The sequence below is a fragment of the Lipophrys pholis genome, assembly GCF_963383615.2.
Source record: "Lipophrys pholis genome assembly, chromosome: 10".
Lineage (NCBI taxonomy): Eukaryota > Metazoa > Chordata > Actinopteri > Blenniiformes > Blenniidae > Lipophrys > Lipophrys pholis.
Window position 1 is genome coordinate 18,345,405 of NC_137640.1, and position 138,227 is coordinate 18,483,631.

Below are 138,227 nucleotides of genomic sequence, written 5' to 3' on the forward strand. Positions count from 1 at the left end.
TTGTATGTTGCAATGATAATTTAACACTAACAGCAGTGTCTGCAGATTTATATCGCGATTTGTTAAAACCGCTACGTGCGTCCTTCCCTACTCGACGCATGGTGTATTACAGATAAATTGTATATTCATGATTTTATTGTGTTCGATTGTGTGTCTGATCTAATGAATGCAGTTATTATAATGTTGGGTCCTGCACAGTCACCAAGTTTTCATATTGGGTCTTGAAATGAAAAAGTTTACAAATCCCTGCTTTAAGTTAACAAAATGGCCCAAATCTATTCTCTTTGTTAACCTACCAGGTGCACTGCGCAGTTCCCCCTTCTGCTTGACTCTATATTAATATATTGCATCAGATTCAATAACACTTCCATTTGTGTTTTCCACTTAAAAAAAAAAAAAAGACAAATCTCTCTAGTATGTATAGAGCTGCACATTGAACATCTTATTTTCCTTATTTTCACACCAATAATTGCTCTGGTCTTCAGGAGGCTGGAGCTAACAGCTTTACAGAGGCTCACAATACATTTAAAACAGAGCTGACTGCCTTCAGAGGAGTTTTTGGTTGCATCATACTAGAATGAAGCTCTTTCATGTTTCTATTCTTTTGTCTGGGATCTAAACAAAGGCTTCAGAAAAAGGTGCAATCAGGCTGCAACTTCTCCCATATTTCTAAATATACTGCGAACCTTTTGAATAAACAGCCACCGACGGAACTCGGAGGGATTCGCCACATGCAGAGAGCATGAAGACCTCAGTTTCGACCTCTAATGACAATGATCTTATATAGTAATGCAGTAACATTTACACTCAGTGAATTCATGTAACAGCTTCAATTTAGTGGCATTGCATGAGAGCCACTTCCTGATTACACGAACCTACTATGTGAGAAGTGAAATTAACTAAATAACTTTTATCGTTTTATCGGTTTAAGAGGAAATACAGATTTAGCGTTTTGTTCTTAAAGTGTCACCACTCTGCAGGAAATGCATGCATCCTCTTTGGGTTCGAATTCCATGGAAAAATAATGACAGCAACTTTTAGCCCAAAATACATGGGAACATTAATGAAACAATGACATGTGGATTTTGCAGTGGTGAGCGAGAATAACACGTAGGCCCTCAGTGTTGTCATCCATCCATCCATCCATCCATCCATCCATCCATCCATCCATCCATCCATCCATCCATCCATCCATCCATCCATCCATCCATCCACTAGGAGAAAACCACATAAAGACATCTGGCAGAAGCATCAGTATAAATCTAATAAAACAGAAAGACTACAAAAGCATAAAATAAATAAAGTGCATTGTACTTCCTAAAAACAATTCAATAATTCTTTCTTGTGTTTCCAGGATGGTTCAATCACAGTTTTTTCAGGTTTATTGTGCTGGTCCTTTCCAATAAAACGTCCTTTCTGATTGTCTTGGAGAACATAGCTGGTGTCCATTCTGTCCAGTGGAGTCGGTGGAACTGTGGTCTGATTGTGTCGGGCCCCTCCGTACAGAAACCTTTACATTTGATCAGTTTGACTCTTCAATAGTGTCACAAAAGTCAGCACAAGGTAGGAAGCCCATCGTCTTACACATCATGATGATCTTGTAAGTGATAAAACAGCTCGATCAAGTAAAAGTTAAGACTGATAAATCTGGGGGGGTGTTGTCACCAAGTTGATGCCTTGCAAGGTTTTCAAAGTCAATCGGTTTTTAAAGTGTTATATTTATTTTATCTATAATCTCATGATTCTGCATGTTCCGAGAACTGTGGCAGGCTTATGGAAGCAACAGATCTGAGCGAGTCAAGAATTAACAGAATTAGTTATTAAATAAAGACATTCTCACCACATGGTCAGCACAGGTCACGCCCGTGCTCCCCCCAGCTCAAGGATGGAGAGAGAGAGATTCTTCCCAAACATTGACTTTTGAATCAGAGAGGTGGTTCTCCTTCCGTCTCTGTGAACCGCCTTCTGTGACCACTTCCTGTTTTACACTCTGCACCAATCACAATGGACTCTGTTCCATGAGGCGGGCTCCAGTTTGCAGTCACTTCCTGGTTTACACATCAACAGGCTATTGTCTGAGTATCAATGAAATCACATGGTACCAAATGGAGGGACAGATACACGGTCGAATGTAACAGTGAAGCTGAAATGGCAGACTCCATAGAAGAATTCAAGTTAACATAATCTGACAATAGGAATGCCGATCTGAGATTGTATTTTTGATAACGCACTTCCCAAGCGCTGGCAGAAGTGCTTTGAAATAATTTGGACAAATGATCTCTCCTGCTGCAGCAGGTTAGTTTTGAAGTTGGCGAACTTTTTCTTCGTACGTCCAGATTTTCTGGAAATCCTCCTGAAAACTGAGTTGCTATAATATTACTGACCAAATCTTTTTTTTTTTTTTCTTGCCAGCCTAAATCATATAATGGTTATAGTATCATTTAGCTGGATGACATGAATGCTAGTTAAGTGCTTTGACCTGCTCGCTGTCAGATTAGCCAATCGCGGGGCTAAAAGGCCAACGGAATGGTCCGCCTCCTCAATGGCCCTGAGGGCTGCAACTCAATATCTGGTTAAAGCAACAGCGTCACTGTTGTCCATCTTAACTACAATGTCCTAGCAACTCATCGTGGCGGAAATATAATTGGATAGATACTCTGATTCAAGCCTTGGCAATTACAAAACAACTGCTTCACCGTGAAGAGAATTGAGAAATTGGCAATAAGTTTTTACACGTCCAAGAGAAACTGTGTTAATGAATAATGTAAGAGCAAGCAGGGATCGCTGTGAAAGCCTCGCCAGTGCCAAGGAAGCAATGATGGTTATCAACCCAAATGCTTTTGCACAGCGAGACTTTTCCAGGAGGGAATAACTACCAAGACACAGGTTCACTACTGGGGATTTGGTGTTTGTTTTGTCGATAGTTCATCACAAAGTGATTTATATTCTTCTACAACACTCCATAGAGTCTACCAGATAAAACAATAACCTCTACGGCTATAGTACCAACAGTCTAAACTCATAAATTGCGTCTGATTAAGTCAGACGCAATTAAGTCTGATCAGTTCCATGTATGATTTCACTCAACAGCATGAAATAGTTTTCACCGCCTATTGTTAGTCTCACTGCCTGCAGAGCTTTTACACTTCTTTCCTTGCTCTCTTATACCACTTTTTAATGCAGATCCAAACAAAAGTAAAGCCCGGTCCTGCCCAGAGCTGACCAATCACCATGATCAATGACTCCTATAGATGTACTTTGCAGGGTGAAACAGCTGAAATGAAGAAATGCACTTCTGGAGCCAGTGGCTGCATGTTTTGTTGCCACAGAAACAATAATTTAAAAAAAAGAAGAACAACAAATAGATAAATAAACTGAAAGACTACTATCTTGCAAATGGCAGTGTCAGCTAACTATATCGACAAGCGATTGAGCTTCTGTAAGCTTAAGAGTAGGGAGGAGTCAGCAAGACGTCTCTTGTGTTTCAAAGTTCTGACTTCTATAGAAATTCACTAGAAAGTTGTGAAAGAAATAATATTATTAATTGGTCTTTGCTTTCATTTTTCAGTCTGCCTTTCAGAATCATTTAGTAAATTTGGGAGCAGTACAGTCCGACAAAGCATTTAAACTGAGAACGGCTTCACCTGAAGGAGACATGTCATCCTGTCGTTTCACAAGTCACAGGCCTTTTCACACTTGAGCAAAAGCAAGTGAGAGATGAGCAAAGGCTTCCTGTTCTTGGTGGCGTGGCTCAAAACAAGCTTCCTGTCGCGAACGTTAAGGTAAAGGCTGTCTCTTCTTCGTGTGTCGTCACTCCCCGCTACTTGGCTTAAAACCAGCGGCGAGGTTTCGGGTTTGGGGAACAAGTCCAGGAAGCTGCGTCAACTGATAAGACAGAAAACAGTATGTTCCTTCAAATGAGGCTAGCGTATTGAGTTATTTCTCTCGAAAGGGTAGAGTCAAACAGAAGTCTGCTGTTTTTATATTGTACCGTGACTATCTGGCTTTTGGTTCCCTGTCAGGACTTTGTCGCGCGTGTGTGTGACCCTCCACACCCTAACCCCTGGATATGGCAGGACTCCGTGGTATCAAGGTCCTGCTGCTCTGGACTGGGATCATTGGTTTGGCTCGATGTAAGTAAATATCTGTACCATTCATGATGGAGGTGTCTTCTGTGAGGACGGAGTCAGGAAGACATGTGGGACTTTTCCAAAGTCGTCTTAGGTTAAACAAAGTTTCCAAAAAAATGTCTGAAAATGATGGAAAACACGCAGGTGAAGAGGCCTAACCTCTAACTTAACTGTTTTTCAATATGTAGTAGATGGCTGCTGCTGAGTGGAAGATGGTGTTTATGACAAAAGGTTGATTTCTTTCCACGCTGAGATAAAGACATAAATCTGTCAGCAGAAAAACTCGACAATTTTCTTTTTTCCCTTTCTTGTTGTTCATCTTCTTTTGAGGACTGGAAAACATCAGCACACGGAATGTAATCATTTAAAGCAGAAATGTGAGGGCAGGAATGACAGGCTACAGTATGTCATGCCTTTGAGTTGCATCTGCGTTTGTGCTACTTCACATTTCTTAAACTTTCCAAACCCAAGAACAGCAGACAGTACGGCGCATATGCTTATGATGTGAGCGGCTGAAAAGTGACAGGTTTGTGAGCCCCTTTGGCAAAAGAATAAACACCTATGTTCAATCAAAGGCTGCTGTTAATAGGAAGGCACTCTCTAAAACATGTTCTTTCATTTGCTACAAAGCTCTGGGAATTTTTGCAATCATGTTTCTGTTCTGCTTTGACATTGTGTGATGGTGTGAGCGTGTCTGATGTGTGTGAGTGTGGGCGGAGGGGTTTGAGAAGAGAGGGGCTCGGGGATGTCTGTCAGAGATGAGAGTGCTTTTAGGGTTGTGTCCCTGCGAGCTCTTCACTTTAACCCCAGTGGCTGTGGGTGTTGTGCGTGATAAACATCCAAGTGTGTGTGCACAGGTTCAATGAGACTCACCTCGCCGCCTTTAGCGTCACCGTCACCAGAGAACTAGTGCTGCTCAACACATCACATTTAGTCGACTATTTTTAGCGAGACTGTCAATTTCACTCTACCTTTTCTATATTTGAGATTTGTTCAGGGTCAGGGATTCTTTTTTTTTTTCCCGATCCAAGGTTGTTGTTGTTTTTTTTCTCAGCTCGTACATGGCTCATCAGGCTACGCGGCTCAAGCTTTATTAAAATATACAAGTTCCCATCAATCACATTCCAAATTTTATAGGGAACTTTTTTTGAAGTGTCTCAAAGGTAAAGCAAATCTAGTGTCGACTTATTTTTGCACTATCGCCTATCATTCATTAGATCTCAGGGTGAAATATTCTACCTAATTACTGAGGGCTTTCGGCAAATATGCAAAATGAAATTAAAATATATGCCGACATGCTCTGTGCTTACGAAATATAAAGCACATAAATTTATGTATTTGAGCTGCAACAAGACTCTTGAGATTTAAGAGGAAAGAAAGTAAAGAAATCTACTAAACAATGCAAAAATCTTTTGGGAATATGGTCATTTATATGTCAATGGCAATAATGGCATATATGAACTGTTCTATTCTGCCTGAATACATTTCAGTTCAGAAAATACTTAATTTAAGTACTTTTTTATTATATATATTTTTTCTCTTTCATATAAAAGTATGAAATGACTCATCTTAAAAGTCTGTAACTGAATGTTTTGTATTGGAATATATAGTAAACCAAATTACATTATTAAGATTTCCTCAATTTGTGAAAATTCTTCAAACTGCATGACGTTATCCAATAAAAGCTCCAGATTCGTGTAGGTGTTGTAGGAAAAGAAATGCTATTAAAGTTCAATTCTTCTGGAAGTTGAGAAGGTTTTGCCATTATAATGAACATCCACACCTGATTCTGTAGTAGTATTTGATAGAAATGTTTGTTAAAAAAACAAAATGTTGAGGTCAGTATAATAGGACCCAGAAATGTGTCGTCGTCTGATTAACTCGCTGTAGTTGCTTTAATTGACAAATATATATGTTGTTAAAAGGTAAATCATCACCGGAGCAGTAATTTCCCCCCACTTGAGAGCAGCTTCAGCTCATTCAGCCTGAAGCTCATTTGAGCAGCATGTTGTGCGATGAAAAGTTTGACCACTTCCGTGTTCCACTCTGACTCTCCTTCATTTCCTGGCAGAGTGGAGCAAAGCAGTGCAGGCCGAGCGGGCTGAGAGCGCGTGCAAAGTAAAATAGCTTGAGAATTCGTGAAAATAAAAAGAGGAAGCAGAATGTATAAAATGAAGAAGTGAAGTCAGAAATGTTAATCTTGCTGCATGATAAAAGTAGTTTCTGAAAGGGGAGGGCACTCGACTCCAAGTGTGTGTGTGGGGGGGGGTGTTGCTCGGCGGTGAAGGCAACCATGCTGTTTTTTTTTTTTTTGGACTAAATGTCGATCAGATACCAACGTCTAATGTCCACGTACTTTTCAATGGTTGCCTCTTCCTCAAACTGTCTTTTCCTTTTTTTAACCTCTCGCTTTACTTGAACAAAACTTCTTGTCGCTGATGTAAGAGTTGGAACACCACACCTACCTTTAACACCCTTCCCTGCAGACAGTGCAAAATGAACATGCCAAAAGGAGCACAGTTAATACTAGTTTGACCTTATAAGAACAACCTTTGAAGTTAGTTTTGAAGTCAGGCGAACAAGATCAGTGATACTGTAAGTCTTAATTTACACTGATCAATACTGTTTTTCATTGTGCATACTGTATCTAAAAAAAGTTTGTTATGGAAAGACATTCTATAATTCTGTGGGGCTGAAGATCAAAACATTTTTACTGTTTTTTAAAATGTTGTTCTGCTGATTTTTGATATACTGAACCTGAAGATTTGCGTTTCTTCAGCCTGTGGCTGTGGAGCCTCGTGTGGCGCTTCAGTCGCTCTCAGGCTTTGACAAAATTGCATTAAAATATTTATTATTTTCAATGTCATGCGTCCGATTCTAAATGACGTCGATCATTATTTGAATTGGCTACTAAAAGTAATGTGAAGACAAATTGTAGAACTGGACTTATTATGTCTTTGATTCCGATTTGAGGTTGTTCCTATATATATTTCGACTGTGGGGAAAAAAAAACAAAAAAACAAAAAGCATTGCATGATAATTGACTGTTAAAGTTTTCTGTGCATTTTAAGGATTCTGGTCATTAGTTTAGTGATGCTCTGAAGAACCAATGTAACCACTAACCAAGTCGTATGTAAAATCATTACAAAGTGAAAGAATTAACATAACAAAGTGGTCCACTCATGGTTTCAATATTTCGCTAAATTGAATTCACGTTCCATCCAGTTGTGTCCCCGGGACAGTGGCTTTTACTGCAGACTGCTGATAATTGTCAACTTTCACAATTTTCATTTTGGAGGTCATAAAGGTTTTGCAGCTATAGATGAATTTGACTCTGGATCATAGAGCTTGCAGATTCCCTCGCCTAACATGTCTGGAAAAAGGGGTTTTCTTTCTCTCTCTCTCAAAAAAAATAGGACTTCTCCAGACTTTAGCCATGCAACTCATTCAATAAAACTAATTTTAAAAAAAAACGTCCACATGCGAATTGCCAAGAAACACAGTTTACATGGAGACGTGCAGCGATTGTGTCGTTTCAGAAGGAAAAAGTGAACAATATACCACATCCTGACACGACAATCACCTGCCATTCTTTGTTTAACATGGTTCGTTTTTAATCGGCAGCAAATAGACAAGAGGCGTCAAATGAGTTGAAAACAAAAAATTTCTTATAATCATGTATGTACACACAATTTATAGTCACAATTTAAGTTAGGGGTTTTTTTTGTGGGGGGGTCAAACTAGTGATCTAAGACAGAGTGCACACCAAAAAAAAACACAAATTTCAATATTCTATTTTAAAAACTATTTTAAGGGAACTCTGTCCCACTCTGGTTAATCATTCTTTCTCTTCTTTTTTGACACATATACGTGCATTCTTCTCTTCTATGTCCTGTCAAGAGTGATACAGTCAAACTGAAACCACTTTTGAAAGTAGAGATCGGGCTCTTGGATTTTTGTGTCAGGCAGGAAACAGCAGTTTTCGCTCTGAAATAGCAAATGTGGTTTTACCGCATCGTCATGGCAACCACGATTTGTAGCCCTGACTAGTCCAGTCGACAGTATGAAAGATGAAAATGTTTGTTTCTCACCCTGTTTCCCTGACAATGTTTTCACTTAAAAAAACAAACAAAAACTATTTGTTCATCCTGTCTCTCATTTTCCCCCCATAGATTTCTTTCAATGCTTTCTTTCATGACTGAAAACCCATGATAATTTACACTTTGTTTTTCTCTCGCAATTACAGGTCAAACTGAAAATGGTGAGTTAAATGATGGAATTCTTAAGGTGTCATGAATTGATGTCAAACAGCTCCCCCTATGTTCTGCTGTTCTTTTACGCCCCCCCCCCCCCCCCCTTTATTTACACTATTTCCTCTCCTCTTTCCTATTTTTGCTAGAATGATGGAAAGCTATAAACTATAGCTCTAAACTATATTCTCCCACTTTAGGTGATGGGATTCTTCTGAGGTGTTAAAACTTAATATTTAAAATAACTTCACAATGAAAATCTAACATATGATAACGTAAAATACAATTACCAGGCACAGGAGTTGTGTGTGTTCATTATCCATAAAACAGGGAAACTCTTATTGTGTCCACTAAGGACTTAATAAAAATCATCGACGTATAATTGTAAAGTGTAACATAAGAAAAAAAGCAATTTCTGTTCATTCTGAAAATGCATTCAAGGCTATAACTTTAATTAAAATTGTTCTTACAAATTATTGTTAATTCATATGATGAACAATTGAGAATTCTTTTTAATTTTATTTTCACTGATGTGGCAGAGCGACATAAACAAAAACAAGAGCAATCAAAGATTTCTGAAGTCCGGCAAAGGTGGACCTGGACTCAGAAAAAAAAAAAGAAAAAAGGTTCCGTATCACCTCCAAAATTTAATGGAATCTTTCATGGCCTGATATCTATCTGTGGTGAATATTTCAACAACATCCGTGCAGCAGTTTTAATGTAATCTCGCTAACAGTCTATTCTAAGGAGAATTTAAGTAAAGTGCTAATCTTAGAGCTGACTTGCTATTGAGGTGAATTTATTGTGTTCTTGTGAATATAATACAATCTTTTTATTTATATTTAAAGAGGGCCAGAGGAAAAACAACTTTTCTGCAAGCTGCCATGTTGTTTTTGGACAACATGTATTCACTCGGCATGAAGCTTGAAAATAAAAATAAACTAGAATAACCATAATAATACATCTACAATGTGGCAAAACTACTCAGGCAATACACAGAAAAACTAAACTATGGAAAACAAATACATCTTCAGGTTGAACCTTCCAGTATCCAACAGAGGATCTTTTTAATAATCAAAAAAAAAAAAAAGCTTGATTTGAGCTTTAGGTGAAATAGTTTCAGAAAAGTTAGGGCTAGGGTTAACCCTAAACTTGAGACATAATCAAAACTATTTCACAATAACAAAATAGAGTTTTGTAACTGTTTAAATTTCATATTCTGGGTGGGAAATACTACTACGAGAAGATTAGATCATAGTATTTATTTCATTTATTTATTTTCAGTAACAGTGCTGGGTGATCTGCATTATAATTTTGTTCAGTATGTTGACTCTTCCTCTGCATTGAAATATACATTTATTTCACTCTTGAATAATGTGACAAAAGTTAAAAAAAAAAAAAGCAAATAATGTGGAAATTGTAAAACTGCAGATCTCAAGCAAAGCCTGGACGTCAGAAAATGTAGAATTCTTGTCTTGATGGCTCCTGGTTCAAAAACAGTGTGTGGCAGTCAAAGCGCATGTTTACTCACCCAGAGTGATGCTGGCCTATTAAACTTCCATTGTTTACAGTGGAATGACTTTAGTCGCTCGTTCAGAATTTAAAATATTATGGATGAAAAGAAGAACTTATTTCAGCTTATATAATATAAATTATGAATAAGAATGAACTTAACTGCAAGGTTTTCCAGCCATGCTCACCTAGATATTGTTAGTTTTTTTTATTGTAAGTGTAAAACTCGGAACGTGAGTATTTGTGGCTGAATCTGACTTCCAGCGTGCTCTCCAACTTTCAGGCACGTCTCCTACTGGAGGAACCTCAAATAAATCTCCCCCCACATCAACACCAAGCACTCCATCCAGAGTTACTCAGTCAAACCAAACCCAAGGCCCGGACAAAGCTACAGGTGACCAGCTCAGCACAGGATCGGCTTCCACTGGAGGTTGGAATTTTACTTTTCTCCATGAAGAATTGTGTTTCTCTAATTATAGATTATGGAAACAATTATTAGCTTTGTTGGGTTATAAGTTACTTCTCAATCTCAGGTAGTAGCCATCCTTCCTTCTAAATAAGTGTGCATACTAATAATAATATTTATAATCAAGTTTTGTATTACATTTCTTTTTTTTTTTTTGTTGTTGTGCCCCTCAGCTTCCGAAACAACTCCCACAATGCCACAACTTAAGCATTAGTTTGAAGGTTTTAGAGACTTAACAAATCATTGTGTCAATGATTGTTTGGAAATTCATAGTAAATACTGTGAACGTGCAACATTGAACCTTTATCTCTGCTCAGACTGCGGTTTTGCACTAACGTTCAATTTGTTGTCCTCGTTTCTCTGCAACAACTGTGTCCTCCAGCCACGGAACCCCCTGTCATACCCACAGAGTGTGAGTATCAGTTTAATATCCATCATCTATTTTTACGGCACACCATATCAGTGTGGCTGTCTAACTCTGCAGTGAATGCAGTGAAAGTGTGTGTTAAGATGTAGACGATGGGCTTTGAGACCAGCACACGCTGGACCAAGTTCCTCATCGGAACTGAAAACTGAATCTCTGTTGATTTTCTCTGCAGGTTCTTACAACGTTAAACCCGACAAGTTTGGCTTCCAGATTGAAATGCTTAACGTCACCGCTGCTCACTACATTATCAATATTTCTGAAGAAGGCCGACCAGAAATAAAAAAGAGCATCAGATATCACTTCTCCAACAAAAGTTCAACACATCAAGTGGAACACCTGAAGCCCTGTACCGACTATTACGTTAGTGTTACGTTTATGAACGATGCTGTTCAAGAGGTTATCTGCAACACCACTGCAAATACAACCAAAACAATGCACATGGGTAAGTCTGCAGCTTTACAGCAGTTTTGCTTTACATTCCTCTTTTCACCTTAAGAAATGACATTGTGTGTAAAACAAATCTTTTGTTTTTTTTAGATTCTCAGGACATTGATAAGAAAAATAACAATGGATCTGTTTGTTATGAAAGTAAATGGAACCTCAGTGCTTCAATATCCCCCCAAAAACTGTGTGAAAATGGATGCTGTTTCAAACCTGATTATGACGATATTTGCTCGGTTTTTACTACAACATTCTCTAATGTGGGAAGCTGTGGGAACACAACAACCCGCAGTACAAACATCACTCTTGGTTTGTACAAAACTGTCTGCTTTTATTCTGAAAATCACACTTCAGACTAAGTTTTATGAAGTTAGTTAAATGATTTCTTTTTTGGTACATTTTCTCAGATTTCCTGGTTCCAAGTGAAATGCCTCAGACATTTGTCAATAAACTCCCAGCAAAAATCGAACCAAGGTTTCCTCCAAAGTGTGAGAACCTCTCTGTGGATTACACCTGCTCAGGTGAGTGAGAGGAAGAGACGCAGACACAGGTTCACAATTTACACACTGCAATAAAACAATGAACAGTAACAACAGACATAATTCAAGCACACTGAAATAAATGAGGAGATCTTTTGTGGTATTCCAGTCACTGAAGAAATAAACAAAGTCAATCAAACCAAGAAACTGTCCGATCTGGAGCCGTTCACACGGTACACCTGCAGTGGTGAGATCAAGAGAAACAACCACAGAATAAACAAGACGACTCGACCGCTAGATGCTTTCATCAATTGTGGTATGTTGAAAGTCTTGTGCCCTGCCTTGAGCTGCTTGTGTTGTTATTGATGTTTACTGGTATCCAACAGATTTTGCAATAGGCAACCCAACGGACGTTACGACCAACATGTCCATCAATCTCAGCTGGAAGACGAAGTCTTCCAATTGTCCTCTCGCCATCAGTAACCTTTCATATACGTGCAGATGCACTAGTTATGGACACCCCGCGAAGTCAAGTGATGGTGAGTAAATGTTGGAATTCTCCAATTTCTGTGTGTGTTTTTCTAACAGCCATTTCAGTTTAGAAGTGTTAGAGTCACATTTTTTAATTCATTACCAAATCAATGTGAATAATTTCAGGTTTCCAGAGTCAAATCTGAACACAGCAAACAGTGACATGTCAACGTTTTTTTTTTTATTTGTTTTTTTTTTAACCTTTGAATCCACATGCACAGCCCACCTGAGCACTTCTGGTACGGTTAAATTCAGTGACAGTCGGAGGGTTTGTCTGCTGGCCGTATTGTAAAAAGAAAGATTTAAAAACTTAACAAATCAAAAGTCACTCGGAAAAGTAGTTTACACAAAGCTGCAGTTCGACATGAGGAACATCACTTTCAATACGTTTACAAAAACAAAAACAGCCATCAAATCCACACTGGTAAACAGAACATTTGCATTAATTTTGATGAGTGGTTGTGCACATGTGAACATTTCTGACTTTGTGGCATCTGAAGTGCAGCAGTCGCTCAGTGGGTCGACAGGAGGAGGGGGCAGGCATGTCAATGCTATTAAATGTATCTGAAGCTGAGGGACGTCTATTATTATATTATATTGTTAATATTGCAGAGGTGGGTTCATTAATAAAGCCACGGTGAAGGGGCTGTTTTGCTTTTTTAACCCCGTTAATACACAAACAGGAGTGCTCCTTCATAAACCAGATTGAGATTCCTGCAGCAGCAGTTACACACAGAAAGGATTTTCTGTCACATGTTCTTATCACTTCACTACAAACAGACCAAATTCTCATCTTTTTTTTTTTTGTTTGTTCTGTTTGATTGACATACTGGTATTAAAGCAGGCACCTAATGGGATTGTCTCACTGTTGCAGTTAAGGGCACACACCTTCATGATGGAGGATCATGTAATATCACCGGATTGTCACCATTCACCAAGTATAAATGTGGAGTTTCTGCCTTTTACAAGACTCATCTTGCTCCTGGGAAATTCGATGAGATCAGCACGACAACTAAACCCGGAAGTAAGTGAAACAAACTATATGTATGTCTATATTATTGTTGACTCATTTGTTCGGATAACGTTACGACTGTGAAAGTTAAACTCAATCAGAATATGATGCAGCATTGACCTTTTTTACAATAAACTGAGAAATGATGACATCATCTGAAGAAACGCTACTTTAAAAAAAGTATGGAAGAAATTCCTAATTCTTAATTTTCATATAATTAAATTGAAGCACCACCGCTGTTTCTCTTTTTCTTTGGTGAACGTCATCAGTGCAGAGACACTGAGGCGAAACTGTTGCTTTTTGAAAAGCATGTGACATTCTGGTTTTCTATTTGAAGCTACATCAATATTGAGCATGGCTCGGCCCCTCACGGTATTTTTTAGTGTTCTTCTGACCACTTAGGAAGATATAAATGCACAAACTCACATTGCATTTAAAACTGCATTAAAAACATGGTCTCTCTTTTTCTTTTTTTTTTCTACCCTTTCTTGCAGAACCAGACGATATTAACAGCCTTAAACTGGTAGTCCAAGAACATAATGTGATTAATGTGACCTGCAAATATTCATCCAAAGGATTTCATGGTCCTGAAGGGTTTTACAAAGCAAAACTCAATAATGGTGCAGAAGAAAAAAGCAAATCATGTCAGTTTGAGTTCAGAGATCTGAGCTACTCGACAGAGTACACTGTGACGGTGTGTATCATCTTATTCATCCTGTTTATTACTACTGATTTATTCCAAATGTTTCATTTAATATTCAAATTTTTTTTAAATAAAACTATTAAAGGTGATGGCTTTCAACGGAGAATATGACAGCAACCCCAAAATAGATACGGCTACCACTCGATGTACGTGCTGTTTACTTCAAGGAGTCTAGAATACTTTTCATTCACAAATGCATCACCCTTTCACCCAGTTTACCTTTCAATGAGTCGCCTCACGTTTTCTTTTTACAGATAATGACAAAGCTGTCATTGGATTTTTGCTCTTTCTCATCATACTCACCTCCCTGGCTTTGCTTTTCGTCGTCTACAAGATTTACATTCTGAAACGTAAAAGATCACAGTAAGCATCCTCCATAAACTACTGCTTTGGGTTTACTGACCGGCTGTTTTGTTTTCTACTGATTATTTTCTGAACAATAATCTGTGCTTTCCTCCCATTGAGAAAACAGTACAAGATTGAAATGGATGTGGTTTATGATAGACACATCATTCATGTTTATAAAGTTGATTTTTTATTGTATTTTTATTTTTTTATTTTTGTCAACTATCATTTCTCCTGTCTTTGCAGTGACATAAATGAAAACATCAGACTTATTTCATCAGCAAGTGAGTCCATTTTAAACGTAAACTTAATCTTTCCTAATTGCTTTGGCGGCGGGGGGGGGGTTACAAATATTTAATTATAATCATATTTTTATGCGCCATAATATTGTCATTATTATGATTATTATTTCTATCATTATTGTTGTTGTTGCTGTATTACATTTGTGTGCCATTGTACTATAAGTCTCACATCAAAAATTGTGGTATTTAGTCTAATTTGTCCCTCTCTTGTAGACGATGAAGAAAGCCTGATGTCTGTTGAGCCGATTGCAGCAGAGGTCCTGCTGGAGACCTACAAGAGGAAGCTTGCAGATGAGGGAAGACTTTTTCTGGCGGAGTTTCAGGTAAAATAATTGTTGGTGGTGGCAGAAGTATTATAATAATTATCAGTATAATTCTTGTTATAGTTTATTATTATGTATAATATGATACATAGAAATAGTGATGGTAACACAGCTGACAGAGGCGTGGCTGCCATTTTGCGCCAATAGCCCCTCCGACCACCACCAACATTCATGCCTTGCCCAAGGACACATGACTGTTTGATAGAGTGGCATTTGAACCACCAAACCTCCGGTTAATGGACAAGCGACTCCACCGCTGAGCCACCATCGCCCCGTATATTTAATGACTACAGACGCAACAGGCTTGATGTGAATATCACAGACAAGAAGAGGTGTAATAACATGTTTGCTTGTTTTTTTTTTTAACTCAATTCTTGTTCATTTTGCTTTTGATCACAGAGCATCCCCAGAATTTTTTCAAGGTACACCATGAAGGAGGCAAAAAAGTCCTCCAATGCCTTCAAGAACCGCTATGTGGACATTTTGCCATGTGAGTCCATCCAACAAGATGTTAAGACATTTAATTGGAAAGAGTCTCTTTTTCTTTTCTTTTTTTCTTCTTTTAGTTACTTTTTGATTTCTTTGTAGGTACTTGCTGTTCTCTTGACAAATTGTTTATTAAACCAGAATTGCTTTTACAAATGTTTCAGGCGACTGAATAGTTTTTCATTTGTAATCTTTTTTTTGTTTTATTCTTTTGATCTAGATGATTATAACCGTGTCCAACTCACGACAGGAAATGGAGAGGCAGGATGTGACTACATCAATGCCAGCTTCATAGATGTACGTACCACGCACACACACACACACCCACACACACACACACACACACACACACCACACGCACGCACGCACGCACGCACGCACGCACGCACACACACACGTACAAATTATTTTCAATGTGTTATCTTCATCTAAAAAAAAAAAATTAAATTCAACATTGATGTTATAAATAAGACAATAGAATTACCAGTGAAAAACAATTCACGATCCTTTGACACAAGATTGCAAAGAAGCTCGAGCAACAATCATGATTACTTTGAAGTAAAGCTACAGAAAGTGATAGAAATATACATTTATTTTGGAAATATGAATAAGAAGTTTTAATAAAATGTATATAATAAAAAAATCTTTAATAATAAAAAATGTTAATTAAGTCATACTTATAAGATAAGTTGATAAAGACGTTCAGTATCAAAGCTCGGTAAACCTGAAGAAAAAAAACAAGCTTATTCATTTGTCTCTAATCAATTTAACATCATCTTTATTTATTCCACAGGGCTACAAAGAACCCAAAAAGTACATCGCTGCTCAAGGTGACGTTGTGTTCTCACATACTTGACAAACATGTTTTTTTTGTGTTTTCTGTAAGCAGTACAGTCATAAGCTGTGTGGTTTGCAGGGCCAAAGGAGGAAACTGTAGGCGACTTCTGGAGGATGATTTGGGAGCAGCAGTCGTCCATCATCGTCATGGTGACGCGCTGCGAAGAGGGAAACAGGGTGAGAAAATATTTTTGAGTGAACTGGACTGAACTGCATAGTTTCACTGAAAGAGGACTTAAACGACTGAAACAACAGACTATGTGACAATAAACAAGGACGAGATACATAAACTAAATAAAAATTGCAAACCAATAACAATACATTCATACAGCCCCTTAATTCCCTTCCCATAGTAGTGAACCAATTTTATGGGGAGTTTCCATTAGGAGTCATCATCCTGAAACTCTCAATCTATGCCAGAGGCGTTACATCCTGGTCCTGCATTGTTCAGACGCCTGTTTGCTATAACATCTCTGATTCCGATGAATTAACTATCACCAAGCTTTGCACAAAGCCTGATGCTGACCCAGTCTTTACAGGTGTGTGTTGAAGTGGATGGATGGATGGATGATGGATGGATGATGGACAGACAGGTAGTCTGTCGGAAGTTATTTATTTAGATTTTTTAATCAGAGCTTTGCAGTCTGATTAGTGTTTTAGGGTGAGGGATATTTACCTTAACACAGCTTCACTTTGCTCCAACAGCAAGCTGCACTTTTACCTGCTGTACATCAAGCTACAGCAGCTCTGCCCCTCCTTTCTGGACAGCCTCTGCTTGCTGTACAAAAGTAGATTCATATACAAGGAAAGCTGTTTTTCCCTTGCTCTGTTTATGTGTTGGATTTTTGTGAAAAGAAGATTTCTTTTTTAAAAATAAATGCTTACAAATGGTAATCCACTGGACACCCTAAAGTGCTCATCTTTACTATTTTGGACTCACTTCATCCTTTCTAAACATTCTGCACAGACTATTTTGAAAGTGGACCAGCCTAAAAGGAACCCCCCTGTAGATATTATTTCATCTTCTTGTTGTCATTTGATCCGTTAGATCAGATACTGTTGGACTCCATCAATTGTGCATCAATTCTACTGATCTGTGACATTTCTCTCGATTTGATCTCTTCTTCCATTGTTTCCAGGTCAAGTGTGCGCAGTACTGGCCGTCTCCAGAGCGAGAGACAGAGATCTTTGAGGAGTTTATAGTGAAGCTGAACTCAGAGGACCATTGTCCAGATTACACCATCCGGCGCCTCAGCCTGATTAATGTGAGTCTACATAAACACCTTGATTGGGTTATAGGAGACATATATACACAGAGTTTTAACTTAACCTTCTTCACAGGAAGTGTAAGGCAACTTGTTTGTCCCATTTCAACAAATTTAATAAACTCAGGGAACCTTTACAGGTGTTTAGACGGTCTGTGGGTGCTTTTGTGTGACTGCCCTTTGGGGTGTTTGTGTATGCCTGCAGAAGAGGGAGAAGAACTCAGAGAGGGAAGTGACTCACATCCAGTTCATGAGCTGGCCAGACCACGGTGTCCCAGGAGAGCCACATCTCCTCCTGAAACTCCGGCGACGTGTCAACGCTTTCAAGAATTTTTTCAGTGGTCCCATTGTTGTTCACTGCAGGTATGTAAAAGCCCCAGGTTCAGAATATCATCTTTTCACCTATAGAGCATTTTCCTATTCCCTGACGCTTCCATACGAATTGTATTGCTTATTTATTCATTATTATTTAGTCAAAAACTAGTTGAATCAAAAAAAAAAAACAGGAACCAAATTCAATGGATTCTTTATCCACTTGTTTCTTTCTTCTTCTTTTTTAACTGCATCTGTCAAAATTCATGATGTCTACCTTAACTGTGAATCATGTTTTAAAGTTGGATATTGATAAACATTTGTTTTTATGGAAAGATTAAATAGAAAAAAGGGTATTTTAAAAAAAAAAGTCATTTGAGCCTCTGAATGAAGTCTTCCGCCCCCAAAAAATCTCTGGAAGTATTTTTAAAAGTTCCACCTGCTCGTTACCGCGTTAGGGAAAAGTATGCAAACTTTTCCTTTTGCAATAAAAAAAAGTACTGGGTTTGGGATATCAGGACACCACCTTTTATGTAATACTATTCATAAGTCAGTTTCTTAGATTCATCTAACAAAATTAACTTTGAGGACAAATCTAAACATGATTGTCACACATGAAGAGGTGGATCATGTTTGTGAAAGCTTCACAATCATAACAAGAGACATGCACATTTGATAAATCCAGTTTTAACATTCTTGATTGGTTATACTGGACTGTGACCACCATTTCCCTGGACCAGTTTGACATTCTGTCTGAAGCTGTTTAGAATAAATGAGCCACTTTCCAGGAAGGTCCCGCCGAGCTGGCTCAAGTAGTGTCATCTTAAAAGGTCTCTTTCAACATCTACGGCCGAACTGAGACATCGGCAGCCGATTGGGGAGATTATCTGCATTAAATTGATACAAGAATGTGATGCCTATCATTATAAAACTATAATTATTACTCAATCTGTTCAGACACATGCACAGACACAATTAGTGGAATTTTAAAGTAAAGAAATACACTAGATAGGAGCTTTGTTTATCTTCGGAACTTTTAAGAAAGTGTTATTTACTGATCTTAAAGAATGTAAAAATGTATATACATTTTTTTAAAGAAACAGGCACCCACTGTAGTTGACATTTCTTTCTTTCTTTCTTTCTTTCTTTCTTTCTTTCTTTCTTTCTTTCTTTCTTTCTTTTCGATTGTATGCTCTCCAAATCAGTCTGGGATGGCTCCCAGAGGAGCAAAGTTGATGACTAATCAGGCCATTTCTCCATCTGTTTCTATATTAATGCTCTTGTGACAATGTGTATGTGGACAGAATAGTCTTTTCACGACCTGCCATCCTCGGGTGTGTCTATGTTTCCAGTGCGGGTGTTGGCAGAACCGGTACCTACATTAGTATCGACGCCATGATGGAGGGGCTGGAGGCCGAAGGCCGAGTGGACATCTATGGCTATGTCGTCAGACTCCGCAAGCAGAGGTGTCTCATGGTTCAAGTCGAGGTGAGATCTCAGTTATGATTGCAAAATGGATGGATGGATAGATAAGTTGTACAAAGAGCAAAAATGTACTGAAGTTTCACTGCACAGATTTTGACATCACTCACTAACGTATACTTTGTGTAAAGAAATCCCAGCGGGTACATTCAGAACTCATTTGACTGGTTCATATACGGTGTTCTAATGTTCAGAGGTGATGGTTGAAGATCACATCTCTAGTGATCAACAGAGGGACAGATTTTAAATAATTTTGCACAATCTGTGCATGAGCATAATGCATTAGCTGAATGCGTCTGTGATGGTTAACATGTGTTTAGCTGTATACAAACCAAGCTAAGACCCAATACACATATCATGGGAACTTGTTCTCCTTGTGGGGACAAATGGTAACTCCTCATGAAGGACATGCTCAGGATTTGGGTTTTTGTCAGGGGTTAGCGTGAAATAAATTACATATTAGAGTCTGAAGCAATTGAATGTAAGTCAATGTTCTAAGCTATATCTATTTGTCGTCTTGCAGCCGCAGTACATATTGATTCATCAGGCCCTGGTGGAGCACAACCAGTTTGGAGAGACAGAGACCCCTCTATCTGAGCTCCACAACACACTGAGCACACTCACACAGAAAAACTCTGACAACGACCCCACCCTGATGGAGGAGGAGTTTGAGGTATGGGAATATAACATTTTTTTTATTTGTGTATTCATTTATCTGATAAGGATGGTGCACAGTTGAAAACTTTTAAAAGAATCAGACTTTGTCTAGGGTATTTATTTGAACATGGCAGAATTGCTGATTTGGTCTTATGATCAGCAGCACAGGATATGAGGAAGATTATTCTCTCAGACAGAAATCTAAATCAGGTGTATAAATCTAAACTAAAATTAAAATTTGCTGATTTTTCAATGGTGGTCTCTCTCCATTTTTTCCTTTCCGTCTGTATCACTGAAGAAATGATTTTAAATTCATTTTGTCATTCAATTTTGAAATAACCAACAAATCCTTGTAATTCAGAGATTTCCCACCTTTAAGAACTGGAGGACTTTCAACACAGGGATCACAGAGGAAAACAAAAACAAGAATCGTTCCTCATCTGTCATCCCGTGTGAGTACATGAGTGTCCATGTCTGTGAGTGTGGGAGTGAAATATGTTAATGTTCACATTATATTTACATCCAAACAAATCGCCGACATGATCGCTTGGATCTAAATGTCAAACTTTCTATCATCAGATGACTACAACCGAGTGTTGATAAAGCTAAATGAAGGGCGCAGTCATGACAGTGAGCCAGATGAGGACCAGGAAGAAGAGTCATCAGACGAAGAGGATGAAGATTCCACCAAATACATCAATGCTTCTCACATAGAGGTACTGTATGTTATTTTATTTGCCCTTTCATTTGCCCTCTTCCTGTTATTTGGGCAAAACAAACATGACGATTTTGTGGATTGACACACTTTCATCATTGTTCTAATGTATTTCCATCCTTATCAAATCTCCTCTGTTGTTTGCTAGTTGAACTTCACAGCAAATGTTTGAATGTATTGGTGTATATACAGGGCTACTGGGGCTCACGTGCCTTCATCGTAGCGCAAACTCCATTGGCAGACACCATGGCTGACTTCTGGATGATGGTGTATCAGAAAAAGATGTCCACTATTGTCATGCTTTCTGAAGAAAGCGATGGAGAAACGGTAAGTAAACAACAACAAGGCGTTTATAATGCTAAATAGAATTGTCCTTGGTGCAGAATTGGTGAAATTCATTGTTTCTCTTGAACAGGAGTCTGTGTACTGGGGTGAAAACAAAAAAACATTTGGGGACATTGAGGTGGAGCTGTCGAACACTGAGGCCTCGTCAACTTACATCACCCGCAAAATGCTGATCCGACATCTCAAGGTAAACATAACAGCTGCCCTCCTTTGTTTGCACATCATCCAGTGGCCTCACCGGTCAGTTCCACGTCAGAAACTGTTTTAAGAAAAACACCTCTTCTGTTAGCAGGGGAAAGAAAGCCGGCCGGTGAATCATTTCCACTTTTTGAAGTGGAAGAACGACAAGCTGCCAGAGAAATCTCAAGATCTCACAGATATGATCAAGAACATTAAGGTCAACCGTCGCAGCAAGAACTCACAAAGGAGCACGCCCATTTTGGTCCACTGCAGGTAAGACGACTTTACAGATAATGTCCTCTGTCCAGTGTCCTCTTAATGAGGCAGTACGTATCAAACAATGAAGGACGATGCAAGAGTTACAAAGAAGTTATAATTCTCAAGCCCTCTGATGACCGACGGAAATCTAAGTTCCCCCACGATATCTTTCTTATTTTCATTTGTTTTCGCTTTTATTGTTAGAAATTTGATCGTGTTTAGTCATATGGAGATTTCTCTCACCGTTATGTCATCTTCTTTCCCTATTTTAAGTGTCAAAGAGCCAAAACCTTTCCCAGCTTTCATGATAGCTCTGTATAATTTGTAATGAAATAGCTGAACTGGCTTCATTATACTTTTTGATGCTTCTATACACCCTGTTAAAAGAAATTTCATACAAGCCCTTTGCATATGTCAGATAACCTGAAAAAGAAGTTGTGAGAAATCCTCATTTCTATATCTGTGTACTCCGCCTCTTCAGCGATGGCTCCGTCCGTTCGGGGATTTTCTGCGCTCTGTGGAACTTGCTGGATAGTGCTGAGACTGAGAAGCTGGTGGATGTTTTCCAAGTGGTCAAAACGTTGCGCAAAGAAAGACATGGAATGCTCTCAAGCCTGGTAAGAAACGATAGACCGGAAATTGTCAGTACTCACAGATTTGCTGCAGTAATTATTGAAACCAGGGGTGAAAAAGTAAAGCTTGAAATAGTTAGTGTTTTCTGTTAATGTTAATAAATCTGAGGAAAACACCAACTCCAATGACTCTTTGATAAGAAACTGATTAATAGTTTCTATAAGGATGGCGAGTTATACAATGGTCAAGAGTATTTTCAGCTGTAAATGTTTGATTCAATGTATATTCATCATGTGACAGACAAATAACCTGTCCACCAAAATGTTGGACTTAAAAGTACTTAAGGTGTGTACTCTCGTACTACCGCTTTGACATTGCTGGAATCGTAATTAAAATATTGTTTAAAAAAACACACTTAACTGAATGTACAAAGTACTCAGCTTAAAAACTACTCAGATAATCTTTTAACCATTGGATGTTTAATTACAATATCAGGGTTCCGATTAAATTTACCGTATTTATGTTCAAATTCCTTTCTCAAAGAAACAATCATTTATGTAAAAATTACACAATGGCAAACAAATATTCTTATATAGATCTTCTGATCTTCCTGTGTTTTTAAACAGGAGCAATACCAGTTCCTCTACAAAGCTCTGGCGGATGTCTTCCCCCACCTGAACGGAGAGGTGAAGCCAGTTCAGCCCTCTGGAGCTGTTGACTCTGTCCAGCTGGTCAGTGAAACCAAGACAGCAACGGAGCAGCCGGCCGGCACTACCAGCCCTGACCAGCAGGTGGCAGCAGCAGAAAGCGCTCCTCTGGTGGTGGATGGAGAAAAGAAGGACAAAGGAGAAGAGCCTGAGGAGGTGACCAGTGCCCTACAAGAGAAAAAGTCACCGGAGGAAGCCAGCAATGGTCCCACTGTCACTGTGGAGGTGTGACCATAATGACAAGTGTCTTCCATCTACCGGGAAATAAGCGCTTCATCTGAATGCTTTTTTAAAAAAAACAAAAAAAAACTTTATGAATGTATAAATATTATGAAGCTTTATCAAAAGTGGTATATTAGTTGAGCTTTTTTCCTAGAATTTGGTAATATGATTTAAATTAAGTTATGGCGATCTGAGTGGGAAATGTGTAGGAATGCAAATGATATTTTCTGAGTGACTTTTTCATGGAATTGCTATCATCAAACTAGAGATCTCGGATCGTCTGTAATGTTTCTTTTGTTTTCCTCTGTGATGTTTTACAAAACTTCAACATAGTGGTGTTTTTTTTGTACTGTTCTTCATGGTGTGTTGTTTTTATCATGACATTAAAAAAAGCTTTAGTATATATATCTTTTTTTTTTTTTTCTTTTTTTTTTTTTTTACACTGAGCACAATTATTATTTGTGGCCAAATCATCATTTTTATGCATGTTTTCCAACTTCAAGCTGTATAGACTTGAGTGCTTATTGGATTTAAGCATACCAGGTGATGTGTATTTGCGTAATGAGTGAGGGTGCAGCCGAAGGAGATCAACACTCCATATCAAGGTGTGCATAAGTATTAGGCAGCTTCTCTTCCTCAGGCAAAATGGGCCAAAAAAGAGATTTAACGGACTCTGAAAAGTCAAAAATTGTAAAAAGTCTTTCAGTGGGATGCAGCACTCTTGATATTGCTAAGATATTGGGGCGTGACCACAGAACCATCAAGCGTTTTGTTGCAAATAGCAAACAGGGTTGCAAGAAACATATTGAGAAAAAAAGACGTAAATTAACTGCCAAAGATGGGAGAAGAATCACACGTGAAGCTACCAGGAACCCATTATCCTCCAGTGCTGCCATATTCCAGAACTGCAACCTGCCCGATGTGCCCACAAGTACAAGGTGTTCAGTGCTCAGAGACATGGCCAAGGTAAGGAAGGCAGGAATATCTGAAGACAGATTTTTCAAAGGTTTTATGGACTGATGAGATGAGAGTGACTCTTGATGGACCAGATGGATAGGTCCTTTGGCTGGATCAGTAACGGACATAGAGCTCCACTTCGACTCATACACCAGTAAGGTGGAGGTGGGGTTCTGGTATGGGCTGGTATTATTAAAGATGAGCTAGTTGAACCTTTTTGAGTTGAAGATGGCCTCAAAATCAACTCCCAAACCCACTGCCAGTTTTTAGAAGACACTTTCTTCAAGCAGTGGTACAGGAGAAAGTCTGCATCTTTCAAGACGACCTTGGTTTTTATGCAGGACAATGCTTCATCGCATGCATCGAAGTACTCCACTGCATGGAAAGCCAGTAAAGGCCTTAAGGATGAAAAAATAATGACATGGCCCCTTTCCTCACCTGACCTAAACCCTACTGAGGACCTGTGAGCCCTGCTTAAACGGGAGATTTACGGTGAAGGAAATCAGTCCACCTCTCAGAACAGTGTCTGGGAGGCTGTGGTTGAGTTTTATTATTCTCACTTTAAAATGAAAACAAGCAAGTGAGATGGGAACATTCAAATTTTTTCATTTAGTTGCATAATAATTCTGCACATATATATATTCTCTTAAGAAAGACAAAACCTCACTTTTACTTTCTTAAACGTTCCGGTTTAGGTTCATTAACATTTTGGATTGACCAAGAGCTCTGTAGTTGTTCAATAATAAAAAGAATCCTCAAAAATACAACTTGCCTAATAATTGTGCACACACAGTGTGTGTATATATATGTATGTTTACTTAACTTATTACAAAGTCAGTCCATTAGATGTCTGGGTGGAGGGGTAAATATACATAAGGGAGCTCCCAAATATATTTTAGTGCATATAACTCACATAAATGTCATACTGACTTCTCAAACAATCAAAAGAATGATACATAAATTACTCCTTTTTGTCCCTCTTTAAATGAACAAGAAACAGTTCTTAAAAACTCACTGTGTGAACTTTTACTTCCATAAGTGTGACATTTCACAATCAGCAGTTTGTTAAAGGCAGGTACAAAACATAAGACACAGAAAATTGACAATTTCTGTCAGTTCATCTTAAACAACCTGCAACATTTGTGCGAACAAAACTGCATCGTCAGCTGATTATAAAAAAGCTATTTCTTTGTTTAAATCATTAAAAAAAAAAGAAAATCACAAATACAATAAATTTGTAATTTATAAAATACACAAGTAAAAGTAACTTCTATGTATAAAAAACATGAAATTCATTCACAATCTCTGCTGTATAACTTTTCACTGTGTGCAATTGAGGCTTTCAACATGTCTGTCACTGAAACAGTTGAGCTTTAACAACAAAAAGTCTAAAGATAAACACAAGCACACTGTGGCAGAGCGGTGAGGCAGCACACCTGATTCCCATCAGGTGTGCTGCCTCACCGCTCTGCCCATAAAGGAGGAGCCGCCGGGACACACAGTGTGACAGGCGGGAGCACAGAGACACATGGAAGAGCCTGAGAGAGGCTGTGGATCTGTGTGGGTGTTTTCAGTTTTATTTGTTTTAATTTAATTAATCATGGTCAATTGGAAATCTGTCTCCGTGCCTCGTTGGGTGAACCCGACAGTGGCGTGCATGACTACCACACACACATACTGTTTTAATACACAAAAACAAATCAAAGATGGCTTTTAATCGCTGTCAAACTACTTGTGGATCCTAACAATAAATCATTGATTAGTTTAAATGGTTTGGGGGATTCTAGGAGACTTTGAATGAGTGAATGAAATCTTGGTGACAAATGGGGAACAAGACATGCATTAGAGTTTTCATACTAAAGTACCATTAGTACAATCGCATCTTTCAATACAAACCAACAGTCCATTTTAGACACAAAGGAAATATGAACATTTATAAGTCACATTTTTTGCAGTGATATTCTTCATCACTGTCTTCTGTACAGAGCAGGGCTGCTTTGCATGAAAATTGCTTTTAAAAATGTACTAAAGTTACCCTAAATACTATTCTTGTTTCCCTACTGCATGACAATATATGCACTCTTTGCAATGATTCGTGATGTACAAGTTATAAATATTGTATTTTTGTATTTCAACGCTGTGCCTCAACTTTTGCTAAACTTTGCTGAGCACACTGGGTGGAACGTCTTTGGCGTCGAGCTCTGAGTTTTGCTTGAGTCCTGTTCAGCAAACACTATCGTCTAAATGTTTTGCTTACAGCAGAGTCAACAAACACTTTTTTTATTCAACTGCTAATATCAATCCCACAACAACTATGAAGTTGACTCTATATCTGGTTCACTCAAAACAAATCAACAACAGCCTCATTTGCATTCCAGTGTCACAACAAGTAGATTGCCTGTTCCAGTCCAGGGACCTTTCTGTGTGAGGTTTGCATGTTCTTTCTCTGTTTGCCTCCGTGTCTTTTCTTCAGATACATCAGTCTCCTCGAATAGTCATGACTACCATGTGTGTATGTCTATGTAGTTGTCTGTCTCTCTGTCTCTTGCCCTAGCATGGACTGGTGACCCTTCCTGGTTACACCCCGTTCTTCACCCATTGTCCTGTGGCATAGTCTTCAGCCCCCCTTGGGACCCCCGCAGCAATAAGTTGATTTGAGAAGGTGAACTGATAGAAGGACTGTGACTCTGTGAATTTTGTAACAGTTGACAGGGAGTGGGAAAATAGAGCCATGAAATGGCTGAAACACACAAATATCCAGAGAATAAACACAAGCCTGTCAAAATAAACACTGAACCTCAAAAGCACACACAGTTGCTGAATTCTCCATCCACCCAGGCTCCACTGATGCTTTGCATCGCGCAGACTAACATGACATCAACAGAGTGAAACACAACAAGAGGAACAGGGAGCATTATTAATACTGATAGTTTTCACCTCCTATCCCAGGCAAATATCTGAGCATCTCTTTTGATATGTTCACACAAGTCAACGTTTTGTTTTTTCACAGGTTTTCATTTACATGGGGGATTTTTATTTACATCACTACACAACACATCAAGGCACATCAATGTCTGTCCAGCACCATGTTCAGGACCAGCACTGGAGATCAGAAGAGTGGACTGTCTTATTGCATCATTGCGAGTTGCTTCTCTGTCAGCTGATCTGAAGTTTCTTTAATGAAACTTGACCTCCTTGCACCGTCTCGCCACAACAAATCCAAACCTTCAGCTGCGTCACTTCAGATGTTCTAGGATTCCTGTTCCTGTTCCCCCTCTGTGCTGCTGTTTTCATGGGTTTTGGCTGGCAGTGGCCGGCCGGACCTTGGCAGGCTCACATCCAGTCTTGCCGTTGTTACTTTGAGCTTTGGCAGTTTCTGGTCGTGCTTTCGATTCTTTCTTAGGCGGTGGAAGGGTGGCCGGTTCCCAGAGGAAATACTCGTGCAGGAGTGTGTTGACATCCTTGGGGCACTCCAGCATAATCATGTGACTGCCGTCCTCCAAGCGCTTCAGGAACGCAATCAAGAGGATCTGGGCAAAAACAAACATATCAAATTCATTCTTTTCGTGATGTTTTTGTTGACAGTTGAACCGTGAACATGCGGAAGTCCATTTTGGCCATTTCGATCGAGGAAAGGTTACCAACACAGCAAATGACTAAGTTTCCCCTTTGTGTTTTTGGTAATTGAAGCTTTTCTTTCTGATGAACAATGGAGAATGGAACGAAGGATAGAGACATCATCACGACATTGAGCATTTCAAAAATTTGTCAATAAGTTAGTCTGTTAGTTTCTGTTCCATTCTGCATCGCACTGTTTTCAAGCAGTGACATTGTGAGCTTCGAAGGAACTGCAAAATACTACTATATTCATTCTACCTGTTTTAATTGATTTTCTTGCCTACAATTCTTTAATTAAGGTTACAAGTATTTTGAAAATTACCCAGTTAAAGGGTTTACACCCTCTGATTCAGTTGTATTTGTTATCCAAACACAACTTAAGCTTATGTTAAATTCAGTAAGGATATCTTCCTGTCTGTATTAATTTATAATTAGCTTAATCATGACGATAATGGAGGATTCCTGTAGATGCAACAAGACCCAGCAGGTTACAGCTGTTTTGTAAGTTTTTATACATCAGTATCAACTGATTTCAAGAAACACTCTGCTCTTAATCTCCTAAATGTCTTCCCACTAAACTTTTTGCTTAGGGTGAACATTACAATTGCACCAAGCAGAAAAAGCCAAAAATGTCATACTCAAACTTCAATTTCAACATTTTACTCCATGACTCTATTTAATAGTGTCTCAGTTTACCCACCTCTGCCATGCGCTGGTCCTCTTCAATGGAGACAAACTTGTCGTGCATCCCATGAACCAGCAAGGTGGGAACAGTGATCTCAGCGTGGTAAACCTCATCGCCCTCAGGCCAGTACTGCCCACTCATCATGGCGCGTAACACAAAAGGGGACACATTGAAGGCATTGTTTTCTCTCAGAAGCTGCTTCTCCTTTGCACCCTGATGCGCGAAACCCGCCCTGTGGGAGACAGTGCAAAGATAATTTTATACAGCAGGGCGACTCACAAGATCACAAAAAGACAAAGCAGAACAAGAAAATGCTAAATCAGCCATCACTGATCATTGAAGAAGAAAGAAACACACCATGGACTGGGACAAGGGAAGGGTCATAAATTCAAAGGTCCATAAACACAAACGTGGGGCGTGTCCGGCCTGACAGATTCTGACAGATCTGTCAGACCGGTCACCTGATAAAGACTGACACGTCACCACACATCAGATGACGCTCCGAGGAAGACAGTGGAAGCAGTCGAAACATGCAAGCAGGGTTAAAACATCCGTTACTTCATTATCGGTAAACAAGAAAGTACAACATAAACTTTATCAGAGCTACAAATGGCTACACAACTACCTGCTTCTAAGCTTTTCATGGAGTAATTTGATAATTTCATTTGGTTCACAAGGTGAACATTTCAAAGATACAATAGGTTAGATGACACAGCTGTCAGTTATGATGTATTTATTATGTACCATCAAGACATACTTCAGAAAGCTCCAGGTGAGTAGAGGTGAGAGGCAGTGGAGCACACAGGTGGGCAGGTTGAAGATGGAGCAGAGGCCTGGCTCCAGAGATGTAGGACCACCTCCATTAATCAACACCATCTTGTGAATCTGTTGTGGGAACTCATGAGCCAAGAACGTGCAGAACGACACACTAGACAGGAACAAAAAGAGGAATGGTTACAAGCCAGATAAACAAGCCATAATAAAATTTACTATGCTGGCTGAATTATATTAATCATGTTATAGTGTTTGGTTTTGGGAACTATTCTGTGTGGAGTTTGCATTTTACACAACATCCTACTTCCAGCTTAGCGACTGTGCAGACTTGTCCTCTTTGCTCTCCGCTTCGCGCTTTGCTTCTGCCCTTTTTTCCTAATCTTTTTTTTTTCTTTTTCCCTTATTTTTCATAGTCTTTTACATACAAGACAGCGTTTTAAAGAAATACTTTTGTGTTTCTGTCAACATAATAATTATTCCGAAAGCTGATGAGAGGAACAAAACTTTGCTTCGGGACACAGGATTTTTTCTCTCAACCAGCAACCAGAGGAATCCAACAAACAGACCGGCAAAAGAATGTCATCCAGCTGCAAAGACTGTGAGACACTGCCTGATAAGGTGAAGCAGCTTGAACATAAGATTGAATCGCTGCGTGAAATACGTGAAAGCGAAGACTTCATTGACTCTGTGGTAGCTAGTGTCCATGGAGGAAATTTCACTGAACAGTCACAGATTGTACTGCGTGGGAATACATCTGAGGCTGAGCACCACACCATGGACTTGGCCACAACAATTTCTTGGATTTGCCCCAATGTGACTGGATTAGCTGCTGAGGCTCCTAAGTCCAACAATTCCAAAGTTTCTTACTGGAACAGCATCGGAGCCAGACCTAAGGCATCGACTCCAGACCTAAGGCATCGACTCCAGACCTAAAGCATCGACCCTAGCCCGGACCTGGTCTGATGTGCGTAACAGAGGCAAGTCCAGTAAGAAAGAAACCAAGAGGCCTCTTTCACTCACTCCTCCAGCTGAACTTCCTCTGCAGAACAGGTATGATCCCCTGGCTCTGAGTGAAATGTGTGATAATATGGACCAGCCAGAACTCGGGGACGCTCATCACACAACAAGTGGAAACACAAACAGGTTCACAGAAATAACCCCAAAACCACAACTAAACCAAGGGCGATGGGGAAACTTAAGAAATGCATCAAGTTCCTTTTCAACTGTGGTCCAGCTGGACCCTCTATTGATTGGGGACTCAATCACCAGGTAAGTCAGAATCAGAAAGACTGGAAATCTCACTGTTGCCGACACAACAGTGCAGGAGCTGACAACGATGTTACCCACTGTTTTGTCTACACATCCAAGCCACATGAACATCGTCATCCATGCAGGCTCCTTCAATGTACTGCGGATCAAGACTGGTTCTGAGGTCCTGAAGACTCTGAAGGAGTTTGAGCCCAACATGTTTTCATTTCAGGCCCCCATTCCAACCCTGGGAAAAGGAATTGAATCTTTCAATTGAATCATTTTAGCCCTGAATACGTGGCTGACTTCAACATGCTTCTCCAATGTAAAATCGACAACTTCAACCTGTTTTGCAACTGTAAGGACCGCTTCAAACCGGATGGGGTTCATCTGAATATCACTGGATCCAGACTGCTCTGTGCCAACATACATCATGCCCTTGGGATAACACACTCAAACAGGAGCATGACGATAACCACCAAGGACACTGGCGCTAACAGAGACTCAGCCTCCACCCCTCTCCTCTCCTGTGTTCCTGTGCCCCAGATCAACCAGGGAACCAGAAGGATGTCTCTGCCCAAGTCCAGGATCCAGCAACCCACCCTGACTTCCCCAACCACACCTGTGAGGGAGCTTGTCAAAGCAGCAACATTGAACCAGTCAGTTGGAGCAGTTATTAAACACTAGAGGTCAAAGGCAGTATCCATCGGAGGTGCACCAGAGATGAGAGAGACCCCATGCTGCTTTTTTTTAACATTCCAGTGATCTCAAGTAGCCGGCAGCATGGTCAAAAGCCTAGTAGTAAGAACAAACATACAGTTACACTATCTAATCTAACAACAGTTGTGTGTCAGCCCCAGTGTGAACCCAGTGGTATCCCTAATACACTATAATTTGGTTTACTTAATGTTAGGTCTCTGTTGGGCAAGTCACTTTTAATTAATGAGTTTATTGCTGAGGAAAAAATAGATTTCATGTTTTTAACAGAAACTTGGTTAAATGAAAACAACAGTGCAGCAGCTCTTGTTGAATCAGCTCCTCCACACTTCAGTTTTATCAGCGAGGTCAGAGTGTTGAAGAAAGGAGTTGGAGGAGCTTCTTTGTATAATGATATGTATCAATGCAAACAGCTGTCGAATGGAAAGTTTGACTCTTTTGAACATGTTGCGCTTCGGGTGAACTCTTCCTGTCGGGGTTTCGGAGACCCCAAAATGCCCTGCCCCTGTGGTTCCATGTGTTGACCTCAACACCCTCTCTTGTAGTCCTCTAGGGACTACCAACTGCCATTTCTCCTCTCCAATAGCTGGCTCTTTCCACGCCCTCTGCAACACTCCATCACTCAGCCAAAGGGCTTCAAACTTAGCCACCAGTCCCTTTGTAGCCAACGAGCACCCTGCGACCTCGCTCCACTGTGGCCTTTGTCCCAACTCCACCCACTGCAGCACTGGAAGTACATCTGGGTCCTGTTCTTGCTGGTCTCTCCAATCCCTGGTTTCTAAATCCTGCAACTCCTCGCACACTGGCCCTCTTTCTACCTGTTCAGGGTTTTTCCCTCCCCCTCTATTGAGCACAACCTCCTGGGAGTCTCTTTTCTCACAATACTTGCACCCTGTCACTGCACAAGGCCGAAGGGACATGACGTCTGCATTGGCATGGCGAGCTCCTGCTCTGTACTCCACTGTGAACACGTATGGTGCTAGTTCTTTTAACCAGCGTGCCATCTGTCCTTCTGGCTCCTTGAATGGCATCAACCACTGGAGGGCAGCATGGTCAGTCCTACAAAAGGTAAGCCTCCTATGTAGTATCTGAAGTGCCGAATCGCCCTGACAATGTCCAGCTGCTCCCCATGTGTCACATAGTAGCGCTGTTCAGCTTTGTTAAATGTGTTGCTGAAGTACGCTACTACTCGCTCTCCTTTCGGTACTGCTTAGCTCAACACTGCCCCTGAGCCACTATCACTCGCGTCTGTGTCAAGGATGAATAGCAGGTTAGGGTCTGGTGGTGTAAGGACAGAGGCCTCTAGCAAAGCCTTCTTCAATGTGGAGAAAGCTTGGTCACACTCCTGTGTCCAAGAGAAATCCCGGTCCTTCTGTTGCAGTCGGAACAAAGGCGAGGCAACACAAGAAAACCTCTGCACTTTCTCTTCAACAGGGCTAATCCCCTCCCCACCAACTCTGTGATCCAGAAACTGAGTTCTCTCATCATAACTGGCACTTGTTTGAATGTAGTTTTAAGCCTGCATCGGCTACTCTCTGCAGGACTTGCTGCAGGGCCCCTAAGGCAACCTGGAAGGAGAGACCATGCACCAAGATGTCATCTAGGTAAACTAGACACTCCTGTCTGGGTAGATCAGCCAACACTTTCTCCATGAGTCTTTCAAACATGGCTGGAGGATTTCACAAACCAAAACAGAGGACCCTAAACTGCCACAACCTCCTTCCTGTACAGAAAGCAGTCTTGGACCTTGCTGCTGGGCTAAGGGGCACCTGCCAATACCCGCTGCGCAGATCTAATGTGGAAAACCAGGATGAACCTGATACCAAGTCCAGTGACTCGTCAATGCGTGGTATTGGGTAGGAGTCTTTTTTGGACACGTTGTTTAATGGTCTATAGTCGACACGAAACCTCATCTTTGAATAATTTTTCTTGTTGACCATCACGACTCCTGAAGACCACGGACTGTCAGAGGGTTCAATTACCCCAGATCTCAACATTTCCTCATTTGCTTCCTCTGCAGCTGCCTGGTAAGGGGCAGGTAGCGTGAGTGTGTCTTAATTGGCTGTGCATCTCCCGTGTCAATATCGTGCTGCACGAGGTGTGTCAACCTCACCTCCTCCTCCGTCAATGCAAAAATGTCTTTGAACTCAAGCAGCACCTGCCACAGCTCCTCCACTAGCTCAGATCATGGAACATTACAACATCTCTTGTCATAATTACGCAGACGACACACAGCTCTATATATCAGTGTCAGTGAATGACCACGCCCCCTTATACTGGCTGAGTAAATGCATAAATGAAATGAATGCGTGGATGTGTCAGAACTTTTTACAACTCAACCCAGAGAAAACTGAGGTCATTGTTTTTGGCTCCAAAGAAGAAAGGTTAAAGGTCAGTGCTCATCTTGACTCCATGTCACTCAGGACATCAAATCAGGACAGAAATCTGAGTGTAATTCTGGACTCAGACCTTAAATTCAACAGCCAGATAAAGACCATAACAAAATCAGCTTACTACCATCTGAAAAATATTCCAAAAGGATTTCTGACTCAACATGATTCTGAGAAACTTGTTCATGCATTTATTTTCAGTCGGTTTGATTATTGTAACGGTGTGTTTACAGGCCTCAGTAAAAAATCTGTCAGACAACTGCAGCTCATCCAGAATGCTGCAGCCAGAATCCTCACCAACACAAAGAGGGTGGAGCACATTACACCCGTGCTCCAATCCCTGCACTGGCTGCCTGTGTGTGACAGGATAGAATGCAAAATTTTACTTCTGGTCTATAAAGCTTTGAATGGTCTCGGGGCTAAATACATCTGAGGCCGGAGGCCCTCAGGAAGAGGTTTATTCAGTGTTCCTACAGTCAGAAACAAACAAGGTGAAGCAGCTTTTAGTTTCTACGCTCCTCACCTGTGGAACAAACTTCCTGAACACCTGAAGACTGCTGACACACAATTCTTTTAAATCAGGACTTAGAACATTTTTATTTGCATAGGCTTTCAAATAAACAATAGATTTGATTTACTTTATTAAATGTATCTTAATAAATCTCTTACCTTATTTCTTCTACTTTGTATGCTGTTTTTAAAACTTGTGATGTATTGCTTTCATTAAGATAGTTCTTATGTCTTTGTAAGGCTTTTCTGTATTTCCTTAATTTCTTTTTTTTCTTTGTAAAGCACTGTGAATTGCCCTGTGTTTGAATGGTGCTCTAAATAAATTTGCCTTGCCTTGCCTTGCCTTGCTTTGCCTTGCATGATATCCCTGTGTTTGCCCAGTTTCTTTTCACAGTCCAACAAACATGCATTTAAAGCTAATTAGTGGCTTCAAATTGCCTGTGAATCCACCTTCCGACCACGCCACCGTAATTTATTCTGAGTCTGCTGAAAAGTCTCCAGAACAAGTAGGTTGTAGTACATTTAACTAGATATTTTGAAAATTCGATGTCATAAGATTTTAATTGCTTCACAGAGCTTTTATATACAGTATAGTCTCAGAAACTTCCAGAGTGATCTACAGAGGTTCTGCTGTGTGAACATTGTGCTCTTAAACTTACCCATAAGAATGTCCAATGAGAATATTCCTCTTCCGAGCATATCTCTTAAAGATAATTTTCAAGTCCTCAGCCAGAGCGTAGAAAGTGTATGCTGCAGTAATCTGTGGTGCTGAGCTCTCTCCGTGCCCGGCCAGGTCAGGGGCGATCACTTCATAGCCCAGCTGTGAAAAAAAGTCCAGTTGGTTTCCCCAGATGTCCAGCGAGCCTCCCACGCCGTGGATGAAGAACAGAGCCACGTCTGGATGTGTCTCTTTACAGGCCGATATCTTCCTCTCACAGTCGATCACCACGGTGCGTTTCCACCTGCCTTTTCTGGTATGTTGTGGCAGGTCGACCTTTCTATCAGCAGGCGACTCTCCTGCCACTGCTGTTTCTGATGCCCCTTTGTTTCCAGTGGTGACTGAGGCCGACCTGGGCTCAGGGAGGCTGACAGGAGGTGAAGACTTATTACAGTCTTTTAATTCAACCTCTACAGTGCTGTTGGGTTCAGTCTCTCCATTTTGACAGGTTTTCATTTCCGCACTGGCCCTGTCATCCAGGTTCTCGAGGAACAGTTGTCCGGTACGGTAGGCCGTGATCTTTCGTTTGCAGCTCACGATCCCACCCTGGCCGCTGGGCTCTTCCACTACCGCCCGGTCAGGGATGATGTGTCGAACCCTCAGGATACGGCCTGGTTTCACCTCCACAAACTCGTAGCCATCAGCCGGCTGTGAAGTCTCCACAGGGACCACAACGTTGGCTGTCTTCGAGGCGAAGCAGCAATGAAAACACTCCAAAAAACTGTCCAGCATGGCTGCCAGTCTGGAGCAGCACTGCAGGGGATACAGTGACCAAAAAAGATTATTAGATTAAGACACAATAAAAGAAATCAAAATCTAGAAATGAAATGGAATTAAATACGTGTAAGTACAGTGTTTGATGTTTTTTTTTCTTTGTAAATCTAAACTGATAGAAGTTTACTTGATAGATGTGGGACTGTTTCTGTGACTCACTGAGCAAAGAGTGGTCCAGATGACGTCTTAAAGACATAATTTCCATACGTCTTTAAGATATCCTGGTTAGGAGTCCTACCTGCATGAAATGAGGCTTGGGTTCAATTCCAGATGGTGTCATATTTTTATTTTTTTATTCTATTGCATCATGTCATCTAGAGGTCTAGACAGGATGTCCATGCAATGTCCGGGAAAGACATGCAAAAAACTTTCATTCTGACCTTTCTGAAGATGTCTTAAACACGTATGGAAATGACGTCTTAAGGACTTCATCTGGACCAATCTTTGCTCAGTGGGGAGTTGATTAGAGTCGTCACAACGTACTTTAAAAACATATGAACCTATAAACCGCATGACACCAACTAATAATAGTGATTCTCTTCAAATCGTACAAATCTATAGACCTTGTTTAAGTCATCAAATCAGGAATAGGTATGAAGTTTTGATGTATGATGTGCACTTCACAAGCACAGACGCTAAGAAAGCTTTACATTCTGAAAGTTTACATAGTACAAACGTTGATCATTCCTTCATACAACGTCTTTAAAGAAACAGTGACACCCAATTTAACAAGATAATATTTTGCATACTCCCTGGGTCAGTGTTATTTTAATATGATTATTTATTATGAAACATTTACTGCAGGCACTTTAAAAACATGAAAATAAATCACTTGTCATTTTAATATTTTTGGATGTCAGCATTTGAACCCCAATTTTTTATTTTTTTGATACTTTATTATTCTGTTATATCTTTAAAAAAAAAAAAAAAGACCCAACAAACTTATACAATTGGTCATCTTCAGAGAACATTTAAGAATATTCATGTCAAGTGAACATCTGGGAATTCTATATATTAAACTCTATATATTAAAGTTTATGTATTTATAAAGCACACACAGGTTCTTGCACATTTTACAATCTGCCATCTAATTACAACTCTGTCAGATGTAACTGAGCAGCATCTTCCCTCAGTGAGGCCTTCTGGGGTATAAATAGACACAGACTGTAATAGCTCCCTGAGTTAAAGCTGTCCGCCATGTGATCACTCTGCTGCTGTATCGCCAGTAAGAACCAGACAAAGGTTAACCCAGCTTTATTTTTTAAGGTATGTTGAGTGAATGTCTTTAGTGTATATTATCAGGGAATAAAGAAGTTTGTCTTTGGTACAAAATATACTCATAAGTTTGAACACAGCAACGTTATCATTCCATTCAAAACACCACCCTACAACCAACCGTTTGCCCTCCTTGTGAACTCTAAGTCTTTTTTGTTTAGAAAATTCCTGCCAACAAATCAAGAGACAAACACCACAGAGAAAGCTGATGGTATGCATTCACACAGGTACAGTAAATAGCATCAGTTGTCAGATGATTATCAGCCATGGCAACCACTCAGCAGCCGAGAAAGGTCTGCACGTCTCTCTGCTGGTGGCATTACACAACGTTCCTGTCACTCCCCTCCTTACAAGAGGGGATTATACACTCTGTGTGTCAGTCTAAGTCGACACAACACAATCTGTCCATCTCCTCTCTCCATGAAGCTCTTGAGGTTGTACAGCAAGAGTTTTCCTCCATATGATTTGTTGCATATTAATCCAAACTACCATTGATCAGCGATTGCTTTCATTCCAGGGATTATAAACACAATATAATACTTGCTTTGCTGGCTATTTTGTGTCTTTTCTGCTTATAATTACACATCCTGTGTCAACAAAGTAGAATCACGCTGTGCTCTTTTTACTGGTGTGTCATTTTTATATTGTGAGGGAGACAGCTTTACCTCTTATCACTTTGCTCACGACAAAAAAATGCTTCAATTTACCACTCACACACACACACACACACACACACACACACACACAGACAGACAGACAGACAGACAGACAGACAGACAGACAGACAGACAGACAGACAAAGATACACAAACTTCTTATTCATGCACTGTTTTGTCTATTTGAAAAACTAAATTCTACAAGAAAGAAAAATTGTTGATGTCCACCAGTGTACTCTGGACTCCCGTTTACAACTACCTGCACCTGAAATAAATTCTCATCCATGATTTAAGAAATAAACTCTTGCTTTGTTGCAGTAACCAGGTAGAGAAATAATGTATTGAGATACATTTTTGTTTGGAGTCTTTTGTTTTAATTTACTTGTTTGATTGCGATGTAATATGTATGTAGTAGATTATTTAAATAAAAGTTAAGACAGTTTCACTGTTTTCAGAAGAAAAACTGGCAGAGTTCCCTGGTAATCACAATGAGAATACAGTCATTGTAATAGTCTAGAAAACAAGAGAATGTTGAGGAGCTCTTTTAGGCTGCTCAAGATTGAGATGAAGGATATACAATATAACAAACTTTAAACTAAGTGATAATGGAGTTATGAAGTGTGTGTGTGTCATGGGGTTAGGCACTTGGGGGCAGATGCTTTCTTTTAGTTTTATGTATCTTTCACGCTTGTGAATATTTTTTGCAAGAACCTGCATCATGTGCAGAATAACTCATTTTAATGTTTAATGGTCAATTTTGTTATGAATCACAAATTATCCAACAATCCAAACACATAATTGTTCAAGAACATTTCTGTAAAGAAGCAATAATAGGCCCTGTACTAAAAAGTCTGTTTTGAATATAAATTAAATAAAATATATATTTAAAAGTCTGTTCTGTTTCTGTAAACAATCAGCCACCACAACAAGTGTGAAGTGCTTTCATATTAGAGATGATTATTGTCCATATTTCAAATAAAAATCTTACTTGTTAGGGGATTATTGTGATAATAAATGTGTCTCATTGTGCCAATACAACTTCACAAAAGCCACATGGTAATGTAGTTGGGCCATGGAGCCTTTTGTCCAGAGTTTGTTCTCTCTATGAATGAACATACACTAAAAACTGGCATAATTGGAGTCTTTGAGGTGCCTGTCAGTGTGACTGACTGTGTGTGGTACACACCCTGCCTTCATAGTCAGCAGAGATCGGCTTCACTGCCCCACGACCCTAAATTAGACTGAGTAGCACAGAAGATGCATACATGGAAACTGGCAAGAAACTCAGATATATGTAATTTTGATGTAAATCTAAATGACAAATAAAATCGGTCTAGGTCTAATTATAGTATAGTATATACTATCATGAGGCAGACCACTTTTGGAAAAGGTCACTGAAGCTGTCAGAGCCTCTACTGTAATACACAATCACACCTGTAAGCACCTGCCCACCACTGCCACTATTTTTTTCTTAAAACTGTTTGCCACAGTAATGCTGGTGTAGTTTCCAAGAGCAAACTACAGAGGGTGAGAAGCCTCCTCAGCTGATCTTTCATGGAGCTATTATGAGAACTTAACTGGTCAACTTATTATCAATACAAACAAACAACAAACTTCTAACAAAAGAGAAAGCATTTCCAGTTTGCACATTTTGGAACTCTGATCATTTTCTGTCTGAAAGATGAGGAACCACTGATGTCTTTGATTTATTTGCAAGTCATTTTACAATTTAGACATGTTAGAACAGTGATAGTCAAAACTGGGGTCCTGTAAATAGCAGAAACTATTTAAGAAGTTTAAAAAAACCTCAAAGCAATGCTACATGTCTTATCTCCTTGAACTTATTGCAGAATTTGTTTTTTACACATGTTAGTGTCTTTCTAACACTGTCACCAATTGCACTGCAAAGCACAGCTTTCATCACATCTTGCTATCAGTTTATAAAGTAGTATGTTTTGAAAAACTCAAATCAAGTAATACATTAATGTTTGCTTCACTTTTTGTGTTTTATATAAGTTTCATGAAATTTACATTGTTTTCCATAGATATGAGCAAGTTGTGTAGGAAATAATTTCAAACAGAAACATATTTTAGTAATTTTTTGGATTTTGTTAAACAACAAAAAAACGATGTCTGGTTGTAATTCAACGGAAAATTATACAGTTTTGCGAAAAAGTGAGGCAAACAGTAACTGTTTTCAAAATAAAATAAAACAGGTTGAAGTTAAACCTTTACATTTGACTTCAGCTAAAGACTTCAGACTTGATTTCAGTAATATAAACAACTGAAACATTCAACAACCTGTTTACATTGCATGACTGAGCTTGATAAACAGTGACTTTTATCCTGTCTCCTGTCATAAATCCTTAAAATAAAAACATGAATGAGTCCAGACAGGAACATCATAAAAGCAAAACAATGAAGTAAAACGCTTACCTTTGGCTGTATTTAGCAGAAACCCTGCGTCTGTGACCGGAGTGATGTAGTTTTCTTATGAAGCCCGGGCGAAGGAGAACTATAATCTGTTCCAGCCAATCCAATAATCTAATTTATCTGGACTTTGCTGTCTTTCGCCTCCGCGTGGCGGCTCCTATCATCCCACTGACTGCAGGTATTTCCATGGGTCAGAGGTGGAGACAAAGATCTGCCCACTGTAAATGTGTAGGGTCTATGCCTGGACTGTAACACCAATTCTCACACAACATTGACAAAGCAGTGTTGGGAAGCAGGCACCTCCATTATGTCTTGAACTCTTTTATGCAGAGTAAAGCTTTTTAGTTTTAAGCTTTTGACTCCAACAGCCATGAACAATTTTTTACAATATGAAAAATATTAAGAAACATGGACCTCAATGGCGCATGTGCATGGCCATGGATGCGCTGGTGTGTGAGGAGAGAGACCTTGTACTCAATTCTGAGTGGGACAAGGAGCCAGTGGAGGGATTTCAGGATGGGGGTGATGTGGTCGTGTTTTTGCATCCTCATCAGGATCCTGCTAAGCTGTTCTAGATGTCTTTGGATGCTCTGGCTGGAGATCCTGGCGAGGAGAGCATTGCAGTAGTCCAGCCTTGAGGACACAAAGGTGTGGATGAGCTTCTCTGCATCAGCCAGAGTGTTTGGGCGGAGGTTGACGATGTTCCTGAAGAATGAGGTCTTCCGGAGAGGAGTTTGATGTGGCTGTCCAAGGAGAGGTTGGAGTCAATTTCAACACCCAGGTTGGTGATGAAAGAGGCTCTAATTTGTGTGTGAGGATTTTAGTTGTGGTTATGGTTTAGTCTGGTTGAGTCATGCTTATTGGTCTCTATCTTGTAAACTCAGGCTGTTTTCTCGTGATCCACATCGACGGTGGCATGAATGGGGCGAGCCCCTTTTTCACAGCGCAGAAGACTAGAAGTGTGCATGTGTATGTGGAGCGCTGATTTCTTAGTCAATTTACCCAAAATACTTTGTAGAGTTGTAGTGCGAGGTGAGGACTTTGGTAAGTTTAGGGTACCCGGTACATTTTAGGTTATTAAGTTGGTGCCACCACTGTATTTACTTTGCATTTAAACAGTGTTTGTAGGTAAATGAGTCATGCTTTTGAATGAATGAATGAATGAATGAATGAATGAATGAATGAATGAATGAATGAAATTTTATTTTGAACATACAAATATAACAAAAGAAAGAAAGGAAAAGAGCAACATTTAAATCTAAATTGGTAAAATGAAGAAAAAAAAACCCACAAAGAACAGCCACAAAGAAACAACACATCGCACTTGATCCACATTTGTCTGTCGAAAAGGAGTAGGAAGAAGTGAAAAAAGTACCAACTCTATTGGGTATGCTCACCAAGGCAGCCCCAAATAGTTATTTCTGCTCATGTACAAGTAACAAGCATGGCAGCCTTCATAGTGGTATGACTTCCAGTCTGTTTTCTAGTTTTATCCTCCATATTAGTATTTTTATAGTTCATATTCACCTGTAATAGCATCGAATTCCTCATCAGTCCATATGGATGTCGGGTTCTCTCGATTTTGTTGTAAGGTTTATAGAGTATTGTTCTCTGCACACATGCATTCATCACAAAAACGAGCAACAGCACAAACCCCACAAAAGTGAAGAAAGTTTTGCATTTACACTAGTTTTTGTTGCCATGTAAATGGAGCCTAAGAGCCTACCATTTAGTCTGTGAAAATTATGAAGTCAAGTCAAGATGTAAGGTAGTGCTCAGTCTCAAGTGGGAAGCTTTGTTTAGGTAGAAGTTGATGGGACAATTACAAATTGTGGGCAGTTATGCAAGAAACCAACATGTAATGTGTATGACTTATGAAAAATAGTGAGTACATTTCATACAGAAAGTTGTGTATAATGTGCACCCGGCGGAACGCGCAGGACACGGAACGCTCATAAAATGCACATCAAAAGCCCCCCTAAAAAGATCCTGGCTACAGCCTTGGGGGAGAGGAGTGACGCTGGAAAAGTGATTGTGTTCATTGCTGTAGGATCCACTCGTGTTCTTCATAATGAAGCTCCTGGTGAGTGTTTCGGGGCGGGGCTAAAATGTGTTGTGTTTTTTCATTGGCTCTGAGTAGAAGCTATCACCACGTGGGAGCACCGCTAAGCCAATAAGCGCGTTCGGGGCGGGGCCAAGGAAGCATCGCCGCCTGATATTCACCATGCTAAGTCCCGGTGTAACTAACTAGCCTCCACAACTCATGCTCTGACTGCTCCGCGTTCCATTCCACCGGCGCAGCGTCGTGTTTGACACGGACCCTGAACTACAACATGGAGACGGCGCCGTGCGTGTGAGAACTGCGTTCTCCGACGGGACCCGATAAGGACGGCTGTCTCAGTGAACTTAGCCCGTGAGCTAGCGCGGCCATTCGCCACATCCCAGCGGACGCCGAGTGAAGTCCACGAGTCGGGGTCTCGACGTTTCCCGTCACCGTCATGGAGAAGGTACGACCCCTGTGCTCCAGTTACTACTCCCAGCCGCACCTCGACTCTCGGTTGGCGACACGTCGGTAGCGACCAGGCGGTAACTGTTAGCTTGCCATTAGCCACACCTGCTCCTCCGGTTGGGGGCGTCGTTCACTGAGGCCGAGCCGGCGTCGAGGTCCCCCCGGAGCGGCTCCTCTCCGCCCGGCTCGGCTCTCCCATTGAAGCGCCCAGTGGGGGGGCTTTGGTGGGGAGGTTACAGGCCCGTTAGCACTAATGGGTGGCCCAGATGAGGAAACGCCCAATACCCAGGTTCAATATATTTACGGTCCAGTCATCCTCGCCTCACGCATGTCTGCACATGTCAGCCGATCATCTGCACTGCTCCTATAATGTGACTCCACTGTTGAAAGGACAATTTGAAATAGAAATAAAGGAAGCACACGTCACCTGAAGCTGTTGTTTCGCTACAAACGCTAGCACAAATATAGCTCACCCAGTCTTGATAACTTCAACATTTGATTGCATTCAGAATATATATTGGTGAAATGTCGCGTTTGATAACGGCAGGATGCTCCAGCGAGGGCTGGTCAGGGGTGTGTTCACTGGTTTTGAACCATCTTTCATTTGTGGAACTCTGATAGTTGGGGAAATTATTTTTAGCATCCACGCTTGATGCTGGATTTGATCTCATTTGTAAAATGTTGTGAGTGAGTGGCATTTAACTCCGGAGTGTTTTTTCTTTTGTAGTATTTGATTCTAGACTTTCCCCCGAAACACACCAGGCATCAACTGGCTGAAAGTATATCATTCTCAGAAACCAGTGAGTTAATCAATGAAAAATATTTAAGATTAAAAATCCAAATCAGCTCTGTGAGGTAGTTTGTATATGTTTTTAAGTTGTTTGGGGTCTTTGTGTGCGGAGTTTGCATGATCACCCTGTGTTTATGTAGGTTTCCGCCGAGTATTGTGGTCTCCTAAGGCAGGCATGTTGGTTTAGTTGGTTGTAGCTATATATGTTGGTAAGTTTTCATCGCATTGCTCAACACAGACTGTGAATTTACATTAAAATATATATGCTTTTTATTTATACATGTATGTATTTTAGGTTTGACAGTAAATAAATACAATATGTAGGCCGAGGAGCGCTTGACAGTAAAATCCAATTTTCTAGAGCACTTGCCGAATCTGATGGAAAGGAACCGTCCGCTGTTGCACTCTGTAGTGTATTTCTTTTGGGATGAGTCTTTTGCCGAATTTGCACCTGCTGTTGACCAGTGAATTATGGACAGGGTGGGAACTCGTCGCTCTGGATGGATCTCAATTTGGACCATATCCTCCACTCTTTCGTCCACCACCCTCATGACATCTCTGGCTGTTTATAAAAGATCTCTTGAGCCTGTTGGTTGCAGCCTAAACGTGTCAGATTTCCCAACCCAGTCCAGTTTATTGTCAATATTCACTCTCTGGCCCTGTTTACACGACAACAAAAACCGCAAAACCGTTGACTCTTGTGGGGGTTTGTTTACACTTTACTGGTGCTCGGATCCACTGGAACCATGACTTTATTTTTTATACCAGTTCCCAAGTTGAAACTTTTCTTTCAGGCATCACATTCAATAAAAGCAAATGTCTTTTCTTTCTATTGTTGTTCTCAATGTTTGTTTTCTGCATGGAGCCTTTAAATTATTTTCAGATCATTGCTTTTTGTGTTCATCTACATTTGACACAGTTTCCTATCATTTTTGGAAACAAGGTTGAGAGTCTGTGTAAATGGTGGGCGGGCAAATGAGATGAACTGCAGTCTTTAAGGTTTGAGTTAAAAAAACCAACAAATTCGGAGCGGTGGGGTCTAACTTTCATCTCACCCTTCTCCTACAGGCTGACTTTTTAAAAGGACTCCCAGTCTACAATAAGAGTAACTTCAGTAGGTTTCATGCAGACTCGGTTTGCAAAGCATCTGTAAGTATCTCATCATCAATGTGATCATTTATTTCTCTAAAATATATGTTGCTGTCAAGATAAGTCACATATGATGAAACGTGCTCTTCCTCACTTCTTTCGGTTGTCTTCATACAGAATCGCAGACCATCTGTCTACCTTCCAACACGTGAATATCCCTCTGAACAGAGTACGTATTATATTGCATTTTGAGTGTTTTGATTTGTTTATTTTTGTTGAGAAGCATTTCTTCTGTGGCTAGATTTGTCTTCTGTGCTTAGATATTGCTTTTTAAGTAAATATCTTTTATATACAGTAAAGGTTTGACAAAGCAAACATTTATTGCTTTGCTGTGGTTTTGAGATCATTCATGGCTGAATCTGCTTTAACTGGCTACCCCAAAAGTGGCTCTAAACAATATTTGTAATTTGCTGGCTTTGTTTGCTTCCAGTTATCGTAACAGAGAAAACCAACATCCTCTTGCGTTACCTTCACCAGCAGTGGGACAAAAAGGTGAATATCAACAGTAATTTTGAATGAATGTCATTGGTTGGACATGAATTACAGGTATCATTGAACATGGATTGACCTTTGCTCTGATAGCTGCACCACTTTCTGAAACTGAATTTACTGACTGTTGTTTGATGCTTTGTATCAAACAGAATGCTGCAAAGAAACGGGAGCAGGAACAAGGTGAGGGCGACAGCCCAGCACCCCCCAGGAAGATCGCCAGAACAGATAGCCAAGAGATGAATGAAGACTCATAAGTGTGTGACTTTATGACTGGATGTGTGTGTGTGTGTGTGCGTGTGTGTTTGCATTTACAGGGCATAGCCAGCTAACAAACAACACTCCCCGAGTTTTAGTCTTTGCTGCAGCAAGACATCTTAACTGGCGTGATTAAGTCGGTTGCAGAGAATATGGGAAATTCCCCTCGACAAAGCCACCTTTTATGGTGTAAAGAGTGTGTGTATTTAAAATGATGTAAGCAGAGAGGATTTCAGTCGGGTGTATTCAGGATCAGGGCTCAACCTTGAGACCAGCCAACCTGCTCAAATGGTGGGAAACAGACATGGCGGGTAACTCAGTTATTCTTACTAGCTGTTACGTGGAGCACTGCTCAGAAAAGTTCATGCAGCTTGGAATGAAGGACGAGCTTTCACTGACTCTGTTATGAATGTAACTAAATAAAATTCGAAGACCACTGCAAAATGATGAATTCCCCCAATTCTGCTATTTAGCTTTGATTGCTTGTGACTGGCCATCTTCCTCTTAATTACATTCCAGAGGTTTTCAATGGTTGTATGTCTAGAGATTGGGCTGGGTGTTGATCTGGTGGTCCTTCATCCACACCTTGCTTGACCGAGCTGTGCGGCATGGCGCATTGTCCTCCTGGGGGGAAGAAAAAAACCCAATCCTCAGAGTTGGGCAACATTGTCGGAGCAGAAAGCAGCAAGTTTTCTTCTTGGTTAACCTTGTATGTGGCTTGATTCATTTCAATTTGCACGATTTTAGCCTTGCTTGAAGCGTCCGCAATCATCCACCAAAATTCCCAGTGGGTGTGAGACACTGTGGCTTGCAGACCTCTCCCAGTCACATCGAATCATTAGATGACCAGAAGCCTATACTGTGGTAGCCACTGTAGCTGGTGAGCAAAAACAAAAAAGAACACTGAATGTTGAGCCCTGTTCATGGTGGCTATTCCCTGTGTGGATTTGTGTACCTGTGTACATGCATGTGGAACAATGAGTGTGTTTAATGCTGTATGTGAGAGGTGAGTGAACAGTAGATTTAAGATGATATGGTCTCAACAGATAGTCAGACACTGCTCTTCAAAACATATCTGGTACATGAATTGTGCAGCCTTCTGTCACCCGGGAAGTGTGTCCCGATTCATGTGAACATTATATTACTGTTGTAATTTTGTTAGGACTATTGTTGATGTATGGCAACGAGCTTCCTGCCAGCCGCAGTGCCCACCTTCTGAGTTTCACTGCCCGCTCTGCAGCCACATGGGGGCATTGCAACATTTATTTTCCACACTGTCTGACTCAACAGAACCACTGTGATAAACAGCACAAAGTAGAAGCAACTCTTCCAACAACGCCCTCCCCCCCTTAAAACCCAACATACACCCATAATGCTCGTAAGAAGATGCTGGTGTGTCTGAGTCCAAGTATTTTTACATCGGCACTGCCTCTGGCTACTAAATTATGGCAAAATGTGATTGTCTCTTTGTAGTTTGAGCTGCTCCAACATGAAGACGTAAAAGAAAAATATGTTTTAAGTTCAGACTGATTATTAAAATTGAATGGTGCATTCATTTTGCCAGGAACTTGGAAAGTTGCTTGTTGGAAAAAAGTTAAATTTCTGTGTTAAAGCCTAATTTAGCCTCCATACACAATTTAAAAAAAAAAAAAAAAAAAAAAAAAAAAGCACAACTGTGATGAGATATTGTTAAACTAATTTTCCCGTTAATGGACAGAGCTGGCAGATGTGCTTTTCGGAACGCCACATTTTCCCCAAGTTCCCAGTAGGACTGTTCAAGTATTTTCCCCGCTTGGAAGCCAGAAGTTTGTTTCCCAGCTACCTTATGAACGCTCCTTCATTTGACAGCTTGTCAGCAGCACAGGTGGTGCAATACATATTTATTGTGATGTGTGAAAAGGGGAACAAAAACAAATTATTTTGTTTGTAAATAAATACTAGTATCAGAATTTGTTTACTCAATTGAGTATCTTTGTGTCTGCATTTTTGTAAAAAAAACGAAACAAAAAAAACAACCCCCATCAAAGAAAATCTAGACTCCAACTGCCTGGTGTGATTTTCCCTGTCTTGCATGTCGATGTTTTCACTGCTAGGTGTCATTTTCCTAGATCAGTATTACATCTGTGGAGTTTCTGGAATTTGTGGGAATATTTTTGCGTGGCCATGTGTTAGCCTTGAGGCCTTAGATCTCCTTCATGGTCCCAACCCGTCGGATCCCACAGCTCCGGGCCGGGCTGGATGTGCACTCCATCCCGTTTGTGTGGCAATCCTGCAAGGCTTTGTCTGAGAGGTGGTGTTCTGTATATTTCTGCTTCCCCACGGGCAACTGCACCCTTCATGCAGGCGCTTGCTCAGTGGGGAAAAAAAAAAAAGAGACAGATTTCATCTATGACTGTTTTGCCCAAATAGTAGGACAAGAACCAGGAAAATGGTATATTTTGAGGGGATGGCAATGTCCATCAACACATCCGTTTCTCGTAGGGAGCTGGGGTTTGGATCCCATAGTCTCTTCAGTAATTTCATTTGTACGCGTCACATGGGGTAAATTTCTCGTGGAACTATGTTGTGAGCCAAAACACTAGATTGGGGACTGAATTCACAAATGCAGTTGGCTAAAATACGTGCATGCATTATTTGTTTCAACTGCATGTGATGCAAATATGTGCAGCTGCCAAATATATGTAACTACAGATACTTCAGAATGAATAGTTCTCGCACACATCTTGCCTGAATGAAGCAGGAGATGGTAATCAGGTAATGCCATGATCACTTGCCAATAAATACCTCCCTCTTTGAGTAAAAAAAAAACAACATATAGAATTTCTGTAACAGTCACTCGTGAGGTCTGTGTTTTTCTAACACAAATGCTCCGGGAGGGGGACATTCGATGGAACGCAGATTTGGGTAAATACTGGGGGAGTGGGGATTATAATGGGTGTTGGATAATCAGCCGTTCGGGTGCACAGTGACGAGACACTGCATAGTGTCGCCAACCTGCCTTGTTCCTAACATTTACTTTGTATTGGTGCAATACTGAATAAAACTTCTTTCCCCCATAAATGTCACCATAACAGCCAAATCAAAGCCTCCTGTTGGGTTTCTATTAACAATGTGAGTTTACAGTGTGGTCAGTCATCTTTCTACCCCCAGTGTAAATACCCCGTTGCCTTTCTTTATTTCAAGCATCAAAAGTCTTCTGCTCAGATCGCCTGTTCTTCTACACACTAAGCCTTGCCTCAACCGATGTGTGTGTGTGTGTGAGACCAGATACGTTCTTTCTAGCTTTGCTAAAATAAAACTGGTTTGAAACAGGGCTGCCTTGTCGTGTGGTTTTTAAAATGTGTCAAATCTTTGTGCAAGTTCTCGTCACAGATGCAAGAAACGTGCCCACGGGAGGTTTTGCGAGACATTCAGTACACATGAAATGCTTTTCAAATAGTTTTATTAACTATTTTCCAGGTCATACAAAAATATGACAAAATAAATTAAAAGAAATAAATAATCCCATTTCCCATTATTTATCTTTAAAAGATTTTTTTTTTGTACAGTGGTACATTGGAAGAGCATATGACTGTGTAAGTGAGGCTTCTATGAAAATGTCTTTTTTTTAAAGATAGGGGTGAGACCCTCACCTGTTCAACTCATGAAGTCCAGAACACTGAGTCCATTCAGTCCTTCCTCACTCAGTTCATACTACACTCAAACCCTAAAGTGAAGAAAATCCCAAATTACTTGAAAGAGCTGCACTTGATTTGATAATGCATTAGAGAAGTCTGACGCACCGCCTATGAGACCCAAAGTGCTCAAAAACTGTTATTATACTCCACCTAGTGCTCATTTAATGAAATCCATGATGTCGGAGTGTGTTGCTGCCGAGGAAAGCAAGCACAAAAGAAGTGATGATTAGTTTATGCAATCCATTTCTATCCTTTGTAGATGTTTGTTGTACCTGAATAAGAAGTAACTACCCACACGGAGGCACGACTCCAACTGCGTGGCTGTGACACAGCACTCCCTAATCTCATTTCAGTCACGTCTGCTGGAAAACTGGCCTATCCTCTCTCTACAAATGTTTACATGGTGATGAATGGTCTCTATTGCGTTGTGATGTCATTCATCCCTGAAATCCAAATGCTGCAAAAATAATTTTTTTAATGAGACTGTGCTCGGCTACATCGTCCCATCTCAATGTGTTGTTACATCAGCCTTGAACAATGACCAAACTATGGGAATGATGCACAAATACTGAGGGTATCAAGTTACTCTCAGTCTTGCACTTCTTATTTTACATTTAGAATAAACAGTGAATCCAAATATAGACAAAAAGCACAGAGTAAAATGATACTGTAACCACACAAGTTGACATTCCACTCCTCTATTGCATTTAATGTCAGAAAGTTATTTTTTCCCGTCTGTTAAAGTACATTTGTCTACTTTTTAATGCTGAGGACTGAAAATGGACTACAGATGGCGCATGAAAGCAGCAACAAAATACAAAAACTTGTTTGAAGCTTACAGATTGTGTAAACACAGAGCAGCCAATGAATGAATTTCATTTCTTTAATTGCAGGTCTGGGAAGGGTTCTTACATTAAACACGATGGCAGAGGACTGACGCTGAAAAACAAATGATGCATAGAGAGAATGTAGGTAATGCATTAGGCGGAGGTGTTAAAAATGGGGCGTTGGTGTGGAGTTGACAGTGTAACCATTCAACTTTAGCCCAGTCTTATTGCCAAAATCCTTGCCGGAGGTGAAAGTGTGGAAATGCATAGTTAATGTCCCTCAACCTAAAGCGCAGTGCATTGGCCTTATCCACAAACTGCATAATGCAGTTGCCTTTTTAGAAGTGCACCTCAACTCCAGCCAGACTCAACTGTTTTTGCTGCCTCTGCTGTACATGAGCAAAATGGGACAATTTTGTTCTGGGAAATGATTCAATCATAGATCAAACATGTGGCTTCTGTACGAATACATGGTAGGCCCTTGACGGTGACTCAACAGAAGTGATGGGGTACAGGTAGGCTGTTCATTTAGGGGACTTAAAAACGTAAGGGAACTTAAAAAAATATAACCAGTGTTGCAGTACATCAGAGTATAGAGACACTACAGTACTTTGCAAAAGTTTTAGGCACTTTTAGATTATAACATTCCATGTAATCACAAAAAAACATCCCAGAGGCAACAGATTTCCAATTGTTATATAGGAACATATTCAAATGGAAATCGGTGTGCCAATGACACCTAATATACAGCCAGAGTCAAACTCAGTTATCTTCAAGAACAAGAACAAGGAGTACTGTAAGAGGTGCGTTAGCCCCTACAGAGCCCTGATCTCAACAACATCAAGTTAGTCTAATGACATAAAAACAGTAAGAACGTGAGTCCACAGAAGAACAGTAGTAAGGTTCTAGAATACTTCAAAAGCTTGGTAGATGAGTGCCACGAAAGGCAGCAGTTCTATAAGGGTGCCATTTAAAAGTCAAAGGGATGTTCCAGCAAATACTGATTTGCTTATGTTTTTTGTTCTGTGTATGAAGTTAAAGGGCACATTTTTGAAAGCATCATCGCTTTCTTTCAGCGCCTAAATCTATTGTAGAGTACTGTACATCTTTTGTTCAGCACTATATCTTGATTTGGTCAACATTAGCTGCAAAGGACTGACTTTGGAGTGACATGTAAACCAATTTAATGACGAGGCAACTACCTAAAGAAAACACAAAAAAAGGGGGTTCGTCTGAATTTTCTACAATCCCAGAGCTGCTGCAAGGGACAGGTGTTAAGACAGCATGCACCATGAGCGAGGAGGAAGTTAAGAAAAAAAGAAAATCCAGCTTTCGCAATGATTAAATGAGGCAGCCTGGTGTCTCCAGTCTCTCTAGAAGGGAGAAATAACGTTTCTATGCAGGGCGTCAGGGTTTAGTGCAAATGTTACTTCCTTAGCTCTATGCTCATTTGCCAAGTCTGGCTCGAGTGTGTGGAACGAAGCACCATCTGTGTTTACAAGGCGCTCGACAGGCTTGGATGGAGAACAGGACGCAACAGGCATCCGTACTCCATTTTCTCACATCACTTTCATCTACTTTGGCTTTTCTTTTTTTTCCTTTTTGCTCTTATCACCTTTCTCCTTCCTCTTTGCTTTTTCTGGGGGAAAAAAAATACAGCTATTGACAGCTTGAATTACTAAGCATTCTACTTTCTTGTCAAACTAATTGTTTTCTGTCGCAGACTGGGAGGGAAGCGTACAAAGCCCAGGCATCACCTCTGCTTTGAAAATAAAGCTGGTGATATAGAAGGGATGATTATTAGGGAGGACCCATGTGATGATGATTTATACGAATTATCAAAACTCTGACTGACTGATATTGCTTTTTCCTTTTATTTTCACTTCAAAACAAAAGTGAAGGGCCCAAGATTTCCTCATATTTCGAAATGAGACTGATCTCTAATGACCACTTGTGTTGTGACAGCTAAAAAAAAAACAACTAAAAAAAAAACCACCTCTCTCAATAGATATCTGACGGACGGTCAGTATTCCTTTCATAACACCTTGCAAATGTTCTTTTTTACATGTATTTCCTGCACAACAGGTTGTTGTGTCCTAATAAGAGTCCATCGAGATGCTTACAATTTCTGACTAGAAGAAATCAAGAAACACAGCTCTCTGTTTTAAAGGCTTAAAAATATTAGAAACGCAGCTCATGCATTTCTTTATGTATTGCAGACAAAGAAGAATTTGTGTGTGTGTGTGTGTGTGTGTGTGTGTGTGTGTGTGTGTGTGTGTGTGTGTGTGTGTGTGTGTGTGTGTGTGTGTGTGTGTGTGTGTGTGTGTGTGTGTGTGTGTGTGTGTGTGTGTGTGTGTGCATGTGTTTATTGGGTCATGGTAAAAGGGCTAACATCTTTCTTAAAAAGCCATTTTTTTTGTCGCTCAGCAAAAAGAGCAAACCACAACGGTCATCACTCGTCTGCTTGGATTATTCCTCTCCCTCTGCTTCAAGTACTTCTACACGGGGCCTGTGACAGCACAGAAAGTAGGTCAGGCCTTTCCTCACAGTAAACACATCACCTCTTCAGTTGAGATGTAACCAAACATAGTTCAGTGTTTGTTTGTTGTTTGTTTGTTGTTTTCTTTTTAACTCAGGAGCTTCTACATTTTAGAACAGGCAGAGTCCACGTCTGTTGAATGTCCATTCTCGGACCCTTCCCGTCCAGGCGAGGGGATCTCGTCTGGAATGCCATTCAAATCAGAGCGGGAGTGTTGTCTCTCTGATGTCTGTGATGATGAGCCTTCTCCGGATCGGGGCAGCGGAGCCCCGTTCACACATGTTCCTCCTTCAGACTTCCCAAAGTTAAACAATTTCCCAGGGTTGAAGGCTTTACTGGGTGACTGAGAACGCTCCTGAGAGCTGCTACCTGATAATGAAGATGACGATGCTGATGAAGATGCTGATGAAGATGCTGTTGCTGTGGCATTAGTACCTGTGGCAGCAGCCACGGAGGCTGCAGCGCCGTCCTTCTTATTCTCAGGTGACTTTAGGAATTTGAAGCTGAGAAACCCAGGAAGTTTGGGCTCACTGCCAGTGGGGGACTGGGGGGAGCGGGCACCACCGGAGAACTTACTCTGCAGCGGGATGATCTGCTTCAGCTTCATAACATTATTATTGGCCAGCAGGGAGCTGGGCCTCTTGGGCTTGTCTGATCCGCTGCACCCTCCTCCTCCTCCACCCCCGGAGCGTGATTTGCTGCCGTGACTCTTTTCGTGGTGGTGATCCCCAGAGGAGTCACCTTTGCTGTCGTCCCGCTCCCTCTCTCTGCGGGCCATGTGCTCCGCCTGCCTCTGCCTCTCCTCCTCCTCCCTCTTCCTCCTCTGCAGCTGCTGGTAATGCTGCTGTGCTTGACGTTCATGCTTCTGCAGAGGAAGGGAAACATAACCACAGTGAGTTCACTACGATCAACATAAGCTCAACTACCTAAGACAATACAGCAGTGATACAAATCTAAAGGTATCATACCATGTAGGTGTAAGTCATAGTTACAGCTAAGATAAGTCAGTGGGAACTGAAGGAAAGTCATGGCTCAACATAGGGGAATGGGGCAACCCACTTAATCAAAGATATTGCCTCCACAAATCAAAATAAGAGGTAGGGAGAGCACATTTAATAGATGACTCATAAAATAAATACAGTATATCAGGAGTAGACAAAAGTGCAGAGCAGGTGGTCTCTGTACAGTAAGTCTTTTTGCTATATTACAATTACAAGTTAAACGTAATACAATATTTACGGCAACAATATAAGTAAACCGGCCTTGTTGTTACCAAAATGTACACAGAAGAAAGCAACGAGGTGATCTTTCAAGTGGTCTATTTCAACTGTCTATAATATGAATGTTTTTTCTAATTTCATCTTCTCCAGAGCAAAACTGAATTGGTGTTGTCTTCTTCTTACCTTAAAGGCCTCTCTGCGTTGATAATCCAGTTTGGCCATCTCCTCCCTGACCCATGTCGGAGTGTCAGGAATAGCCACATGGATGACGTATTTTAGGAGTATAGCAAAGTGCTGGAAGACAAACAGTAAAAATAGTGTGGCTTTTTCTGAGTACTTGATGGAGCGTACAGCCTCAGTTAGACATCACAAACAGGGCACAGTGTTTCAGAGTACTCCTCCAGTGATGTTACATGAAGTTAATCTCTCACAGCAGCATCTGGGAAGTAAAATAATTCCTCTGATGGCTGTGACTTCTTTATCAGGCCACCACAGGGCTGCAGGCTGTTTTACTTATTTCTGAATATAGACAACAACCTAGTGCGAGGTTGGCAGAACAACTGGTGTCTAAATATGTTACAAACTGCAGGAGAAGCAGAGAAAAAAGAACTGAAAATTATTTTCAAACCTTTACCAAGTAGGATGTTTTTTTTTAAATTAAATTAATTTTAAATAAGAGGATAATTATAATTACAATCTGTCTTAAAAGTCAACACAACTGTATAGCATATATATTATTTAACATGGTACCTTCACCATCTTATTCTTCTTGATTTATGAGCATTGTACAAAGAAAGCTGTAAAAATAACACACAGAATACTTGTGTAAACTATACACATATAGTAATAATATGCTGCAGTACCTCTAGGATGACAATGGAGATGATGGCCATCTCCGGGCTGAGCCATGGAAAGAGACGCTGGAGCTGGCCGCACTGACCAATCAAGTAGCAGTTCACCATGATGGCAATCAGTCCCATGGCCTCCATTGCAGTCTGTTAAGTACAAAATAAATGATCGATCCTCTTTACATGTATCAGCTTTATCTAGACTGCAGACGGTTTAAAAAAAACACAGGGTGATAATAACAGGTCTTTAATCCATTAGAGGACTAAACTGATAAAAGTTAAGGCTCAATTAGAACAGTAATCAAATAATCTTTAACAGACAGAATGTAGAATCATGGTTAAAAACCATCATGTAAGGTTACAGAGTATTACTAACCTGCCACTGGCCGATGCTGTCCACTCGCACTCCGAAAGGCCTCTGCAGGCCAGTGCAGAGCTTAAAGGCATCGCTGCGGATCTCAATGATGTTGTTGATGAGAGCACACATGGCAGCCAGGGGAAAGGCGGAGGAGAAGAGCACCACGTAGCCAAACTGGACAAACATCTCTTGGTAATCCTGGAAGGTGTCCTGAGAGGAAAGAAATGAGACCTTTAAACCACTGCTCTGTCAGAGTGAGTCCAGTCTTTCTGTTGACTCAATTACTGAGCCGAACAACATTTTTAGTTTTATACAACAGGAATGACAGAAACCACAGGCAAATGTTTTCAGCTATGTGACAGTAAACCGAGTATGCAACACATGTCTCTGTTTTTTTAGTTTAACAAAAAAAAAAAAAGAATTCTAATTATAATTCTCCAGTTACAGACAGAAGATTGAAGACAGTATTGTTTAGTGCCAGACAGCAGTAAAAGTATTCACTGTTCAAACTTCTGAGATTTAAAAAAAAACAAAAAAACCTTCAACTACTGTCTGCCCTTGCTGTTATTCTCCTTGTTTTATTAGGAAGGAAAATTCTTTGTCTGCAGATTTTCGAACACTTTGTTTGATTCAACCATCATCGCACACAATACCATATACCACATGCTGTGAACTTCACCTGAAACCTCCATCCCACATTTCCTGATCAGCACACGTATCACTGTGTTTTTAATAGTGAAAACTTTCTCACTTTCATCTCGTGCACATGCAAAAAAACCATTGTATTCTGCAAGTCCACCGAGGTATCACATGTGCAACAAACTGTGGTAAACAGTGTAGTCTGACACAAATTTAGCGGAACCAGCATCAACCTCTGCAGTAGTTGAAGCGACAGTAGCTTATTTGTTAGTTGTAATCACAGGAGTCAGCAAGTGATATTGTTGATCACTGCAAGACAGGAAACACCCACAAGAGCTGCAGTTTTAGACATCCTCTGTCCTATTCTTCTGTCCTCAACTATGTTTTTCCGCTGCTCCAGAGACGTCTTGCCTAACACATTCCCCTCACTAACAGGCACCTTCATAGAGAGATAGTCAATGTTATTCACCTCATCTGCTAATCGTCTTCATGTCTGACTGATTTGTCTATGAACCAGTAAAGACAGTCGCAGAAATGATTCCGTTAAGCACATTAAGACCTCCTGGTTGGTTTGTTTGTTTTGGTTGTTTGTTAAACGGCAGGTTTGAGACGGCAGGATTTATATTTCCTTAAATGTACTGCACTAACAGAGTAATCACATATGCTTGTTGGATAAAACATACAAATGTACGAGGATACCCTTAAACACTCTGCCAAAAAATTCAGACAGATATTTCATCCAATTTTCTAGATAATCAACAACTACAGATGGGTAAACTGTTATTTTGACAGTTGCTATAGATGTATATGCAATAGAATTAGGTTCTAAAGTACCAGAAGGTATTTTTATAAGCTTTAAAAGAAGCAAAGTGTCATGTTGTTAAAACATTATACAGAATCAATGGTTAAGACAAGTTAATAATTTGCCTTACAGCATACGTCTGCATGCAGCTCTCCATCTCAGCCTGAGTGAGTGTGGTGCTCTCTCTCTCCTCAGGAGGATCTATCCATGACTCCCTCTTCGTTTTGTGGTCTATCCTCTCTGCGCTCCGGCCTCTCCATCTGTGACGCAGTGACGTGTTGCTCTCGGGCCCAGACGGCAACGATGCAGCGCTGATGGCAGCGGCGGCACCAGCGACGGCATTAACTCCCTCAGTACTGCCCCCACTTGATTCCTTCACGTCATGGATGCCATTATCATCATCATCGTCACACATCTCAAACACAGAGGCGGGGTCCATTCCTTTTTCCACCATAGTGGGGCTCCCCTCTTCCATGAAGGTGTTGTCCATGGAGGGAACACTACAGGCTGCTCTTCTGTCCACCTGAACAACAACACCGACAATAAGTGACACTTTACACCACGATCACTCTCATTACTCTCATACTGCCACCTCCAGTTGAAATGTGCTCATGTTTGTGAAAACAATTGTGTATAGCAATAAGGAGTTTTTCTTTCCAAAATAGTGAATGAGTAAAATTATGAATAAAACATGCTTGTTCTGACGCTGGCCTGATGATATCACCTTCAGTGAAAATTAGCAAATTTATTGTAAAACAATAGACTTGTCTCATGAATACATGTCACACCATTACCCTGAAGTGAGGAACCTAGTGCATATTATACATCCTAATCAAAGTAGTAGTGCGTGCTCTTGAAATTAAAACAGCAATCAGGCGCACTGACTGGGAGGACGAGATGCTTTGCCAATGCAAAGGAGTCAAAACTCAACAGTGTTTTTGCAGTGTGAGAGAATTTTGAAGCAGACGTGTGGAGAAGTCTCACCATTATAAAAAAATCATACATAAGCAACAGTCCCAATGATGTTCAGCACAACTACTCGATTATGGATTCTGTGACAGGTTCTATATTACCGTATTGTCAATTCTGAAGAAAGAGGAAGGCCTGCGTATGCTACCACCTCTAAATAGTTAACAAACCCACATTTACATTTTCAATTACTTGGGAGATAATTGGATTGAATTGACTTAATCATTTAAATTAGGTGGGGCAATTTACTTCACATCGCTATCTGACTTCACCACCTGACAATAGATTAGACATTTTATATAAAACTGTATTTCTTTCCCTAACAAATGATCAAAAACCTACAGAACAGACATAATAAGACACGTCACATGGTGTTGCACCTTCTCGATGAAGCTGACTTTCCTCAGCTTCAAACCGCAGTCGATCAAACTCTCCTCCTCCGTCTCTCCTTCACTGAACCTCCCACTGTCGGCCTCGTCCCTCTCACCTCCCTCCTCCTCATCAGGCACTCCACATCCCCCGTTCAAACACTTCTTTTCCCTGAGAAGAGAAAGACATCAGACAAATGGCGCATGTTAGCCACTCAGTGGTGCTCAAGTGGTTTTATTTCTCAGTGCTTGAGAGGCATGAATCATATCCGCTCGCACAAGCTACAGTGACTCTCTATTTAAATCTGATTGTAGCGACTAAAGCCGTGAGTGTTAGTGTGAATGACACCTAAATACATAAATGTTATTGTTTGGCATGTTAATTGTCGAATGTGTTTGTGTTGATAATAGTTTCATCTCACCCTTTCTGTGGCTCACCACATTTCTAGTAACATCTCTTTTTTTTAATTGGCTGTCAAAGACACTTTTATTTTTATTTTTTTTGCCTCTGACTGATTTAGAGCTGAAATAATGAGTGTGACCTTCGTTCTGGGTGCCTGACTCCAGGCCTGGTGCCCCTCAGTCCTGGTCCTGGCATGGTCTGATCAGTGGGAGAGGCCTGGGCTTTCCCAGCTGCCAGTCGGGCATATTTGAGCAGCACCGAGAGCAGCAGGTCCCACACAGCTCTCGGCGTGAGCTCTCCCAGCTTGTGGCGCTCATACAGATAAGGCTGCAGCACCTCCTTCACATTTTGAAGGAACTGGCGTATGATGAGCAGAGTGGCCAGCATCTGACAAAACAGAGGAGAGGAGTCACAACACTAGAGAAACAGAACGACAACAACAGGCACTGCCGAGGAACTATGTAAAATTAAAATACAAGGCGTTCAATAAATGTGGATGAAAACCATGAAGATAAACCAGAGGACATGACCATGAGCCAACACAGCAGAAGAATGCATCCTCGAGAAAAGAATGCATCAAACCAACAAAAACACAGTTATGTGCGCAAAGTCCACATACAAGCAAATCACACAAGGAAGAAATATGCAACTGAACAGCACTGTGTGCTTTCAACATTTCCCTCTACCAGTGATTAGGGACGTGTTCAGAACAAACCAACAGGGAGCACTGCAGCCACACTTTTATGCTCCATCTGCTTCACTCAGGATTTAAGACCATTAAAATCACATTTATGTGGCAGAACAAATGCAAATTATAACAAATAAGAAACAACTTAGTTTAGAGGACATTAACATTCCATTACTACTTGGGTAAATGTTTCTAGTTTGCCAAAATGCAGCCAGCAGAAATTACAGGTAAATTACAAGCGGTGAAACTATCACAACAATTTAATCCAAACTTTCAGAATAGCGACAAAAAAATAAATAGACAAAGTGAAAATAAATCAACTAAGTGTCATGTATGAAGGTATCGTGATTACTTTGTTCCTACCTAACATAATTAAACACACACACACACACACGCACACACACACACACACACACACACACACACACACACACACACACACACACACACACACACTTCAATTCCTTCAATGCCAATAACAAATATTAATGTCAATGCTGAGAGACCAGAAAAACTGTGAAAAGAGATAAAGTTAGCCCTCTAAGTTACCTACAGGAACAATCAGCACACCATTACAATCAAGCTGAACACCGGATGGTTGTTATTTCACTCAATAGTCAACTAAAGATTTTCACACAAATGTAGACAAATTTTTGTTCGAATGAATTTGTTTTCTCCAATCAACGAAGTAGGGACACAGTCTCATCTGTTTTTTGATTAAACGTTACGTTACTCTGGAGCAGCGGCTCTCGAAGGTAGACTGAAGAAATGAGCAAAAAGTAAATATAACTTGACAAATATTTAGCTTGGCTGAGCTGGCTGGCGCTGAGAGGAAGTCTTTTAAGTCACGTGATGTTAACAGATTATGATAACCTCGGGGAGGTGGCACCACTCTGGTGCAATCCAAATTGATAGTCAATGACTGAGGTAGAAGTGGTCAGACCTGCAACAGGTTTACAATAAGCAAATTTAGGCAAGCTGAAGGCAAGAAGAAGTTGTGAAAAAAAGACACTGATTTTGAACCCCCCAAGAGAGAATATGACGGCAAATAAAGATTTTAACAGGGATTGTGGTATAAAAAATAAATAAATCTACGGACATCGACAAGTCAACGAGACACAGAATAATGTGGAAAACATCCTTGAGAAAGCAAAGAAACATTTCCAAATCTAGAGTTGTAAGCTTTGGCCAGACAATCTGAAGCAAGTCAACAAACGTTTGTTCACAAAGCAAACTGGTTGTTCATTGTGGCATGCAAAAGCTGTTATAAGCGGTCTGAAAAGGACATTTGTGATGTCGTCGAGAACCGGGATCATACTTTGGACCTGAGTAAAGCCCTGAAGAACCAGGGCACAGAGACCATAAGCATCTGGATCTTGAGGAAGAGGGAAGGCATCACATTGACTCGGACCTGCCGCTGGAGACTCCGTAACAGAGACAACACCAGCAGCATCTTCCACGGTTGGACAGATGGGATGGATATGTGGATGGATGGGTATGGAAATCAATGCATGTAAGGAGGGAGAGCAAAGCATTTAAGGAGGGGAGACAGATGTGAGAAGCCAGAAGAAGTACTGAAGCAAATGCATGGGCAAGGAAAAGGAACGCTGGGACTTTTCTTACCTCTTTCAAGCGCTCCATGTCTTTGAGGTAGAATCCAATGTAAAAAAGGCTGAGATAAGAATTTACAAACTGAAACTGCAAGAGGGAGGGAAGCCGCACGTCAATAATGGATTCACTTCAGCGGGTTAAATGATGTGAAATAGTCACTTACAAGAACCATTTTGATGATGAGATTTTTCTCATAGGCACTCTGGAGTCTATAGTTTTCTGCGAAAACACAACAAAGGCTCTTTGTCAATCTACCTCCTGAACCACGAAAAGAAAACTCCTGCACTATGATAAAAACCAAAAATGGTTTAACACCGTTTTAAACAAGAGATCCCCTGAATGTGGACATGCATCAGTGCACAAGCTTGACTCTTACCCATGTCGTTGAGCCAGCAGGCAATTTTCCTGTACACCTCGTCACATGCGGTCACAGTGATAGCTAGCATGATTTTGGGGATGAAGCGGGCGAGCCGAGGCATCTCCTTGATCCCCATCACAAACTCCTGCAGAGACACATAAGCACTACTTACGGATAATATCACGAAACAAAACGATCAATGTCTTCAACGCAGCAACGTTCACTTTAAAGGAGAAAGGATTTGCTCTGGCATTATTTCTGAATAGATGAACCCTGAAAGTGTATCATCTGAGGTTTCAGCATTCAGTAGCATTCAGCAGCATTCAGCAGCATTCAGCAGCATTCAGCCTCGTTCCACAACAGCACCCCATGAACAAATGCACAGATGCACACGTTTATAACTAGAAACCTTTTTTGTATTACTCATTTGACATTCTTGTCTATACATTTTTTATCATTATAAAGAGACAAAAACTGAACATACAGTGGTGTCCTAAGTATGAACAACCACACATGTGTACAAAAAAAGACACAAAAAGAGAGAGAGAGAGAAAAAAAACAACAACCTCACACGTGCTCTATGATTACTAATAATAAGACCACCACACTCATCTTCAGCTAAACATCTTAATACAATTACTCCACCTTTTCATTACAGAGTTTTAGGAAAACTTAATGGAGCCACTTGGATTTGTTGTTTCATAAAGTACAGATAAGACCACATCTGTGAGAGTCATGAACCCCCCCAAAAATAACTGAAAACAAAATGAAAAACTACAATAACCATTTTATAACAATATAAAAAATAATTTTAATCTCTACCTTTGATTCACATTGACTTCCACACATATTCTTTATCACTTCATTGACCAAATATCAAGTACAAAAGTATGGCTTTTAACAATTAGTACTGCTTTATTCATAAAAGCCCAATACAGAAAACAAAAACTGATGCTGGCAGGTGGCAGACTGACCTGCAGCTCAAAGCAGATGAGCATCACCAGGAAGACAAAGCAGAGACAGAGGATGCAGATGGGCAGGCTGACCAACCACCTGAACACCCGCCTCCGCCACGCAGGATAGTAGAACTCCTCACATCCTGTTATTGGACTGCAACGCTTCACTCCCTGCAGACACACAGAGGGAGACAAAAAACGCATGAAGCACCGGAAGGAAGCAGGCAACAGGGTATAAAACATTAAGGCAACTAAAGTTTTAGGGTCGTCTCACCCGAAACTGAGGCCGCGGCTCCTCCAGGGATTCAGCGGGTGTGTCCAGCGTACCCCATTTGTACGCCAGCTCAGCCCCCCTCCTCTTCCATCGCTCAAGAAACAAGGTGGCCCACACCACGTTGAACAGTGCAAACACCACGCAGCAGATGTCTCGGCTCGTCTGAGACGTCAAAAACACGCAGCTGTTGATTACTCTTTTCCAGTGGTTCACTTAATGAGCTGATTTCTTTTAATTTGGTAGAGACTCCAGTCTGATTTCACCTCACCTGATCTGACTCAGTGAGCATCCAAAGCACAAAGCCGATCACAGCAGGATACAACATGGAAGTGGTGTAGAAACCCAGCCAGGCGAAATACATGGCAATCTTCACCCCAAAGTAGTCACAAATATCATCTAGATAACATTGGGCCAATAGAAATGGGACAAAATTACTTTTTGGAGCAATAACTTTATATTAGGATGAAACTTAGAAATAAATAAAGGCACAAAATATAAGTGAAGATATATAAATATAAGAGTCCACCGAGCAATCCTCTTTGAGAAAACTGCTGTTTGAAGATGCCAAAAGAAAGTAAGAGCTGCCTGCATTAGCGGCCTCGTAACTGTTCCTCTTTTCAAACAACTGATTATAATCGATAGATTGGAAAGATGTCACTCTGCTATTTAAGAAATTAGAGGTGTTTTTGTACAGTGTCTTTCTATCAAGGTTTCATAATGTGCCCAAAAGAGACCGAGAAAACAGAAATATGAAACCACTGTGATTGAGTAGTTCAGCTGAATACTCAAGTTTGTAGTCATTTTATATATCCGAGCAGCATTTCAGCTGCAAAGTGAATTCGCTTATTGTATAATTGTTGTTAACCAGGAAGCGTTTAGAGAGTCATGGATTATCACCATCGGCTGGGGCTTTTTTGCATGAAAAAAAAAAATTGACAGCATCTCTGCGAGTCACACACTGTAAATACTACTTTGTCATGTGATGTAGTTGTGTTTACAGTGTGTGACTCGCAGAGATGCTGTCACACACTGTAAATACTACTTTGTCATGTGATGTAGTTGTGTTAGTATTTTCAAATGCACCATACGTGTGTTGATTAACTGACCCAAAGGTTGTTTCTCACAAACAGCTTGCACCCAAGACTTCATCAGCTGGCTCAGGATCCTCTGCTCATGCAGAGGAAAGACCTGCTGGATCACTCCTCTCGCACTCAGCTCCGGGACTGCGGAGAAAAAAGAAGATAAAATCCTGAAAACCAGAATGTAATCAGTTCAAGACGCAAACTAATAGGAGTGTTTATAAATACACTGAAACTACTGACTGCATAGAGCCGTCACATCCATCCCAATCCAAACCAAATAAAGGAATGTTTCCAAAGACGTGTCCTCCGTTTAATAAAAACAAATAGCAAACTGCACGGATAAAGGATGCTGCTTACTGATTGGTTGGCCCTCAAGGAAGTTGATATTATGAAGCACCTCCCCATGTTTGGCACGTAGATTGTCCAGCCAGTACTTAATGATACTCTGCCTCTCCTGCAGTCAACGACAAGAAGAACGGGTGAGGTTAGAAAGTCTCACAAGAGCTCGTCCACTAGTGTGTGTATGTGTGTGTGTGTGTGTGTGTGTGTGTGTGTGTGTGTGTGTGTGTGTGTGTGTGTGTGTGTGTGTGTGTGTGTGTGTGTGTGTGTGTGTGTGTGTGTGTGTGTGTGTGAGCATGCACGTGTGTTAAGCGTTGACCTGAGAAGTGAAGAAGCACAGCTCGCTCTCAATGTTCTCGTAGATGTAGTCTTCCTCACAGGAGAAGCTTCGTGTTCCTCCTCCAAACTCAGGCTTCACTGGTTTCCTCAGTCCCATTTCTTCAGCGCCTCTCAGCAAACTACACGACAACACAAACCAAGTGTTTCAAACATTCCCTCGGATGCCCATACCCGCCTCCATCTTTAGTCTGTGATGTGCTCTGGCAAAGAATCACTTTCACCTCAATCTGTTCTGATTACATGTCCGTTTGTTACTGATTGCCTTCATTATACCGGCACTTGTAGAAGATGACCATCAAGAGGCAGCATTCAGTGTAATGGCAGTGTGAGGTCAAACCCACTCAAATCAAATCTTCCATATAAACATTTGTTGCATAGCACTTGAATAAAAAAAAGATAAAAAATTGATTCTCTTTCACATGGTTGAACATTTAGGCATTTGATAACAAAAACATAATAATATTAATAATAATTTGCTGCCACCGGGTTCTCACTTAGATGTATTTGCTGCTTTTTTTCTGATTCAAATTAAGTTCTAAAAGTATCACCTGGGATTGTTTTTGTATCTGAAAATTAAAAAAAAAAAAAAAAGTATATACTGAATATTAAAAACTAAACAGTTTCCATTCTCTGACCAAAATACAGCAGTTCTGTTATTTGAGTAAATTTCCATGTGAGGAGAGACATCAAATCCTTTCATCATCAAAATCCCAATGTGTCGATATGTTGGATATGAAAAATAATGCAATGACAGTTAACGCTGATATTTCAGACCTCAACTTTCTTCTCCTTAATAAACATTAAATATCGGAGCATCATGATGTAACAATAGAAATATTGTACTGACAATTCTGTTAGCTTTTAATCTCAAAAGGTTTCAGTAAAAAAATCCTATTTTCTCTCTTTAGTCATCGTGTTACACTGAAAAATAATGGCAATCACAAGGATTGGCAGAGAATGATTGTCCTTCATCTCCCCCAATGTCTTAACCTCATCTCATTTCCCATCAACCCCTCCTCCACATCGTTCTCCCTCCTCTCTCTTTCTACCACCACGCCGTCTGCTCTCCACCTTCCTCCCCCGTCACTCTTCATCTCTCTATTGGAGTCCCTTCCTCTCCTTTGCAACACCCTCCCTTCATCCCATCATCCCCTTCTCCTCTCTTTTTGTCCTTCCCAGTGGCCTTGTGCTGAAATTGCAATAATAATGCAGCACCACACCCTCTGTGTCCCATGGGCCAACACCTCTCCCTCACATGTACATGTATATATAGTCTGCACACACACATCCACTTGCTCTCAGCATCGGTGGGCCACTAATGTCCATCCATCATGATGCTCGATGCTCACGGAGAAGCAGTACAGTGAATCCCCAACAACACAGTGATGGATTGCAGCAGAAATGTGAGCAGTAAGCTTCTGTATCACTGTTGAATTCTGCTTAGTTCGCAGCATTGTCACAATACAGGTCTTCGTCTGACAAACAATAGAAGGGTGTATCTATTTGGACTCCTTGGTAATTTAAGCCAATAACCACAAGGCCTTTCAGAGGTGTGCAGCTTCTGCCACTGCCAGGAGTCTTAATGAGAATGTTGCTCTTTTATTTAATCAAAAAGTTTATTGCCTTTTACGCTCTCTTGCCCCCAAAACAAGAAGCCCTGAGACAAAGATGCAGTGTACAAAGCTCACCTTGTAAAAGAGCAGAATGCTGCTGAGGGAGAGCGCTGCATCTTTGGTTTATGCAAATTTAGCAAATATCTAACAGACGTAATGCAGAAACTCAGCAGAGCAGGACAGCGTGCAGTAAACTGCCCAGTCAGAGCTGAAGGGTGAGTAATAGATGGCGTGTCAGGTACGAAAAAAAGGACACACGTATTTGACACACGGAGACTAAGTGGTGAAAATGTACTTTTTACTTAAGTTCTCTTCATTGCAATAAATTGAGCCTTTCTGAAATTAAAACCTAACGTCCACAGCTGTGCTGATGCTGATATCTTCGCCCGCACAGATATGTTTGCTCTCCTTCCGACATATAGAGGAAAAACAATGATAAAAACTGCTATGAAAAAATAAAATGGATCCCTACCAAGTGGTGAATGACAAAGGCAGACAGCTAATAAAAATCTGAAAAAAACCAAACAATTTGTGTGAAAGAGAATTTATATACAAGGTGAATTTGAGAGGATAGAATATTTTCTAGGTTATCTTTTTTATCACATGATATGTAGGTCAACCCAACTAATCGCTGGTGTGTGTGTGTGTGTGCGTGCGTGCGTGCGTGCGTGCGTGCGTGCGTGCGTGCGTGCGTGCACGCGATCATTCTCCTGGAGCATTTCAGCTAAAACATATGGGCACACTTTCAAAAAGCACTCTGTCCTTTTTCTACCACATCAGCTCTCCCCACTTCTTGTCTTCATGCATGAATCCTTTTCTTCTTTTGCTATTTTATCCGTTACCGTGTCTCTTTCTATCATTTCATCTCATTTGTTCTCCATTCCTTTGGCCATTCGTCTATTCTTATTCCATTCATGGATTAAAGGTGGTTTTCTTTACAGGGAGGCTCTTTGTTAAATGCGCAGTCAGCAAAGAGGTCTCAGTGTTTGTCAAGAAGTGAAACACAGTATGATACAACTCACACCCTGATCCCCTGGATTGTATTTCTGGATATTTATACACCAAAGTCAAGGGAGAGATTAAAATGACCCTGGACTCATCCACGATTCCCTCGAGGATTCTTCTCAAAACAAGAGAGTGCAACCAAGCGGTGTAACCACCGTGTATAAAATCCATACAATTCACCCCGACTCTAAACCTTCAGAAAAACTTTAAATGACCTGCAGCTAAACGCAGAGGAGGAGTGCCAGTCCACGAGGATCATGGCTGCTTCACTGTGTATGAGCTAAGCGGTTGTTCCTCGTATGACTGCAGCTAAATATAAAGGCAGCACTGCACACCAGCACAGAACAGCGCAAGATGTTTTTGGACTTTACATCCCAACCCAAGTAGTCGCTTTGAAAAATAACTACACCTTCACCTTCAAGACGAGGAAATGTGATAAAGGTTTGTTCATTGAGCTGGGTGTGTTGTTCTGTCTCAGTGGAGGCCAAACTGACGGTTCCTGCTGTAATAACAGCTCTACCTGCTACGACTCATGTCAGCAGGTCAGTTTTGAAGCGAAGTTCAGCTTAAACCGCAAATAGGTCCAGATAAAAACATTTTTATTCAATCAACAATATGTGAATATGCAAATCGATCCTAAATAAACAGTTATATATTGAACAAAATGCATTCATTTGCTTTCCAACAAACCAGATTGATGTTACGCCACATAGGTTTAAAAGCACAGCCAGGAAGTGAAACTAAAATATTTGTTTTGCCCTCTGGTAGCATGTTGAATCGGTCATAAGTCACACTTTTCCATGCTGGCACACAGAAAATTAATACTCCAACTAATCCTCACATGCCTGCAAATGTCATCAACATTGCAGGATGACAGTGTTCCTATTCTGTATTTTGATTTTTATAAACGTTTATGGTGAAAACAGTGGATTTGCATGGTCTATATTTGAAATCTGTGAAGGAGACAACCACATTTTTGCAAAATACACATTTTTTTACACTGAGAGTCACTTGGGAATATTGTCTGCTTTTATAAATCAGGAAACACATGATGCAAGATTTGCAGTGCTTCATGGCAGTTTAACTTCTTTCCATTACAGCTTGAAACTCAGTAAAATATGACATAATTCAATATAATGCCATTTAGTTTTTAAAGGCCCTACAGCATCTTAAAACACACACAGCTCAATTTCTAATGAGGTGAATATGATGCTATAAGTGAGGCGATGTTAGGCCTAGTTCCTTTTCGCATAAACTTAAAGCATATTGTGCCCATTTAAAGAAAGTAACACTGAGATTTGACTCTGCTAAGTTTTCATAAACTCATATCAGTTGAGTATTTCTGCTTGTTCAGTAATGATCCTTTGGGTGTTGGTGAGTCAATGCTGCATGAAAACTCAACATATGCTCTTATAGTTTCCTGATAATCTGTCAAACTTGTGAACTGAAAAGCAACCGAGAAAGATGAGAAGCTGCGTGCTCTCTGTCGATCAGTCAAAACACAAAACAAATTTCTGAATACTCCACCACAAAAATTATTGCTGATAATGGTCTTACTTTTCATACGTAGCGGTGACGAAGAATGCGTAGACTCGCGTCTGCTTATGATGTCGGATTTGGATGATGAGCTCTGGGATTCCCAGCCGGATGTGGTTCAGTAGCCATAGTAACGTGTGGTCATCTGTAGCGTCTGTGGCAGGAAATGAAAAATAAAAATACACTTTCAGCTCTTCCCACGCATGGCTGTGTGCGGGAGCTGCTGAGAACTCCCACAGTCTTCTGCTATTTATCCCTGAGAAGCAGCTGGAGGTTAAGTGTCATACTACCAAACACTTAAGAACATCTTTTCTTGTCTGCCTCTCCGGGCTGGTGATCGAACAGAAAATAATAGTTAAAGGAAGAAATCACAGGAATAAACGATTGCTGCTTTCGTCTTTGTGGGAGTACTCATGCATTATGTTGCCCTCTGACATCAATTGTTGGAGGAAAATATAAAAGACATATTTAATTGGCAAATTCAGTTAAACTGCATTATGTGAATGTTTGTGTGTGTGTGTGTGTGTGAGCCAGTATTACCAACAATGAGCCTGATTGGAGGAGATTTGAAATAACAGGTGATCAACTAAGGATACTGAGTGATACCAAACACAAACAAGTTTTCAAAATGAGTGTTTTTGTGCGTGTCACTGCTGTTTTCAATGTGAAAGGATTGGAAGGAGTGTTCACAAAATTAAATGTGACACCCTGAAGTTCCTCATATTGGAGGAGGAAGTTGTCAAGGATAGTCAACTGTTTCTGATCTGACAATTGAAAAAATAAACAGAAAGAGGAAGAATTAAAAAGGGAAAATAATATTCTATTGAACTCACTACAAATAAAAGTTTTTGGGTTAAGAAATGGCTCCATAAGCTGAGTTTATTTGTGCCTGCTAAACAAAATACAGACACAGTGTGTTTTGTTTTCAGTGCCTCCATTCAATCAACTGGGATCCAGGATTGCATGGGATATCAAATTTGCACATGTTTTTAGATGTTTTTAAATGCATAAACCTTTAATAGATGAGGTTTACACACTATATGGGGACATATATACTGTAGGGTTCCTATGAATCAAAATCATCTGACAGATCTCAATTGTAAATAAGGTTAGACGATGTCTCCCCCTAAATTGACTTGAAAGTCACGATAGTGTGTATGTTAGCTCTTATTCTTTAACATCTGTGTATTTTGAGTCTAAGTCTTGATGCAGGAATGAAAAAGTGCAGATTTTCTTTAATGAATTTCAGCTGTAATCGAAAACATGAAAACCCATTTGCTCAGATGCCTAAACACAGTTTCAATAGATTGTAACATTCATTGTATGGCATGAGAGAAATGAGAGAAATTAAATACATCAGTGATAACCCAAAGAAACTGTTTGCTCTTGTGCTGCTAACTGGTGGCTGAATGGCACACCAGTCTTATTATGTTTTTTAAATATGAAGGTCAAAAAAGGGGAAATACATTTTTTAAAGCTCTTAGAAATCTACATCACAGGTAATTTACAGTTAACAGGGAGACGTTTAGTGTTTGAGAGACACTGAGCTCTTTGCAATTTTGATAGACTTTGTCTTTAGGTTAACATCTCTTTATTTCTGCCCTTTAAAATTGTAAAACTGATGTTCATTTTTACTGAGAAAGTACACAACGTTTGTTCAATGGCAATCCAAAAACAGATTAAAAAAACCTTTTGGTATTTTGCTGAGGGACCTGGGGTTACGTTAACTTCCAGCTTGGCCTACAAAAATGCATTATCACTGAAATTTTCTAATGAAAATATTCAAAAGTTAGAACATAATAGCCACCTCACCTGCTCCTCTTCAAAAGACTGTTTTAAACGATATGAGTAAATTTTCGATTTTAGCAGTATCAGACAATTCAATTTTTAGCTTTATCACTGCAACAAATATTCAGCATTTAATAGAACTGCTTAATTATAGCTTAAACCTGCCTCTTTCAGGTGATTAAAGTAAATATCGTGGCACATTTAATTCATCAGCAGAATATAAGTCAAATAAAATAATGATTAGGTGAAGCCCCGGGTGAATAGGTTGAATTCACACACCTCAGGGTTTCTTACGTGCCGAGAAATACAAACATGGTAATGTGTGTTTGACTGACCTGCAAACGTCATGAGGACGTCACAGTTCTCCGTGGGCACCGTCTTCATCCAAGACTTATGAGACATGATGTGTCTCCCAGCCTGCAGCAGCCGCTTTCCAAACAACTTATCTGAAAGACAGGAAGCATGGGAAAGATGATGAGAAAGAAGGGATGAGAAAGAAAGCCGGAGATTCACTTTTTCATAGTGACACACACACACACACACACACACACACACACACACACACACACACACACACACACACACACACACACACACACACACACACACACACAGAAACACACATAATTGTTCTTCTCCACAGGACAGATTTAAATGTCACGCCCCTTCGCCTCACAACACGTAAGGCTGACAGAAATAATCCTGCCCTGCCAACACCAGAAGCCACGCATTGTCAACAGTGTCTGAATATTCACACTCATACATACAGATGCACTCAGGTCAACCAGCTCAACACTTTCTACACAGGTTACTCCTCGACAACAGCTCTCTCTCAGGGACACCCAGCTCTGGTATTTGTTCGGTGAAACAGCTCTTCGTTGTTTCAGAATCTCAACTATGTCAGCCATACTGTGATGTAAGAGGGACATCTGAAAGCTACAGCCTGAGGGCAAGAAGCTGCACAGCATATACTTTTCTCAGCATGGATACCGCAGCATCATGGAAAAGTAAATGAACTTCATCTTTGCTGTGACACCTCTTTCATCAATCACGAACACTGGAGAGTCTCATGTTCCCACTGATTCGTCACTGCAAATAGTTTAAAGAGCACTAGGCGGTCTGAGACGAGTGTAAGACCAGACCCCGCTCAGCTGTCATGCCACAGTTTGTGGAAACTGTTACAGGACCTTCAATATTAATGGCAGCTGCCTAAAGAAAGGTCCTGCCTACTACAGCCCCTGTAATCTTGGAAGTGTGGGATATGAGCAGAAATGATCATAACCAGGCATGTTGAGCGTCACAATATCCATCAAATTCTTTTTCATTTTTAATCCTTTCATATTCAGTCCCTTTACATTTTGGCCCAGGTCACTTTTGACCTTGACCAAGAATACCCTCATAGTGGTAACAGTTCAACTTAGAATAAATAGTGCGTCTGACATTGATGAATTAAAAATGAATCCTCTGTGTAACTTTTAGAGAGCAGGGAGACAATATGTTCTAGATTTTACACTTATTTTTGGAGAAAAGCATCTAATCACCCATTAACACATTGTCTCACACAACTATGTACAACTATAACAGATGACTCAAATTTGAGCACCGCTGAACCAAATTTATTTTTGATTTGTCTCATTTAGATGCAGTTCGAAATTGACCCAAAACACTCAGCGTACAAAATATTTGGTGCTCCAAAAAGTCCCTTTAATTAATAAATTTTTTAAAAGTTGGTTCACTTTGTGAAATGTCATCAACATTCAAGGTAAAAACAATCACATTTAGGTTGTTTTTTTGCCGACAATTAATCTGACCCAAGCAGTATGTAAGGTTTAAGCGATTAAAAAAAGAAAAAAAAAGATACATGCATTGAGAGGATGCAGAAAAAATGTACAGATGAAATACATTTCATCAGCACTTTCAATAACTGCTTACACAGTTCCAAAAGTGAATGCACACACAAACGGTTGTCAAGGTCATGGCAAGCAATAAATGTAACTATGACATCACCACCATTAGCACGGCTTTGTAAATCAGACACTCTCCTCTGTGTGGATCCCGTAAACACCTGTCACATAAAAACATCTTAGCGCTGCAATTCAGTGTGTCCCTTTCCTTCCTGGAACGGACTGGATGGACACATGACAGCAAGGCAGGGATCAGAAGAAAATAAACCCGGAGAACCAACGAACTGCCACTCAAACCGAATCCCCATTAGAGCTGCAAGATATTACACGAGGTGAACATGTGGTGTGTGTTAATGTCTCTTCGATGCGTTGCGATTAAGGTATGGTCTGCAAAAAATACAAACACTCAGGTAGATGATTTTAATGTATGTGATTTGTGATTTCTTCATCTACATAACAGTGCTCCTTCTCTTGCTCCTAATGTAAACTGGCTGTGACTGTGCCATGTTTTGGATTTTTTTCTATTTATATATGTCATACGGAGGCGTATCGAAACCACTGCGCACTGAAATCTATTCCAGGGACTGAAAACAGTGATTTGTTGTGTCATTGAGCCGCCAAAAACAAAATGAAAGTATAATAATTTTACTTAAAAATGTTGTGTCTACTGGGCCTCCAGGCATAGGAACATGTTTTTGTTCTCCAGGACTTATTAACTTGTCCCTATCTCTTCCACCATCACATTGTGTGACCTCAGACACTCACATTGACGTTGAGGAAAGGCATCTAGTCCAGTCGGGCTTCATTGAATTGGTCAAATATATTGACAAGGAGACCATGAATGCAAAGTGTTTGAAAATACAACTTACTGAAGTTCTGTCTTTGGTATATTGTACATATTGGTGTTGCAATGAGCACATCTGCAATATTTTGCGTTGCCTTAGTAACTCCTTAATCTACTTGTATATGGCATTAAAGACAGGATTAAGTTATTAGAAACAACCCTGTTGACATAAACAATGATTTCTTTATTTTTTTTAAGTTGTCCAGATCAATATTTTTAGACAAAAAGAGTAAATGATGCACATGCACTGAATAATTCAGAGAGAAATGCCACAGAGCTCTACGGTGTCCTACAACTTTACAGACCATTTTATGTTTTGTTTCATGAATGTTTTGCTTTAGTGCTTACTGTATTATCGGCAAACTCTTTAAAACAGGAGTTACTTTATCAGGTACTGCAAAAATATAACTAGTTGAAAATATTATTTTTTGTTTACTTTAAAATGTCCGCTTGTATTAGAATGTCTGACTGTGTATGTCACTTTAGTCCTGCAGTGACACATTAGAAAAACTATTAGCGCTGAAACCTGAGCTTTGTGTTCATTTAAACAGAAGTTTGTATCCCACTGCCCATAGGTTGTGTATATGTAGTTAAAGTTAACTATGGATTGTGGGTGGATTAAATGCAAAAATCTAATTTTCTAATCTAATCTAATAACTCATCACAGATCGTGTGGATAGATTCTTAATGTTAATGCAAGCGTCATTCATGTTGCTGTCAGATCAAATTAGTTCAGTATTTTGATTGGTTCTTCCTGCTGTCAACAGGAGTTTAGTAGAGTAGTATATAAGATGGTAAGTAAATGGTGAGTTTAAGACAAGGACGGTGAGAAACAACAGCTCAGGAACCCTTTTTCCATATGAAAAAAATAGTGAGGACACTGAACCTTTAATAGTAATCCTTCTAATTTCATTGACGTAGTCACAGCTGAAGGTAGTGGCATTAAGCCACTACTGCTCATTCTCAGCCTCGACAGAGCAGTCACTAAAAGCAAGGAGACCGAGGTAGACAAGCTGGTGCACTGAACGTCCCTGTAAGACCGATACCGTCCTGAATAGTTTGTTTAAAACAGAACAGCTTTGCTGGGTTTAGTTTACTCTACAAGCCAAAAATAGATACAACTTTACCAGCCTGCGTGAAAACCTCTGACTAGTTGTGCTTTGCTGACTTCATCTGAATTTAAATTATAAAAACATGCTTATTAGGTATTTAATGACAGAATAAAATTATTTTACCTTTTTGTTTGTTTTGTTTAATATTGAATTGTATGCCCTGTCCTATATGTCATGGAACTTTCAAACACTGAAAGAGGAAAAACCCACTTAACTCCATGAATCTACCTTAAAAAATAGAAGGAAAAAACATCTGGCTGGAGATGGCATTTTCTGTTAAGATTATTCTAAACATGTTGGAAGCACAATCTAGAGGCTGTCACCTGGAGAACACGTCACTATCTCAGAAATCTCTCAGGTTACTTACAAAAAGACAACCCCAGCTGGCTCCATGCTGCTTTTCCCCTCTGAAGAAGATTTTCAACCATCACAGCAGGCCGAAGAGTAGACAGGGTATTTTTGACTTTTCAAATCCGAGTGGTTCTTCTGGCCACAGAGAAGCGACTGGGTGCTTCACCGTGCTTCAGATGAAATGCTGCAGGCAGAGCTGCGGCATGACAGCCATTCTAATGAGTCCTGTATTCATCACTGAGGGCAACACATACAAACACCCCTGAACGACCAGCGGATTGGCTCCCCTTCTACAAAACCTCAATTTATGCATTTCAATACTGCGCACGAGCTCAGATGGCATGCAGTAATGTGTTTGTTACTTTACAGAACATAAACGGTGATTTATATATCATCCATCAAGCTGCACGGACTGGGCCTGTCTGACAGGTTTCTGTGGGCATGTATTAGAGAGTGTCTTTGCAACTTCACAAACAAATCACCTCGTTGCTTTGAGGAAAAGGTTGTTGTCCCATTTAGAGGAATAATTTCCCTGAATGAGCACACCTGAGGCTACAGCAAGCTGAGCAGGTATGAGACTGATTTAAAAGCCGAATCATCAGGTCTGTTTGGAGTCATCATTATTCAAACACCAGCGATTCACAATGCAGTCAATATTTGAACATGGAATAAAGACATTTGTGCTTTCTCGGTCGCTCATTATTTCTAGTGTTGTGAATCTCAGACTGTGCTGCAGGGCTGTGATCCCTAAGCTGGCTGTGTCGTGCTCATGCTGAGTGTTGCAGAGAGCTTTACTGAAGCAGAGGAGGCAGCATCTTTATGGTACTCTGAAATAGTGAATGGGTAAATCCTGCAAACACCCTGCCTGCGCAATGAATACATTCAAGAAAGGGATCAGACAGCAGTGTCTCTTCAATCAGAAGAACTACAACAACACACAGAATCTATCAAATGTTACTATAGCAACAACCTGAAGTGACCAGTGCATTTCGGCCATTTTTTTGTCAAAAGCGCTTTTCTTTTTTTTTTTTTAAGTTCACCTATGATGTTGGGGCAAAGGGTATGTATGTATGTATGTATGTATGTATGTATGTATGTATGTATGTATGTATGTATGTATGTATGTATGTATTTTAACAACTTCGCAAAAACTATTAACTAGAATTGCATGAACGGTTCAGGGATGATTTGTCATCATCTAAGGACCAATCCATTAGATTTTAGGATTGAACAGATCGTGGGGAGGTAGGATATTTACTCCATTGTAGACACACTGGAGCTCCGCTATGAGAAGTCCGTCAGGGCTGACGCTGCCGTTAGCCGTCTGCTAGCACACTGCCAACTCCACGCCCCGCCACTCTCAGCCAATCACATGGCAGCTCACGCTAACGGTGCGTTCAAGTAACACAAAAGAATGGGAAACAGCAGAACATCAGCATTTAACCTAAACATTGCAACAACATAAAGCAATTCTAACAGCCATGACAAATGATGGAAGGAGTGGTGTGGTGGATCAAATAACCTTGTAATCCATTGGTTTCCATGGTGACAAATATGGCGTTGGCGAAGGTATGCACTCTGGCAAAGATCTCATAGCAAACTAGCGAGGAGCAATTGTCAAAGCCAAAAATTTAAACCTGTTTAAAACCAATTCTTAAGTTTTGTTTCTTTTCTTAGCCGTCACTCTACAGTTCAACATGCTGCTTATCCATTTAACGTGGCGTGCGCTTATTGCTCTGTGCCTGGAAAGACAAGCCACATATTACATCCCATTTGCTAATCTCTGAAAATATTCACGATGGATCCTCTCAGGTTGCTTTAAGTTTGAAAATGTAGATGTAACAAAAACCATGAATGTTACTTCCTCAAAGTCTTTACTTTGGTTATTTTTGTATATAGCAAAAACCTCAATAAGGATAGTAATTCTTCAATTACTGGAAAAGAATGCAGCTAATAGTTTAATAGCTTATAGTTAATAGTTTATGCAGCAGTGGACAAAAAATGCGCAACAAATTTTTTGTTGCATTAATGACAGTTCTCTCAAGCAATGACTCCATCTCATAGCCAAGTTTATCCATGTTGGGGTCTCTGGGGGCTGAAAAGGCTCTGTGACTAAGCAAAGAGGACACCCTGAACAAGTCATCAGTCCACCACAGGATTAATAAACTCTGAGAGACAGCCATTCACTTACACACATTCACGTATGACAAATTTAGAGCCTCCAATTAACCAAACAAAAATTATTTGGATTGTGAGAGGAGTGATACACAGAAGCGCCAGCCATAACAGACGTAACAGTGCAAACCACTGTTCCAACATGCCAGCATAGTTGAATCTATCCGCTTCAGTGACTTCACCAACGTGTACATTTGGAGATTAAAAATACAATTTTGAGGGACAATTGAACAAGCTCGAAGTTGTAACTGTTTTTCCTTCACAGGTCAGAATTGCTGGTAGAAAACAAATTAATATTAAAAACAGAAGCGGTGAGAAACCCTTGGAGAAATGTCATAATAAAAATAAAAGAGGAGGCGTCGTAAAAGTGGGATGAAAAGTGAAATACAAAACATCCTGAAAGTCTTCAGATGGTTTAGATACGACGGCAATTCTATACAATGGTAAAGATTAAAAAAAGAAACAAAAAATGGATGAACAAAAGATTTGCTGTTGTTTTCTTATAAGAATGTTTTAGAAAGCTTTCGATTCATTCAAGAAAAGCATGGTTTGATATGGATGGACATAAAGAGATATACTTAAATGTAAACTTCAAAACAAACTACTTTATAGCTGAATGGTCCTCATGTAACTCAATGGACTCGAGAGGAAGACCACCACCAGATACTATAACGCAACACGCTGTGAAAAGTACAAGGAAGTATGGTGCACAGGAAATAAATCAGTGAGGTCAAAAATGAATATTTTGCTGAGATGAAACAATTTTTTTGATTCACTGGAAAAAACAAGCACTTCCTTTATTGATGGTGGGAAGTCTCTAAGAAGGCTTTACTGCAGAAATGTAGACTTAGTGGAGGATTTGATTTGGCTCATTTTTAATCTCGCAATTGAAGGGGGGCCTGCTCTTGGATATGATAATTTGCAAATAACCATTTTTGTTTTATTACCTTCGCCAACGAACATTGGAGGAAGGTTACGTTTTTGTCTGCGTGTACTGTATTTATTGGTTTGTATGTATTTTGCCAACTTTTCGCAAAAACTATTAACCCGAATTGCATGAAATGTTCAGGGATGATTTGTCATCATCCACAGACCAATTGATTAGATTTTGGAACATTGATGTCTAACAGTTTCTGAGTAAATCCCAAAAAACTGCGAAAAAATTTCCCATACAAAGTGGATGGGAAAGGGGCGCGTCATGGAGGATCTCAAATGAGATTAAGGAGGTCACCGTCTGTTACCACAGAGGCCACCCTGCTTCCTGTTACCTCCTTGTTCAGTGTTTCACAGAGTGATGTTGCTACCTGACAGGCTAGTTAGCATCCATATAACATGCCAGCGATGTTAAGCAAATGTGGCGTTGGCGATGGTATGCGCTCTACCGAGTGCCCGTTCTAGTTTATTGGTGTAGTGGCCATACTGAGCCAGATTTGGGCGTGGGTTGTTGTTGTTTTATGTATATACACTATGACAATGTATGAATCCTATTTTCAGGACTCGTATTATGTTCATTGTTTTTCTCAATTAAAAAGATTTTGAAAAACAAAAAAAAGACTAATATCATGAACACAACAATGAACTAAAATCTAACTAAGAAAAAGGCTTGTAGCTACACAGAGAAATGTTCCTGAATAAAATTTGATTAAAAAAAATAATAATAAAAAGATGATGTCTGAGTTTCAATGCCATTTTCCCTCAGTAAGAGAAACCAGGTTGCTGTAGAGCAGCTTGGTCCAGGACCAGCAATGATACAGATAAATCCTGTATTACTCACAGCCTCCACATACTGAGATATCTGTTCCAGGGCTAATGCTTATCAGAGAGCAGCCAGGCAGGCATAACGAGTAGGGTGTCTTTCTGTGATCTGAGTCGCTTTCTTGAAGCATTTCTGTGGGATGTTTGTGTTTGCACGTGTGTGTGTGTGTGAGCCGGAGATATAAAATACCAGATTAATAGGATGTAAGTCAGTTATGAAACTCAGATGGGGGCACGAAACTGAAGGTCACCAGCACTTAAAGGGAGACTCCATGATGCATTCACAATCTTCAACAGCTGTCTGAGTCGGTTTGATAACTGGGTGTTCTTCATACTTGAGTGAAGCTGCTTTGGGGCAAAACATTTTACTGAGCGGTAAGATTATTCCGATTTTGCAGCCAGTCTTCAAGCTCGGACATATTATTCAGAATATTAAACCTGATCTCACAAATAAGTTGCAGATAAAGACTAACATGCCGTTATCATCATATAATCTTATATTAAAACTCAGGAATTCAAATAGTTATATTTGACAAGTATTTATGTTTCATCTCACAAAATGAAGCACATCTCCATCTTTAACTGCTATTCACGTCATTCAAACAAAGTTAACTCTGTTATGTTACATAGATGTAAACTAAAGTAAAACTCTGATCAGCATTTTGTATGCACTGCATCAGCAGATTTATAATTGTCATTTTATGTGCACTCCAACTGAAACATTCTTCTCTTGCACGTTTTACATTTCTCACTTTAATACAAATGCTACCTGTGAATCTGGCAGGAGTGCTATATTGTTGCTCAGGCTCTCTCTGACGGACAGTGGAAAATAGTTCATCCAAAATGGTATCAGACATTTTCTTTGAAAGGCCAAATGAGTCCATAAGATCAGTGAGCATCATTTAATTTGAAATGTCTGAAAAGCTGCAGTACATACAAGAGATGATTCAATACATGATAGACCGCGCATTGCAACAACACCCAGTGTGGTGGAGGTATGGGAGAGATTCACCCCTTCTGGTCTATATATCCCTGCCTCAGCTGAAAGATTATTATCACCAGTGAGACAAAATCAATCTCCTCTTCAAAGTGAATAATGCCACCTCACTTCCAGATGATGCAAAACACATAAAATCAACTGATTTGAAAATATATCTCAAGTGTTGCAGCTTGAGAGCAGTATATCGCAGAGACAGTGACATCACTAGGAATAGATTTTCATTATTTGGGGCTCATATCACAATAGAGATGAGGCCGCCACAACATGCCGGCCCAAGGTTCACTGTACTGAATGCATATTATTCTGTTTCTGATTTTCAAAAACATATATATTTTTAAAATTCTATTTCAGTCTAAAAATAATGTTGAGTAACCAGATACAAGGCAAATAAATAATTACACCTGCGTATTGTCATATCTAAAAGGAGCATCACTTAATGTGTTGCTACAGACTGACAGAAGGCACCAAGCTGCCACCGACAACCCAGACAAGTTATCCTCTCTCCTTTGGATGCTTTGGTGTGAGGTGTCTTGAAATACAGACACCTCAATTAAATAAAAAAAAATGTTTCTATAATGTGGCCATTTCAAAAGCACCCCCTCTCTATCACGACGTTAGTGTTCAAAAGGACTGCAAGTGATAAAGAAAGCATATTTCCATTGTTCTTCTATGAGTGTGTGAATGACACAAATGACCCCATTAGCATAATCTCCCCAGTCAGGGGCTCATAAAGCCCAATCAGCTTCAGACATCCAACAATTTCTTCCATTAGAATCACTTCAGTTTCAGATTCTGCAAGTCAACATCATGTGCAGACAAACTCTACTTGCTTCTTTAACTGCTTCAAAATCCGTCATAAAAAATATTTTTTCAAGTCATAATTTTCTGTCATAATCTGTGTCCTTGAGGTGTATCTGATACAACATTTAATTGGTATTATTGATAGTTTCCGTTTTTACTGATTCATTGTCATCCATCGAGCCAATGGCCTTTTAAATTCTTATTTATGTTCTTTGTAAAACACTGTAAATCTGCTTTATGTTAAAAAGAAATCTGTGATTATTTCTGTACAAGGCTACAAGTATTAAACAATGAGGTAACAAGTATACATTTATACCACCAAGCAATAAGGACACTTATATAATCTGATATGATCCAATACAACAGCACTGCCACAAATTCTGACTTCAACAGCGTAATGATGTTCAGCTGTGCTCGGGACATCAGACCATCAGTTTTAATTAACCTATTTGATCTTTTAGAGGTCATCTTTAGCAGCGCTGTTGTGCTGGATTACCATATATGACACAGGGAAGTATATGTAACAGTCAGCCCATATTGAGGCAACAGAAATTCGAAATGCTTCAACTATATTTGTCCAGCTCATCATCACTACCAACCACTACTTAAATAAATTTATATACAGAAACAGCTAAACGTTTGATGAACACATCAATTGTTAGGAGTGTATTTAATGAAGTCGCAGGCAAGGGTATGTAGGGTATGAAATTATGTGTTCCATTAATAGGAGGTACTTGATGTTTGAAAAGTAATTTTAGCCTCCTTATTTATTTCAGGCATATGCATATGTGCATATGTGGTATTTTAAATGTTTAATATACAGTTTGTATTTTGAAATTAATATAATGCAAGTTTAGCCATCAAAATCTAAAAAGGTGTGGGTTCACAAGTGCAGCACGACAATAACACACACAAACACATCATGTATTTTTTTCCTTTTCTTTCCACACCACCCTCACCGTTACCCTGACTGTTAACTGTTTAACCTCAAGGTCATACTGGCCTCAGTTTAAATGAATGCCTTCAGGAAAAAAAAAACAACCATTTCAGATTTTCTTCAAAGGGAATTAATTTTTGGATTGAACAAGGATGACAAATTCCTCAGTATAAAACAATAAAAGGTCCCATAAAACAGTAAACAATACATACACAAGAAAGGTCAGTCAAGGTCGCGAATAAGTGTCCAAAAGGAGAGGTATCATCCGAGATATTCCAGGATATTGGACCCCTAAAGGTACAAAGATGCACTTCACTTTTAGAGAGTGCTTTCTTTCTGTGATCAAAATGTGAATTGAACTGGAATCTGCAGCAGCCGTCTGTATGTCTCTAGGAACTAAATTCAAAGCAGCTCCTCTTGTAGTTCTCTGCCTTGCTCCTCTTCCTCCAGGTTCCAAACACTACTTTGTTTTAATGTTCATGTACCTCACTCTACCTTTTAAAAGCAGGGAACCAAGTCTGCTCACAAATCAACAGACCCACTCTGCGCTGCATCTTTCACTTCACGGGCAACTGTACACACAGATGTATTTCAGACGGTATGAGAGATCCTCTTCCCATCGCAACAGAGCTCTCATCCTGTCTCTCTTCCCTTTCTTTTACCTCAGTCTCCTCCTCTCTCTTAGACCGTAGCATCCTTGGTCTACCGCTCTCTCTTTTTTTCCCTACTGCACTACTACTACACTGCCATTCCTGCATTTTTCTCTCATCCAAATCCTCTTGCTGAGCACCCTCTGAGCAGAATCCATCAGTCTCTCCTTCCCTCCATGCTTTTGGTTTTATCTCCCAGCTCTCTTGCCTCCCCTCTCAGTCAGCTCATCTCAAGAGGTATTTGTCATCATCTTATAATGTACAGAGAGCTCCTATGGATACTTTCACACCAGGCAGAATGAAGGAAGAGGAGGGCAAAGCTCAGTGTTGATACAAATAAACACAGCGACTTGTTCCAGTAGCAAAGTACTAGCACACGATGTTTCCTATGTTTCTATGTTGTTGTTTTTTTCAACCGCTGGTGTTACCTCAAATCATTTTGAATCAGAAAGACGGTACAAGACATAACATGTAGCAAGCTTTTATTTTGGCTGTGATTTTGAATTTTTTGTTTTTTAATGATGTGATTAAAGCCACTTTAAAGGCTCTCCACTGCGGATGGTGGGTTGTGGTGAGGCACAGCGCAAAAAACTCCTCAGTCCCTCACATGGAAACTTGAATGTCATCTCACAAGTCGAAGCACCCTGACATGCCCTCATAATGACTGTACAACCAAACTAACATCCTCCTGATGTGAGGCAGCGGCGCTAAACATTTCACCCACTCAAAACTTCACCCTCACAACGCACTGCAATACGAAAACATGAGCTGCAGTTCGCTTGTTGTGTCACCAGCTTTTCTGTATGGAGTTTGCATATTTTCCCTCTGCCTGCATTTCATTGGGTATTCCAGCTTCCTTAATCAATCCAAAAACACGCCTGTTAGTTCAAAGTAGTTTAAATCTCAATTTCATCTGGTATGTATATGGTTCTTTCTGTGTGAGCACTGCAATGGGATGGAGAGCTGCTGTCCAGGGCGTAACCTACCACAGCCAATTGTTTGCTGGATCGACTCCAGCACCCTGCCACCCTGAACTGCATGAAGCAGTAGAAATGATTGATGGACGGAGGCTCCAGCTCACTAGTTTGGGTGCAGGCGGTATTGAAGATTGATGGACTAATAGAAGAGCAGGCGAAGAAAGAAATTAGTGGAGACAGGAGAGTCCCTAACCACACTAACAGCACTGTAAGCTCAAGTTTACATACCAAAGTGTATGGGCACATGAGGGTATACATGAGCATGTCATCATACAAAGAACAGGCTAACATGTTTTAGGCTTAAAGCATTCTGTTTAGTATGAATTAGTAGCATTTTTACAAGCAAAAGAAGAGCAGGGGAAACAGCTACAACTCTGAATAGATGATAGAAATGAAGAAATACAGTCGTTTGATGAAGTACTCATACTTGGCAGTCAAAACACCGGCAGTTTGTAAACACAAACGTTTTTTGTTTTTTTTACAATTCAACCAGGTTCAAATAATTTAGTGACAAAACAATTGTCCCAACATTTTCATGAGGAGGATTATGATTTTTATGAAACAACAATATGTTTCAGCCATTTTGATTTTCTTCCTATTTTAATGCGAAACCATGACCCTGGTCATACTAACAATTAAACAAAAGTAATGGGATCAGAAAAGTGAGCAATTGTTGTAATCATGAAAAACATGTAAATTTCATGATTTTTGAAGATGTAAATAAGTAATTTCCCCTCAAAATAACAAGCCTCCAGGAGCCATGGGATAAGTAATAAACATTTTTTGCTATCCACCTATTCATTTCTGGGCTTGGGGACTTTCGATAAGGAGTTTTCATGTTCTCCTTGTGTGTTTCCCTGTCCCTGTGTGTATATGTGTGATTATTTTCAGAATACTGTGAGCTCATTCCACAATCCAACATGACATGTGTGGTAATTTAATTGGTGACATTATTTTGTCTGTAGGTGTGATGTGTCTTTCTATTTTAACCCTGTGACGGACTGGTGAAACGTCCAGTGTGTATTTTGCATAATAACAGATGGAACGCTGAAACTCTTCATGACCTGAAATTGGATAAAGCTTCTATATAAGATGGATAGAAAAAGTCTGCTCAAAGAAACGTTTGCTGTTTATCAGGTCTAGGTAAATTAAATTGACAATAAATCCACGTATAGTTGCTTTTGTATTTTTCAATCTATGAAGAATAGTGCTAAAATGACAAATCAAAGCTTCAACACATGCCCACTGAGTCCTGTTCAGGGATAAAAGAACCGGAATATCGTGTAGGTAAGATTATTCCATTTCCATGGAATTAAGACGCGAGGTGTCTGTTCCATCTTTGTGAGACATTAGATTAAGATGTGAACGCTTGTAGATATCAGAACTGTAATTTGCTCATTAACAGTCATAGTGAGAATAATAGCAGCTCATCCTTGGCTTCAAAATAACAATGATTGCATGTGACACTGGAGCCACCCATGGCTGAGAGCCAAGAAGAGGACAAGGCAAGAGCACGTAGGGAGGAAAGAGCCACAATGCTCACACAGCAGAATTACCCGAGTATCACCTTTCTCCATCCCATCTTCTTTCTTTCCTTCACATTGCTGATCGTCTGTTCACTTGGCTGTTTCAGTGCTTCTCCCTTTTATTCTGCCAAGTAGGCTAATCAATGCTTCATTCTAGGTTAGCTGGTTAATTTAAGTGAGCAAGTTTACTGACAGAGCAAAGCAGCAGCTCTCTCTCTCTCTCTCTCACACACACACACACACACACACACACACACACACACACACACACACACACACACACACACACACACACACACACACACACACACACACACACACACACACACACACACACACACACACACACACACACACACACACACACAGTAGTTCCTTTAACACTCAGATAGTGCTGAATTTCCCTCAGAAAAACCGACTAGATATTAGGCTCGCTGAACTGAGCACTGTCATGAGGAAGGATTACGAATTATGAATAAGCGAGTAGTAATGATGAATGTACTCCAGTGAATAGCAGCCTTTGTGCAACAGAGAGACTTCATTGTTGAGCAGTGGGCAACTGCCAATGTGGAGGAAGGGTATTTCTGATGAACTCACAGAACAAAGAGACGAGGATTACGCTGAGCAGCAATGAAAACACGTGGAAGCAGTCATTAATGTCTCTATGAAGCAGATTAAAGGTCACTGCAGACCTGTGGTTAACAAGTTGGGCAGTGTGAGTGACAATTATATCACTTATATATAATTTTTAATATAAAAACCAATAATACTGTATATTGAATACATATTGATGTCATTCCACAATACGAGTTTGCCTTGGACAATTGCCAAAGTTGTTCAAATGTGAGTATAGTATGTTGTTCTTTTTCAGTTTCAAAACTATTTTCACATCATTAAAAATTTAAATATTTTCCCATTTGATTATTGACATTCAATTTATCACAGCTAGACTAGATATTCATATTACATACACAGAGTTGGTTTGAATCTGGTTTGGTTTGAATTTTATTAATTTTTTTAAATCAACTGAGCGAGAATGAAAACGTAATTTTTGCATTCAACTCAAAAGAGTAAAATAGACATTTTGAAGTCAGATTTTTCTGGATTAAGTTGACAATAATTTAAATTGTTTATGCAAACATCCCCATAAATATTGTAATATTTTAGGGCAGAACACTTCAGCTTAAGATAGAAATTATGATATTGTGTCAAACTACAGAGCACAAAATAACTTTAGCTGATTTATCAATACCTGACTCCAGGCAGATAGAACATACATATATTGATAAAGGCAAACGTTTGTGTCCCTCTTATTGCAAACAACTGCATATAAATAACCACTGAAATATATAACACACTGCTTATTGCGACGTTGTCGCCAGAAGCATACATTTATGGGCTTACTGTAGCTCAGGTAGTAGAGCAAGATGTCCTTCAATCGCAAGGTCGGCAGTTTGATCCCTGGCTCTGCCATCTGCTGAAGTGTCCTTGGGCAAGACACTTGATGCTAAGTTGCTTCTGATAGAGGGTGGGCATTTTGCCTGGCATATCTGTTGTCACCGCTGTGTTACTGTGTGTGGATGTATGCATGTGACAAACGTACTTTGAAACTGGTAAAGTGGTTCAAATGTGCAGTTCAATAAAAGTAAGACAACTTATTCTGGCCCGTAAAGTATTTGAATAGGTGTATAAATAAGTAAAGGTAGGGACAAAAGTTTGATGCAGCAGTGTCAGTCAGTCTGGTGACTCTCAGATGAATTCATCTGTACATATGATACTCTATTTGTGGAAGGATGGAAAGAAGGCTTTGAGTCGGATCAATACTCCAGAGGAACCAATGATTATTGTACACTACTCCACCATCCCTCCCATATCCTCTCCCACTCAATGACAAGCTGAGGAAGATATCATTAATGGCTTTGTTTGCTTTGATTTCCTGTGTCTTTTAAGACGCAGCACGAGGAAGATCTGTTCAGCAGTTCGTCCCGATTCATTTAGCTCTACAGATTCCCCCGAAGGTCATTACACCATCATGCAACAAAATATTATTCAAATGGGGAAAATGGACAATGAAAAATGGGGCACAAGCCACAAATGAAGTAAGTGATTTTGATTGAAATAAACCATGACTGGTGTAGTGGTTACTAAACTCACATCACAGCAAGAAGACCACTGATTCTGACAAGGGCCTTTCTGTGTGGAATTTGCAAGTTGTTACTTTTCCTAAAGTTTTTCTCCAACAGTCCAAAGACGTACTTATGTCGGTGAATATAAATGATCCCTGTTTTTAGCCATGTGCTTGTCTCATGACCAGTTCAAGGTGCACCCTGGCCTTGGCCTAATGTCAGATCAGGTCTCCTGACCCTCAATTGGAAAAAAAAGTAATCTGTTGGATATAATGGATAAATGTATTGATAACTCAATTGCCAGCAGTTACAGGCTTTTGAAGACAGAACACTGAATCACTATTATCCCATCACATTGAAAATAATGGGGGAGTGAAGAAAGCAGGTGTGCAGCTCAAAAAGACAAACTAGGCAAAGGTCTAGGTCTTTCCAGACCTGCATATGTAATTTGGGGACTGAACTACAGATACATAAGCAAAGAAAAAGAAAAGAATAGATGGCAAAAATGCTAAGAAAGTAGAAGAATGAAACTCAATAAATGCCTGGAGCCTGCTGTTGTAACCTTTCATCAGTCAACATTGTCCAAGTTCAAACACATGAACCAGAACAAACTGTTCCCTCTTCCGCTGTGGACACTTTCACCACAGTGAAATTTTCCTGAAGGTCAGGTCTAATATCTTGCTGAGCTCTGTATTCCAGCAACAAAGGAGGCCAACCAAAACGAGAGGATTCAAAACTAAATCATTGCATATATCAATAACTGCACTCTCTTGCCTTATGAACCCCTCTGGTGAGTCATTTACACAGACACAGACGGTGCCGTCCAGCTTTGTTTAAATTCACACAAATGAATTTTAGATCCTGCAAAAGGTCCCAACTGTTTCCAAAATGAAGAAAAATGGAAGGATGGACATTCATACTCTTCAGGGAGGGACAGGTCATGAGGACAAATTGTAGGACCAGTTGATACTGAATGATCCAAACACCAAATATATTATGGAAGAAACACACTTTTATTAAAAAGCATTTTTTTTAAAAGAATTCAATCACATTTCAAAATGTAGTATTTAATAGTTCAGAATGTAGAATGCACCATTTAAGGTCTATTTTTAAGGTTGCACAATGTGCATGGCAAATATAATTTAGTTGTTTTGTTTTTTTTTGAAATGTGTATAAAGAAGTTAGGAATGAGTGTTTTTGTTCTAGAATTTCAGTCTACATTGCCACATATATATGATGTGTCCATAAATTTACAAAGAGAATAAATTGTTTGTTATTTCATCAAGCTTCCTGTCTCACCCGTCAATTAGATTTACTGAAAGGTCAGATTGGGGAACTTTTAAGATGTCCAATTAAATTATATATATATTTCTATACAGATGACATCTTAATCTTTTTTACTACAATCTCAAAATAAAGCCAATTTTAATGTCTTCTGGTGCAAAATACAGAAATGTTGTTAAAACTTCTTCTATAGCTGCTGCATTATGCATGTTCTTTTTACAAACTCCTCCTGACTGACTTTTTGGTTGTATTTGAGGAGTCTGGTTAGGATGGGGATCCTGAATGACAGCTGTCGTTATGGTTAAGTTAGGCAGATTGGATTTGGGACTGTTCACTGCAAATTAGCTGTGCATCCAGGCAGAACAGTGAGATTTGGTTATGATAAAACCTCAGAGAAGTGGAGAAATCTCAGAGGACCCAAGCGAGCTATATGCTAATAAACACTCACCAAGTGTTGTTTTTCTCACTACAGAGCAGCGCATGAGTTGCTCACTCCTGCCAGTAATAAGAAGTAGAAATTGACGAACATGTATTCTTTTCCTTGTGTGCACTGACTAAGCTCATACATTTACCAAACCAGAATAAAACACAAAGGTCTGCCAGATAAGCAGGATCAGGATTTTCTATGTGATGAAAGTGGGGAGAGAAATGTCTCGTCATCGAAGGAAACTCGAGTGCATAGTAACATTTAAACTGTGACATTCAGCTTTTTACTGATGTAAAACTACAGTGAAGATTGATGGCACGTCTCTACCTATCAAACAAAAAAGTGGAGCCTAGACAAAGTGAGTCACAGGGAGATGTTAAGGGGGAAACAAGAATAACAGACAGGACAAGGCCTTACGTTACAGGGGAATAGTGCTTTAAAACTCCCTTGCTTCTCATCCACAGTGTTTGTACTACCACTGACATGGATAATGTTTCCAGTTACGAGATGCGTTGGAGCCCCGAGCTTTGCTCCCTCATTTGCTGTACGTTACACTTTCACAGCCTTTTAGCCTTTTTTTGGGAGACTGCAGAGTGGCTAATGTGGAGCAATGCCCTCCAACCAAGGCGAAAAACAGCATTCTTCACCATGGTCATTGTATTTCTCCTGCCTTTGCTTAGCAACAAAAGAAGAAATCAAATCCAGGCCTAGTCAGCGCAGTCACAGAGCATAAAGGACACGGTGGGCAAATGCACTTAAATACAACTTTTTCCTTTCAGGAATGCAGTATAAATACACACGGGGCAAAGCTGGTTCCTGTTTGCGCTTTGATCACTGAGAATTGAGCTTAAAATCAAGATAAGGTCTGCGCGACCTGTCAGTGCTTCCACACAAGGCAGGAGACGGGCAACACCAGCAGCACTTCTCCCTGTGCTTCAAATGCATTAAGCTGTGGAGTGTGCATTATCATCTCCAGCAAACGGTTTGATAATCTTCATGGCTATAAATGGAAAAGTGTAAACGTCCACAGGGCGTGAATGGGGATTTAGAAGTTGGTTGGCGAGAAGCGAAGAGGCATTACGGGTAATATGATTAAGCCATTGAAAACTCCCAAATCTAGGTCAAGTGAGCCACCACTGGCAAGACAGATGGTTTATCACAACTCAGGGAAATTGAGTTCCTAAAACATGCCTGCATCTAATGGCTCTAAATGTAAGTGTATGCACGGCTGTATAGTCCCACATGGATGTGTGGGACTATACAAACAATCCAGCACACCCATCGGTAGGTTTGAAGGTGTGGTCATGCTGATCCGACACTTCACGGATGTAGCGTCAGTTGAATGTGCAAATCTTGCGTTTGTTCTGCCGTGAAAATTCATAAACAGCCTTTTTCTTTTCTTTCTTTTTTTTTTTAATCTCAGAACATTTGTCAGTGAAATTGGCATAAAAATGCGCAAAGAATAAATGAATCAGCTCTGTACAAAAGGTACCGTCCACAAGGTAAAAACAACAAGTCACTATGTCAATAACATTCAGTTCCACAACTGAATCCAAACAAAACGCTCTCCTGTTAATGTGGAAAACCTCCCTCTGTGGGGAAATTTATTTCACGGGAGGGTAACATGAATGTCACGGCGCTGAAAAGTGAGTCAGCAGGCCACTGTGACTGTAACTGAGTGTGAAAATACAAACATGTCAAGCAAAGTGTTTGCAGCAGCCACGGTCCACTTTATCTGTTTAATGTCACAGCGCAAGTGGAGTGAACCAGTGAGTATGTGTGGTCCGTTATTTTTGTATACGAATGAAGATCACGCATTGACATGAGCGATGCGACGAAACCACAGTTCAGACCCCAAAATCTCAGGTTTGCCTGCAGCGACTTCCTCCTGTTGTTTGAGCGAAAGAAGCTGAAACGCAGCAAGCGGAGAGCGAACCACACTGGACAAAGGGCTGAAAGCTGACACTCACAAACTGGCTGTACTGTCCATCCTACTACTTGATGGACATTTGCTTACAACTGAAATTACTTTTTCCCCCCCCCAGGAATTACTTGAGATCAAGGCTTTTTGCAAGAAAGACGTGCCCAATAGCAGTGAACTCAACATTTAAAAAAAAAAAAAGAAAAGTAAAACCTTTAAAAAAAACAACACTTGATGGATAATATAACACATGAAACAAATAACACAAGCAGCAGCATTCCTCCTCCAGCATGTATCAATGATGCCCTTCAATCAACCGTTGGATATGAGTGTTTCTTGCTTGTGATCTCTGCAAATAAGTCCATGATCAGGATGTGAAGTGTGCAAGGGTTGTTTTTTCCAGGTTTGTTCAAACCGCAAGACAAAAAAAAGCACAGCTTGCAAAAGTGTAGATACTGATTTGTTTTTGCTCCATATTTCATGAGTCAGTAGTGTCTTTTGGTTCAACGATGCAGCAGCTTTATCTTTGAATTAACAAGACTATGAAGAAGATAATACATCTCCTTCGTGGGGTAAAGTAGATTCATATGAACAACCTGAGTTTTATTTGCACTCTGCAGGTATCAGCTGGTTGTTTTTTTATTTCCTGAAAGAAGTACATTTGTTCTGGTTTAGACAAACTCTCTATCCTTTTTTATGGCTTACATGATACTGATATGTACTATTAAAGAGCATAATTCAGAGAAAATAACGACAATATTGTTTCTCAGTTGGATCATAGCTCAAGCAGGATGTACCAAATAAGGTCACATTGGTTTTGATCCAGATTCAGTATGTGAAATCAGTTCATCCTGGATTCTCATAGTGACATAACGTGATGAATCTCTAGCAACAGTATTTTTTTTAATGTGACCTGATAACATCAGCACAAAGAGATGATGGTCACTGGCCATCCCACTACAGGAAATCCATAGTACCGGTAAATGATCGCAGCACTAACAAATGTTACTGTACTAGAGCGCTGTTTACCATGATCTGACCAGCGACACCGTCCCTCAAATGATCTCACGTTAAAGACAAGCTGCTAACAATATAAAGAGCAATCACAGTGAAGAGCTGGCCATTTAGGTTTATTGTTATCCTGATGGTCTTAATTGTAGCATGAAATGTCTTGTCTTATCAAGAGTTGGACCACCAGATCAATCTGTTAGCTGTGTGTCTCGCCCACCAGGTACAGGCAGATAAAGCTACAATATCAAGAGCTACAAGGTTACCCCCCCCCCCCCCCCCCCCCCCCCAGAAAACATTTCCATTGATTGCTAATGCAGCTCAGCACTTACTCCAGAGGAAGAGTAAGAGGGCGAGAACAGGAAATGTCTCTGTGGAGCATACAATGAATAACAGCGAGATATGCAAAGAGGCGAATGCAGATTGAGGCATTAAGTTCAGAGTCATTAGGCACAACACACTGCTGTCATTCCATCATCCCGCATTACATTCATCAGCCCCTTCATTTAAGGAGCTGTGGGAGGGCACAACAGCAGCGCCTCAGTCTGTCGGGTACTGCTGTGACAAAACAGTCCTTCGTTGGGGAAGTTCAGCATGATGCTTTCTTCCTCTCAACACTGCTGTATTTAAAGCAACCTGTGTGACACTGAACCTGACTAAATCTGTCTGAGGCAAAACTGAGGTATTCCACTGTCTTAAGAGGCAAAGAGAGGGAAAACTGCAAAGAGAGCAGCGCTCTGGCCAACAGTCTACAGATTAAAGCGGATCCCAGCTTAATACATTTTCCTCATACATATTGCAGACTGCAATGTGCATTAATTAATGCCAGTCGTCAAGGATGAAGTTAAATAAGTTCATATAGGTGAAAATGGGTTTGTCTCATCTCACCACTGCCTGGACAGAGCATTGGTGAAAACAGAGATTTGAACAATAACATTAGACTGACTTTAAATGTAAAATGTGATTTCTCCTACATATTTTATACTGCCAGACATAATCTATATTAATTATTGTCGTCATTCCACTATTTGTAAATCAAAGGAAAGATATAAAACCAAGACAAACACAGCAATCTACACTGACAGGAAATCTTTTATCTGGCAACCATTATTAACATTTCTGCTTCTTTTTTTTTCTTTTCTTTTTTTTATAATTTCACTGCATGTCCTAAATCTGAAACCACTGTGCTGGCTGATTGGGAAACCACAAATTACATGACCTGATTTCCATAACACAGAATCTTATCAACACTGGCCTCAGAGGGAGGACTAACTAATTGGTGAGACTTTTACGTAGCATTTTCTAATGATGGGTGCTTAATTAAACTTTGAAACACGGGCTTGTGAGCTACAAAGGAAGATGGATGAGAGGATCAAAGTCATCCTGGTCTACTATGGAGGGATTAGGGAAAATATGGTGAAGGGAGGCACGGAGACAATTGAGCATCCAAGCCTCCATGGAGGCAAATCCTCCTAGACTCTTCCCAGAGACGTCACCCTGGCCTGCTGTGGTGCAGGTTGACTGACACTGACACATGTGAGGGGGTTATGTGATATCGTGGTAATCCCACTGAAGTTCCCGAACCCCTCTCTCACTCTAATAACCGGTGAAGGAAACGTACAGACGAGTGGGAGCAGGACACTACAGGGAAGCCCTGCTGTAAAGATGTCTAATACTTCTGATGTTTGATGTGCTTTTATGATGTAATTGGTGTGGCTTTCAGTCACTTTTTTTCAAATGATCATTTATGTAACTATTAACTATTAACTACAAGACATAACGGTCCCCGAAAGAAACTCTACTTGAAGTTCTCATCAATTATCTACATTACAGGTGGCGCTGAAGCAAGAAAAGAGAATGGGTTCCCTGATTGTTGCTAACAAAGGTGCTACCCATACTTTTATTCTGTAAAGATTTGTGATACACGGTGGCAGGTGATCAGGATCACCCTCCATGACATGGCACGCCAGCGGTGGAGAGATTATGAGCAAAGTTTAATATAATAACATAAAGAACATTTTACTGTTTCTGCAACTGTTACAACCACCTATATCTCTGATCCTGATGCTTTTCTCTTTTCTTACATCTAAAAATAACAGATTCACCTCAACTGGTTCAACATTAAAATGTGAATTAAAACATTTATGCACAGAGCTGCCATGTTTTGATTTGGGTCTGCTGTGTATTGTGGCACTTTGGGGGAACAACAGCAGCTGGGCTCTGCGGCACCATGTGCCCGACTGCATCGAACATATGTGCATCTTGTTTAATTCTGTGTTTTGTCTATTTGAATAAACAACTTAATAAATAGAATTTGTAGTTACTACCTCCCATTACATAAGATTTTATTTACTATATTCTTTAACTTTGGGAACACAATACCCTACACCATTGTGCTAAAGCTCAACTTTGTTTGTTTGTTTGTGTTTCTTCCTTAAGTAAAATATCTAAACCCATAACCAAACCTCTGATGAAATTAAACTGCTAATCGTCCAACTTCATGGCTGCAAAAATATCTGATCAAAAGATATCAAAAGACGAATGTTTCAATCCTGGGATTCTTTTTTTCAGCTTCACAAGTCTAAGATGAAACAAACTGTTCTATTTATACATTCACGACGGTACTTAAAGGACCAAAATAAGAACAACAAAAAAGAGATCTAAAATCAGATGTCTGCCCAAAGGAAGCAATAATAAACATTTAATCTTCTGGATCTTTGAGAACACCAAGATATCTCAGCTGCATCGTCTGCATGCTGCTGGAACCGCTCAGTGACCAGTGATAGTTCAACAAACAAGAATGGATATGAATATGGAATTCAAGCTGTTTCAAGACAGATTAATAATGACAGACACATCAAGTATAGATTATATGTATGATTACTGTGTCAAAGGTTACAAACTATGATGTTGATACAATCCTAAAGGAGACAGTGAGGACTCTGGAGGACGGGCAGCTTTCATTACTTCATGATATATTTTGGTCACCAGTATAAAACACAGAATCCTTTTTCTTAATTTCTGACTACAAAACATCACTGTTCAAGCTTTCATAACAATGAACGACTGTGAAACAAAAACAGGCCACCGCTACCTTCATCTTCCCTGATCTCCTATTTGCTCCGGTATTGCCTTGAGCTCATGAAGATACTTTAGCTCTGAAGAAAACATCACTTTCATGACCCTCTCATATGCCCGTAACCCTTTCAAGAACCTCCACGAGACAACACTGGGTGCCAGCCTCTCGATGGGATGGCATGAAGCGGGCTCTCCCAGTCAGCAGCTGCCTGCTCCGGTTACCTTTACCAAGTGTGGATAGGAGCGCTTGTCTGCTGACAGCCCACTGCTCCACTGCATCACTCTGCAGCAGTACTGGCAGGGAGCACTGAGGCTGTCGCTGCACCCCTCATGCAGGAAAACAATCCCAGCTCGGCAGCTGAGGCTCCCTGCCCAAGCTAATATTGTGGTCTGTTCCAAAAATAGCATCACTCCAAATCTTGCAAACTACGATATGGCCTGTTCAAATCCACTGTCGGTGTCACAGAGCAGAGAGTAAACAGGAGGCATGACTGCTCCTTTTGTGTTTTCTAAAAACATAAACACAGCTATTCTATGGACAGCACCAAACAATAATAATATGATTTAGATGTACAGGGGTAAACACCACACCACATGCACACAGTGAAACGAGGGACTGACAAACAGTCTTTAAAGGCTTAACCCTCGTTAAAATGACAAAACATGCACCTGCCCCGGAGGCGATCCATTAGCATGGAAACTGATCGGCTGCTGAGGAAACAAGGTGCCAGTCTGACAATGAAGGATCCCAGAATGATCTGTGGGTTAATAAACACCGAGTGACCACACCAACACTGAGAAACAGATCCAACGGGAATGATAAAGCAGTGAAGGGGGCTGTCTGTTGTTGGGTTTTAAGGATACAGTGGGGGGGAAACTACAGCAACTATGCCCAGATGAATACGGTGAAAAAGAATATAACGGCGGGAGGGGAGCGACCGGGCGACACGATGACCGACACAAAGGGTCTTCTCCCGGAGAAAAGCTCCAAAGCCGGAGGTCAGAAACGCTGTCGCCACGTTAGTAAACGATGGATGACAGAGGCATTATCTGGAAGCTCAGGGCTTGATGTGGAGGTAAATGTGGGACGCCCTCGTGCAGACAAAAGAACGGTGTCGCGAGGTGTGTGACGGTGCAGCGCGCGTCTGGTCCGCCACATCACGTCCACCTGTCCGCTTCTCGCGCCGCAGACCGCAGCGTCCGCACTCACCCAGTACACCGGAGGAGGCAGGAGTCGCAGCTGCGCCCGGTTCCGGCCTCTCCGCCTCTCCCTGCGGCGCTCGGTGTCGGTGGCGGGAGCTCTCGGGGCCGTCGCCGGCGGTGGTCGCGCCACTGGCGGCCGCCGTGGCTGCGGCGCTCGCTGCCGCCGCGTCGGGCATGCTCTCTCTCAGCGAGGAGCGACGGAAAGTGAAGATATTCTCCGGGATAATGTGCAGCGGTATCGCATCTCAGGTGGAGGGAAGAGCATGGGTGTAGCAGGGCGGTCGGTGTGGGTCCGAGTGAAGGGTTAAATGGATGTGAAAGTGAAGTGAAGGTTGTCGGTGCAACGGCGGCGGATCATCCCGGTGGTGCTCTGGAGCAGGATGCGCGGCTGGATTGGAAGCGCTCCTCCGACGTCTGTAGAGGAGGGACAAAGAGATGGAGGGCGGAGGTGTAGGGGGCTGGGTGGCACTGAAATACACCTTATGATGCTCCAAAACCAGAGGGTGGGGGTGGGGGGATTCAATTTGTGGGGTGCAGAGGGGTAGGTGTCTGGGCGAGTGAGGGGGGCATTAAACCAAAATATTCAATATTCAATTGATCAATTTTACATATTAAGTTATAAAATGGATAAAACTATAATAAGAGGAAAGTTTACAATTGTCCATATTGGGGTAATAGCACTTGACTAATACAGTTTTATGGCTTTTAAATAAAAATGTTGAATTAATGTTATCCTTTTTTAATTCAAATTTGAACTGAATTATATCATAACAACGATATATGCATAGAAAAAAAAATATACTTGGAACTAAGTTAATTGATATCGGGAAATTGACAATAGGTATTTGCAAAAAGATCCTTTTTCAATTATGAAAATTAAAAAGTATTTTTGGTATTCGTTATGTTACGTTTTGGGAGTGCTCCCTTTGTAACAAAACTAAACACAGTCAAATATAATATAAATGATTGCGATATATACTTTATTCTTTGGAAAAATAGGAGCTCCTTACTACATGTCGTCTTTCACTGATCAACAGACATGCAGGAAAATGAACAAAACCATTGTGAAAAAAACAAAACCCATGTGTCTGTGTATCAGCAAAATTAAAGTATTACAGGCAAAATCCCTGAATGAGATAAGAGTGTAGAGCAAAGGAGCTATTACTGCAAACTCACTTCATGCATATTTGAAGATACTGCAGAAACCCTTTTGGCCCATAATAGTAAATGTACTCATGCATGACCTTGCAACTTTTCTACCTCCAAGAGGAGTTTATTTTTATCATCCTACATTGACCTTTACCTGATGCCAGAAATAAAGTACAATTGGCTACATAAGATAGAAACTCGGACAAAAAGTATGCCTGGTCCACATTCTGAAAAAGCAACCATTCAAATGACCACCAAACTGAGTGATCCATTTTCCTTCCACATCTTCAATCTAAATTATTACAATTACCTCAGACAGATGTCAGACTGGGAAGCATACTGCTTCTGCTCTTCTGTGTGTGACTTCAAAGGTCTCTCCTGAAATATAAATTGACTATGACTTATTTATTATTGCAAAAAATATCTTCATACATTAAATTTTTAGTGACACTCAGGTCTAGATACACCTGATGTCATTTTTGAATTGAACAAACACTGTGATACCAACTGAGACTTCCCCTTATGTATATACTGTTTGGGCTCCTGTATGGTTTTCTATATATCAGAGAAAAAAAAAAAAAAGGATTTTACTACAAACTCTATCTTCACGAGACTTGAACCTATATAATTGGATTGTTAGTGCAAGTGTCAAGTGAAGTGTGTGCCTACAAACAAAAACCTGAAAATATTCAACTGTTCTATGTAAGCCTTTTTACGATGAGGAATCCATTATGAATGCAGAAGTCTCTTTGGTATGATGAGTATAAGTTGTTCACGAAAAGCTGGATTCCAGGAGCTCTGTATTAAAACTTTGATGAGCCTCTATATAAGTGAAAGGGGCTTAAATGAAAATTATTCAGTGCACGAGGTCTATATAGGTGATGTTATTTAAAGGTTTCAGCTTTGGAAAAAAAAACAAAAGCAGTTCAGTTCTTCAGCTTAATCAATTTGAGAGAATATGCTGTTTTGATTTGTAGTGCATCAGTGGGGATTTTGTTAAATTGTTGATGAGGTGTGCACATAGCTGTTTTTAAGAAAAATAATATTGTTATCATTAATTGCATTAATGGCCTATTTATCTATGTTTGTGGTCAGAAGCTACTCAAATGTTTGCATATCATTCAGCAGCTGTGTGTTGACAGTTGTCATGCTTTGTGCACACAGAGCTGTCTATGAATTATTGAGATCGAAGGTTCAGTAATGCTGCCAGACCTCGAACCATACCTCTTCATCATGTACACAATTTATCCCCTTGGCCAGCCCTCCAGGATCCCATGTTTTGCTGTGTAGCATCATATACAGGCTGGCAGCCCTCCCCTTCTTATGGCTCACAACTCAAAAGAACCTCATCTGTGAACAGAAATTCTGCTTACTCACCACCCTCTGGGATGACAGCTGCGAGGCGCTGCAGCGGCAACTACATTAATGCACATGATGCCTATAATTTGTGTTTGTATTCTGTTTTATGCGTTTATGCATGTAGGCCAGACATGCAGCGTTCATAGGATTGTTAATTTGATTGGACGATATATAAAAAACACCACAAAAAATATCTGAGGAAAGTAAAGCAAAACCAATTCCCATATTTTTATAATGAATACAGGCATCATATTTTGTTGCATGTTTAGGCTTGCCTGTTTGAAAATAATATAGAGGCAAAAACAGACATATGTTCCTGATGTGCCAGTTTATAGTCTGTGTTTCAAAACAGAAAAAGAGAAGAAGAAAAAAATCGAATTTATTGAGCTGAAGTGTGGTAACCTCTTGAACGAAGAATTATGCACTTGTCTTGTGTTATGTCAGATCATTAACCATAAACAGGTGTGACACTGAGTTAAACAGACTGAAATCTCAACGAGCACAACAGACTCACATTTCGGCAGTACATGCATTATTTAGCCCTTCACAGGTTTATGTAAAGTATTCGTACAAGTGAGTACACTGAATAAAAGTAATGATGAAGTGTACATTTTGTTAGGTTTATTTAGATTTGGAAGCTTTTGCAGGGTGGCTTGTTGTTTCACTGGTTAAATTCTGGAGCCTCAGAAAATAGTCCTGGTCTTCCAGACTGTGTCTGTGTCGGGGATTTGCTTGTTCTTCTTGTGCCAGCATGGGTTTCTAGTGGTACTGAGCTTTCTTCACACAATCCAGGATCATTTGTTCAGGTATTTGGCCACAGTATATTTTTCTATATATTATTGCCTGGGCTGTAAAAGATTAAGGGTTGTGAAGTGATTGTGCTGTCAATGGTGTTCTATAAATAAAAACAGTTTTAAACTGAATTGTTATGCAGACCAAAATTTCATTTAAAAAGGGTATTGTAATCGATTCACCAAACAAACTAATTAAACGACCTACATTGTTTTTACGTTTACTTTTATACAACATTGTTAAAATTATATCAGACACTTTGACACTGAAGGAACCTTCCCACATTAGACATATATTCAGAATCAAGATCACAGTACTTTTTTTAATCCCAGGAGGAAATCCTCTAAAATTATTTGCATGTTGGACTAAAGATTGAAGATGGATGGATGGATGGATGATTTGGATACCTCTGATTTTGAGAGGAATTTCTTAGACATTTTCTGCTGTTATATAAGTATTATTATGAACTGTTACTAGATATGTGAGATACATGTTTGGTAACATTAAGTGCAATGATATTCCTTTCTATGAGTAAGAAGTAAAACTACAAATTGATGCATATGGATCTTCATTACTATCACCTTAAAGTGACCTTTACACTCATCAAAGCATTAGATTATCGCCAGAAAACAGTTTAATGGAATTTTGAATGAAAGGTTAATCACAAGACCTCTGAGTATTGTTACTGATTTTTATATGGTTTATTTTTCACTATTTCTATGATGAATATACTGTAATTATACATTTGATACATTTAGTTGAAGAAGCCGGAACCTTTCAATATGGTATTACGGACAGGATTTAGATGCGCACTATAGGCGGGGCGGAGAGCAGACGGACATATTTCAAACCAATAGGATTCCAGGATGGAGAGACGCCGTAGTAACCAGTAACCAATCAGAATGGGGGAGCAGCGACTGGTTCCTGCTGCTGCTGCTGGTGGTACACAGAGAGGCAGTTTGAGTTTGAGTTAGTTCATTAACATTAATTCTATAAATCAATGGATAATTCAAATGGATTAACGTTTACATTTTCTACAGAAACAGTACTGACGGTGTGGAATGTAGTTACATTAATTATTGTAAGAGCAGATCAAGTGTAACAATGTCAGTCTTATAAAAATGCTGCCACTTTCATCCATGTATCGAGGATTGTGGAGAACTGCTGTCCACAAACTGGGGACAAGGTTTGTTGGATGTGTTTTATTTATTTCTTTATCTACATAATTTGGAGTCAGATTAGACTGTTTGCGCTCCTTCGTGTGTCTGCACAGCAAAATCAGGTTAGTATGCAAATCAATGTCTGAATTAGCAGTCGTTGTTATTTTAAGTTAAATCTAACTTGAGTAGAGAAAATTCAGACTGTTGTAGTCTGACCTTGTAATATCTTTTTAGTTTTACAAAAACATTGAGAGACTCATAATTATGTTTAGTCAGTTTCTAAATTGTCTGTCCTATTTATAAAAGATGTTGATGCTGTTATTAATAATGATGATTATTGTTATGGTTCGTGCTCTCGCCTCACAGCGAAACATCGTGGGTGCAAATGCTGCTTCAGTGTGGGCATATGTTCCCCATTTCCTCCTTGGGTCCATTTGAGGTTAATTGGTGACCCTAATTTGCCTTAGATGTGAATGGGAATGGGTGTAGTTGTCCGTCTCTCTGTGATGGACTTGAGACCTGTCCATTTTGTACCCTGCCCTGGAACCCTGCACAGGATTAAGAATTTTAAAAGAGGGATGGATGATAATAATACATATTTATGTTTTTCTACATCTTTTCTGATGTTCCAAATTTGTGTGATATATTGTAGACTATTCTTGAAAAATCTGAATTATTCCATATACTTTGTCTCAGAATGTTAACCTCAGTTTTGCCCTTTTATATCTCCTTCAGAGGAACTCCACTCTCCAGAGTCCTGTCGACTTGCGACGAAGCCCCTTCAGGACTGTTTGATGCTGACACCATCTTTGCATTGTCGTCTGGTCACGGGAGGTGTGGCGTAGCCGTGGTGCGTGTCAGTGGTCCTGCCACAGCTACAGCTCTCAGGTGCATGGCTGGTCTCACACGCCGCCTTCCTCCTCCACGCACTGCCCTGTTACGCAGCATCACAGACCCCATTTCAAAAGAAGTGCTGGACCGCGGACTGGTACTGTGGTTCCCAGGTATTTTCACACACACACACACACACACACACACACACACACACACACACACACACACACACACACACACACACACACACACACACACACACACACACACACACACACACACACACACACACACACACACACACACACACACACACATATAAAACTTTCTTTGTGGAGGTTCATTGGGTGACGTAAACACAGCACCACACACAATTATACACCGTTACTGGGAATAAATCAGATGACAATTATCATATTTACTTGTCTCAACTGTATTTCGTATCACACATTGATGAACATTAACCAGTAACAGCCTTACTAATTTAGATCTGTGATTCTCAACCTGTGGTTCAGGGCCTTCTTGCCCTTTGGGTGCACCACTAGAGCATACAAGAAGACTTTTTCTCCTCTTTTCACAGAAGCAATCTGGGGGGGGGGGGGGGGGGGGGGTTGCAGAAAAATAATATATTGGGAACCACTGGACCACTACGATTGAGTATATATTAATGGATGAATATTGATCTTCCATAAAATGTTACTAAGTTGTTCTCTCAGTCATGTTATTGGCCGTCACAATAGGGACTTAATGCTCCATAAATGCTTCTTGATAATGTTTTTTCACTTTTGTTCATACCCTTAGCTCCTCATAGTTTCACTGGAGAAGACAGCGTGGAGTTCCACATCCACGGTGGTGCTGCTGTTATTACTGCGGTCCTGCAGGCTCTAGGTAAGAAAGAGATGTCCATTTTAGTATGCAATGATTAAATAAAGTGTGATGCAGCCTAACAAATAAACCTGCTGTTACACCCTTAAGTAAAAATACACTTTCTGTATGTGTGGAAAAAAAAAAAAGAAATTAAATGAAGACTCTTTCATTAAAGTTCTTTCTTGCAGTGAATGTGAAGAAGTACACGTCTTTAGTAACCAAAGTGTGTAAAGAGCTTTTCATTGAACATTTTTACTAGCTGCTTTTTTTATTTGCTGGGCATTGAAGACTTTTGTCAATTAAGACCATTCATGGAGGATGCATGCGCTGCTCTGAATCTACTCATGTAAAATAGCAGGGATATACTGTAATTTGTTTTTAGAAGGAAATTTATTTATATTACAACTTTCCCTTGTAGAAAAAAAAAAGAAAAAAAAAGCAATAGTCAAACATTGCATTGCAATTCTAAAAATGAAAACTGAAATCAAACCTAAAGTGACACCTGTGTTGTGAAATTGTTAGGACATAAAAGTTCTTGATATGTGTGTTAGTGAGTGTTAAAAGATGTTACAAAATAAATACTCCAAAAAGTACAGGAACAAAGATTTGTCATTTTGTTAGTAACGGCAAAATACTTCCTGACATGCACTTCATAAGAAACAGGATAACCCGCCGAAGTAGGAAAACTGACAATATTGACTTTATATCCAAACCCAAACTGAATCCCAAACTAAAAGAGGATAATCAAATTCGCTCCATGAAAGATATAAGCTCCCGACTCCAGCAGTTAACAGCCCACACACAGTCTACAAGCTGTAGAATGGCCCTCGGGTGGCACCTACCCCCTCCATGTTTACTTTTATTCACTGTGACTTGATGAGCATGATGCTGCACCAATCAGTTACTGATAGGAGGATTAAGAAGTAAGCGGTACCTAGGGAGGGACGAGTTAAGGAAAAGACTCAAGCACAGACACACAGACACACGACAGCCATATCACATGCATCATGTCACGCATCATCAGTTTGCAGGGTGTGTTTAGTTTATGTGCATATTCATAGCCTCAAATCCCTTTAACCAAATTTTCAAAGCCACATCTGGTTGAGTCATGTGGCTATCCGTCGCTGTGACTTAAAAGAGAAAAGTGACACATGCATTCCCATTTCTGAGATACTTAGAATATTCATATTGGCAAGCATGGCACTCCTCCTTTGATTGACAGAAAGTGTTTTGACTGCACTTCACTTATTGCGCTCCTAGAGGGCAGTCTTGCATAAAGCAGAAATGTTGGTGAAAACCTGTCACTTTTTACCACCTTGTAACGATTTCTAACTGTTAATAGCAATAATTTAAACAGGAATATAAGTGGCCGTTACAACACTGTACAAGACACCGATGAATATTCACAGGTTTTCTTTTGCAAAAAAGACAAGGAACACCTGGTAAAATGTTTGTGAGAAGATCAAATCTGAAAAAAATATTCTAACCACTCATCTGCTAAATGATTTTTGTGTTATATCATCTTCCTTCATGATGTTTGAATATTGGTTGAGCAGACAAAGAACACACGACCTTTTTAACCAGTCAAGGTGAACTCTGAGGGAAACACTGACCCCACATTTGATCCTTGCCTGATTGCGTGTGTGTGCGTGTGTGCGTGTGTGTATGTGTGTGTGTACGAATGCCTACGTTGCGCCACGTGCATTTCTACATGTTTGTGGTTGTGTGCGTGTTTTGCAGGAAGCGTGTCTGGCATGAGGCCTGCTGAAGCTGGGGAGTTCACTCGGAGAGCCTTTCAGGCTGGAAAGTTAGATTTAACGGAGGCAAGTGGTGACAAACTTAAGACTTGTGTATCGAAACGTTTTTATGACCTCCGTGTTTCTGGGGAACTGGAATAAGCAGGGTCTGAACAAATCCAAACTTTTACACGCATTACCAGGAAAAAGGTATTTAATTTGACTGTCAAAGATTCATAAAAAAAAAGCAAACATTAAAAAAAGCAAACTATCAAAGGGGTTCCCTGAACATTAAACAAATACCTCAGTAGCTTTTTTTACATCATAAAATTTAACTACTGATTGAATTTTATCTATAATGAGATAAAACAAAAGAGAATTGCAAAAAAAAACAAACACTCAACATAACTCGAAAAATGTTCAGTTAGGGGTCCAAAATTATTCCTGACAAAAAAAAAACCTAAAACAGTAAAATTGTTTATCCCATTATTTAATGTGATTAGATAGATAAACTGTTCTGCCTTCTCTTTTTATTTTTCATTGCTTTTGGGATCCATTGGGAAAAACAGCAGAATTGTTCTATTTTATGTGTTTTCTGTTGGGTTTTTTTACAAATCAATATCATCAATACTATTATATGTAGAATTTTATTGTTTTGATATGTCTTTCTTCCAAATACAAGAAATCCGTTATAAAAAGGTGTGTTTCAATTAAATTATAATAGTTTTTTATTGTCAACGGATTTTTTTTTAATCATGGTTATGCCTCTAAAAATAAAAGGATGTTTGGAACAGATTTTCTAATGTGACTTGTCTTTCCACCTGAAGGTTGAAGGACTCGGGGATCTGATCCACGCTGAGACAGAAGCCCAGAGGAGACAGGCCCTTCGACAGATGTCCGGAGATTTAGGGCGCCTTTATCAGGACTGGAGCAACAGACTGAAGCGAGTATGTTTTCTAAAATGACATGGACTGATCGTACTGCCAGAGACCTTATTTAGCCTTGTTGGACAGACAGAACTGTAGGTACTCAGATGATTAAAAAAAAATAAAAAATCAGGATTGAACCTCTGAAGTGTGGATATAGCGCAATTTACATATCTCAGGACAGTTATTCTACATATTGGATTTATTTTGGTCTGTCTCTCACACACTAACTGAAAAGCTTTTACAAAATTTCATAAGTGTATATTTGCATTTGACTGTAGATAAATTAGAGAAAAGGATATAGTAAATAAACTTTGCTTTCATAGTGCATTTAATCACCTCAGCTGTCTTAAGTGCCACACACACACACACACACACAATATTAAAATTGGGTTTTGTTGACGACTAAAGCCTACAAAATAATTCAATGTTGCCACCTGACTTCCCTACAAATAGAAGCTCTCAGAACATGTCTGGCAGCTGAATCTAAAATAGAGACATATTTGCTTGACCATCACTTGGAATCCCACTATTCCTCTTTTCTTTTATTCTCTTGAGCAGGAACAAGCTATGCTCCTCAAGCTTTCCCTGAAGAGGCTTTGGAAAGAACGTGTCTGTATTGTGCTGTAGGTCATGTCTCAGTCATTTTCACGCCCAGAAAATGCTTTTGTTTTATTGTGTATCCACAGCTGTTGTTGAAACACACTGCTTCTGGATTCAGTCAGAGGAATCTGAAGCTTCCTGTTTTTATGTGGCCCCAGTTTGTGTTGTGGATGTTTTTCTGTCCAGCTCCGACTGCGAGTGCCGTACAGGGATACATTTATGTGTTTGTTTTGAATATATCCAAGAAAAGTGAAAATCAAAGCATTATTTCTCTTCAGCAACTATTTGAATAATTCTAGTGATAATTACACTTTGCTTAACGACCAATTGTGGTTATAACTTGTATTTTGGTTTATGACCTGATGAATTTGAATGAAACTACACAAAGCAGTTGGGGAATGTGTGTTTGGCAGATTATTTATTTGTTGTAACAATGCTGTTTGGCAATAAACCTTTTATCCAGAAAGTCTTATAGCACTGGGAGGCCTGATTATTTACTATTTAGATGATGAAGTAACATGCGGTTGTCAGATGAGTATGGTGGATGGCACCCATCAAAACTTTTCCAAACCTTCTCTCCCAGTGCTTAACACCTTTTTATGTTTTGTGTTTGATGGATGGAACAGTGGAACTCTGAAGAAACAAGACATGTTGGCAATTGAACAGTTTATTAATTTAACAAACAATAGACTCGATATCATGTGCATTTCTAAGGATAATGTTCAGTTGCAGATTGTGGAGACCTTGATTTTCCACTGGAAGCAGAATTGAAACTCAATATCTCTGCATTGCCTCAAACGACAGCGAGCCTCGTGTCTCCACTGCAGGATTTGTATCTCCACATCATGACATTTCTTTCACCTTCATACGTGACTGTTGGTGTAGCAGTGGGTAAAACCTTCCCAGTATTCTCCAGACCTTGACCCTTCAACCCAAAGTGCTGTTGGCAGAATCTGGACTGATCAATAAACATTACACATCACATGATACTAATAAACATTACAGTCCTCCTCTGGATCATTGTCAGTACCTGGCGGTACAAGAAGTTCAAAACAGGAGGTGGTCGCAACGGCAGGGAAAAGCTGTTTGATATTAGCAGAGATTATTTTCATGGGATTAACCAACATACTCGGCTGTGCCACTCATCCGGCAAATGTTCTTGCAAATGGGCACCACTTTCATAGGATTTCCACCGGGAGGAGATTTACTGCCTAGAAGCATTACAAACGGTAGTTTATTTGTATATGCTGTACTAATGCTGAAACAGCAAATAGAATCGCACTCCTGCTGATGCCAATGTCACAGCAACAAACATTCAGTTTGATGATGGAACCACAATCCATTAATTACGCATCACGACTGTAAACATTCTATTAATCCAAGTAGAGATTAGTATTTCAAATAATTTCTGTATATTTTAGAATTTGTTTTGGACCAAGAAAGATTCATCTTCGGCTTCCATCACTTATGGTTTCCTCTTTGAACGATATCACTTGACGTACTCCGTGTGAGCTGTGGTCACAGACATTCATTTGATATCTGAGCCCATGCAGTGGTTTCCATTGCTCTGCACATAGTAACAATGCAAGTCCTTCTGTGGTAGGAACAAGTACAACACATGGAGCTGAAAGTGAAACAGATTGAGGGCAGCAACATATTTAAGAAATGTTTGAAATTAAAAAACGGTATTCTTCACGTATAGCAGATTTGTCCGTTTATACCTTGGAGGGTTTCAGGGCGTATTCATCTGTCAGGTTTGATTTGGTTAAAACAAATCCTGGTGCAACTGCTCTTATTGTGGTACATCTTTGGACACAGATCTGTGAAGTCTCTGTCGTCCAGGCCAAGCTATCCCTGATTCCTGCCTTAAGAAGGTAACATGACTTCTTTGAGCTTTAGAAGATGTTTCACCTCTTAACTGAAAGACTTTGTGAAATGTGGTTGCAGCCAACTGGACCCTGGTGAACATGAAACAAGTAGATCAAACTATTGAACTATTTGAACACAAATTCTAGAGTAATTTCTAAAAGCAGCACAGACCTGTTGGTCCAAACTTATGAAATGATAAACTTTATGAAAGCATTTGGGAATCATTGTAGTCAGTTGTTTTTTTTTTTCTTGTTTTTTTTTTTTAAATTTCCAATCCTACATGTTTGAACTACATTAGAATTGGGGTTTGTAAATCATGTACAGTTTTAGTACGCACTGTACATATTGTGCATATTGTACACATATTGGTTATAATTCTTGAGATATATCTTTGATATCATATCTACCTTTAGTGTTGAATTTCTGTTTTCTGAAAGTTTTAAAAGCTTTCGGTGAGTTTCAAGCTGGTAAAAATACCACCAAAGTGATCTAATGTGCAGACTGTTATCCTTTTTTTTTTTTTTTTTTTAACTTCTGATCTGGACCCGAAAAACACTCTACAAGTTGGAACATTTGTTTATGTCCTGAGTTGTGTAAAGAAAAAAGAAAAAAAAATGATCTAAATAACCTGTTACCATGTATTTGTACTTGATCCCTACTCGATCCCCAGCTTTAACTATGGAATGTGGTGGTTCTGTTGTCTCTGCAGAAAGTATTTTTGTGAGTGATGTATGTATATATATATATATATATATATAGCTGCTGTTCCTCCACTTCTCACTTGTCACACACACATGTGATTGATTTTTATTTTTTTCCGTCTGTGTGCCTCTGGGAATCATGGTAAGCGCAGCTGTGGTGTGTCCGGCAGGTACCACAGTCACACAATCAAGACGTTGATATATTCTGTGCGACAGTATTGTTTTCCTTATCTGTAAAGTATATCCTGTATTGTGTATGTATAAATAGGCAGCAGACGGATGAGTCAGTCCTCGGATGGTGAAAAACGAGACACAAAAAGATCCTGTACCTCTGTAAGGCTCAAATTAGAGTTAATGACACTTTTGTTTAATGTTTTGTTGTGTTTTGTTCCGTAGGGGCAGACCTACAGTCATGTGTTTTTAGCTTCAGCTGAAACTTTGAGCAAGTCCTCCAACAGTGACTCCCAGTTCACAGCCAACTAAAGCCCCATTTGTGTCTTAATGCATGCAAGTCAGCCTAAATACAGTGCACTGATGTCAAAATGATGCATTTTTATTAGTTTTTAATTCCAAGCTTTTGTTCAACCAGGCAAGCCTTATTGATATCAAGGGTCTCTTTTGAAGGGTAGCCAGGCCGAGACAGCAGCCATGATGCAAAACCATAAGTGATAACGGCAATTAATGGGTTTTGAAATTACTTACAGGAAGCTCATCAAGCTGATATGACAGTAGGTGTGTTGTTATATCTTATTATACATCACCTAGATTAAATGCTGACGGAGGCAGTTGCAGGCAGTCTGCCGCGGTGGGTCAATGACCGCAGATAAATGCTTCAACTCCATGGATGTGAGCCAAGCTTGTCCTCTACTGTGAACTTTCAGTGAGCGTTAAAAAAAACGTGGAACCAGAAATGATTGAGTCCAGATGTTCTCCCTCGAGAAAGTGTTCGGCTTGATTCCTAGAAGTAATTAACAACACATGCTTATTTTTGGCTCCGATTTTGGAGAAATCCGATCATTATGATCACCTGCGTGATGTTAGGGGTCAAACTGTCATTTGACTCAAACAATGCAACCTTTTCTAACCAGTGGCTTCCAACGTTTTCCAGTGGATTAAAGTGTGGGAGTCTGATGCTTCCTGTTTTTGTGCAGCTATACCACTATTGTGTTTATGTTCCGCAGTGTCCATCAAGATACCGATCAGCACTGTTGGTGGACAAACTGAAGTGCTTTTCCCTCTGTCGAGTCACAAAAATTTGGTAGTGACGTTTGAAAGATTGATATTACATGTTAGATAGATATATAGAGAGAGGGGGAGATATGATACATTATTTATGTGGGGAAAAAACGTGGGTCTTATTTTCCCCAAATTAAAAATGTCTAAATAAGACGTTTTTAGTTGTGATAAATTGCTGCACTTTTCATACATTCTGTATGTGTTTGACTCTTGTTGGGGGATTTGCTAACACACCAGTTCTTTATTTCTTTCTGTGAAATTGTAATTGACACTCAATCAATATATTCAAGTAGTGATTTATATGTATTTCTATTTATGAACAGTTCCATTTCCTTTTCTCAGATTTTCTTGATTTTCTCACTCAACTTGAAAACAAAATGCACCGTATGCTCTGCAAAAATACCCCTGACAACCTTGTTTTTTTCTTTACTCAAAATGTATTTTTCAGTTTTAGACTTGTTTTCAGGTACACCTGGCTTGTTTATTTTACAGTTTGATATATTTTTCTTTAGAATCTGCATTTTTTTATTTTTTTTCGCCCATTTCAAAGCATCACTGGAGTTCCAATGACGTATTTATTACTATCGGTTAATGTTACTAATGGAGTAATATTTTCATGTCAACACACACCATATGAGCCATACATGCATTGTTTATCAATTTTTTTCTTTTTTATTATATAGTCCTGATTGTTGGGTCCTCGGTTAATTGAGCAATATAAGAAAACTATTAATTTGGTACTCGTCTCAGTGAGTTTGCTGTCTTCTCTGTTTTGTTCGACTCACAGTGTCTGGCGCATGTCGAGGCCTTCATCGACTTCAGCGAGGATGAACTTATCGAGGATGGGGTTTTAAACCAAGGTATGTATGCACTCTGACCCTTTGTTCTGCTCACAAACAACTGGACCGTCATCCCGTGGGCTTTTGGGCATGTGTGTGTGTTGGGGGGGTCCGATGGCTCTGTTTCTCTCTGAAGGGAGAAGAGTCTGGCTGGCTTTCCTGTTTGGATCTTCAACTGGCCAACCGGCTAGTTTGCTCCACTGCAGGGAGAACCCGTCAACATCCAACCACCCAAAGCACAATTTCCTTAGGAAGTGTGGCAAGAAGGCTGGTGGGACAGTGGGGGCATGAGCCTTATCTTCAAAGACAATGTTTCATGTCAATCACAGAGGTAGTGCTGTCAGCAACACCGTACAGTGCTTTCTATATCTAGGTTTTCCCAAGCTTGCCGTGTGTGTTGCGTGCATGTGTGTGTTTGTGTGAGAGAGTAAGGGATGCCTCCCCGGAGTCTGCCGCCAGCTGTCTGGCACTGCCACAGCTCTTCAGAGGCCTCAACTGTTGTGAAGGTTCAACACACAAAGCCAGAAAAAGATTGTTTATTTTTGGTGGCAGGAAATGACGGCTCATGCCCCGCTGCTGCAAATAGTGATAGATTAGTTTCCCAAAATACCAGACCTGGCATAAATTCTTTCATATGTTAATTTAACCTGCGAGCTAAGTATGAAATATTTTCAACTGTTGTCACACGTCAATAAAAGTGTGGCGAATTCACGTGTGCGACTTACATCGGTGTTCTCCAGAAAATCAAATTTTTTGCCCCAAGAAAAATTCTCCTTTGTCGACACGTTGTGTTGTCAAAACCGTTTTTCCACTCTGGTCCTGCACGGAAAGAAGCATGTCCATGACCCACATTCAGTCCAGACGAAAGGTGTCAGACGCTGGTGAACTGGCCTTTTTTCCTTCAAAGGACTGAAATTCCTTTCACAAGGCCACGAAAGTGAAGTCCAATACGAAACTTACGTCATGTCCTGCTTTCTTTTTATGTTTTTCTGCCTTGTCTTTGCAAAACGGTAAACAGTGGACACGTCGTTGAAGAAGCTGCAAGCAGAGATGTTACAACACCTGAAGGACGAGAGAAGGGGTGAGAGGCTGCGCAGTGGAATCCAGGTGGTCATCGCAGGAGACACCAACGCAGGCAAAAGTAGCCTCCTGAACACACTATGTAAGAACCTGTACACACACACACACACACACACACGCACACACACACACACCCTTCTAAGAAGAAACGTCACATTGATGCAGTGCATTTAGACTTCAACCCTCATAACTAGATGTTTCTGTTCACTGTTGCCTCCAGCCCCAGTTTGGGAGGAGGAATGCAGCATCTATCATATTGTAAGCAGCATGGACTGTGAAGTGAAAATGTAGTTTGTTTTTTCCCTGGACAATGAGAGTTAAGTCTTCTCGATAAAAGATTGTTGGTGAGAGAAAATTCTAAAAAAGAAGACCAGTTTTTTCCCCCCCGAGTCCCTTTACTTATGATGGTTTTGCTTTAAATTGAGCCCATAATTCACACTTCATTCATCCATGTCCAAGAACTGCTTTATCTAAAGTTTGGGTTGTTTGGTTTGAGCTTATCTCGACAAACAGTGGCTGGCAGACAGATTTCAACCTGGATGGACAGTTCAGCAAATGGCATCATAGAAATATCCACTTGATGGGAAACTTTTCTTTGGATTGTGGCTTTCTAACTACCAGGAAAAGATGGTAGTAGAGTTGCAGTCTCACAACACAAAGACCCGGAAGCAGAATTTAATGTGGGTTCTCTTACTGTGAGGAGTCAGGAATGTCCACTTTAGCAATAAAGCACTGCTCACATTATCATCAGAAGTAGTTTTGTTTTCTGCAAGTCAAGTTAAAGAATTCAAGAAACTGGTAGAAGACGCAGGTACAGTAACGTCAGGAATTATGAAGTTTTATTGTGGAGCAAATCCCAGCTTTCACTGTTAAATATTATATTTTCATGGAAGATATCTAAAGATCCGGAGCATTTATCCAATGTGTTCTGTATTGTTTTAGCTGCTGCTCAGCCCTTGATGATGGTCATTACTTTGTCTGTAATAAATATAATTTAAAGCTGTGATTTATTACAAGCAAATGAATGTACATAAACATATTTGTCACAATAGTTCTGTTGTGTTTAAATGAACACGCTCTAAATCACTCTCGTTCCTAATTGTGTGTTCCCAGTCCCTATCGGCCCGCAACATTGACAGGGCGTGTTTGTTTTGGATATTGTTACCTGGAGTAATTTAGATCGCATCAAGACTTGAAGCTTGGCAGGAGTTTGTGAGAACCTCCCATCCGAATAATAGGCACATTTGTCAAACTTCAAATATAATCCTGTTATTCTTTCCCATTCATTAGTCTGTGTGATGGGCTGCACTGTAACAGTCAGCATGGACACACAGCCCCTGTGCTTTATTGGGCCGAGAATATAAGAGGACAGAATCATACAATATAGTGGGAGTGTCCCAGTTTGTTGCTGTTATTGTCATTTTACTGTCATTTTTACTCAGTTTAATTAGCAAATTTAAGAGTTTGCAGAAGTAGTCAAGTACTTAGGCTGACATTAATTTAAAGACTTTTTAAATTTTTTCATATAATGGAGTATAATGGATGCCATTTTATGGTTTCGGTAATTGAAATAAATAACTTGTATTTTTTTCATTACTTTTAATGAGCTCATTCTAGTTCCATATACCATGTATTCCAGGTTCTTAATTTACGTGGGTAATAAACTGAAGGTTTTTCAGTCATATACTGGTGGTCGGAATGGCACAACCCCTTTTACGTAGCGTTTTAGAAAATACCCTATTTTCTCACAGGACAGGACTTCACAGTATGACTTTCCAACAAAATTCACCAGACAATCCCACATTTGTAATGTGAGCTCCTCAGTACCCTTAAAAAACCAAACTGTAATATATTTATGAAAAAAAAAAAAAAAAACTTCCAGAAAGTAGCAAAAATATTTTGATTACAATTTTATTGGAGTGGCCGATGAGGCAATTGATTAATCTAGAAATAACTTTAAGCTTCAGTTGCCGTCTGATATGAAGCTACAATGTCCAAAGTGCATGAAAAGTCAGAGGTCCAGGACATGTTTTTCACTGATTTACAAAAACCATGAGACCATGAGACCCTCACAGATGCGTAAATCATTTTCAGTTCAGTAACAGATAAAATTGTAATCATGGATCTGTTTGTATAAAAACATGCGTGTTCATTATAAATAAATAAATGGGCTTTTATTTTAAAACATGATCCATCATCTTCATGATTAAAGTTTTTTTTTTAATGCAGGCCAGAGACCTGCGGCCATTGTGTCTCCCATTGCTGGGACCACCAGAGATGTTGTGGAGACGGCGCTGGACATCGGTGGCTTCCCTGTCCTCCTGAGCGACACAGCGGGCCTCAGAGACAGCGCGGACCTGGTGGAGAGAGAAGGAGTACGTCGAGCCCGGGAAAGGTAGAAGGAGGCATACTTTATAAAAATATAATGTCGATTATTTCCATCATCTTATAAATTCAACCAACAGCTGGACAAAAAGACATTTGAGGGATGTTTCACTTCAGGTTAGAGGACAATGGTACGTGTGGACATGTGCTGTGCTGTGCACACGTGGATAATTTAACAAACAAATTAGCCTCGTGGCCAGTGGAATATGTCCTTGAAGACAAAGAAAGGAAGAAATAAGTCATTTCTTTTCCTCATGTTACATTTTTGTCAAGTCTGTAACCTCCAGAGTTTATAGTAATGCTGAGCCGTGGTTAAAAATACATGGAGACAAACACTGTCAGGAGGTTGCACAATGAAGAGTCACCTTTCCTTCTTCAAGAGCATTTGCCACTAAGAGGCTTTTCATATGGCGATCTACTGACAACTGTTTACGCTAGTGAAGAATAGATGTCGTCGTCACTGCTTTATAATACACAAACAGGCAGATGTATGTACACCTCACTCTATGCAAACGTTACATCAACTTCTATAAGACAGTTACACCGACACATTTTTATTTAATTTGAATTTGTTGTGGTTAAAGCTTCCATCAATTGTAGGAGATAGTAGTATTATCAGTTGTTGTTTTAGTTGTTTAGTAAAAATGTAAGTCTGCTTGTAAAAACAAAGGCAATGCTTTTGTATTTATTAGAATGTTGTACTTGTATAGGGTAATACTGACAGATGACTGACACATTTCCGTTCTCAACACAAAAAAAAGTGTTCAACATATAACAAACTTTGATTAAGGGACTTCAAACAAAGAATTTAATAGGAGGTATCATTAAAATTGTTTGAAAAAAAATCGAAATTGTTCATATTTAAGTTGTGTGCATGTTTTTTATATTTAACGTCATCTTGTGATGTTGATATTAAATGAATGAATAAGTAAAACCAATAATGCATTTAATCAACCCCAAAAATATATTTAGAAAACAAAGAAGATCACATCATATGAGACTCAAATGACGGACTTTCCACCATGTCGTCACAGGAGCGTCACTATTTTCAGAAGTAACGTGCTAGAAGATGTTTGATATAATGAAATTCAGAAGACTCTTACAATCAATTAAGTTTCGGTGAGCTTTTGTACTTGTTACTTTTGGCATATATTGAAATGGTTGTGGATGTGCAGCGCTGCAGTTCTGCTGTCGTTCATGATCTTCATCTTGTTCAGGAGACCAGCAGTCAGCAAAACCAGCCAAAGTTTATTTCTTCATGGTTACTGTTACATTAAACTCCTGTTTTCTGGAGAGCACTGCTATTTCTGAGTTAAAAAAAAAAAGAAAGCTATGGTCCAAGTACTTCATTTAAGCCATCTTGGGGCTAAATAACAAAGCAATGACTAAAATAGTTTTATAGACTGGAACAGTGGCTGGATATAATACAACAAATACATGTAATGGAAGAAAAACCCCACATATTTTAAAACTACAAGAATCCCAATTTAAACAAAACCAAGAATATCTGAGTCGAACAAGCCAAAAGAAACACAACAATCACTGATACTGCAAGGAGATGGCTGTAAAACAAGAAGACAGGGACTGTTGTGGAGAATCTGTGAGTTCCAACAGCGAGCGCTGTTTTGTTTGATCCTCAGGACTTTTTTAATTTCTTTAAAGCCACATGACAGTGTTATGCAAGGGTAACTGATGCAGTGGCTGCAGGAACCTGGAAGCCCTCAGGGAAATATTAGTCAGGACAATTAAATCAACATTACTCAACACCAAGTAGCCCTCAGACTCAAAAGGCTTGATGGCCCCTGGTGTCGTGGCTGGCGTTCATGTGCCTTTCTGTGTGGAGTTTGCACGTGCAGAAGTGTGCTTGATTTCCTCTCACAGTCCAAACGCATACGTTTTAGGTATCTCTTCATTGCCCAAACACAGTTGTGAATGAGTGTGCTTGTCTATGTTAGCCCTGTGATAGACTAAAATGTCTAATCAGTTGGGAAAATGAGGAAAATACAAAATATTGCCAGTTTTCAGGACAAAAACAATAAAGAGTGGTTGCATACATGTGCTCTCCGGCTTCACCACAGTGAAAACAAAACCTCAGAATATTTCTAGAGACCCTGTCCTCGTTTTGAGTGGGAAACCAACATTTCATATCCTAACTTTTTTTTTTAAATAACTAATGCTCTGGCGAGAGTCGGGAGGTTTTTAGTGAAAAATAGTGTGAACTCGAAAGGAAGGCGTGAAAATATGTCATTTTGAGAAGGATCTGTTATTTGTTCACAATTTGAGCTATTTGACCGACGTGATGGCTCTTTAGGAAGGGTGGGCAGTTTATGTTCTGTAGGAAACGTTCTGTGCAGCGAGCAGGACAGAGGCTCGTGACCTGGGTCACTACAGGAAGGACGTGGTGAGTACAAGCATCCTCTGACCTGCCTGCTGCTTCCACACAGTCAGACGATGGCAAGGCAGCTATATTTCGATGCAACCGCTGGTTACCTGCTCAGACAATTACCCTTTTTCCCCATTTATAGCATTATTGCATACATTTAAAAAAAATTTAAAAAATTTAACTGTGTCTACATGGTAAAGTGCACAAATGAATAGTCTCTGTGATTTTTATAGGATATTCTGCAAGCAGGTGACTGGTTATAGTTTCATCAAGCTTCAAAAATGCTTAAATTGTAGAACAATTTCAGAAAAATATGTGTGAACAATTTAAAGATATAAGACATAACATCATTAATTGCTATAGAGCATCAGGGGGCATCTCGGCGTGCAAGGCCACACTTCATTATTGAATGCTGGTGCTCTTCAGGCTCTCTGGCACTTCTTCAATAGAACAGGGGTGATTTATTAATGGAAACTACTCGACTCAGACGAACGTCAAGAAATTGGCCTGTGAGCACAGTTCGTTCTGCCACACACAGATGGAAGTTGAAGTATCTTGCACAGAAGAATCCATATGTGACCACAATCTAAAACTGATTCAGATTGATTAAATACAAGATTATTCTATTGAAACCACACATATGGTGGTTTATAAGCTACAGGGGAGAGGTACCTTCCAGTTTGTTGAAATCCATGCATTTCTGCTTGTATGAAGAATTCGTATCTATGACATAAGCAGCTGACAAATCCGGAAAATTAAAAGTACATTGAGGTTTTAGAGCAACATCTGCTTCCATCCATCCCAGAAGATTTAGACTGACATTGTTTAACCGATCGCACGTCAGTAATTCACACTTGTGCTTATTCTGCTGAGGTTCCTCTTTTCATTGATCATCCACTATATTGTTGTAAGAATAAAATCAGATGCTGTGTAATAGGAAACGTCTTTAAAACAGGCAGTGTTTTACTTTATTCATCTGACATGTGTGCTGTCTTCTGTCTTTAAAGAATATGGTTGTATGAAATTTGCAACTCATCACTCATTATTTTCCCAACATTTTCTTTTTTTTATTTGTATTGTAAATTGAGAGAGACTCATTTGATTATTTGTGACATTTTGTCTAGCAAAATACATTAAATGATTTCTTATTATTTTCAGCTTATCAGATTATATCAAGCCTTTACTCAAAGTGCCAGTATCAGTTAACTAATATGCTGGATTGGACTTTTGTAGTTTGGTTGCAAGTATGCCAACTTAATTAAAGTATTTTGACAATTTTATTCAATTCAGCGTTTCCCAAATCAAACTGAAGGCTGCTTCCTATCCTCCAGGGTGGAGCAGGCTGATCTGACCCTGGTGGTGGTGGACTGTGTGCACCTCCCTTCAGATGAAGGAGGCGCAGTGGCCTCCCTGCAGGAGCACCTCAGGACTGTGCTGCAGCAGCGTCCCAATACAGGTTTGATGTCAAAGACCCACGACTCATAGAAGCTACATTTTAAAGGCACCCCGAGCGGAATAAAGCCGAGCACATGACTTTTATTGGTTTCTTTTTCTCCACTCTGAGGTGACGTTTCGGTGGTTGTCGGTGTAAAAAGTGAGACTCACTGGACAGTTACTTTGAAAGTTATTGTGCTCGGATGTATAATTTATTTCTGCACACTACAACGTGCTGATGCAGCGCTCGCTTGCACTTACTTTTTTTTTTTTTAAGTATTATTGTCCAAGATGTCACAGAATGTAAAGTCAGATTTTAATTATAAAAATGACTGACAGAAATGTCAATGTGTTTACTCGCCACTCATCACCCTGCAGACAGGTGTCTCCTGGTGCTGAACAAGGTGGATCTGCTCTCTGAGATGCAGAGACGGAGGCTAAACGAGGAGCTGAGCGGAGCCGCTGGACTCCCTCCTGTCTGTCTGATCTCCTGTCAGACTCATGAAGGACTGACGGATTTCCTCACTGTCCTGCACCGCAGAGTCCAGATGCTGTGAGTCCCTATTAGGACTGATTTAATTTGCTGTAAGAGTGATGCATCTACAAACTGAAACTGTTTTATTTATTATATTTATTTATGTACGTTTGCCCATGTCATACCTGCATTGTCATGAAACAGGTCCTCAACATGTATATTTATGGATGTTGAAACTGGATGCTGATCTGTTAAAAACATGAAATCCAGCACACTTTTATAATGAGGTAATGATCATAGGAGATTTTCAAGAGAACACAATAAGATAAAGTTCAATTCCATTCACTTTAATTCAGTGTAATTATTTAGTCATTGCACCAATCACATCAGTCAAATTCTTGTGTTTGTTATTTCTACATTAATAACATGTAAAAATTTAAATCTTGGAGAAAGAAAAGTTTAATTTCATGATTGTGTCTTCAGTTTACAAATAAAGGAAAACATCTGATCTTCTGATGTATTACTATTATATGATATATATTATTAAGATACTGTAAATTCAATTTTTGTGACTTTTGACCTAAATATAGAGAAAAACTCCTAAAAAAAAAAAGAAAAAAGAATGGGATATTGTGAAATATGTGGAAGTTTTGCTTTCTATATGATGAGAAAAAAATAATTTTCAATCAAATGTATTTTTTTTTTGTCATGGATCTACAGTGAGACAAATGTTTGAATAATGTAGAATAACCCAATTCAGCCCTAAATAAACAATTGTAGAGATACTCTCTGGTGAGGGGATCATAAAAAGAGAAAACACAGTTGACAATAAGCATGTATGGTCATAGGCAAGATATTGTATTTTATATAAAACAATACATTATATAATACAGTATTTTAATCATATAATTTGATGAATGAATGAAATAATATGTGTAATCACTCACACTGAAATTCTTGTTTAATTTTAGTTAGTTTTTTTTTTATAAATTGAGAAGCAAAGCTGTGGTTCATCGTTTACTCTGAACTTTCTGCTGTAGATGTGGCGACCCTCTGTCTGGTGCCCCCACGCTGACCCAGGCCCGCCACAGGGCACACCTGCAGCAGTGCACGGCCTCCCTGGCTCAGTATCAGCGGTACCGGGACCGGGACCTCGCCCTGGCGGCCGAAGGCGTCCGGCTTGCTCTCACCAGCCTGGGCCGGATCACTGGACGGGTCGGGCCAGAGGAGATCCTGGATATCATCTTCAAAGACTTCTGCATTGGAAAATAGATAAGTAAGAGTGAAAACACAAGAGCCGTGGCATCGCTGCGCACTCGCACAGGAAGTCTGCATTCCCGCCGTCTCACAGTATCAGTGGAGAGGACGGGACAAACAGGGCACCTCCTCGGCTCTGTGCCAGGCTGAAAAGAATGAAGTTCACATTCTTGGCTGCAGAATACTGCTAGTCCCCTGGCACATAAATGTTTGTTTTCTATGTGAAAGCTTTTTATCCGACCGAAATATTTTTAGCTTGATGTGCAGGTGCCTCAGAGGATGAAATGAACATGTGTTTGGCATTTCTTGACTTGGAATCTAATAATAGTTGTGGAACGCCTTTGATAGGTGAATATGGGCCTTCTGGGCTGCAACATAGCAGCCAAGATGTTTTAAAATAAAAGTGCATACCGCTGCAAGGTCAAGGATGTTTACTTGTTATGCAGGAAAATGAAATCATATTAATGTTATTGTGTTTGTTCTGTTGTGTGGAGGAGCTGGAATATGTGAATGTGTCCAGTCATTGCACACAGACTGCAGCTGACCTGAAATCAATAATTATAGAGCACTGTGCTGTAGGAATGGGAAGGATTTCTTACACTTTATGTATTCTTCCCTTTTTATTTTATTGTTTTTATAGGTACATAATATTAATGTGACTTCACCGGGAAACCCTACAAAAGGCATAAAATAAATGTATGTGGAAACGTGAGGGAGCTGCTACAGTGTAGTTGAAAAAACAATAATACAGTCAGAATTGACTTTTTTTTTCCTCTCTGTGTTGCACTTTGTGTCACCAGATATGTGGTCACTGTCTTTGAGCTCATCCTTCGTGCTCGGCCCAGGATACATGCACAGTCGATCAAAGAGTCTGTTTCAGGTTTCTGCTGCTCAACAGATGGCAGTCATCTTCCTATTATCATCGCCTGTGACCAACAGAAGAAAACTATCTTCATTTTTATTTTCTTGCATATTTATTTACACTATAAAGAAAATGTGCAACAAGTTACATTTTCAAACACAAAGTATTTTTTAAAGTCGGGGAAATTTCTATTTAGGCTGTGTTGGGGTTCTCATCATTGAATCCAATGTTGCTGTATAAGTTGTTGTTGTTTTTTTTTTGTTTTTTTTTATTCCTTCCACTGTCCAAAGGAATTCCTATTAAGTTAATTGGTAAATCTAATTTGCCTATAAATGTTCTGTAAAGTGTGTACCTGTAATCCTCAATGGGATATGGAGGGAGGGAGGAATTCTTTGTCTGTTTGCCTTTTTCTCTGTTGGTTGGTTTCCTTGATTAAAGGGTTTGATAATTGACGTTTTTGTTGATTCCTTAACGCCTATGCTGCTTTATTACTTAATGACCTAGTTAATATTATTTGTGGTTATTATACACAGTAGTATCCCTACCAATAAATGAGAACTACTCCTTAATACTAGAAACTGAATACGATAATACCGAGCTGCTGACATGTGAAGGTGTGCTTTTATTTTGCCTTTTCGCTCTACAAACGGCACTTTCAGTTCAGCTGTACTAAAAAGCAAAAGACATGCAATAAGTAGAGAAAGTCAGAGTGACCCCACTCCCCTCTGTGGGAAAGCAGCGTTTCTGGAGGCGATGCCGTCTGTGCCCTTTGTTCCCCTGTCAATCGGCCACGATCAAATATTTATGTTTCCTTGTTGAACTCCTCACCCGTCTTCCCCTGGCTGGTTTCTTCTCTCCGGGTCTCTGACGACATTTGCCCGACGTACGCCACCCTGAGCCGCTGCTCTTCTGCCTCTTTGTCTCCCCTCTCTACCTGACCTTTCCTCTTTCCGCAGAACTCTGCCAGCCTCAGGCTCCTCTTTCATGTTCTCCGTGATTAATTACAACTCAGGGGAAGTTTAAGCTAAAAGTGGGACACTCAGATTAGTGGTAGTAAATTTTGAAGTTTTTCTTCCCCCTTTGAAGTGTTGCCAGCGTGTGCGCAGTATCCTTAGATTGCATTGTTTCCTACAGCTCTGTGACAGTTTGTTAGATAGTCAATATCAATACAGGGCTGGATAATCTGTGTTGTATTTGACAGCTTACTCTCAGAAATATAAGCATATCTTTAGCCGCGTCAGTGTGTTTCATTTAGTGCCAACGTTTGTTGTTCAGTCAACAAATACAAATTGCTTCGTAAGCGTCACAAGTTTGTCATGCAAGTTTCATTATTTTTTGACTCATAAAGATTTGTTTAGGGTTGTGTTTGTTACAATTTTACAACAAAACAAAGTAATACATAGTAAACAAAACTGATGTAGGCATATTTGTTTCAACTGTACTTTTATGTTGGCGCTATAGGTTTTGTGTAAATGCATTTAAAAAGGGCTTTTCAAAAACACATGCCCTGTGAGTGATGCTGGAGGAATATAATTCAAGCTCTATTTATATACCTGATCAATTTATCATGAAATTATATGTAAGTATAAATGCTACTCAAATTGATACTAAAAGCAGGTTGAATAAGTTCCAGTGTAAACACACACAAAGATAAAGCAAATCTGTGATCACAAACAAACACAGAGCTTCATAAATATGGTTGCTGTCAGGTAAAGAGCAAGGCATGCCCACTATATTTCAATAAAACAAGTCAACGAGAACAGTAGAAACAGTCGAAGAGATAAAATGGCTGAGCTGAGGTTAGTACTCTCGCCTCAGAAAGAAGCCATTTTGACAAGATTGCATGTTCTCCCCGTGTGTGTCCGGGGGGTTCCTTCAGGTACTCCGGTTTCTTCTCACAGTCCAAAACAGACATGTGAGTTTAACTGGTGACTCTAAATTGCCCCGAAATGTGAATGTGTGTCACTCTGCGTTTACCCTTTGTTAGATTGGCTCCAGCGTCCTGAAAATCACAGCAGGATGAAGATGTGTAGAAGATTGAACAATGAATGGAAGAAATAAAATAAAAACTTTAGTTTGATGGGAGTTTACTTAGTAGTTTACTTAGTAATTTACATTCACATCCATAGAGATGTGATGTGATGTATACATTCATGGCTTCCATGAGATAGAATGTCTTATTAAGAATATTAAAGAGAGTCGAGGAACTGAATAAGGTTAAATCAACACATTTAAACACAATAACAATGTTTACATCTATTTGTACATCTTAAGTGAATGTATTCAACAAATGTCAGAATGTTAGAGATGATTTTCCTTCAGGAACCTTTCATTCAGCTGACTTCGTTGTCTGACTCTGTCTCATAGCTGTCTGATGACGGGGACATTGAGCTTTTAGCCTGTCAGTTTCCTTTTGCTTGTGATTAATGAGCTTACTGACACGTGAGGCCGATGCAGCTCGGTCCAGTACAGCCCGTTCCAGCCTGTACTCCTCTGACTTAAAGCCAGGGAGTGTTCAGGACTGTACATACATTAAACAAAGGATTTCCTGCAGACTCACTCACCTGTAACACATCCATCAGAGCAGGGGGCTTTATTTTTTTTTTACACATGGAAATGACCCTAAATATTTGTCTCAATTGTTTTCATAAGGGTTTTTATAATGATTTAGATCATAAGGTCTCATCTAATTTAAACTGCATTAACTCACTAAAGAAAAGCTCATTATACTTTTTCCCTTTCCAAATGATTGTAGTCTTTATAATTACTTAGATTCATTGCTTCAATCACTGCAAATGTACATTTTAAATTTACAAACTACTTCTTTAAGTCATAAACGTCACTATTTATTTAAAGCGCATAATTATAATTTTTTTCCAAAGATGCAAGTAAACGTTTTAAAAATAACATGCCACCTCTCAGTAAAGCTCAAAATGAAACAGGATGGGTTGAAATAAAGGTCTAGGCTTGGGTTTTCAGCTGTCAGTATCATAGAGGCTTATCAATAATATGTAAACACAAGGGTGAAGGGGAGGAAATCAGTAAAAACAACCTTTTTCAAGAGCAGCACCTGAGGGAAATAGCCAATACGCTGTACTCTAAACACATTTCCATCATTTGAAACAGTTTTTGTCACGTTGTGTGTGGACATCCTGGGACGATCACATTTAAAATCAAACCATGATGAAAAATATACCATTCATTTCTTTAATACCTGAAGAAAGTAAGAAAATATCTCTCCTTGTTTTAAGTCAGTCTGTTCACTGATAATCTATCTCCGGGTCAAGAGAAGCTGGAGCCAATCCTAGCTGACAATGGGCAAAGGCAGAATACAACCAGGGACAGGTCTCAATCCATCACAGGGCAAACAGAGAGGCAGACAGTCAAACCCATGGGCAATACAAACAGGAGGAACATGCTTCCTCCACAGCACAACCAACCTGTAGACTTTCTGCTATTAAGCAAAAGAACTCATCACTCCACCAATATGGTCAACATTTTTGGAGACGATAAGTTTGTGTCCTTCATGGAGACGTTTGACCGTTCAGGAAGAACTTGAGCAGTCACTCCGCACACAGATCAGGAAGCCTTTTGTGGGAGGCGTCCTGGCCATGGACAGACCGGACGAAGCCTCCTGAGAGATTTGATCAAATTGTTGGCTTCAGAGCAGCTCAGGGTGTCAGAGGAAGCTGTGTGGGATATTTAGGCTTCTTTGCTCTCCATACTGCGCTCTCATGCTGACGGGGCACATGATGTTGTGTCTTGAGGTCAGGCCTGGACCACCTGAGAGAAACCTGTTGATGTGTGACGGTCCTCAGCTGATGCAGCTCTCCTGGTCCACATGCCTTCCAGAGACTCCCTTTTACCTTCTAGCTGTCTGTGGTTGCAACGTGAACTGTTGGGGTTAATACAATACATTTATGGGTCTTCACTTAGTTTTTGTTTTATAAGATCTCTCTTGTGGCCTCAAACATTGAACAATATTGCTATTATAATAGCTTTTTAGTTATTGTTGAAAACATTCAGTTGCTTTCTGTCATCCCAGATCAGTCTGATCTTTCTTGTTGGAGCCCACTGTAAGTTTTCTTATTTGTAGTCTGTACATGATCTGTAAATCAGATGGTTTAATCCACAGATTATAGATTACAGAGGAAATCAGGTGCTAACAATCATGCTTTGTTCAAGGTTCACATATGGTGCATTCACTAGTAATTGGGAAGAAGAAAATTTCCGCTCTTGCAGTGAAAAATTTACACCTGAATAAAAAACACATTTGTCATCATGACAACATTGATGTATCCATATTAGAAATAGCATCACTGAGTGATATGCTAATAAAACATATTTTGCAAGTACTCATTTCTCATTGAATGCACCATAAAATCACATCTCGCTGTAATCTGATGTCGGGTTTGAATTTCAGCAGCTGTTATCCGCTGTATCTACAATCCAACATTAAATGTAAGCTGTTGTGTCATTTGTTGATCAGATATTTGTGTTATGAAGTAGATGGAGGCTTGTTTTATGAAGTACATAGTGGTGTAGCATGGACCTGCTATATAAGAACAGATGAACAGACATCTGAAACACAAGTTAATATCCTTGTAATATTCTTTTAAGATTTTGAATTGTTCCACTGGAGCAGGGAGGGTCTCTAATAATCGTAAAATAACACACAGCAGATGTTTCCAGCATTGAACTGGCTGTGCTCATTGCTTTGTGCCCCTGAGAGAAAAAGGAAGTAGTAAAGCCTGAAGACAGTTCCTATAATAGCTACTGCACCTGTAAAATACACCATAAAAATGGCAATTAATGGAGCCCCTGTTTTTTCTTTTCTTTCAGTGACATGTTTCTTTTTCCCTCTTATTTTTTGACAGAAGACATTAAAAGCTGCTGAAAATCAAAAGATCTTAGAACGCCGTTTAACATGACGATCATCCGTCAGTCTGTCTGCACTTCATATTCATGTACATTTATAAACATGAGAATAACTTTATGTCCGTTCAGAGAAATGTCTGGTATAGAGAAGTTAGCAACTCCTGCCTGAAGTCTCTTTGGAAAACATTCTGCGTTGGTGATGATGAGACAATACACAGCTGAGGGTTTTTTTTCTTCATATGTTTAATCATGTTTCTGTGATAAAGAACAGATTTTACAGTCTAAATCAACATCAGTGACACGTCAGAAAATATTTACAACACTGTCCATGCACATTTCACTTTCATCCGAGTGTGAAGACATAAACCTTTATCACAGCAAAAATACACATTGATTTTTAGTTACAGGTGGAAATAAACAACAAAACAGTAAATTAATGTTTTCAGTAAAAAGATATGTTATTTACAAGTGTGCTCTGTTGAAGTGTGCCGTAGTGGGAGTATATACATGCTTTTGTAGAAATGCTGATCACAGTTTCTTTTCGATTTGGCTCCCCTCCCCCAGAGGAAAAGCAGCAGAAGCGACAGAACGGATGAGTGGATTATTTCATCCAACCTAGAAGACAAAACATTAACTACAGTTACATAATCTTGTTGTCAGTGGACCAAATATGTTTAGTCTTGTTGAGGATACAAACACGCTCCCTGTGGGCAGTTTGGGGCAGAAACACAAATGTTCTGTTATAGCTGCTATTTTTAACGTCATGGCTCCGAGGGGGGAACGCCACCACTTCACTGCAGACATAAATATTTCTCCAACTGTTGGATTGTTGTGAAACTTTGCAGCAGACGCTCACGCTTATTCCCAGGAGGCGTTGAGAAAACTTTGGTGCACTCCTCAAAGAGTAAAATGATTGCCTTTTAACACACACACACACACACACACACACACACACACACACACACACACACACACACACACACACACACACACAACTGAGAGTTTTTACCGTCTATCGGCCCTGCTGCGGGACTCCTGGGACGCCTGGAACTTTAGGAGGGCCAGACTGCAAAAGACACCCACATAATTAATGTTAGTCACAGTTCCGACCTTCGTACAGCCTTTTTTTTCTGATTGTTCGTGAACACCTCCACTCTGTAACCAGTACCTCTGTAACCTCTGTAATTGGCTCCAGCACCCAAACTGCTCCCAATGGATGGACTGAGCGCCTTGCATGGCAGCGTCCTCCATTGGTGTATGAATGGGTGAATGTGATTAACCGTGTAAAGCACCGTGGGGGCTGCTCAAGCGGTGGAAACGCTATATAAGTGAAATCTATTTACCGTTTATCGTCATCCATTACTACTGTATCATCAAAGGCTTCCATTTAAAATGATCTATAAATGTGCTTATAAAAAACTAAGTGCTCTCTCAACGTGAATGTTGTTTTCAATAAGTTTAACTGTTTTTTGTGTTTTTTAGTTTGTAAATTTGGTGCTCTTCATTTTATGTTTAACTCTCTTGAAAAAGATGTTTTGCTTTCAGCAGCAACTACCTGGTTCGACAAAGATTTAAAAACGGGCAGAGTGCATTAAGTGTGAAAGCACAGGAAGTGGAGGATACACGTGTGTTTATACTAGTGTTTAGCTGCTTAGAATAGAAAAGTTCCTACATTGTTTCATTGCTGCTTTTCGTCCAATAAATCCCCCAAATGACTTTTTATGTGTGCAAAATGATCTGCTTAAGTGAATGAATTGTTGATGCCAGGTGTGATCATGTCCTTTACCGAGCAGCTGACCCAAAGTGTTTTTTTCTTTTACCTTGGAGTTGGACAGCATTGTTTGGAGTGTTTGAATCTCTTTCTCTCTCAGAGCCAGACTGTCCTCCTGCAGTTTCTTTTGCTCTCTCAGTCTGTTCTGCTCCATCAATAATTTCTCCACCTGAAAGATGTGCATGTTAGAAGAACAACTCTTGTTTTCATCATTTTCTCCTTTATGATACCAGGATTCACCTTTTTGTCGAAGAAGGTAAAGAAGCAGATAATATTCATTAATTTGTTTATCACACAAGTTTTACAACCACATATAAGTGAAGAATTATTTTAGTACATTTCTACCTTAGGCCTCAATTTTCACCCACACATAAATGTTGGTGGTCAAACATCGTTTACCTGGTCGTCGTGGGTCTTCTGTTTGACCTCTAACTGCCGGGCAGCTTGAGCAACAGCCTCACTGCGGCTACGTTCACACTGCTTCGCCTCCATGCTCAGGTGTGCATTCAGCACCTCAAGACGACTCGACTGCAGCTGGATGTCAGACACCTGGGAGCAGAAAATGAATCTCTTGAAGTGCTTTAAATGTAATGCCACAGGTTTCTTGAGTAATGCTTTGTTGAACTCCGCGGTTGGGAGCAGCAGACACGACGTCAGACAGATAAAGAGCTGCGGCTGAAGAACGTGTTCCAATCAACAGGAGCAAGTGTGTTTCCAGATGCTGGCTTTACGTATTGGTAGATCTTCATGTTTACTATAGGTCTGAATAATGACAACACAAGTGTTAGTCAATGTTAATTTTCTTCAAGGTCACCCTGGAAAGCAATGCAGCTGAACTGGGAGAATGAACTCTATAGTAGCCGTCTTCCCCTGGGACACTGAACAGGTTAATTAACCACAAAAGGCATCACAGTATATGAATGAATAACATTTCACTTTCTTTCTGAATTAGGATCCTCCTGTTGTCTGCCTTTTACTTAACAATTTCAATAAATATTTATCAAGTAATTATTACATTTATGCAATGTTGATTTATGTGCAAAGAGAAATGATTCCATTGCTGTTTTAAACTAAGTTCTATTATTATTTTGGTTCAGGTTTGTGGGGAGTTTTCACGCTTTCCCTGAGCCCCTGAGCCTGCATGCATTTTTGCTGGAAACTTAGGCTTCGCTTCATCAATCTAAGATATTCCCGTTAGATTAATCATTCACTCTAAATGGAGCAGAGATATGTGTTTGATTGTGTGTTTTCCCTCTATGAGGGGCCTGTGAGGTGTTCAGGTTGTATCAATGCTTCTTCCCAATGTGAGCTGAGACGAGCCCCTCACTGTCAGTAAGCTTCGATCTAATTTGAGTTAAAAAAAAAAAAGTCATTTGTTGTAAAATATAAAATATATTTTTTTGTTTTATTTGTAAATTCATGTCACATTTGAAAAAAATATGTAAAAATTCCTGCCAGAGTTGAGTCCTGACTCACAACTCCTAAAAACTACTATTTGGTGCGTTGTGGAAACACTTGTCCTGGACATTAAAGTTGATAACCTCCACGGTCTCCAGCAGAAAATGAATGCGGATTTAAGTTTTGATCATTTTGTCCTTGAAGAATAATTTTCTTTGCTTGTAAAATACTTGCTGAGCATGTGGTTTCTGATCTAATAACTCACAGTGTGTTTTGGCTGCACTGATCCAAGGAGAGCATCTCATTTTACACCCGAAGAGTTTCTAGAGAGGGATCAGTTGTGATGTTATTTTCAATGAGCTGGCTTGTCATTTTGTCAATGAACTGGTTATTTTATAATGTTTAATGTGATTTTTTTGTTGTTGTTTAGTGCATAACATTGTTTTCTGTGTTTATAGTTGCAACTTTTTGTACATTTGTATCCAGACTATTTTCAATTTCCAATTGAATTACCGTTATTTTAAACCTCCAAGGAAAGTAGAAAGGAAATCCATAGAAGGAGGATTCACAATAGATTAAATCATAAATGTAGTGAACTATCTAAGAGAGAAAAAAATAACAAAAAGGTGACTGACTTTACTCTTATTATATAATATATTGTTCCAATTTCAAGGTTTTTTTGGGGAGGAGAGAACTTGCTCTCAGAAGTATGCCTGGATGAATAGAATTGATGCCTCCACAGTAGTAAAGAGGGTTCTCGCTGAAAAACAGATTATCTTCGACCCGAGTGGGAGTTTTGTATCCAAACAAAATATTGCTTTAGGAGTTAAACACATACTTAATGAGACTTTGTGTTTTGTTCTCCTGCACAATGCTGCTGTATCAGCAGAGACACACACGTCACCTCTGCTCTGACCTCAAGTTCACACCGCAGGACATTTGTCTCTTTAGCTGGATTTATCAGGAGTGATGCAGAGGGGAAACTTCCTCCCCTGAGAAAACAGTTTCCCATCCAGCTCCTAGTCTGGAATATTCCAACTTCTCTCTTCAGCATCGTGAAAAGGAAGTTTATTTTATACTAAAACGTTAACTCTGAAGACACTAAAAAAACTATTTCATTTGGCAATAATTATTTGACATCATTAGATATATTCTTAAAGAATTCATTCGATGTAAAGTTTTCATTATTAATATAAGTATTTTACAAAGGAAAAAACAACATCATGAGTAAGATTTATTTCCTATTAAATAAGACAGCAGACCCCCTCTAGTCCTTGATTCGACAAATATTTCAGTGAAGCCAGAAGCTGTCAGACTCCTCTACTTTCCCAAACAAACAAAGGAAGGTGCCTTAAAAAAAAAAGTCATAAAAAAGAACCACTGAGCAGTTTCCTTGCTTGGTTTTTGATTACACATTAGTAATAAATGTTTCTGCAGCCCAATTAATGTCAATTTTGATCATTTCTTGATAACAAATGTTTAGTGTATTTCCATGAATAGAGAGTGTGTGAACATATTTCTTTTGGAGTTCTCATCACTGGAGCTCACATATGAAACTTCTCTCACCTTGTCACCCACACTGTTCAGATACAGCTGGAACTTGTTCTCCACGTCTCTGGACAGGTTGGTGCAGCTGTTCCTGATCTTTTCCATTTCCTCCTGCTGGCGGTTGCAGGTGAGGTGAAAGGTCAGCTGATGAGGGAATATGGTGTTGATCCGGTTCAGGAAATCCCGAGTCACCGCCTGGATCCCATCCAGCGAATGCACAAAGTCCTCTTTGCATTTCCTGGTTGGCAAAATTGATTTAAAAAAAAAAATTCAGTATGTTTCTTTAAGACGTTTTCAGCCTCTTGCAATGAGCAGCCGGAGGTTACTGTCCGTACCTCGTGAAGGTGGTGAGCTGCTCCTTCATGATGGTGTTCTCACGGCGCAGGTTGATGATATCCTCTGTGACTTTGTCTCGGTCTTTCAAGGCGTTGTCCCTCTCGTGGCTCAGATACTGAACCGTCTGAGAGAAGTTTGAATTTATGAGGGTGATCATCGCTCTCTGCTGAGCATTGAGGCTCTGCAGGGCCTTTAACTCACCTGGAATGATTCGGAGGACAATCATTATCACACAGTTTAAAGCACCTTTAAGTGTGTTCATTCGTGTTTCAGTGCCACTTTGTGTATAAATCACTGCATCGTAAAGAAGTACAGCATCATTTAATAAAACTATGGTGGTGGATTTTGAGATTTCAGAAGTAAATCTTGCTTATCAGATGTTTTTTTCTGTCTGTTTCACCACAGTGTCACTGTAGTGGTCAACAAGTGCGCAAATATAAATAGCAATGAAGGTTTATAAATAATCAATTAGATTTAAATAACATGAGATTAACGTCGGCTCAATAAAGCCAGTCACTTACAATATAGTATAAATATACCTGTTATGGGACAACTAAATCTTCTCATGTTCTTTCTTTTTTTTAAATATAATTATAGCTATATTTTGCTATTTACTATTTGCTGTAGTTTGTGATTCTATGCAGGATATGATCAATGTTTACAGTACATAAGAAAAACTATATGAAAAACAAATAACACATTTGTGATGTGAAGTAGACATGTTAGGAACAATGATATTAATAATAAAACCAAATGTATTGTGGTACACACTGCTTGTGGTGAGCATAGGAGGAGGCTGCATGGGAGTGGAGGTCCGCAGTGCCAACATTCTCATTGTTGCAGCTTTTGAATTTTCACACATCGTCTGTAAGAAGAGAAAACATTAGAATTTATGTGATTATTGATGGATAATTATTTTATTTTATCACCATGGTGAGCATCAGAGAAGCTAATGATGCAATTTTCTTCTCTTGATTTAAGGCTATTTGTAACCAACACAATAATAATAATAATTTTTTTAAAAAAGCCACGAACATCGTCTTCACTTACTAGTTTGATTGTCAACCCCTGGACTGTGGTGTTGGCTTCAGTTTTGAATTTTTCCATCTCCTTCAGCAGAGCATCTTTCTCAGTCGTGCGAGCTCCCAGCTGAGCTCCCAGCTCGCCTTTCTCCTTCCTCAGCTGGATGTTGTTCTCACTCAGCCGGTTGAAACTCATCTCCAGCTCCTTAAGAGCAAAATACAATCACTCACCATCACTCTTAAATATTGCCAAATGTGATGTCTGATGGTGCAAAGACATAAAGACAGCAACTCCATGTTATTTGTTAGACTGGAAAAGTCTTTAACATGTTCTTTGGTTTTCGGGCAGAAGAAACTCTTTGTGGAGAAAATTTAGGAGGCAAGCAAACAAAGAACTCAAACATTTATTGAAATATATCCTGAGTTTAAGAAAACTTGTGTCACCATGACAATAAACACCAGAGGAAATGACTGACCTTGACCCTTTTCTCCGCTGCAGACTTCTCCGGCTGTCCATAAATGAGAAAAAGCACCAAGCTGACAATAATGAGGGACTGGATGAGAGAAGAAAAGAAGAAGATGATCCTCATGTAGTAACCACAGCTCTTCCCTTTGGACCGGTGCAGTGGTTCCCTTGCATCCAGGCCAAACTTGGCCCTGGAGTAGCTGGAACTGTACATGACCGGTGGCGGTGAAATGGTTGCAGCTGACGGAGGATCTCAAAAATAAGAAATGTATTCTGTGGGAACAATCCACACAGACTCCAGGAGAGATGAACTTCCTTGCAGAACAGGTGCTGAGGAGAAGTAAAAGAAAGAACTTGAATTTTCGTCCAGACGTTTTCTTCTCGTGGAGCTCGCCAACACTGAATGGGTGCACAAATATGCAGCCAGAAATGGCATTTGTGGATGGATGTAAACAATGGCCCTTAGGTGTATAAAGGGGCCATGTTTATAAACGGTACTGGAGGCACACTTCCAGTCCATCCTGGCCCTCCCCTCTCCTTCCCTCCCTCCTCCTCCCTCACATAGCTCCAGCTGCACCGCTGCACAAGGCATCACACATTTTTCATGAACTTGTCAGCGACAAAAAGAGTCTTTCCAGACATATTACGATACTGTAACTTGTGCTGGATACATTCAGCACACAGAGAGAAATAAAGTGCGACTGGCTCACAAAACGACTATTCAGGAATGTGTAAAATGAGCACTCCACGTGAAGCATCTGTACAGGCGCACCAGGGTGACTTTGTTCTACTGATTTCCAACTCTGTCTTGTTTGAATATTGATAATTGCACCCATAATACTAAAATAACATATTTCAGATTAAGTCATAATTGATGGAATTTATACTGTTCTACTTTATTTTTGTTTATACAGATCAAGAAAGGCTTCAATGTGGGTTTTCCTATATAATAACCATGAAAATATGGAACGTTTAGACAAAACAAAGGAACGATTACACCAACTGGAAACCCAATTTAATGTGCTTATAGCTGATGCATTTAAAGAGTTAAAAATATACTAATGTGTCTCACCTCAATAAAATGTTATCATTAAAGTTTGATGGCGCACAAAGATCGCTGTACCAATACTCAGCTTAAGTCAAGATAAAGCATGTCCCATTTTGTGAAGTATGTCTGTTAAGCAACAGATTTCACTTTGTCAGTAAATGTTTGTTGTTGTCATTCAGTTCACAATAGATAAGTTAGAATCATGAAATCCCTTTTCTACTCATTCTCTTCCACAGATATGTCTGTGACTTTCTATAGTTTAGCCTCCTGTTATAATTGAAAATGAGATGGGAAATCAGGAGGTGAAAATGATTCACTGAACTGAAGCGAATAGTTGATTAGGGTGTAGGGATTGCAAATCAACAATGTTGCCCATGATAATTCAGATGAATCCTGATAATGCTCCAATAAGCAATGCAAATTGTGTAAGGAGCCAGAGCAGAAAATACCAAGCAAATCCAAAAATTGCAGCATATCCTGTTCTAAGTAAAAACGGAAAGGAGTCATGGCAGTGAAGGAGTGAGGGAATGAAAACAATAGGGAGCTGTCAGTCTTCAGGGGTGAGGGAATAACAAATCCCTCCCCTGGATCTGCTGTTATCTGGACTGGTGACGTGAAAAACAGTCAGCTCTGCTAGGGAAGGGTGTGAAAGGGGAAAGGTCCTCTAAACCTGGGGGCTTTCCTGCTGCCCATTGTCTCCCTGACAACCTGCATTTTGAGGGGGGGAAACTAATCTATGAAGGAGGTCTGGAGTGACAGAAGATGAAGAGTCAGGACAGAGACTTAAGATACCTTCTGGACATAAACAGGAAACCAAACGACGTTAGACTGTGACAAAACACCTCGAGAGATAACCGACTTGACATCTTTAAAATGACAGGGGTAATAGTCATGCCAAATCTGGATAACAGATACTCTTCCAGCTCCATCACCTCATGCTGTCAGGTAACACAGATGCATGTTTATGACTAATGACAATGACTAATAAATTTAGGCAAAAAAAAGATGGTCTAACCATCATTTGGCTCGGGATTGAATCTGAGAAACTCAATAACCGTCAGTTTAGGGAATTAAATGTGATTTTTAGACATTTGATGCTGATTTCCAAGGTGTTGAGTCTCAGCTCTCTGAGCCAGTCTCGTTTCCCTCAAGAGGGCCTTTGCTGCCACCTGCTGGGCAGAACTACAACCCACCCACCTCCTCACCCCAAACCAATACTATAAAAGATGGAACACACACAAAAAAGGTTTATCCTGCAGCTTTAATTCATGGGAAGGAATTCTAAAAGTTCATCTGGATTTTGTTTTTAAATAACTAAACATTCATAGAGATCAATGTGAAGGAACAACAACAAAAAACACTTATGCACGAAAACATGTTTGTCATCTGTGCCTTATAAAACAGGACACACATAACAAAGGTGACCAACTGGAAAAAGACAAAAACCTGTAAATTACATACTTTCAGAAACCTGTTTATGGACAAAATCAAACCATGCCCTTTGATTTCCCACGTTAAGACAAAAATCGCTTAAAAATAATCAGCTTTTAAAAAGCATTAAATAACCATCATCTCGTCTTCCTGCGTCGTTACAGAATCATTACATCATTTCAAGGAGGCTTACAGAAATCTCACATCTGAAAACAAGAACAGTTTATTTCCATAGATCAAGACAATCACTGACTAATCAATTATCAAGAAGAAAATTGATTTGTAGGCAACAAAGCAATGTAAAAAGAAAACAAACAAAAAAGACCCTTTAAAATTACAATAAAATATTGCTGAAATCATTGATTCACAGCAGTGAATTCCAAAATATGTGGACTTCTGACAAACGTGTATGTTTGTTCTGATAGACTAATAGTACATATGTGTGTATTTACTGTACTTCACGGAGTGGCGGGGCTTTTTTTAAGTCCGTAACATTTCAGACCGTCGCTTCCACATCCTGAGAGTCGTCTTCCTCCAGCAGGCTGTGTGAGGCTTTCTTCTGCGAAGGTCTTTGTAACGGGTGGGCCAAAAGTTTGGCCATACAGTTGTACAGCTTGGAGACAGGTCCATTCAGTGAAGCCTCGTAGCAATAACACATTTCCTTGATGGCAAGTTTGCAGAATGCCATGTAGTTCAACTGGAGGAAATGGAAACGTTGTTATCAGACCAGAAAGAACCAAAAAGCAGGCGCATGAGTTCGTGTTTGTTTCCACAACTGAATCAAATGAACTGTATTCAATGTTTGTATCTATTAATGTGTTAAATGGCTCCCATGTATTTAGCCTGATGATATGTCCACCATGTTTGAGTGGATTGTACATGTCAGTCTGGTTTTTAGTGGGAATAAGTGGACTTACACCAACTAGTCTATTCATTTAATGTAAAATCACTTATTAAGGCTTATTAACAATCTAAAAATAGTAACACCATTTTGGTCTTGTGATTTTGTCATGACGCCAGGGACTGAAAGCTTGATTACATTACATTTGCGTAGAAAACTTGCACATACTCAAACAATAGCAGCATCTGCTATTGTATCAAAGTTGGTTGAAATATGTCAGATAATAATAATCATTATTATAAAAATATGCTGTGTGAGCTTATGAGGTTATGTTATGTTTAGGCTGCAGTGTTAATGGTAGAAGTAGTACACAACACAACAGCAGCAGAAACTGTGTAGAAATGATTAACCACAATTACAAAACTTTCTATCAAGTTAATGTACATTATAATGAACTGCAAAATGCGACTGGATTATGATAAGTAAAAGTACTTTTCATGAATTCTATGGCCTATTCTATGGTCGAGTTATTTGGATATTAAATCAAATTTGACAAGCTAATGTGTTCTTACAATCTCCACCTTGCAATATTAAAAGTACTCTGCAAAAACAATCAAAACAATATTATGAATTATCAATGACATTTTCAGCAGGTTGTCAACATAAAGTAAACTACAACGAAAACCAAATGTTTCATCTTAAAATAATAGCAAAGGTGAAATCATGTAGAAGGTTCCTGACTATATTTAAAGTTTGCTCTGTAAAACCACCAGCGGGATGAGTTCTCTTCTTTTGCACTATAAAATGATAAAAAACAGAAATTGCATCTACTTGACGACGGTATTTATTTGCATAGACATGGCGCTACACCCTACCATGAAATGATACCAGTGGTTAATCGGCTATACTCTGTGTACTGCATTGCAAACAAGGAAGATTTGTTATCCTCAACTTCATAAAAAGGATTGTCGAACTCCCTTCTTTTGCCTGGTGTGCGTCATGACACTAACAAAAACCCTCTAACATCCGGTCCACTCACCACCCAGTTGGTCCCTTCTTCGAGCTCCTCGCCGTTGTGTAAATATATCAAATCAAAGTAAAAATATGGCGACTGCAGCATTTTCTGGAACAGAACGGAAAAACACTCATGACTTTAAGTTTAAATAGACAAGTGAGTTTCACGTTCTCATAAAAGCTCAATCCTCCCAGAAGTTATTGTAATTTTCTTCCTGAATGCCTGCCTAAACTTAACATAGAAAAGAGCAGTAAATATCAGCTTCATGGCCGTAAAGAAAGGAGCAGAATAGCCATTCAAATAAAATCTCTCCATCACTTTCTTCAAACCAATAAAGCTGTAATAAAAACTTGAACTAATAATCAGAATCAGATATGACCAACCAACATAATTCACCCAGTAGATGGATTAAATAACTCATCACGTTCAAATTACACTCAGCATTCTAATATTTACACATTTGGACTCACAAGAACAACTTTAGTGTACTTACCCAAATAAATCAATCATGACAATAATTTTAATCTTAATTCTTCCACCACAGATCACAATTCTTATGACCTCCACCTTTTATCCAAAACCCGAATGACATCAAACCACCACATTATTACAAATAAACCCAGTTAAATTCTATCTTTCAACGAATGAATGAAAGAATGATTTCAAAGAACCAAACCTGATCAATACAATAAACAAACTGAACACAAATCATACATAATCCATCAATGCATCACATGTGACACGAAATTAGGTGAAGAACAAACCTGAACCACAATTAATGATCTAGTTATGATTCGCTCACTATCTCACAAATATGTGTCACTTGTGCAGATTCAATTCTGTACAAACTATAACTGTATACAAACCAGTAGCATCACTGCAGATATAAATATTGAAGGCCCCCCCCCAAGTTTGTCATCGGATACGAGTCATCTTTTTTTTTTGCTGTCCTTTGTTCATGACACATAAAATGTAATGATCACATTTTAACTTTATGCAGTCAGATAATATAGTCAAATAACTTGTTTTCTGACTTGACTATGACTTATGAAGCGGTGCAAAGTGTGCGTTGCTTCTGTTGGGCAGCTGAGTTTTACAATATGAGATGACTAACTGCCTGATGGTGTCAGAACAAGAGACAGGAATTGCAACCAATGGCGACATGAACCATAGCTACAGCAAAAATACAACTTACAACTGTTTTTTATGAAAAGAAACACTTAAAACGGGAGAAAGAAAAGAAGCTGTTGTACTTACACTGACGGCCTCAGACAGGTTGAACTGGAGCTGCCCGGCACGGCGGCTGTAAATAAGCACTGTCCGCACCACATATGGGGGCGAATCTGTCTGAACGTTCTCCAATACGGGCAGCTCAATTTTCTGACGTCTAGAAGTTTAAGAGAAAAGTTTTCAATAAAAGAAAAAACAACAACAGGGTATGTTATAAATTTGAATACGTGTGCTGCAGGTTTATCATCTCTATATACTTACATGACATTAAGAAGATCTTCCAGGTCTTAACGGGACAGTTAAGGCCAAGGCTCAACATACAGAAAAAGCTCTTTCATTGTAGGTTTTCCTACAATGACCGCTTTATACTTCATTTGTGATGGAAAGGATACTGAAGGACTCGCACACATTGGTCTCCAGATCATACAGACAGCTGCACAGCTCCCTGGGATCGGACGTGAAACCTGATAGCTGCAACATATGCAAGCATGCCTCAAATGAGATATCACACGGATAACCCGCACGCTCACAAAACAAACAAACACAAAACAGGCGTCAACAAAACAAGCAAGGGCATCCTTACTACAGAACTATGTTCAGTGTTGAATGTGTTCACAACTCATTAACCTGTTTTAGGATATTATAATCTGTTGACCTCACAAGAGGAAAAAGACGACCAAACTTCAACTTGACCCCTTGAAGACGAGCGCTTGTTGTGGTTTTGACTACTTTATACTTTTTCATCAGCCTTTCCTTCTCTGCTTTGGTCAAGAAGACAAAAGTGAAACATGAGTGTGAACACAGCTTCCTCTACTTACCCACAGAGCGTCATCATTGATGACAACCAGAGCGAACTCATGCCGTTTGTCAACATCATGTTTCGTTCTGACAAACATTTCGATCATCTTTTGGGAAATATTCAGAGCGTTTGTTTGAGATCTAAAGTGAAAAATAGACAGATTAGTGATAAGAGTTCTTACACACTGTCACTAGAAACCAAAGGTGTGCAGAGCTGCATATTACCCATTGAAGGACTCCAGCTTTGGTAAAGACATCTCTTCAGAGAGATCCAAGCAGATAATCTGAAAACAAGAACACGCTGACATCAGTCTGATTACACCTGGGAAACGTCGTGAACCAGAGATGATCGTGCACCTACCACTTTCTCTGGGCAGTTCACTCGGGGAGCTCGCAACCGGATCTGTGATGGTAGAGGGACGGATATGGGTATGGTGCCACTGGCGGCTGCTGCTGCTGCTGCTGCTACACCCGAAGTCACAGTTGGAGGTGCAACTTGAGCTGCAGCCACAGATACAGTGGTGATAGTGGAGCTTGGAGGGCTGTCACTGGTCGAGGCTTCACCCTCACCCTCCACACGACTCCCCACAGCGGGCTGGGGTATGCTCGGGTTGCTATTGCCGCCAAGGCTTCCCGTGCTGCTGCGGCGGTCCTCCGCTCCTTCTGGGTTGGAGCGCGTCCGAGGTCGCAGATCCACTGGCCGCTCCTCTCCATCTGCCTGGCCTGGCTCTGACGTCTCCATGGATTCTGGTAGTCTTAACTGGGAATGTACACAACATTGACATGCACATTATCAGTATCTCCAAATAGCTCCTTCACAATAAAATTTCGGAATCAACCTTGAAACTGAGAATAACTTAAATACTAGAAGTACTTTACAAACAAATTGCATAGGAACCAAAGCAACCGTCCAGTGATCACGGAATACGCACACCATGGAAATTTGAGTTTGGTAGATTATTCAGGTGCAAATAAGTGTGTGTTTTTTTTTTTAGACATGAAATAAGTTGTACTGATTTTATATTGAGGCCAAACAATTGTGAAACCCTACACACCATCTTCACTCAGGCTTTATGGAGCATGTTCTTTGATAACAGCTGGCTTTCTTTCTTGAAAGTGGAAATTAAGAAAATGACACTTCTAGTTCACATTTCTCATAAAATCAACACCACTGTGTTTTACCCTTTTATTGAAATTGTAGACATGTAGTTGAAAAACGGAAATGTTTACATTTGTAGCATAAGACATGAAATATAGACTCAAAAGCCCCATAGAAAGTAATTCAAGAGATATTCTAAGGTTACATTTTTAATTTCCCAAGAATTTCTATGAGTGCCTTATAAAGAGTTGAAGACTGCGTGGCGTTACTGAAGATGTAATCTGTCATGGGAAAAACTAAAGAATGAGTCAGAAACGCATGGAGCCGTGAATCAGTCAGTAAATCTGGGAGGAAAGAAAACATATGTAGAGAAGAAAACACCTAATGCATGCAGAATTATCTGAAGGATCGTGATCCGTGACTGCTCAGCGACCATTACACTCACAAAACAAACACGGCGAAACAGCGAGATGAGCATTAAAAAGTGTTGTGTACTTACGTTACTATAATGTCTCCCAGGAGTAACGTTACAACGAGGAGAAAACTCAGCGACAGTGATCAAAGCGTTTGTTTTGAACTAAACATTTCCTCCATAGAAGAAACAAAATCCGGAAGTACAAGCCCACATACAGCTTTCATTTTGACACCGCCCCCTGCCGACAGGACTGAGTAACTGCATGCCACGACCGCTTCAGGATCAGTGTTGTGCTATTTTGTCCTCTCAAGTCTTCTCATCTCTGAACCGTGGCTCGATGTAGAAAAAGGGGGAACTAACCTAAAAACCAGATTATAAATAAGTGAAAGTTATTTTTCTCTGTCTCCTCAACATGGATCACAATGTTTTCACAAATATGATGAAAACCTGCCGCAAAAAGAACAAAACCAACGTCGTAACAACAATAAAGAGCTTGCTGATGGCAGCAGCCACAAACACTTAATTTCCTTGAGCCCTAAATGTGCCCATTTTGGCCACCTGTCATTTTTATCCACAATGAATGACATGTCCAGATTGTCTCCAAAAGAAAGGGGCTGCCTGGTAGTGGTTTGTGATGTAAAATATGCATGAAACAATTCACGAAATTATAAGCCTAATATGATGGGGATCATGTAAAAGTAAACAAGATCACATCTCATTTGAGAGGGCTATGATTGGAACAGGACTGCATGATGT

At 39.8% G+C, this 138,227-nt stretch overlaps 7 protein-coding genes across 12 annotated transcripts; 3 read left to right on the top strand and 4 right to left on the bottom strand.

The window, feature by feature from the left end:
• Window positions 1–3,698: 3,698 nt before the first annotated feature.
• ptprc (protein tyrosine phosphatase receptor type C) lies at window positions 3,699–23,365 on the top strand. 4 transcript variants are annotated; one of them, XM_080474132.1, is made up of 31 exons: window positions 3,806–3,903; window positions 4,023–4,133; window positions 8,377–8,391; window positions 10,176–10,322; window positions 10,741–10,770; window positions 10,958–11,227; window positions 11,323–11,535; window positions 11,634–11,747; window positions 11,875–12,021; window positions 12,092–12,244; window positions 13,111–13,260; window positions 13,743–13,942; window positions 14,037–14,097; window positions 14,206–14,314; window positions 14,543–14,580; window positions 14,812–14,921; window positions 15,321–15,411; window positions 15,628–15,704; window positions 16,201–16,237; window positions 16,324–16,421; window positions 17,384–17,509; window positions 17,715–17,872; window positions 19,174–19,309; window positions 19,827–19,976; window positions 20,322–20,412; window positions 20,540–20,676; window positions 20,868–21,002; window positions 21,091–21,207; window positions 21,310–21,473; window positions 21,940–22,075; window positions 22,658–23,365. In XM_080474132.1, the coding sequence occupies exons 2-31, from the start codon at window positions 4,070–4,072 to the stop codon at window positions 22,967–22,969; spliced, it is 3,786 nt and encodes a 1,261-aa protein (XP_080330258.1). In that variant the 5' UTR covers window positions 3,806–3,903; window positions 4,023–4,069; the 3' UTR covers window positions 22,970–23,365. The 4 variants fall into 4 exon arrangements, with proteins under 4 accessions (XP_080330261.1, XP_080330258.1, XP_080330259.1 ...); XM_080474133.1 differs by having other exon boundaries at window positions 21,313–21,473; XM_080474135.1 differs by lacking the exon at window positions 8,377–8,391 and having other exon boundaries at window positions 3,699–3,903; window positions 4,023–4,147.
• Window positions 23,366–27,207: 3,842 nt separating this feature from the next.
• abhd8b (abhydrolase domain containing 8b) lies at window positions 27,208–35,315 on the bottom strand (the record flags this gene model as incomplete). The annotated part of the gene is made up of 4 exons (XM_080473100.1): window positions 34,519–35,315; window positions 28,978–29,148; window positions 28,236–28,452; window positions 27,208–27,447 (listed from the first exon to the last, which is right to left on the bottom strand). The coding sequence occupies exons 1-4, from the start codon at window positions 35,307–35,309 to the stop codon at window positions 27,208–27,210; spliced, it is 1,419 nt and encodes a 472-aa protein (XP_080329226.1). The 5' UTR covers window positions 35,310–35,315.
• A 6,579-nt stretch (window positions 35,316–41,894) lies between these two features.
• Window positions 41,895–46,900, top strand: dda1 (DET1 and DDB1 associated 1). Its single transcript, XM_080474071.1, has 5 exons — window positions 41,895–42,222; window positions 44,083–44,163; window positions 44,281–44,332; window positions 44,594–44,655; window positions 44,805–46,900. The coding sequence occupies exons 1-5, from the start codon at window positions 42,214–42,216 to the stop codon at window positions 44,907–44,909; spliced, it is 309 nt and encodes a 102-aa protein (XP_080330197.1). The 5' UTR covers window positions 41,895–42,213; the 3' UTR covers window positions 44,910–46,900.
• A 1,442-nt stretch (window positions 46,901–48,342) lies between these two features.
• On the bottom strand, window positions 48,343–94,404 carry ano8b (anoctamin 8b; the record flags this gene model as incomplete). Its single annotated transcript, XM_080474050.1, has 20 exons — window positions 48,343–52,818; window positions 53,357–53,467; window positions 54,037–54,168; window positions 54,398–54,589; window positions 55,951–56,343; window positions 57,170–57,329; window positions 57,700–57,947; window positions 59,567–59,701; window positions 59,872–59,946; window positions 60,023–60,078; window positions 60,236–60,362; window positions 61,192–61,344; window positions 61,448–61,609; window positions 61,716–61,843; window positions 62,554–62,670; window positions 62,887–62,983; window positions 63,188–63,326; window positions 67,383–67,515; window positions 69,485–69,595; window positions 94,236–94,404. 20 exons carry the CDS (start codon window positions 94,402–94,404, stop codon window positions 52,057–52,059), a joined length of 3,600 nt encoding a protein of 1,199 aa, XP_080330176.1. The 3' UTR covers window positions 48,343–52,056.
• A 4,023-nt stretch (window positions 94,405–98,427) lies between these two features.
• gtpbp3 (GTP binding protein 3, mitochondrial) lies at window positions 98,428–118,626 on the top strand. Of its 3 annotated transcripts, none has more exons than XM_080473207.1 (12): window positions 98,428–98,714; window positions 99,424–99,692; window positions 100,324–100,410; window positions 102,130–102,212; window positions 102,953–103,072; window positions 108,248–108,320; window positions 109,318–109,461; window positions 111,609–111,774; window positions 115,479–115,603; window positions 115,960–116,134; window positions 117,097–117,332; window positions 118,114–118,626. In XM_080473207.1, exons 1-11 carry the CDS (start codon window positions 98,650–98,652, stop codon window positions 117,326–117,328), a joined length of 1,539 nt encoding a protein of 512 aa, XP_080329333.1. In that variant the 5' UTR covers window positions 98,428–98,649; the 3' UTR covers window positions 117,329–117,332; window positions 118,114–118,626. The 3 variants fall into 3 exon arrangements, with proteins under 3 accessions (XP_080329333.1, XP_080329332.1, XP_080329334.1); XM_080473208.1 differs by having other exon boundaries at window positions 98,455–98,810; XM_080473206.1 differs by having other exon boundaries at window positions 117,097–118,626.
• Window positions 118,627–123,273: 4,647 nt separating this feature from the next.
• Window positions 123,274–130,058, bottom strand: plvapb (plasmalemma vesicle associated protein b). Its single transcript, XM_080472832.1, has 9 exons — window positions 129,605–130,058; window positions 129,157–129,333; window positions 128,878–128,971; window positions 128,106–128,307; window positions 127,789–128,008; window positions 125,224–125,373; window positions 124,874–124,993; window positions 124,063–124,119; window positions 123,274–123,668 (listed from the first exon to the last, which is right to left on the bottom strand). The coding sequence occupies exons 1-8, from the start codon at window positions 129,806–129,808 to the stop codon at window positions 124,066–124,068; spliced, it is 1,221 nt and encodes a 406-aa protein (XP_080328958.1). The 5' UTR covers window positions 129,809–130,058; the 3' UTR covers window positions 123,274–123,668; window positions 124,063–124,065.
• A 1,826-nt stretch (window positions 130,059–131,884) lies between these two features.
• On the bottom strand, window positions 131,885–137,690 carry babam1 (BRISC and BRCA1 A complex member 1). Its single transcript, XM_080474007.1, has 9 exons — window positions 137,556–137,690; window positions 136,319–136,717; window positions 136,183–136,241; window positions 135,978–136,098; window positions 135,552–135,630; window positions 135,421–135,445; window positions 135,187–135,316; window positions 133,954–134,037; window positions 131,885–132,770 (listed from the first exon to the last, which is right to left on the bottom strand). Exons 2-9 carry the CDS (start codon window positions 136,697–136,699, stop codon window positions 132,570–132,572), a joined length of 1,080 nt encoding a protein of 359 aa, XP_080330133.1. The 5' UTR covers window positions 136,700–136,717; window positions 137,556–137,690; the 3' UTR covers window positions 131,885–132,569.
• Between the last annotated feature and the right edge of the window lie 537 nt (window positions 137,691–138,227).

Bases quoted from the DNA above. Each gene is read 5' to 3' on its own strand.
- ptprc (XM_080474132.1), top strand. From the start codon at position 4,070: ATGGCAGGACTCCGTGGTATCAAGGTCCTGCTGCTCTGGACTGGGATC. The intron at 13,261-13,742 runs GTAAGTGAAACA...CCTTTCTTGCAG, and splicing joins CACGACAACTAAACCCGGAA to AACCAGACGATATTAACAGC. The intron at 16,238-16,323 runs GTGACGTTGTGT...TGTGGTTTGCAG, and splicing joins AAAGTACATCGCTGCTCAAG to GGCCAAAGGAGGAAACTGTA.
- babam1 (XM_080474007.1), bottom strand. From the start codon at position 136,699: ATGGAGACGTCAGAGCCAGGCCAGGCAGATGGAGAGGAGCGGCCAGTG. The intron at 135,317-135,420 runs GTAAGTATATAG...TTAAACTTCTAG, and splicing joins GAAGATCTTCTTAATGTCAT to ACGTCAGAAAATTGAGCTGC. The intron at 134,038-135,186 runs GTAAGTACAACA...GTTCTGTTCCAG, and splicing joins ACCTGTCTGAGGCCGTCAGT to AAAATGCTGCAGTCGCCATA.
- gtpbp3 (XM_080473206.1), top strand. From the start codon at position 98,650: ATGCTGCCACTTTCATCCATGTATCGAGGATTGTGGAGAACTGCTGTC. The intron at 108,321-109,317 runs GTATGTATGCAC...AACGGTAAACAG, and splicing joins GGATGGGGTTTTAAACCAAG to TGGACACGTCGTTGAAGAAG. The intron at 115,604-115,959 runs GTTTGATGTCAA...ATCACCCTGCAG, and splicing joins GCAGCAGCGTCCCAATACAG to ACAGGTGTCTCCTGGTGCTG.
- dda1 (XM_080474071.1), top strand. The intron at 44,164-44,280 runs GTAAGTATCTCA...GTCTTCATACAG, and splicing joins ACTCGGTTTGCAAAGCATCT to AATCGCAGACCATCTGTCTA. The intron at 44,333-44,593 runs GTACGTATTATA...GTTTGCTTCCAG, and splicing joins TGAATATCCCTCTGAACAGA to TTATCGTAACAGAGAAAACC.
- plvapb (XM_080472832.1), bottom strand. From the start codon at position 129,808: ATGTACAGTTCCAGCTACTCCAGGGCCAAGTTTGGCCTGGATGCAAGG. The intron at 124,994-125,223 runs GTAAACGATGTT...CACATCTTTCAG, and splicing joins AGAAGACCCACGACGACCAG to GTGGAGAAATTATTGATGGA. The intron at 124,120-124,873 runs GTAAAAGAAAAA...TGTCTTTTGCAG, and splicing joins CAATGCTGTCCAACTCCAAG to TCTGGCCCTCCTAAAGTTCC.